We start from the raw sequence: 121,897 nt of genomic DNA on the forward strand, positions 1-121,897 counted from the left end.
CCTCTGATTTGTCTTTATGAGAGACTAGAATAGCTGATTCGTCTGCAAATAAAAACAAATTACAGTCTATAGCTGACGACATATCATTTACATATAATAAAAAAAAGAGAGGACCCAAAATACTACCCTGGGGAACTCCACAAGTTAATTTAAGTGGTGAGGACAAGGTCCCTTCCACATCTACCACCTGTTCTCTGCCCAAGAGGTATGACCTCACCCACTGAAGAGATGCAGGAGAAAATCCTAGGGCTTTTAGTTTGTTCAAAAGGACATCATACTGAACCGTATCAAAGGCCTTTTGAAGGTCTATTTACAACATGCCACAATAATTCCCCTTTTCTACCTCTTTTCTAATAAAGTCTGTAAGATAAAGCAGACAGGTATCAGTGGAATGGGCCTTTCTAAAACCTGATTGGAAGTCAAATAAAAAAGGTTATGTTCCGCTAAGTAACTGTCTATTTGTTCATGAATGATCCTTTCCACAATTTTTGATATTTTCAATAGATAAATTAATAAGATAAGTTATGACAGATGTGATTATTTCAGCAGCATCCTTAAGAAATCTGGCAGGGGTGTTGTCAAAACCGGTAGCCTTGGAAGGTTTAGGCCTTTGAGTTTTTTTAATACCAGCTCCTCTGTTACTTGTTTGAAATAAAAAGTGTTTGGCTGAACTCCCATTTCTTCATAAAACTTATGCACCCTCTGTGGATCACTAAAAACACCTGACGCAGATGGAAGCTTCTGCATCAGATTACTTGCAATTGTTGTGAAGAAACTATTAAAAGTATCTGCCACCACTTTTTTATCATGGACCCATTAATATCTAGGCCTATTTTACCTTGTTTTTGCTTAGGGTTCTCTTTTGTCCCCAAAGGCCTAAGAGTTGCCCACAATTTCTTGGGATCCTTTTTATGCTCCTCAATTTTAGACATAAAAAAATAATTTTTTGCCTCATCCACCATTCGCTGAACCTTATTTCTAAGTACTTTATATTCTTTAAAAAGAACAGGCAGTTTGGTTCTTTTAAACTCATTTAAGATTTTATCCCTCAAGTAAATGGTGTCCAAGATATCATTATTTATCCAAGGCTGTGATCTTTGTTTAATCCTGGTCTCTTTTAATGGGGCGATCTTATCAAGTATTTCCAAGAAAATAGATTGAAAGTAATCCAATGCTGTATCAACATCACATATGTTGGTAATTTCCATCCAGCTGATATTATTAAAGGTACAATATGTAAGAATTTTGCATTAAAATATCCCAAAATCTCAAGGCCAGTGTTATATATTTTGTTAAGTTGATTACTTACAATATCCCAAATGTTTCCAACTATTTTTAAATAATGAGAAAATTGCGATTTTAACCAAGGAAATGGGGCGTTAGAGCAGGGGGGAGCTGGGAGTCGCCAGTCAATTGCGGCATATCCGTGTTACCCTCGGTTTCCGCTTGTACTGCGTGGAGTCCTGGACAAATGCGGAAGTTGTAGGCCTAGTTGTAGCGTCTATCAAGCAACAAACGTTAGCTTGTTTTGTGCTGTCGTTATGGAACACAATTATTATTTACTGATTGCAGCTGGTTCTGTCGACAAAGCATGCTTAATTTTATATTTTCCAAATGTATAGCATTCGGTAATAGTTATGTTTATGCAAGGAAAGTATTATTGCTTTAGATTTGTGTTTAGTTTATTGACATTGTTTATCACGTCTGGTGTTTATGGCCATGTAAATAAATATAGCATGTGTTATGCATAAAGATTAATCAGTATTTTGGCAAATGATGTGGGTATGTTCGAATGTACTTTTACAACAATTGTTTAGAACACGTAAAACTGCGCAGCGTTATCACAACAATGAATTCGACAAATACAGTAACGTTAACATCTATGATAACCAATTTAGTATTAAACCTTACTTTTCTTGCTGTTAATTCATTTTAATGAAATAAAAGTGTGATGAGGTTCAAGAGTCAGGAAGAAGACAGGTCGGCGTGACTGGGACTCGTACTTTATTAAAATAAAACAAAACAAACAAAAGTCGCGCACAACGCGCATTCACCGTGGCGACGGCACAAAACAGTTCAAAAATGAGAGCTCGGATCCACCGGTTTTCTTTCTCTGCGTCCAATTTTCTCTCCAGTCTCTGATTCCAGCACGGTCTCTCCACGCCAATAATAGGCTACTGCAAAAAGACACAGGTGTTCGTCATTTGCACTTGACCTACTTATCTCTCCCGTTACAGACCGCGCTGAACCACGCCCCCCCTCGCCACAAAAAGCATGTCATTAAACGCAACATTTATAAAAATAGAACATCCATGAACATGATTTTTCGATTCCCGTCTGACTGATTTACATCCACGGTGGAGTTGAAAACAACAGTTCCCATCATTCTACGCTCCTTTACATCGTCATCAAGCTACGCCGTTGTTGTTGTTTGGAATGTAGCGCCCTCTAGCGGCAGAAAATGTTGCATATTGTACCTTTAAGTATGTCCTGAATTTTTTTTACATTATACCCTTTTAAACTTCTGCTCTTCACAGATTTGTGACATTTAATCTGAGCCCTCTTAACTTTCCTGGTACAGTAGGTTAAAAAATGGTCACTAATTCCATACACAATGACACCACTTTGTAGGATTTTACTTGTGTCAGATACAATGATGTGGTCAATAGCAGTTTGGCTATGCTCAGTTATTCTGGTTGGAACACTAATTAATTGGGTTAGACCATACATTTTCAGAAAATCACAAAAGCCATTGTATAGTGGACCTTCTGTTTTCAAAACATCAATATTATTATCTGCCATTAAAATGACTTCCTGGTTTATATAATCATGACAGCCTGCACTAACGCATTCCAAGGTTTAGATGAAGTCATTTTGATTTGGAGGTCTATAAACAACACCACACAAAATTGGTTTGCTTTTTGGAAGCAAAATATCAATCCACACAGCTTCAAGGTTAACATTGTCCAGGTCCTGTCTTAGATTAAAATCAATATCAGACCTCACAAATATGCAAACCCCACCCCCTTGTCTGTTCCGGTCTTTGCGAACGATAACAAAGTTTTCGATTTCAACTTCGGAGTCAGTAATATAAGAATCTAACCATGTTTCTGAAAAACATAGTATACTTGCCTTGATTTTCCTGGCCAGCTCACGTACCTCTGTGATCTTTGGCAGTAAGCTGCGAATGTTTAAATGAAAACAATGCAAACCCTTCGATGCAAAACGGATATTTGTTCCTCAGTGAAGACCAAGTTATTACTTCTCACGGTAGTGGCCTTCGGCATCGATTTTGTAGTCGATACTACTGGTGTCTCCAGACAAACACAGTACGTGCCCGAACTCAAGACAGGAAGCACTCACAGAGAGCGCCTGTAAATCACCCACTCGCTTGACTGATGCTAGGGCTAGTAGAGGTGCGGTCTTCAGTAAAAGAGGCTTTAGATCAGCCGACTGAAGTGGCTCGAAAGGGGGTCCCTTCAGGGTGACTGAAGTGGCTCGAAAGGGGGTCCCTTCAGGGTGACTGAAGTGGCTCTAAAGGGGGTCCCTTCAGGGTCCTGAGGATAGTGGAAAGGTCCCAGGCCGGTATAAAACGGGGTCGAGGCGGGTTCAGCCTCCTAGCCCCTTTGAGGAAACGCACAACGAGGTCATTCCCTCCCAGTGACTGGCCGACCACAGGAGCGTAGAGATTGACCATTTCAGGGCATAGAGGTGTCTAGTTGATGGTGCTCTAGCTTTAGTGATGGTGTTTAAGACCTTTTCCGGGAGGCTCCCGGGTACCCGTTGAGGGGCCATACGTGGAGGGCCCACAAGTCGGGACGAGGATGCCAGATCGTCCCGTTCTCCTGCATGAGGAGGTCCCTCCTCAGCGGTATAGTGTACAATATTGACATATTGTCTGTCCGGACCAAGACGTGGTGCCCCGCCAGGTTTGGGAGGAAGGCTTTTAAGGCCAGAAAAAACGCTCTCATTTCGAGGCAAGCTCATGTGAGCGCCTTTCCGGGCTCGACCAGAGGCCGGAAACGGGCCTGCCCTCGAACAGGGCTGTTGAAATCACCTTCTTCCTCGAGACCACTCCCATGTTCATGCCCGATTGGTACCAGTCGGCTGCTTTCCAAAGAGCCAGGGCTCTGATACAGCTGTGGTTCACTTTGATGCGCAACGCCACGCACAAGCCGGTACTCGGGGCTTTAGCCAGCGCTGCATGGGACGCATGTGCAGTAGGCCCAGTTGGAGTACTGATGATACTGAGGCCATAAGGCCCAGAATCCTCTGAAATGTTCTGAGGGGCGTGTAAGAGCCCGCCCTGAACGAAGCTGCTAGCTGTTGAATGGAAAGAGCGCGGTCTGGCGTGAGCCACGCTCTCATCTGAACCGAGTCGATAACTGTTCTCAGGAAGGTTACACTTTGGCTGGGAGACAGTACACTCTTGGAAAAACTGATTCTGAGCCCAAGGCATTGCAAATGGCTGAGAAGCCAGGATCTGTGGGTTAGTAATTAGGCCTCCGATTGGGCCAGAATGAGCCAATCGTCGAGGTAATTCAGAACGCGCATTTGGACGCGCAAAAGAGCTGCGTCCATGCACTTCATAAATGTACAGAGACAGGCCGAATGGCAGAGACAGGCCGAATGGCAGGACTGTGTATTGATAAGCCTGCCCCTCGAAGGCGAATCTCAAGAATGGCTTGTGATGGGGGGCTATCTGGATATGAAAGTAAGCGTCTTTCAGATCCACTGACAAAAACCAATCCCCCGGGCGAATTTGCTCGAGGATTTGTTTGGTTGTCAACATCCTGAATGGTCGTTTCATGAGGGCCTTGTACAGGTGTCTGAGGTCTAGGATTGGCCTGAGGCCGCCATCCTTCTTTGGAACGAGGAAGTAGCGGCTGTAAAAGCCTGACTCCCTCAGTGACAGGGGAACAGTTTCTACAGCTCCTTTTGCCAACAGGTTTGATACTTTGGTGCGAAGGACGTGAGCCACGCTGCTTCTCACCGTCGTCTTGACCAAAATGCTCTTTTTGTGCTCTATTTGGGTCACTGATAAAACAGCATTTGTTTGCAAGGGTGCGTGTTTTAGAACGGGCCCATTGACTGCAGTATGAACATCTCCAGTCACCTGAACTGAAGAGGGGACTGGGAGAAGTGTGCGAGCTCTTTTTGAGGGTGGTCCAGCCGTAGCGGGACTCAAACCCTCCCTTTTCCTTCCTGTTGTGCGACTAGGAAGGCTTTCGAGGCTCAGGATCAAACACAATCTTGGGTCGGGGCCCCTGACACTCCGGGAACGGGTAGCGCTTTGCTGACTGCGGGCGCCGGTGAGTTTCAGCCGCTGGGCGGGTCTGAGAAACCGGTGGCTTTGCTGGCTGAGAGGGCGGTGCTTTCTTGTGGCGACCCAAGGCCAAACTGGAGCGTTTCGGCAAGAAGTGACGCATGGCATGCGACGCCTTCTGTGCTTTGGTGAAGTGCTCGGAGAAGCCCTTCACAGCAGGACCAAAGAGGCCAGTGTTAGAGACTGGAGAGTCCAGAAAAGCAGTATTGTCTGCGTCCTTAATCTCTGTCAGGTTTAGCCAAAGGTGGCCCTCTAGCACAATCAAACTGGTCATGCTCCTTCCAATAGCCTGGGTGATGGTTTTAGTGGTACGCAGGGCTAGATCAGTGGCGCTGTGCAGGTCCTTAAAAGCCTCGGTGTTAGGTCCAGACCAAGCGTGCCGCACAAGCCCTGAAAAGTGAAGCCAAAACGTCTCGATCAACATGTTCGCTCATTGACTGCTTGACTGGTCCTAGTATAGGTCATAAGTCCCGCCTCCCCGTGTTATTCAACGGGATGTGAGACCAACTGAACAATTAAATTACACTTCAAATATCTTTTTTCCAAAGGTGGTTTCTTTCATTTGCTGTCGTTTTTATCAAGCTGATGTAAGTTCAAGTGTCTGTTTCACAAATAAGTTGGTTTTTCGTTAGTTACGTGATGCGGTGGTGTAACGTCATGATTGACAGCTGTGATTGACAGGTTCTCTGAGCGAAGTAGTCACTGAAGCACCAACAGACATTTTTTTCGGAATCTTCGGAGATTGTATTTACTTTATTTTAACAAGCCTCTTGTCGTACTGCAATCAATTTTTTAAAAAGTGTGCAGAATGCACTCTCCCTGAGTGCATTCTGCGAGAGTGAGGGCGGAGCGTTGATTTCGCGGCTTTACTTTCTGCTCACTACTGCGCAGGTCTGGTCCCAAGATCGCTACTGCGCAGACTCAAGTTCCAATATGTCAGCGCCATATCGGGACACTGGCGGCTTCAGTTCTCATCAATGGAAGAGAGCGAAGGGGCGTCGTCCATCTTTTTTTACAGTCTATGGTCCAGACTCATCCATGGAACGGTTCAGCTTAGCTTGGAACACCTGGAGGACCGCAATGGTGTGCAGGGCCGATGCAGCTTGGCCAGCGGTGGTGTAAGCTCGGCCGGCGAGAGCTGAAGTGGCTCTGCAGGGTTTCGATGGATGAACTGCCTTGGATCTCCATCCAATAGCAGTGGGCGGGCAGAGGTGCGCGACCACTGCTTCCTCTAAGGGGGGCAGCTTCTCGTATCCCTTCTCCTCAGCGCCGTCAATGGTGGAGAGCGTTGCGGAGGTGGATGTTCTCAGGCGGGCCAAGTAGGGGGCATGCCATGATTTAGTCAGCTCGCCGTGTACCTCAGGAAAGAACGACACTGGTCTTTGATGAGGGGCCTGGTGGCGCCCCGGCAGGAACCATTCACCGAGCCGGCTCTTAGCGGGCTCCTGAGGCGAAGACCAATCGAGCCCGAGGTCTTCAACGGCTTTACTGAGGACGCGGAGGAGCTCTGAGTTCAAACTCGCCCTCGCGCCTACTTCACTGGACTGAGATGAGGGGGCAGGGTCAGCCAAGCCCGCCCAATCCTCGCACTCAGATGCAGCCAAAGACAGGCTGTCATCTTGCTCCTCTTCTGATCCACCGAAAGAGATGAGGCCTGCCGCTTGCGGAGAGGGGCGCTGTCCGTCTGAGTGAACAGAACAGGTGAAGGGGTCTCCGCTGGAGAGAGCGTGGCACGTAGGGACGTGGCCGGCTTGGGCTTGCTCGTCTCAATTCGCTCAGGCATCCTCTGGCCCAGGCGTTTCTTCCTCCGCGGTTCGAGGAGGGCTGGAAACGGGAGAGCGCGAGGGGCGGGGTGGCCCTCTGAGAAGAGAGCTAGCCGCGAGCGCAGCATGGAGATCGGCATACTCTCACAGTGAGAGCAGCCGCCTTTGCCGAGTGCAGCTTCCGCGTGGTGACTGCATGAAGCACAATCCGGACGTGGCATTTGAATCAACGCCATTGTTTTTGAAATTTGCTGTTTTAACAGCGTGCCGCGGCGGCGAAGATCGGAAGGCCGCCGTTCGCTGAGTTGCTTGCTGCAGGTCGGTCATTCCACTGCTGGGGCTCGTCAACAGCGAAGGCTTCTTAGCAGGAGAAAACAGCGAAGTGAAGAGTTTGCTGAAGGAGATTAAATCTGATTCCTATGGCGAAATGGAATACGCTTATATAGCCAGAAGCCACACCCATTCACGTCAGCTGCTTCGCCATAGGTTCGTGCAGTTCCCGCAGCACAGCCAATGAGCGCGCTAGTCAGCTCTGCTCTGTGCTCACTGTGCAGCTGCACTGCGTTTTAAAATAAAGGCTTCAATATTCTCGAGAAAAGGAGTTTTCCCATAGTGTATAGCTACGCAATACGAGAGACTCTCGAAAGGGTACCCTCAACGCGCTCCGGCCGCCCATCCACACAAAACAGTGCCTGGTGGCTCGAGAACGCACTCCCAGAAATAGGTTCCAAGGTGCAAACGATTATCAGTTATCTCTGCGCAAACCTACGTAACCTCTGCGCAAACACCGATGTCGCGCACATGCGCATCACGTGTTCAGACCATAGGTATGCGCGTTTGAGTATATATGTGTATATATGTGTAAATCAACCCTCAACAAACTACTTGTCTGGCCTTAAAAATGTATAATACAGAATTATTTATCACATCCGCATAGCCACGTGGTGACTCTGTACAGAGGTAAAGGGAAGGGAAGGAGGCCTAGGCCAAAGATATGTGTTTTTAGTCTAGATTTGAACTGACAGAGTGTGTCTGCTTCCCGGACAATGTTAGGAAGACTGTTCCAAAGTTTTGGTGCTAAATAGGAAAATAATCTACTGCCAGCAGTCGATTTTATGAGCAGGGTCTCCTCTCTTAATAAGAACTACCTCGTACCTTTAAAAGGTGTCATGGTTTTGCCAGTCTCCATCGTCACCCAGCGCTCACAATCTCCTGAATATTAACCAGTCACATCTGTTCACAATCACCTCACCAATTACCAGCACTATAAGAGCACTCACTTCTTACTCCCTCATTGTCTGGTCTCCAATGTGGATGATGACTCAAAACCTGAAAGACTTTTTAAACATTTTAAAGATATATTGGTGTTAATTATTATTATCAATATTTATTTATTTGAGATATATGAGATGTATGCATTAGTATCTAATCAAACATGTTAAGTTTCTTTTGCAACATGATGTTTCAGCTATGCCAACATTCCAGTTTATCTGATAGGCTAATTCACAGCCTCCTTTCGACCATTTATGTTCTTAAATAGTGACTGAGTGTGTGAACAATTAAAATGAAATAGAAAAAAATATGGGTTTCCAATATCAAAACATCTGTATTAACAGAAATCAGTTTCATTCACAGAGTAAGTCATACTTAGCCTTAATAACACATAAAATTATAGTTTTCCTTTTTGGACAATACAACCAAGTAACATAAAAAACAGCAACTAAAATAAAGATATTTACATTTAAAAAAACATTTATCACAAAACCGTCAAATATTCATTAGCAGCAAACTTTCAGGAACATTAAAAAAATCTCTGCTTTCTGTTCCAGCTTGACACCCATAAGAATTACCCTTGATACTTGCCACAGAATAACAGTGAACCCAGTTCCCTGATGCCTATTTTAGGTGGCCCTACACCATATCCACTCAATCACAAACTCTAGACAGAACCAGTTTTAGGTAAGTTACTCTAAAAAAGTAATTAATTACTAGTTATTACTAATTAATCTTCAACAGTGTAATTAGATTACTCTCTCTAAAAAGTATTGCATTATTTTATTACTAATTACTTTCTAAATCCATTTTAAACTCGACCAGTTGAAAAATACAAGGATAGATATGAAACTGCTCTTTTAATTCTTTCAAATAAATATTATAAAATTGCATAAATTATACTTGAACTGACCAAAGTAGTTAAAGGGAGAACACATTAAAAAACATACATCCTTACTCAAGGGGAAAGTAAAATAAATTGTAGTAATTAATTACTTAGTAGGCCTAATGCAGTACACACAACACTGGACAGAACTTACCTTTCAGGACAGAGTTTGAGCTTGACTACCCACATGGAGTCCAGGTAGAACCAAAGTACAGCAAAACTCACAAACAGAATGATGGACAGTTCATGACTGAGAGATACTGGAAGACATAAAAGAGGTGCATCCCCAAATTTGGAGAGCTTGAGCTCCGGTGCTCTGCGCTGGAGGATCAGCAGGCGAATGGCAGTCAGTGTGCTTTGACAGTGAGCAAGACACAGTACTGAGGTCTGATGTCGCTTAGAAAGCACACACTCTCTGCTACTGGTCCTTTTGTTTTTCCTCCCTCTCCCTCTCCCTCTCCCTCTCCCTCTCCCTCTCCCTCTCCCTCTCCCTCTCCCTCTCTCTCTCTTTCTCTCTCTCTCGCTCTGCCCTTGTTTTCTATTATCCCTGTCCCTTTGTTTTTGACCCTCTTCTCCACTCCAATTTTATGGCCACTCTCTGTCTCTCTCTCTCTCTCTCTCTCTCTCTCTGTCTCTCTCTCTCTCTCTCTCTCTCTCTCTCTCTAAATCGCTCTCTCTATTTCTTTACTTCATTGAAACAAACATTTTCCTCACACCTAGAGACCCCTCTCATTTGTCTGATTGTTTGGAAATTGTATCTTTATAGGTTCCATATTGTAAAAGTGGTGTGTAATGTCATTTTGATCCAGTCATCCATTAATTTGCCTATTTTGTGATATCTTTCTGTTGCTTTTCATATCAGAAATGTGACGACCGTGATGACATTTTTTTTCTGGCCAAAGGCTTCTCAGAATTATTCTGCATCAACCTGCTGCTGAACAGCAAGAAGACAAAATGTCACGTTGGATTCTGTCACTTTTCTTGTCAGTTCTTTGAATCATACATTTGAGAAATCTTGTACATTTTCGGACTGCTGTTTTTTGTTGTTTTTTTGTTAAAAAGTTATTTTTAGAGTGAACAAAAAATTTGAATATAACAAATCGTTTAATCTCCTCAATACATTTGACTAAGTATTTCAATCACCAGACAGACACACACCGCTGCTTGCAAAATCGTCAGTAATGTGATTAGCTTCCGGAAAAAAACTTTGTTCACCAAGACAATCCAAATGTGTTCTGGGCGTTCTTTTGATCTGACATCCAAGACATGCTTCAAAGCAATCCGTCTCAATGCAACCCATGTATTTTTAATTGAATCTGAAATGCGGTAGAGACTACAGCAAGAAAACAGCCACCGATGAAGTGCTTTAGAAATTCTGGGAAATTATGCATATTATAGCATAACTTCATAATCCTTCAGAAACATGCATGTTGTCAGGGTTATGTTTAGTTTGTCTGTGTTTTAGTTTTTGGTTTTTGCTTGCCTGCCTGCCTGTCTGTTTTCCTTGTATTGTTGCCTTGACTATACTTATTAGTTCACACCTGTTCTATGTTTCCTTAATCAGCCCCTTTTGTATTTATAGCCTTGGTTTTGCTCGAGTATTTGTCCGTTCTCGTTGATTTATATTTGGTTGTTCTGTTCGAGTGTTTATAGTACAAATTACTGAGTATGTTGTTTCCATTAAAGGGATAGTTCACTCTGAAATAAATTTTTGGTATGTTTTAGCTTACCTCAAGGGCATCCAAGATGTAGGTGTCTTTTTTTCCGCAGTAGTTTCAATTTTGATATTTTTAGGTCAAACCGTTCTTGTCTGTCAGTCATATAATGCAGGTCTATGGTCACCACCTCAAAGAGCATGCACAGAGTCCAAATTAAAACAATTCCCCGTCGTCCAAATTAAACAATTCCCCATCGTAAGTACACATTGATGGCCTAAGACACGAAATGAGCGGTTTGTGTGAGAAAACGAACAGTATTTATATCGTTTTTACCTCTTATACACAGCCATGTCCAAGTGATCTGATCTGACGTGTACGCAGACTGGTGCATAGATATATACACACTAGATGTTGCCTTGTCTACGGCAGTTCATTGGAACGAATGTCTTTAAGGCGACATCTAGTGTATATATCTATGCACCAGTCTGCGTACACGTCAGATCAGATCACTTGGACATGGCTGTGTATAAGAGGTAAAAACGATATAAATACGGTTTATATTATATATATCATTTGCTTAGTTTTCATCAAAGCTCGCTCTATTTTGCTGTAGATCATTAAACCGTTACGCTGCCTCAGAAGCAAAGTCAATTGCCTGATAAGGCAGCGAGGCAAAAAGTCAGCTGCCTAAGTTTTCGGATGCAGCCATTGATTCATTCAGGAAAGAAGCAATTGATGACCATTATGAGTCATTGAATCATTCATTCAACCGATTCTTTCAGAAACACTGATTTATTCACAAACACAACTATGTTGTGCAGAGACTTTCTTTGGAACTATTGTCGTTTGCAGCGAAAAAATAGACAATCTGGCAATATATCACGCAAGCAGGATAAACTAAAACTTTTTTAAATTTATTTTTTTACGTTTTTGGCACTTAAACTAAAGCTGAAATAAAGTAAAATACAAACATTAGATTAAAAAAAAAAACTTTTGAAAACAAATTCATTAAAGAAATAAGAAATGTTACCTTAGCAACTAACTTATATAAATAAGTTTATGTTGAAGGACAAACTTTTTTTTTTTTATGCTTAAATAAAAACTAAAAAATTAACTAAAGCATAGAAATATAAAAAAATACAATTATGAAACCGAAAATATAAAAATAAAAGCTATATGTATTACACACGAGACGCATACGAAAGCTTTATTACTACACGAGACTATAAAAAAGAACTAAACATGTCTGAGCCCAACAGCAATGACTGGTACTGAAAGTTTGTGTGACTGTGAGAGCAACTGTGCCTGTGGCCTCAGCGTATATGTCTGTGCACAATTTTTTCCTTTTACCTTTTAAATTTCTCCTCAAAGTCAGTAGGTGAAAATAATGTATCCCACTGTAACTGCAGGTTAAACAGACCGGCTGCATGAAGACAAGAATAGCGGGGGAAAGCAAAGATGGCCAGATGGATTGAGGGGGGGAGGGCTGGAGGATGAGATAATATGGCAAGCAATGTTGCTTCAGGGTGATAGAGCAAAGTTTGTTCATCTGACTCAGCAGCAGCACACAATTTTGAGAGACACACATGATCCACACAGACATATTAAAAATGTATATTACCCAATTTTTCCCTGTAATTTTTTGTACAGTATGTATGTGTGTGTGTGTTTGAGTGTGATTAATATTATACATTTAAATATTACATATATATTGTATATATAGTGTTGTTAATATACAATATAAATACTTTTTTATAATATAAATATATCAAATATCTTTCTCTATAACAACTAAAGTTAAGATGTCTAATACAGTATTATATTCTATACCATTAAATTATAAATATTTATAATAAATATAAATATTTATGTTTAACTGAAATTCTAATGGAATTAATTAACCTTTATTAGATCTAATTCTGAGGCTAGTCATCCCGAAAATTGTCTTTTGTTTACGGGAGAAAGGAAACAGCATGATTTGTTTTTACTAATTATTAACCATCTCATGTGGCAGCAACCAATACAACACAGGGGGAGATGATTCATTGTTAGGTTTTGATGTACATGCATGACTGCATGGCTGTCTGGTACAATTTTGTTGAAAATTAAAATACTTTCTGTTACTGTTACAGTCCCGTCATGATGAACAAGAACAGAACAGCTATCCCCTGAACTGAAAACCAGTTGAAATAAGTGTGCTTTTTGGCAACATGTTAGGCCAGCTGGTGAGCACCGCCATTATGCCACAGGGACAAAGATGGATGTTGTTTACACACACACACACACACACACACACACACACACACACACACACACACACACACACACACACACACACACACACACTTTGCCCACATTTCTCAAGTACTCTCTAGTGCCATCCACCTCATCTATTCATTTCATTCCGGCACCTGTTCTAGGAATATCCAAGAGATGATCAGCTCCACAGAAAATAGCTGATATTCAGTACTCTCGTGTACTCAATCCAGGTTAAAAGTTGAATTCTGGAACCAGAACTGTATTAGCAGTTTGGAATGAGAATTAGCCTCAAGTGTTATGGAATTGCATCCTAAAATGAACCACGGAGAGCTAGGAGACGAATCTTGCTCAAGGCTAGAGCTGAATGTTAGGCAATGTTTTCCCCGTATTACATCTGATGCAAAATTTATATATATATTAAAACATGTACATTCTGCTATGTTCCTATTTGACTGTTCAGGTTGACCTTGTTTCCTATGTCCCCGCTTCTTATTGTTTGTTATAGGTACTGATTTGATTTCCTTGTTATTGATTCCCTTCACCTTTGTGCCATCAAGTTCCCTTTGTTTTCTCTGTATATTGAAGCCCTCAGTTTGAGTTAGTTCCGTGTATTGTTTGGTGAAAGTGTTTTTTTTTTCTTTCTCATTCTTCATCTTTAGACGTGGTCAGAATTAATGGCACCCTTGTTAAATATGATCAAAGAAGGCTGCGAAAATAAATCTGCATGTTTATCCTTTTGATTTTTCATAAAAAAACTAATCTTTCATTAAAGTAAAACTAATGAATGTGTGAGTAGGCAATAATTAAGAATAATCTGCATGGAAGAGGATAAGTGTCTATGTTGTCTTAAAGTGCCCCTATTAAGCTTTTTCAGATATTCCCTGTAGTGTGCAATATAGATGTTTGTGAATGTAAAATAAAGTTATTGTCTCGATTCTGAACTGCTGAAACAAGTCGTCAGTAACAATGTACGTAACAATGTAACACATTTGCATAATGCCTAACGGTCTTCATTGGTTGCCGGCAAACAACGTCTACTTTAATCCACCCTCAAACGCTGTAGTTGGTTTGTGTTATGTACATGTGGAGACACTGACACTGTTTTCTGCTCTGCAAAAGTTCCAAAGAATGAGGATGTAAAGAGTCACTGGTTAAAATGACCACAGCGATAAAGCAGTATAACCTTTTGTTCAATTCCCAATTTTACTGATGATTGCTTCTCAAATCGTGCCGATAAGCGGAAAACACTTATCCATTAAAGATAGGACAGTACCCAGTTTATTTGGACCAGCTTACTCCTCTGAATCACAGATTAATTATTGATGTATATATTTTCTACCGAGTGTTTTATTGTTTAAAATATAAAATCTTTGTGAAATAAATGTAGGCTACATGGCACTGTTCTGACCTTGAGAAATAGCATGACATTTTTCTTAAAATGTGTCTGTTATAAGTAAAACTTATCTGAATTATTAGTTACTTAAAAAGAGTTAAATAGCATCTCTTCTAGTCTTTATGATGGAACTTTCCAAAACACACAAAAGAAAGTTTTTATCTGATCATCTTGGTACTGAACAAAGCAGAAAATATCAATGTGAGTGTGTGGCAGAATGTCTGTGTGGATGTGACTATAGAGAGGTTATACAGCTGCAAACCCTCACAGTATTCATGTTTTCTTTTTGTGTTAAAATTACTATTGCATACATTTAATTGTTTGCCATAATTCTTATATAGCAAAAGCTACACTTCATGAAAGCATTTTTCCAAGAACACTTTTTTTTTTTTCAATAATCCTTTGACTGAACTTTAGTTGCATTCTGTGTTTTGAAATGTTATTCTTTGTGTAGAGTAATATGTTCTCTAAAGTGTCAAGATGACTTTTATTGACAAGAGTTTCTCTGTTGAATGGAAGTTGCTGTCTGATGTAGTTTTTACAAGCTGGTCTTGATACCCTGCTGTTATCTCCACTGTCTCAAAAGAACAAACACAGAATGTTGGAAGTGCTTTTGATTGCTGGATTTTTCCGATGACGTGGTTTTGTTGAGTAAAGCTTTGAAAGTTTTGAAGGAAATCAGTGAATTATAAAAATTTAATCACAGGGTTTATTATCCTTGATCTCTCTCTCTCTCTTTCTCTGCATTTCTGTAGTTCTGTCATTGGCAACGCAATAAAAGTTTTTCAACATATAATTTTTTACAATAAGAATTCCTGCTTACACATCCATCAAATTATTTGGGCTATTATTATTGAAAATACTATTATATGTGAATCACAAGATCCCAGTCAGGTAAAATATGATATATCATCCACACAGAGGACAGAGGAGTCAGTGTCATCTGCATCTAGTTGCATCATCTATAAAAGATGACGTTCAAAAGACCCGCTAATGAACTTGAGATCAGAAAGATGTTGTGTTTTTTTTTTAGGTTCAAAGACTCATTGATGTGATAAACAGACAGTGAATTAAATAAAAAAAAGTTAACCATGAAAACACAATAACAAGACGTGCATGTAAGCGCCTCATTAAAGCTCACTCTCATCTCTGAATCTTTTGTTTGAATTCTAATAAAAGAAAAATCGATGTCTCTTCTGGTTTCTTTTTGCTCTTTGTTTCCCTTTCTTTCTCCCCTTTGTTTCCCTACATCTTTTCCTCTATGTTGATGTAATGGAAATATACGCTATTATAAATATACAGATGAAATGTAAAAAAATAAGTGCAAATACACAATATTAACAAATCAAATGCAATATTAAAGCAAAATAAGTAAAAATGAATTAAAATAAAATAACAGTGCAGAATAAACATAGAAAGGGCCAATTAATAAATAGAAGAAAAAAGTAGGCTTATCTTAAATGAATCAATTAACAACAATAGACTAAATGTCACATTTAAAGTCCGAAGATGATGAAGATGAAGGCAGGTTAAGAATTTCAATATAGTAGCAATGTTTATTAACAAAAGCGGACAACGGTGTTTGCAATGGTGTATGGTATTGCATAGCAAACACCAACAATACCGGCACAAGACAAAGTCACACTCAATGATAACAAACTCAATAATGATCAGCTGCGATAATTAAATTAATATCCATGGTAACAGATGACTGACGGAAAACGATGATAATCAAACTAAAATTCCATGAAAGAAAACTAACTGAACATAGTCGTTACAGAACACCCCCCTCCGGGAAGGTGCATGAGGTGGAAGAGGGAAGCTGGGCAGGATCAGCGACAATAACTCCATCTCAAAACAAGACGATGAAACAGGCATTATGCTGGGCAGGATGATGAGGATTCAGAAGGTAAAGGGCAGGGTGAGAAGCATTACCTCCATTTCCCTGTCTATCAAGCACTCGTCAGTGTCCAGCTCCACCAATGTCCCTCTGTCACGGATGTTGCCGGCTCACACACCTGGTCAGACTTGCTTTGCAAAGCAAACAATACCGGCACAAGACAGAAAGGAAATGAGGAACTTAAATACTCAATAATAATGAACTTAGTAATGATCAACTGCGATAATAAAATGAAAATCCCTAGTAACAGATGGCTGGCAGGAAAACTAGAACAAAGGAAACAGGAAAAAGGCAATAAACAAACTAAAATACCATGAAAGTGAAACTAACTGAAAATAATCGTGACACTAAAGATGAAGAATAGGAAAATATAGTAGTAAATGTATAGTATAATATGGTGCAGTAGTGAAAATAGTAATATGGTGCACAACAAAGAGTTCAGACCATGCGTATGCTGAATGTTCGGATCAAATTTGAGCTTTGGATGCGTTGAAACGGACACCGGCACGGACACAGACACACCGGCACCAGTGCGGACACCGGCATGGGCACACCGGCACCGGACACGGAAACCGGTACAGACAGCGGCATGGGCACATGGACACGGACACAATTTCAGCACGGACTCACTGGCACCAGTGTGGACACCGGCATGGGCACACCGACACCGGACACGGAAACCGGTACAGACAGCGGCATGGGCACATGGACACGGACACTCCGGCGCGGACACACCGGCACGGACACCGACACACCGGCACGGACACCGGTACGGACAGCGGCACCAGCACGGACACACCGGCACGGACACCTGCACAGGCACACCGGCATCGGACCCACCGACACGGACACCGGCACGGACACACCGGCATGGACACCTTTACGGACAGTCGGACACTGGTACGGACACCGGCACGGACACTGGTACGGACACACCGGCACGGACACCGACACAGACACACCAGTACGGACACCGGCACGGACACACCGACACGGGCAGGGACACACCGGCACGGGCACGGACACCAACACCAACACGGGCACACCGGCACGGACACCGACACACCGGCATGGACGCACGGTCACTGGCACCGGACACACCGGCACTGGCACACCGGCACGGACATCGGTACGGACAGTCGGACACCGGCACGGACACCGGCACAGACACAGACACACCGGCACGGGCACACCGGCACGGTAACGGACACACTGGCACGGACACCGACACAGACACACCGGCACGGACACCGATACACCGGCATGGACACACGGTCACTGGCACCGGACACCGGCACTGGACACACCGGGATGGACACATGGTCACTAGCACCGGACACACTGGCACTGGATACACCAGCATGGACACACCGGCACTGGACACACCAGCATGGACACACGGTCACTGGCACCGGACACACCGGCATGTCATTCTGGGGAGTCATAAACAGAATAGCGTACTGCGCATGCTTCCTATTTTACAAGCAACAGTTAATCTGTCAGCCGGGTCTCCTGAGCCGGGGCCTGCAACAATAACATAATTACTAACAATTAATAGCCCTAGAAATGTGTAGATATGTGTAGAAATGTAAAATCCTACTATGTATTTCTTTCAGACATATTTAAACATTATTTCATTTAATTTTATTTAATTTTATCATGGTTAATAAGGGGAGGTACGACTGCTTCATGACCGATTTAAAAGTTCTTTGTGACTGCATCTCTAGGCGACAATCATACATGAATGTCGGAGACAGTGGGAACTAAAATTGTGTGATGGAAACACAAACCCAAATCAGATCTGTCCCTAATCTTATAGCAGTCGGACACATACTGTGCTGCTATCAAACAGCATTCCTTGTAATCATTATTTGTTCATTTATCAAACATGTTGTGTATAATTTTTATTTATAAAACCTTTCCCGGGTATCTGCAGATCATGGATTTACTTTGATCACACTGTCTGACCGTTTAAATAGTGAGGTTGTGTCTGCTCTCTCTTTCTCGCAGTCTCTGTAATTGACGATCACATTCCATGAGCTGTGATTGTGAATAAGAATGGCAGCAGACCAGAGGCTTTAATTGGGAATGCCTGGTCTTGTCTGGTCTAGTGCCATCAAAAGGCCTGAAAAAGAAAAAACCCGCTTATGACACAAGCCCACATTAATGTTCATTTCTAATGCACATCACATGATATCAGTGATGATATCAGATTCAATTTCACACTGGAGATAAGAAGACATAAAAGGGATAGTTCACTCAAAAAAAATAACATTCTATCATCATTTATATTTAAATGTCATATGACTTTCATTTTTTTGTGGAGCACAAGATGATTTTTGAAAAACATTTCTACTGTTGTTGACAGAAATGGTTAAAAAAAATGATGGAGCAAATAACAGCAGACTGACAGCAGCTAATAAGAGAGATAATAAGAGGACAACAGATGAGTAGTGTGATGAATGCTGAATGAAAGATGAAAAGATGCCATGTGATCTGGAACGCAGGATGACAAACTGACACTATTGGAGAGGACAGATAGTGTGAGTGTGTTTCCGTGTGTTTTGTATGATGTGAGTGTATATTCAAAGCCTGGACAGGCAGCAATTTTCAGTGACATTGATCTTATTGCCCTCCCCGGGGCTCCCACATTATCTTTTTATTTTCTCCTTGCTTCTTTTTCTCACATTTAAATGCACCACACGCATTTGTGTCTCCTAACCAAATGTTTTCATCAGGTGTTGATTCGTCACACTTAGGTGTATTAGATAAATGTGTCACTGGAGGCTAACAAGACCAGAGACAGAGCTCCTTAAATTAAAGCTCCTAAAAATTAAAGAGCGCTGTCATTGGTTCATGACCTTCCTTTTCCAAGAAATGTGGCATATTGAATTTGTGGAAAGGTCCTGTTTAGTATTCGGTGTGCGTGGGTTTAACAGGGATGGGCAGAAGCCAGTGGTCTCCATAGGAAAATATAGAAATAATGGCGTAATGAAAATCTAAATAAAGGTTTCTGTTAGGGTTAGTTTTGAAAATAGAAAATATCACTTAGCCTATAGTGTGCGTTCAGGTTTTACATACATTGTGAGTGAGGTCCAGATGATCCTAGGACAGTAAAATATTTGGGGTACTACATTTTCCCCACAAAGCCAGTAAATTGGCTAAATGAAAATGGAAAAATGCTGAATGATTTAGGGTTGGGGGATAAAAGAAAACTTTAGCTCAATATGGAACTCAATGAAAAGTCTTTGCCATGATAAATAAATGTGCGTGTGTACTGCCAGGATAGACAAGTGGACATAAACCATTGAAATTAAAACCATATTGAATTTGTGGAGGAGCTTTGTAGACGTCAGGAATTGGTTTGTGTGCGAGAGGGTGAGAACATTTTATTCTTTCTGGCTTAAGTATCACTGTCTGCTCTACAAGGCAAAATATGTGCAATAACACCTGTCAGAATCTCAGCGGGACACAAGACCCCAGATGTACAGGTGAGAACAGGTGAATGAACAGCCAAGGCCGGTTTTGTACATGATGTACACATGAAGTCACATCCTCTGTATAACTGCATAACCTTTTCAGACTCTGATGGAATACAATATATTTGTCATCACTTAATTTTATCACAACTAGAATAGGCTTAAAGAAGCTTCATACAAGTCATTGTGAAATTAATTTAGTCTGACATCTAGTGGACTAGATAGGACAATACATTAATGCATTAAATGTGATCATTTAACCGGTATTTGCTCATTAATCCTTAAAACAAACTATGTATTTTTATTTGTAGTTAATAGTACGTAATCTCATACTTATTAGGCTAGCAGACTATATATTTTTTATTTCAGTAGTAAATATTCATTAGGGACTAATACTTACTCCAATAGTGGCTATATTGCATCTAGTTACTGACCGATGTTATTATTTATTTACAACTATTCCTTTGTTAAAATAATTGAATCGCTATTTTAATTGCTGCTCACATCTCACATGAGTCACTTTCAAATCAAACAGCTTTCTGTTGGTCAACGAATCCGCGTGACCAACTTGAGGTTGTTCTACTTCCAGCACTGAGTTACTAGCAAAGCAATCCTTCCTTGTAGCCTATCTATCTGCTAGTCACTGTTGAATTTCCTATTAGTAATTAAAAATACTAGTAACATAAAATAACTACTAGTTAGTTTGAAGGAATAGATGAAAACAGCTGTTAAAAAAAGGGAAAAAACGAGTTGTCTAGCGTTCATGGGGAAAGTTGGGGAAATGACTACATTTCCCAGAAGTCTTAGCTAAGCAGCACTGTAAACGACACGCCCAGTCGCAACGCTGGACGGTGACGTTTGCAAATCTGATGTTTGCGCTTTGTGGCTGTTAGCTGGAAACGCCACACTCTCAAACAACAAAACAAGCTTAATTCAAGGAAAATGACGATGTTAGGATATTAAAAACATCAGCCTGGATATTTGTTTCGGATTCACGGTTTCTGGCTTCAAACCTGTTACCTGAAGGCCTGTTGTGAGAGGAAATCCCCGGACTGAACTGCGACTCCAGGCCGGTCTGGGAGGACATGCCACCGGAGAAAAAGCTGTTCAAAACTCGTCTATCTTCGCGTGTTTTTACCGTAAAACATACGTCAAGTGCCTGAACTAAAGCCAAAAGACTTTTGTGAGACATGAGACTGTCAAACTGACCTACAAAATGTGTTAAAACAGACCGAGGAGGTGAGGTTTATGGAGTGTTAGCAGACGGTGCTGATAAGCAGGTAGAGTACCGACTCCGATAGAAACACATAAGTGATGAATTATATGTTAACAACTCAGAAACAGGAAACCCTGAGCTGGTAGATAGTCATAATAATGTTTTGTCAGTAAGGTCAACTACTTATACAGCAACAGTTACCTTGAATAAAGCTTTAGTATTTTATAGTATTTTGTATGCGTACATGACAGATCAAACTGTGTGTTTTATTTGCTAAGAAACAATATTATTTAAAGCAGCAGTTCTTTGCTTTTTGAGGGAGGCTAAGTTAAACTTATCTCACCACAAGTGTTGCAATCATTCACTTGTAAGATCAGTGTGAGGTAATCGTAATTTACACCCCCATCCCAAAGTTTCTTATTTTGCAGAACCTCTGTTGATGAGGTCACACTGCATGCATGTTGAGTTTTGGGTTTCACCTCCTGCTTGTGTTCCTCATGTTTGACACAACCTGCTGATTTCTTAGGGTCACCGTTTCTGGAGTGTTTGCAACTGAGGACTCGAATCTGCCAGGATGAACCGTTACCTGCCAGTGGCACGGCAGCACTTTCTGAGTGCTCTCGCAAGCACAAGCGTGGTGGTCAAATCCATATGTGCCACAGTAATCCTGCTGTACCTGCTCTCCTGGGCTGCTAACACCACTTACCTGCTTGCTGTCACTCCTGGCTTCCTTTTTCCTCCCAACTTCTGGATTTGGACACTTCTGACCCATGCGGTGGTGGAGCAGCACATTTTTGGTGTGGCAGCAAACATTGCTACCGTGATGGTTGCCGGGCGGCTTTTGGAGCCATTATGGGGAGCGCTGGAGCTGCTGATTTTCTTCGCTGTGGTAAATGTAGCAGCCGGTCTCCTATCTGGACTCTCCTACCTTCTCACCTACGCTGCGACCTTTGACCTGGACTACCTGTTTGCCGTGCGGGTGTACGGCGCACCCGCTTTTCTTGGGGGCATTCTTGTAGCGCTGAAGCAGACTGCGGGAGACACCACAGTGCTTCGAGTTCCTCAAATACGCTTGAAAGCTGCCCCGGCGCTAGCCCTGCTTGCAATAGCTGTGCTGCGGCTAGCGGGGCTGCTGGACACTTCAGCTCCACTAGCAGCGTGTGGGTACGGCGCACTGTCTGGGTGGGTTTACCTGCGCTTTTACCAGAGGCACTCTAGGGGGCGTGGAGACATGTCGGACCACTTTGCCTTCGCCTCTTTCTTCCCAGAGGCTCTCCAGCCGGCTGTTGGGTTTGCAGCCGCGATTGTGCACTCCGTCCTCGTGAAGATAAAAGTTTGTCGTAAAATGGTGAAGCGCTATGATGTTGGGGCTCCATCCTCCATCACCATCAGCCTGCCAGGCACAGACCCTCAAGATGCAGAAAGGCGGAGGTACGTTTACCTTATTTTAGTATTATATACTATTATAGTATTTATAAATATTTTGAGTTGGCTTTTATCATATATTTTATCATATAGTTAGGTTTTCTTTTTATATTTTCATTTTTATTAAATTTTTAGCACTTTTTTTACATGCTTTATTTCTTTTTGTGTTTTAGGCTAATATTTTTGTTTTATTTTTAGTCATTTTTGTACTTCAGCTTAAATTTGTTTTACTTCAGTTAGTTGTCAAGGCAACATTTCTAATGTTTGTTTACATTTTACACAAATTAACTCCACGGACATGGAAAACAGCGATAGATGGACTGACACCACAGTCAAGGCACTTTAATCTCAACCTTTATGCCAAGGAGGAATCCAACTCTACTTTGAAGGGACCTAGCGAAACATGGTTATTGATTTCTGCTCAGCTAGCGACATTGGGCATCGTTTGGGTTTTTTACGTTACCGTTGCCAAATCGATAGTTTTAAAATGGTACTACCGGTGTTGAATCGATACTTAAAAAAAGAGCCACAAAACGACTATCGATTTATTTTAAAAAATCTTTTTAAATTGAACAATATATTAAAAGTTTAAAGTATACTTACATATATAAATATAAGTAAATACAAAACACAACAAATTTACATTACAAATCCACAATAAAACTTAAGCCACGTACCCAACTACAATAATTTAACACTAAAGTTACAGTACTAATAACAGGCAAGCAAGCAAACGTGATATTCATGTTTTTTTGTTGTTTCCATTAGGCTATACCCTTCTTGTTTTGCACTTTGTGCATGTGCTATTTGAATGTTAAATAAGTTAATAATGGTAAGACTGTGTTTATTATGGTTATTTATACTGAGGCTCCATGGATTTGCACTTAACAGGCCTAAACAGACTTCGGTACCAAGTTGGTACTGAAATTTAAAAAATGTGACGATTCTAGCATTTTGAGCGCTGTTGAACGGATTCTTAAACGCCTCTCATTGGCCATTGTGTTCACCCGCCCAACATATTTCTGTGATTGGCTACAATGATCAACTCATCAAACATGTTGTAAATAGACATATTTGACGCTCTTCACCGAGCGTTTACACAGATACACTTGGGAGGCGTCTATCAACGGATTCATTTATCAGCAGATCCCTAATATTACCACTGATAGACGGATCCGCTGATAGATGCTTGCGTTCAAACGTTCCCGTGTGTATTTGTGTAGGCTAAGTGCTCAGTAAAGATGTATGGTACTTTTGACAACACTAACAGACAGTGAACGAGAGAGAGATCGACTTAGCGCGTGCGATTACACACCTCTGTCCTTCAAGTCAAGTCATAAATTCATAAAAAAAAGATAAGTGTGACATGTCCAAGAAAAGCTCAATCTTTGTTGTATCATCGTTTTAACGTTTAAAGGGCACCTATTATGCCCCTTTTCACAAGATGTAAAACAAGTCTCTGATGTCGCTAGTATGTATGTGAAGTTTTAGCTCAAAATACCCAACAGATTATTTTTTACAGCATGTTTAAATTGTCACTTTTTTAAATTGTAATTCAGAAAAACACACCGTTTTAGTGAGTATCCCTTTAAATGCAAATGAGCAGCTGACGCTCCGTCAGGACAATCTCATCTCACGGAATGATAATATCAGAACAGAAACTCTCAGTGGCGGTGTACATTTCAACCCGGAGTCGGACAATAATGCCCACAGAGCCAGAGAATATATGCTGTATGAAGATATAACAGCTATAGTTTAGTTTAATTACGGTTATAATGAATTTGTCATCTGCTTTTATCCACTACTAATACAAGCCTGCTGTAGCGGACCCCGTCCGAATGATGGCCAGAAATATACTGATGAGTTCAATTAAGTTTATTGTACATCACACAAAAGATGATGCGTTAGTTTTACTTCAGAAAATCACTGTAAGAGCTGAACGTCTTAATACTTAGAGTGCAATATAGAATAAGAAGTGCACATTAAAATCTTATCCATAAACTCTCTCTCTATCCCTTTCATTATCATCAACATACACAGCGAAGTGCACAAAACAACTAACAGTAAACAAATATATACACACCTTTTCAGTGGGTAGTTAATTAACTGGTAAACTTTATATTCGTAAAACGACTCGATGAGCTGTGAAGTGTGCGCTCTCACTTTCAGTGATCAGTAACGTCAGGCTTATCGCCCCGGAGACTGTAAGCTGGATCACAAACAGTTGCTACAGATCCATCCTCGAGTAGAATGAGAGTAAATGACGACTGATATGTTCATTCTTACATCAAACAACAAAACACCTCAATCGCTTAGGAGACATTCTTGTCTACAGTTGCTCCGGCATCGAAACACTGGTGGACTGTTTATCTCACTCAGGGCGGGTCTATGCTAATACTGCAGTGTCAGTCAACAGTTGTGGGAGCCGGGGCTTGTGCAAAAGTACGTCATATTGCCCCGAATCTGAGAACGGCTTATTCTGAGACGGTGCTTATGATTTATGGGGAATTTAAAAAGTTTGTGTGCACACACTACCAACACACATTTATGTTCAAACGCCATGTAAAAGTGAATTTTGCATAATAAGTGCCCTTTAAGGGTATTCCCCATGAATGGCTGGTCAGTGCATTAAATAAACTAGTGCAAAATGCCCGTGCAAAATCAGTTTTTGTGTGTTTTTAGTAATTGTTGGTTTGGTGCCCGTGAAAGAGACTGTGAACGCATTGAATTCAGGGAGCAGGCTAGGTTACTACAAATGATGGCTGTGAATAAACTATAATATTCAGAAGTAAACAGTGTAGCTGACTGAGTGTTTATGAATACCACAACCTTCTAAGTGCTAGTGCAAAATGCCCGTGCAAAATCAGTTTTTGAGTGTGTGTTTGAGTGCTCATTGTTACAATTACACACATATTTGTGCATGGTAGAAAGCACACAGTGAACTCCGAGAAAACGCTATGCTTGAGGAAGCTTGTGAATAGGCTACTACAAATGATGCCCGTGAAAGAGACTGTGAACACATTTAATAGGATATGTTTAGTTGGTGAATAGCATTGGCTATCGTTACACAGTAGCGATAACTTTAAGCGCACCAGAATGAAATATAATATTCAGAAGTAAACAGCATAGCTGACTTACAGATTCTGTTACAGGGATGGAAATTAACTTTTTTGTCCACAGGCCACTGTGGCTGGTGGATTTAAAAATCTACCAGCCACTCAATGTTTTTACCAGCCACTTTCTTGTTTTTAACCTACCATGTGTAACTGCATGTGAAAATTAATACTACAAGATCTACAATACTTAAGCAGTTTATTTAATCTCAAGTCTCAATTAAATACTGACATTTTCTCTTTCGTTCTTATACACACACCAGGCAAGGCATTATGGGTGCGTTAGTAGGCCCACCCACTTCACTTTTCAACAGGCCCACCCAAAACTTGTCTTCAAACAAAAAAAACCTTTAATATATTCTAATTTTGTCAAGAACTATAAAAAAATCGTCAATAAGATCATAATTTGTGCTAAAATAGTCTAAATGTTTAGTTTAAAAAAATTTAAAAAGCTGGTTATGTCTATCTTGATGTTTCTGCGCAAATTCAGCAGACGGGTTTGTTCCGATCAGAGCTCGTGAGTGGAGAGCGCATTTTTGAATATTCCGCTCCGCTCGCTCATTCCGCAAGGTCGCTCGCTCAACCCAGAATGGCCTGATCCTGGTTCGAAAACATGTGGAATAGGGCTGCCTCCGACTTAAAAAAAATTCTAGTCGACTAGTTGTTGTTGTTCATTTAAGCCATTCGTGGACAAATCGCCCCTGTATATTATTTTAATTATGCTTAAATAGGCTATAGCCTACAGGATAATGTGCGTTTACGCAATATAGCCGCACTCAAGCGCACGACCGCACGCATAAAGCTTGCCACAAAGAACCGGTAAAAGTAATGAAAATGAATGTGTCTAAAATAGCAAGGAGACATTTAATTATTTATTAATAAACTGGTGTTTTGCGAATTCGCCATGAACGCCAGAGAGAAATGCACATTTCATATGGATTTCACAATCAGAGAGCCTATTTCTTTTGGTTTTGAATATTTTCGTTTAAAAGTAGACATTTCAAGCTTTCTGTAATATATAGCCTATATTTCTCAAATCTGTGAGGCACAAGCTGAGTTTCGGCGCCCTCCAGTTCACATGCAATGCAAGTGATCATGCAGGCGCCTTATTACATTGTCTGCTATATATTTTCTTCTTATTTATTAAATACAGGCAATTCGTTGATAAAACATTGATCAAAATTAAGATACAATTTATACAAAATGAAAATCTTTTAAAAAGAGTCTTTCTACAAAACAAAACTCAATGAAGTGGTCAAAATCATGTCTTATATGTCATGTCTCCAGACATATTTGCGCATCTCATGATGTATCATATCTTTCTCGGCGAACAGCGCCGTTGCTGAGGGCGCCAGCGCCTCTGCCTCGCGAGTGGATGATAGCCCTGAAGACGCCTAGCAATGGTAGGCTATACCTTTAGTGGTAGTATAGGTACCTTTAGTTAAATTATACCTCAAGAGACTTCGTAGCGCACTAAGAGACAACGGTATGATGCGTAATGGAGATTCCAAAGCGCTCTTCTTTGGTCAGAACCATGGAGAGCGATCGCTGATGTGACCTTCGACGTAACGCCAAATTTTTTTGAAGGTGTGCCTCCTCTAAAAGTGTCCGCCGTCCATGTGAAACAGTATGCTATTTTTATTTACCCGCCACGGTGGCCGGTAGGTGAAGCGAGTTTACCCGCCACAACACAAAATCACCCACATTTGGCTGGTGGCGGGTGCTAATTTCCATCCCTGTTCTGTTAACATCCACAAATGAATAAACGCGTCGATTCAGGGAGCAGTGCAAAGTGCCCGTGCAAAATCAGTTTTTGTGAGCTGATCGCCGTCAAAAAAGTTCAGGAGATATTTCTTAGTGATGGCTGATTTCAACAGTTTCAATATGATAGCATTTTGAAAAAAAGTGTCATGAATTTATTGCATTTTTTGGGGAAAATAATCAGTTTTTATAATAGATCTTTGAAAATCCAAATCTGGATTTGAATTTTATATGATATTATAACCTAAAGATACTATGAGAAAGTTTTAAACAGAAAATAGTGTTTTTCATCTTGCCACTTTCTTGGTAAAGAAAACACATTTTTACTCAAATTAATCAAAATGGATTTATCACATTCTGGAACCAAACTATAATATTCAGAAGGAACCAAACTATGTTTATTTTTAAACCACAACCTTCTTGGGGCTTCTTTGACCGATACAACCCTCTAATGTCAGAATGTTTATTTTTAAACCACAACCTCTGCAACATGACATCATGACTTTGCGTAAATATACACGCCACTTTCAAGTCAAGTGGCGTGTTATTTATACGCATTTTGAGCTATCCGCGTGTATGTCCACGCCGAAACGAACCGTCATCTTCCGCGTGTATGTCTACGCCGTTAAACGTCAGAGTGATTCCGCGTGTATGTGTATATTAAATGTCCGAGCGAAACTGAGCAAAATGTATATCTACATCTGGGGAGCAATATTTTTTTTCCTAGGATGGTAGGGGAACACTCATAAATGGTATTAACCCCAGTGACGGGTAGGTTTAGGGACGCGGTTGGGGTAGGTCATATATATTTATATAGGCTATACAGTAATGTAACGTTAAGTCACCGGCGTTGATAAACACGCTGAAAATCAATTATGCGTGTTGATAACACGCCAAAAATGGAAATACGAATTGGCGTGTCATACATACGCCATTTCATGAGATCAGTCTGACCTTTAAAAGATGATATATTTAACAATATCTTTAGCATTTCTCATCCAAACAACGTCAAACTTGGCGCTGCACTTACTCGTGACCGTAGCGAGACACCTGTCAAGTTTGAAATCCGTCGGACAAACGGTTCGAGAGATATGTGGTTAACAGACATACACACACACAGACAGACAGACGTTTCTGTAATTTATAGATAGTTATACCATGGTCTGGGTGAATACTCGATTCTGATTGGCTGCAGGGTGTCCATTAAAAAGTGATAATGTACACCTAGGAAAGGCGTCCCGTCAATTTGCCTGATGACAGTTCTAAATGATTGCGCTGGCTCAAACTCACTGATCAACTGCTGCGGTCGGGTCGCTGTTGCTTGGCAACGCCTGTATACGGGAGATATTAAATAGTGCGCTCGACTTAATAAATAAAAACCCTCACGATTTTTACTCTAAAACACATTAAAGTATTATTAATTGATTAAATATTTCTTTCTTTCGTAAGTGACCATGGTATAAGCGGGTTAATGCCCTTCGAGGTGTCCATTGTCAGGTATTAATGGACTTCGGCGGAGGCAACCGTCCTCCGCTGCGCGTCGGGCGGTTCACGCCTCGCCGTCGTCCATTAATACCTGATAATGGACACCTCGTCGGGCATTAACCCTTACATAGATGCCATTGATCTCTATAAAGTGAAGCACCAGTTTCAGTGTTGCCCATGCAGCGCATTGCTGCTCAGCTGAGCCTTGTAAAGTGGCACTCAGTTAAAATAATTTCTACACCTTGTTTCATTACATCTGTCTTTGAATGAATCTGCGCTTTTGATCGTGTTAGTTGAATGAACTGTTTAATAACTCACTTAAAGACAGTCCCTTCCTGCCACCTCGACAGCTCAAGCATTTAAGTGGCACCCGAAATCTGTGTCTGATTCGCATATTGGCACCAGGTTTCGGTACCCAACCCTAGGCCTCACCCACACGGCAACCGCTATAATACTTTTTGCGTGTACCATTTACTTTCTTTGTTTAACACTTCTGTTTAATAATTCTAAGACTGGGACAGCACATCTCTGCCTCCTTCCACTGTAGAAAAATTAAGACAAAATATCCCAGTAACGGTCATTGCCTATTATGTCATTCGGAGCCTGAGTCTGTCAATCATGACGCTAAACATTTTTAAAGCATCAAAAAGCCCAAGAATGTCCATTTACATGAAAAAAATTTTAACTACTAATTTTGCCCTTCATAACAAGTGTGAGGGGGGTGAATTTTTGTATAACTCATCCGTTTAAATTATATTAAGCCTTAAAGTTCTTCATAATTAAGGCTGTGGCCACTAGGTGGATTGCCGCTGCTGTCACTACTAGCCGTTTGCTTGCTGGCAACCAGGCACCTCAGCTCCGCCTCTTTGACCATTTTCTGTTATCCGGGAGTGTCTGACGTGCTGCCAAGATGGTGATGGTCGGCTCCGCCCACTTTTAGACTTGTGAAATGCTCTTCAGAAACCTACGGGTGACGACACTACCATATCCATATTTTTTTACAGTCTATGGTTTAAGACCTATGCTGCATTTAGGTATTTAGGTACACATTTTTTAGGTAATATGTAATGTAATCTTGTTAAAATGGTTTTCATAAAATTGGTATAGAAAAAAGTATCGTTCAGGAACCGGAATCGAAGTCAATGTATCAAAAAATTCTGATCGATACCTAGCCCTACTTCAAAATTCTGAACGATACTGGCATAATAATGCAACCAGAAAAAATGGCCCTATGGGCAACTGCAACTTCATTGTCTGATAGCAGCATCAGTTTATTTTCTTATATTTTCCCATAGGCAATTGGCATTGAAAGCTCTGAACGAGCGCCTGAAGCACGCGGAAGACCAGTCGGCTTGGCCCAGCATGGAAGATGAGGAGGATGACGAAGATGAGGAGGTGCGGACAGACACTCCTCTCCTTTCCAGCCGAGAGACTTTGCCACCAGCACCCAGCACCACACAAAATCCCACAGGACAACAGGAGTCCAGCATCATAAGTTTCGAAGATGCTCCAACCCATTCCTAACACACAGACACACACAATCCTTCTTTTTGTCCTGCAGAGTTCAGTTTAAACTTACACAAATGCTACTGGAGACATGACACACACACTATCTTGGTAAAGTTTTACATAGACAACAAGGAGTTGCCACTAAATGAACACATCACCCAGATAAGTAAACTGAGTGACAAAGACATCCACACTCAGTTTTTCAGATGTACAAAAAACCCTGGACTAGCCTGAATCATAGCATCTGCAGTGCTCCTGTACTTCTGCTTTGTAAAAAGAATATCTTCTCTCCCTCTGGCCTCTTGTGTAAGGTTTCTGAATAAATGCTCTAATGGGTGATGGGATTAACACTCAGTTTTTAAATCTATGGCAGACTCTAAAAAAAAATGTATGGGTTGCCTTTTTTTTGTTTTGGTATTTTTTGGCCTTGTATCAGGAAAAGGCAATGTTCCTGATATTTATTGAGCAGACCATGGGACTTATTGCTGCTTACTGATGTAACAGCATCATAAGAATGTCTGGAACATCAAGGTCTGGATTGCTAAAGATGAAGATTGTTTGCAATTTTTGGGACTTTTCAAAGAACGTGATCTCTAATTTAAGGCTCTGCTCTCATTGGTCAGGATGTGGCCCTTTGATTTCCTGTTTTCAGTCACGGTGATTTAATAGGTGGAGGCATAGAGAGGAGAGAGTTGGATACAGTCATTTCAAAGATATTTTTGTTCAGAACAGTTTGAAATGATAATAGCAATATAGAATCTGAATCTGTCCCCTGTTGTACCCTTTTCCTCCTCTGTACTTTAATGATCTGTCTATATGTGTTGGCTTTGATAAGAGTGTTGCACTCTAAATAATGAGCTTACATAATGGACCTGTTTTTATAAAACACAGATTGTCTACACATTGTGGCTTGAGTTTCATTTAATACAGATTCTGACAAATTGCTCAGCTATTTCTTTGGAGAAATGTGGTTATGTATGATATTTGGGTAGGGTTCCTAATTTTTTTCATTAATATTTTTAACCCTTTTTTTTCTTTGTGTTTTTTTTACTAGTAATTGTTGATCTGTTTTCTCATAGTTCCAAGGCGTCAATCTTGATGCTTCTCTGGCAGTCTCATTCTCTGATTCAGGTTTCAGCCTAATTTTCTGACCTCTCTCCATCTCTAATAAAGACTAAATGAAGAACACACCTGTACCAGAGGACCTTATTGATTCAAAACAAATGATCAGTTCTTTATTTACATTATCTGTTAGTGTTTATTTTGTAGTGCATATATATATATACATAAACATATACTTAAATGTACATACATTAACATTCATTTGAGTCAGTAAGATTTTTTAAATGTTTTTGAAAGAAGTCTCTTATGCTCAACAGTACTGCATTTATTTGATCAAAAATACAGTACAAAACAGTAATATTAAGAAATGTTATTATAATTTAAAATAATATTTTCTATTTTAATAGAAAACATTTTTTAATTTTGATATGGCTAAAGCCATATCACCCTGGAGCCCAAGACTGGTTGCCCACTGAAGCCAAGCAGGGTTGAACCTGGTCAGGACCTGGATGGGAGACCTCCTGGGGAAAACCAGGTTGCTGCTGTTAGGGAGGCCAGCAGGGGGTGCTCACTCTGTGGTCTGTGTGGGTCCTAATGCCCCAGTGTAGTGATGGGGACACTACTGTAACAAGCACCGTCCTTCAGATGAGATGTTAAACCAAGGTCCTGACTTCTCATAAAAGAGTAGGGGTGTAACCCCGGTGTCCTGGCCACTTTCCATCCATTGGCCCTTATCAATCACGGCCTCCTAATAATCCCCATCCACTGAATTGGCTCTATTACTCTCTCAACTCTCCACCTATAGCAGGTGTGCGGTGAGCGCACTGGTGCCATCACATCATCCAAGTGGATGCTGCACACTCATTTTTGTCACTTTTCATCAATTTAATGTATCTTTGCTGAATAAAATTTCTTTAAGAAATCTTACTGACCCCAAACATTCAAATGGTAGTGTATATACACCTTAAAAATGTCAGAATACTATTAAAATAATGAAAAAGCTCATGATTGCAACACATTTAGGCCTTAATCAGAGATCATTTCTTTGCATGTCCAACAAGACCTAAAATAATTGCAGTTAACAAAGGCTCTGCATGAGGCTTACTGTGTTTTACAACAATTGAAGCTGGGCCACAGTATAGCACCCCCACTCCACACCATTCATTTACATTACCCTATATGGAACAAAGATGCTATAAAAAGTAGATGGTGACTAAAGCATTCATTCAGCTTATGTCTCTTTTTTGTGTTCAACAGAAGAATATAGTCTTGGAACAACGTGATATTAAGTAAATAATTATAGATTTTTCTTTGTGGCATAAATACTAAAACATGGGTTTGTTTGTGGACTAAAGCAGTGTAATGTGGTACAGTCGTCAATAGATGGCGCAACAAATACGCACCTCCAAATACGCATTTCCTAATCCACTCAAAACAACAAACTCATTCAGCCTGGGGGATGTCCTGTTCGTGTTAAATGCGATTGCCTCCTATAAAAAAACAAGACTGTTAAACATAATATATGGTGCAGATTATTACCTTTCAAGCCGCGATTCATTTCTTCTTCCAAAAAAAACTTTATTCAAAGGTATGCTTATGTGGTAGAGGTTGTTTTAGGATGGAATAAAAGTTGTAGCAGCTACGTTGGTTAGATTATAGTCATTTTTGTTCCATGAACGTCACACATTTTTTAGTTTTTAAATTCATATAAAACACAAAACTGCCTTGTTATAGTGGTTAGGGTGGTCCGTTTCTCATAATGACTCATTCATCCACCGCCAAATAAACTCTTCAACGTGCTCGCGCAGGCGTGGCTCGAGCTCGTGCACGCCATCCCTTCCCCCTTCTGAATGCCCGCGCTCTGCGCGTGCTCGTCAACGGTTTATTGTATCGGACAGAAGAGGCGACGGAGCTCCACCGTTGGAATAAAACAAAACGGCTAGCCATCTAAACTGCAGGTAAGATTACTTTATCTTCTCGTCTCCGTGTTTATACACAGGTTTTAAACTTTATAAGCCCAATTCGACGCGGAATGGTTGTTTTAAAACTACTTTTTGATATCATGGATAGGTAAGAGCTCAGCGACTGACCATTCGCCGCTTCCGCAAGCAACCGCCGGCCGGGAGTAACGTTAGCAGCTCACCCTCAGCGTCCAGATTTTTAAAACCGTTTCAAGCTTTATCCATGTATCTAGATATGGAAATGAGATTTAAAATGTTAGGGGAAGCTGGTGAAGTTTACACAGAAGTATTTGGTCGTACATTTCATCTGTATTACCGGTAACAGTTAGGCTATATGTGGTAGAAGCTGTTTGTTTTTTTAAAGCAGAGAGCTAACGTAAAGCTCGACCTAGACATGCGCATAATCTCAGATTTAGACGTAACTAGAGGATTAATGATTTTATGTATCTTTAACCATCCATTGAACCATTGTTCTTCAGTGGTTTTTCTTCGGTGGTATATATAAAAATATAGATATCTAATAAGATTAGTAATCTAAAATAAGCATGTTTCATAAACCGTGATTTAGGCAAATCTTTGAAATTATAATCTGATTGATATGTTTGTTTTATTAACCTGTGATTTATACTTATCTGGTTATTGATTATTTGAAATGTATGAGTTTCTCTGGGATAATCTTTGGTATTGTTTTATTTGGTAGGACAAAGAACTTTATCTCTTTACCTATGATTTGCTTAATGTAGTGTAGCATTAAACAGTATTTAGGTGTGTTCAAGTGAGATATGTTTATCTAAAATATGTCATACAAACAGATTTTTTAAAAGTAGGACACAAAAGCATAGGCAGTCAGATGCATTGACCCAAGCTTCACTTTTTTCCAGTTAACTATGATACAGTAATGCAATCCTTTATTTTAATGCATGAAATTTTCCAAGTGACTATTAGAAATCATTGTGAGTAATATTCCTATTAATGTGTGTCATTAATCCTATACAGTGGTTTGAAACTCCCATTGGGCCTTATTTACACTGTCCATTGTAAATCTTTCATTAATCTATGCAAATATACATTGTTGATTGATATCACAGCCTTTTTACACAGAAACATGTTCTCCAACCTTTCATGAATGAAGGTTTATTGAGCCAACAGGTGCCATCCAGACAAATCTGTATCACTTTAAATAATTTACTAACCTTAGTGTTGCCATGCAGTTACCAGGAGGTCCCAGAAGCCATGTGGCCACATGCAACCCAATGAAGTTTGATTTCCATGAGGATATAAGAGTATAAGTTTAAGGAGGTGTTGATAAACATCATGTTCATCTTCAGGTCTTGAGCTTCCTTGCCTTATCCAGGCCCTCGGCGTGCACAGCATCTCATATAAAGATATCATTAGTATCTTGTCTCCATTTAAGTAGACAAGTTGAAGTTAAGAGCGAGAATCTCCCACATCATTATACATTTATGATTTTAATATAGTGGGCCACATGGAAGATAGAACCAATAGTTGATCTTTAGTGCACAAGGCTTTGTCTCTTCTGCTGTTTTTCAGACTTTGATCTTCAGATTTGCTGCACTGTGTGTGTGTGTGTCAGTGTTTAATCTACTGTCCATCTGAGTTGCTCTCATCGCCACGGGCCTGTTCATCAATAATGTGGGCTCTGTTCTGTTGATGCCAGCTTTATCTTGGCCACTGGGGTGCAGCTTGCACTTCAAAGACATCTGGCCCAGTTAACAGACACTTCCAGATCTGCCTCTATTTAAACGGCTGTTCTGGATCAGAAAATGAAGTGACGCATCACGTTGATGCGATCGGATGGGTTGGTTCTGCTGTGGTCATGTTGAAATGACTCTGATGAAGGCTTGTCGGATGTCACCGTTGGCTGTGATGAGTCAACTGAGGACTCTGGATTCTCTGAACGCTGTGTGGCTTTGATTACTGGGCCTAAGGGATGGGTTGGGGGGTATTTACAGGACTTTATAATGGCGAAGGACTGCCATGAAGGGTACTGTTTTATTAGAGATTGAATTTTGCAGGATGTGACGTGGTATACTTCAAAAATGATGTATACCATCATTATAACCATGGCGATTATCCCGGCTGCTGCGGAAAAGATGACGGAGTGTAATGCAGCAGTGTTTAACTGTGTACGTGCGTGTCTTTTGTAGGAATGGCAGCTATTCGCAAGAAGCTGGTGATTGTAGGAGATGGAGCGTGCGGTAAAACCTGTTTGCTTATCGTGTTCAGTAAAGACCAGTTTCCTGAAGTCTACGTACCCACGGTGTTTGAGAACTATGTTGCCGACATCGAGGTTGACAGCAAACAGGTGAGCAAAACACACGAGAAATACAATGTGCATAAACATCCTTGTTTTTCTGCTGCTTTATGTAGTTATGTATCAAATAGCATCACTTACTGAGGTTCATTTATGCTGGTAAATGAAACGATGGATTGTTAAATGAAGATGGAATTAAAGTTTGGCTCATTTATGTGTTCACATGTAAACCCCAAAACCCAGTTTAATAAGTTAATTAAGTCTTTGCCTGTCAGTTGGAGGTCTTTGATGTGGCTTTAATGTGAAAATATTGACCTGATTCACTTTCCTTATTTAGCTTAACATGCTTATGGCCCCTCCATCTGTCCTTTTTTGCAGTGCAAGTCCATTTTAATGGTTTGGGGTGTTCAGAATGTGCATTCAAGCTCAGTGTGTCTTTTTTACCCCAATAGGTAGAACTTGCTCTGTGGGATACCGCAGGACAGGAGGACTATGATAGGCTCCGCCCTCTTTCATACCCAGACACAGATGTCATTTTAATGTGCTTCTCTATTGACAGTCCTGACAGTTTAGGTAAGGATACACTTTTTGGTATATCTTTCTGTGTTCCTTTCCCATATGTGATTGCTTAAATTACACTTATTTTCTCATTTTCTAATAAAACTGACCTTTGTTCTCTGACCTCTATATAGAGAATATTCCAGAAAAGTGGACACCTGAGGTGAAACACTTTTGTCCAAACGTTCCCATCATCCTTGTAGGCAACAAAAAAGACCTACGGAATGATGAACACACACGCAGGGAGCTGACCAAGATGAAGCAGGTAAACAAATAAGAACAACAAAACAAAACAACTCTGTTTGCCTGTTCGAAAATAGAAACGCATACAGTATTTGGTCATTTTTACTATTAGCATAGACAAAATCAATGTACAGATATTTTGTACTGACAGCGTATTTTGTTGACTGTCCAATAGGAGCCTGTTAAGGCAGAGGAAGGGAGAGACATGGCCAATCGGATTGGAGCATTTGGTTATATGGAGTGCTCAGCCAAAACAAAAGATGGAGTTCGGGAGGTGTTTGAAATGGCCACTAGAGCAGCACTGCAGGCACGCAGAGGAAAGAAGAACAACAAATGCAGTCTGCTGTGAATACTCGCCATCGGACTTTATGCCTCTACTGGGGCTCAAAAGGAGTGTGTGTGAGGGGCACACTCCTATTTACACAATCATACATCCCCCTCACATTCGCCAAATGCTTTTGGGAAAGATCCCAGAAAAAAGCTTTTTGTCTGTTTTTTCCTCCCTTTTGGTCTTATATTTTTAGTCATGGAGATGTTTATCAGTATTTAAGAGAACTTTGAGAAATGGGACTTTTTGTTGATGCTTTACCTGGATTTGTGGTATCATTTAAGCTTGCCCATCTGCCAAATGCTGTCATGTGACCCTATGGGCTGATTGGAAAGGAGTGATCCTGTGAGCTGCCAATCAATACTTCAGCCCATCCCTCATATGCTGGGCTTTTTTCTGCAACATGAAACAGGGCTGAACTTGATTGTTTCTGTATGTATGAATCATTTTAAGGGTTTCTTTTAGATCAGGGCAAGATTGGGATTTTAGAACAATAGCTGTTTTAAAGCAAAAAAGGGCATGGGGCTGGGTGGGGGGGTGGGGGGTGATATGTATACATACTTGTACATATGAGCATGTGTGTATTTATATATACACACATTCAGGACTGGAAACCGTATTTGTAAACTAGACTTGGTAATCTTGTGTAATAAAAGATGTTCTATAAGGAGCAACCCTGTTTTTGTGTGCATGTAGAAAAATTATTTACAGTTCATGTCTAAACTTTCAGAAACTAGCAGAATGTAAATTATACTAACAGAATTTTTTTTTTGTTTGTCCTACCTTTTTTTTTAAGGAGTAGTTTACTGCGAAAAATAAGGTTCTGTTATTTACTCATTCCAAACCTGCCGTTTGAGAAGTGTAGACATTTTGAAGAATGTTCACACTATTTTTTTCCATTCAATAAAAGCATATATTCACCACAGTCATGAATGGACTTTATGCACACCTACTGCATACGTATTTCTGCTTAAATGTGCTGTGCGCTTATCCCATAGCAAACTGATAACAGCAATTTTTTATCCATTTTTTCTATTAGCTGTTAATCATATATATATATACACATATATATATATATATATATGTATATATCTCTCAATTGTAAGTCCCTTTGGACAAAAGCGTCTGCTATATATATATATACAGTGTGTATATATGTATATATATATATATATATAGTATATTATATTGAAGCAACATTTTAGTAATGAGTTCCAGAAGTTTTAAAGGGGACATATGAAAATCTGACTTTTTCCTTGTTTAAGTGCTATAATCGGGTCTCTGGTGCATCTACCAACCCAGAAAACGTGAAAAGCGACAACCCAGTAACTTTGTTTTGGTAAGCCTTTCTCTGCAAGCATGTCAAAAAATAAGCCGATCAGATTTCGCTCCCATTCTGACATAGGAAGGGGATCTTATTATAATATTACCGCCCCTTAATTGGCACGTTCCACCCAAGCGGGAAGGAAGTCGACCGGAAGTTGAAGCCGGCCGCGTGCCACCATCTTGTAGCAGAACTTCACCTGCTGTTAGCATCCCATTGACTCCCATTCATTTTATAAAAGTAGGCTAACGATTGCGTCATAACCACGCGACTCTCTGTAGCACAGTAGAGAGATTACCGTATTGACGGGAGGAGAAGCTCGCGGGCAATCGGGGAGACGTGGAGGCAAAATGACAAAATAATTAATCAGAATACCTAGCAAAAGTTTCTCCTGCTCCTAGCTCGTGGACACCTCCAACTCACGCTCTCCATCTCTGCGAGATTCGGAAGGGAATGATTCAGATTTCTCATGCCACAGCCACTAGAAGACAGACGGGTTGCTCACGTCACATCTACGTCGTCAAGCTCAGTTTGAGTCTGCGCGTCAGGAACGGAAGTCCTAAAAAATCGCTGAAAATGGGCTTCACTTGCCTCAATTGAGTTCCAATGAGATGACTCTGTCCATTTCTTATACTGTCTATGGTTCCACCCACGGCGCCGCCATTTGGTTTTCGCAATCGACACCAGTGTAACCAGTTGCAATGGCAAAAGTTCGAGCAAAGCATGCAAACTGTTCTGGCTCCACAGACAATCAAAGAACACTTTAACCAAAAAATGTCACAGCTGTCTTATAAAGAACTCATGACAGTACAAGCAAGTCGATGAGATAAATCAATGTAACTCCACAACAACTACATAAATGTATCCACTAACCATTCAGAAACGTCGAAGTGCAGTCTAAAAGTTGCAACCTCTTCCTGGGTCTCTGTACGGTTGCACTCCGTTACTGGTTATTTCTGAGATTTTGGATGAGTGAAATTCTTGTGTTTTGTTATTGCTGGAGCATCCGAAGCTCCTGTGAAGGATCGGCCGTCTTCTGAACAGAGGCGGGGAGCAGCAGCTTATTTGCATTTAAAGGGACACACAAAAACGTCGCGTTTTTGCTCACACCCAAATTTGACAAGCTATAATAAATGATCTGGGGGGTATTTTGAGCTGAAATTTCACAGACACATTCTGGGGACACCATAGATTTGTATTACATCTTGTGAAAAGGGGCATAATATGTCATCTTTAAATACCTTTAGCGCAAAATTGGGTCATATCAGTATCGCTTTTGTCCTGTTAACTTGTGACACTTCCTCAAGATGTAATGTTGTGCTTAAAGGGGTGGTATAATGCCCCTTTTTACAAGATGTAAAATAAGTCTCTGATGTCTCCAGAGTGTGTATGTGAAGTTTTAGCTCAAAATACCCCACAGATAAATTTTTTAGCATGTTAAAATTGTCCCTTTTTGAGGGTGAGCAAAAACACGTTGTTTTGTGTGTGTCCCTTTAAATGCAAATGAGCTGCTGCTCCCGGAACAGAGGGTAGCGCTTCAAGAGCTTGTGTGTTAGCAGGTAGCTTGCAGACACGCACTAAAATGTCAGAAACTGTTCTGCCTTTTATGGTCAAACCGAAGTCGGACATTGATGGAGAGATTCAAGAAGAATTGACACCATGTAGAATGCAACAGGACATTTCTTAAAGGTTAGTTGATGAATTGTGTAGCTGATGTGGAGTCAACTATCTTCTAGTCATTGATTAGCATATTCTTTCATGATAATCTATAAATCGCTAGTTTGAGAACTGTTGTAAGATGCCTACAGAGTGACACGCTATTGCATTTGTGTTACGTACAGTATTGCAATAAATGTGAAAAGACGGATGCGACAGCTTGAGCAGACTCACAAATGTGCTCTACTACAACAACTCTTCCTCTTCTCAACACTGCATGCGTGTTCCCAGGGGCGGGGTTTATGTAAATTTTAGGGTTTGTGATGTCACTAACCCGGGAGGAAGCTTGTGTAGTCCCTATCAGCCGTTTGCTGTATAGTCCTTAAAAAAGCAACATTACACACTAACTAAAGTTAGAAAAGTTAAATCATAATCAACAACCCCTTTCATTTTCTCCATAGGTGTATCAAGTTCCAGATGGACAAAAAGTATTATAGAATTTATCACATTAATAGATTATTGGTGAATATGACGTATTGGTCCATTCCTCGCACAAAGCTCCTGTATGACTTTAACACAAAAGTTATATGGACCACATTGGTGCTATTTATGGCCATTGTATGTGTTTATTTAATGTAACTTAGTAGTGTAAACATTGTTCAAAATTATTTGTGTTTCACAGAAGAAAGCCATATTTCAAATGACATGAAGAAGAGTGAAGATGGTACAGTTTTCAAACTATTCCCTTAAACTCACAGTATTTTGCTTCCAAATCCAGAATTGTTTGATTTCAGTAAGAGTGGAATATACATTAATGTTGCTTACTTAATGGTGAGATCACCAAACATTGTAAATCTCAGTTCCTGGTGTAAAATCAGGAACTATTTCTTTTACACCGCAACAAAATGTAGATTGGTAACATATCATCATAATAGGATCTATGTAGAAAAACTGAGCCTTATGGAGTCATGAAAATGTAATAGGTGACAAGACAATTACTTCACAGGACTGGAATGAAAAAAAAGTTGTAATGGAGGTGGAAATTCTGCTTTCATTTTGTTAGTGAACAGTATGTTCTGTTTTTACTCTGGTGACTAAGCCTCTGCACTCCAACTAATGTTGAGAGAGCTTTTGATTCAAAACTTGGTGAAGAGGAGCTGTAATTTATTTTGAGTTGCCACCCACTGGATAATCCTGGATTCAGAACAGCCTGAAGAAATTCTCCAAACCATCTTTACCAATATGGTTAATGATAGTGTAACTTAGTGGATAATTATGCAATGTAACACAGCTTGCTTTTATTTGACTGAAGTGGGGGGAAAAAACATGACTTGTTGAGGAAGGAAGGAAATAGTCATGCAGCCCCCACCCCCAGCGAACAACACCCAGACTAGGCTGGCTAAAAAACTGAACGCCTTGCCATTTTTCTGTCATTCTTGTGAAAGACTTAGCCGTGACCGTGACGTGGGACTGAGAGAAAAGAGGCCGCCGCCCTTTCGCAATCTCTCTCTCTTTCTCTCTGTGTGTGTCTCTCGGAGAGTTCCAACCTTCCCCGCGACTGCTGCGTAAGTGCAGCGAGTCTCAGTGAAACGCCGGGGTTTATATATGCGCCTATTTTTAGCCTCAGCGCGTGAAGCTATTTTTAACCAATATGAGCTCATCGCTTTCCTCCACGTCCAATCAGAGCACAGGAGTGAGCACGTGGGCGGGAAGCACAGAAAGAGAGAGAGAGAGAGATGAATAAACGGACAGCTGATGGAAACCGGGCTGGCAGTACGGGAGCGCGCAATGCCCTGCGCGTTCTCATGGTCGTAAAATGTATTACTAAATGAAATATTTATCAAAAATAAAATAACAATAATAAAACATTATTAAATATGCATTATATTTATACATTTGCATAATTTAACCCAGTAAAGCCTGAAATATGAAATAAAAGTCCAAAAACTGTGAATTTTTAAATGAACCTTTAGACATTTTTTGTTGTGTATCATACAGCAAAAAACGTGTACCACCACCTGAAGGGAGACGTATTTAGAATTATACTAAAAGGCCTTTTACTTGCTAAAAAATATAAACTTTTGATCATTTTGACAATTTAGAGGCCTTAGAAATTTGTGTCAAATATGATACAGTAGGCTTTATAGGGTTAAATAATGATATCATTATAAGATAATCACAATAAAAATGTAAGAAGGCATGGACCAATCATTGTATGCACTAGCCTATACAGTAGGCTACCATGAAGAATATGTTCTATGGCTCTGTGCAGCAAGTGCTGTTTTGTACACTGAACAAATTAATAAACACAACACTTTTGTTTTTGCCCCCATTTTACATGAGGTGAACTCAAAGATCTAGGACTTTTTCTATGTACACAAAAGGCCTATTTCTCTCAAATATTGTTCACAAATCTGTCTAAATCTGTGTTAGTGAGCACTTCTCCTTTGCCGAGATAATCCATCCACCTCACAGGTGTGGCATATCAAGATTCTGATTAGACAGCATGATTATTGCACAGATGTGCCTTAGGCTGGCCACAATAAAAGGCCATTCTAAAATCTGCAGTTTTATCACACAGCACAATGCCACAGATGTCGCAAGTTTTGAGGGAGCGTGCAATTGGCATGCTCACTGCAGGAATGTCCACCAGAGCTGTTGCCCGTGAATTGAGTGTTTAGTTCTCTACCATAAGCCGTCTCCAAAGGCGTTTCAGAGAATTTGGCAGTACATCCAACCAGCCTCACAACCGCAGACCACGTCTAACCACACCAACCCAGGACCTCCACATCCAGCATCTTCACTTCCAAGATCGTCTGAGACAAGCCACCCGGACAGCTGGTGCAATAATCGGTTTGCATTACCAAAGAATTTCTGCTCAAACTGTCAGAAACCGTCTCAGGGAAGCTCATCTGCATGCTCATCGTCCTCATCGGGATCTCGACCGGACTGCAGTTCGTCGTCATAACCGTGACTGGGCAAATGTTCATATTCGATGGCGTCTGGCACTTTGGAAAGGTGTTCTGAATCCCGGTTTTCATTGTACAGGACAGATGGCAGACAGCGTGTATGGCGTCGTGTGGGTGAGTGGTTTGCTGATGTCAATGTTGTGGATCGAGTGGCCCATGGTGGCGGTGGGGTTATGGTATGGGCAGGCGAATGTTATGAACAACAAACACAGATGCATTTTATTGATGGCATTTTGAATGCATAGAGATACCGTGACGAGATCTTGAGGCCCACTGTTGTGCCATTCATCCACGACCATCACCTCATGTTGCAGCATGATAATGCACGGCCCAATGTTGCAAGGATCTGTACACAATTCCTGGAAGCTGAAAACGTCCCAGCATGGCCAGCATACTCACCAGACATGTCACCCATTGAGCATGTTTGGGATGCTCTGGATCGGCGTATGCGACAGCGTGTTCCAGGTCCTGCCCATATCCAGCACACAGCCATTGAAGAGGAGTGGACCAACATTCCACAGGCCACAATCAACAACCTGATCAACTCTATGCGAAGGAGATGTGTTGCACTGCGTGAGGCAAATGGTGGTCAGGTCACACCAGATACTGACTGGTTTTCGGATTCCCACACCTGTGAGGTGGATGGATTATCTCGGCAAAGAAGAAGTGCTCAATAACACAGATTTAGACAGATTTGTAAACAGTATTTGAGAGAAATAGGCCTTTTCATAGAAAAAGTCTTAGAACTTTGAGTTCAGCTCCTGAAAAAGAGGGGCAAAAACAAAAGTGTTGCGTTTATAATTTTGTTCAGTGTATGAAGGGGTGTGCTGAAGAATCAGCATTTAAAGGGACAGATGCCAATAGAATAGAGAAAATTCAGAGGAAGGCAGGGTCTGTCCTAGGGACTAAACTACTGAACTCAACGAGGGTGGTGACCGAGAGGAGGATGCTGTCCAGACTCCAGCAGTGTCCAAACATTTAAACATTATGGATATCCCCTCACATCCAATTCAATAAGAGCACCTTCTCCTTTACACTTAACATGGACCACTGAGACACGGACAATCCTCTCTGCCCACTTAGTCTGTACTACTCATCCCTGTAGTGTGAATCATATTTTGCCACTTCCCTATATCACGGTTTATTTATTTATTTATTTATTTTGTTTGTATGTGTGTGTGTGTGTGTGTGTGTGTGTGTGTGTGAGTGTGATTAGGTTACATTATACTGTATGATGTGTACAGCACCCTTAGGCTACTGTAAATGACACAATGTGGATATTAATAAAGCAATCGAAGTAACAAAGATATAAACTTTTAACTGTTCAACAGTTTCCAGCTCAAAAACTAGGTTTATACAACAGCGACACCTGGTGGCCAATCATCATAATTCTACTTGTATTTTGCATTCTATAATTGAAATAGAACTGTATTCGGTCTGTTTAACAGCATTAATGCTCGCAACGTTTGATATTGAATAAGTATGTTCATTTATGCTACTGCATATCCGAGTATTTAGTGGTTTTCTCAATTTAAATGCTGCACAATCCAGCTCTATATTGTGAATGTTATGCTGACCCTTTTCCTGTATTCTTACACTAAAACACAACACTATTGTAATGCCATGATCTTTTGGACAGATGCCATAACAGCCTGCACTCTATTCTTGAAATACCTTGGGGATACTATGGTAAATTGGCTATATGGTAATCATTCAGCAGACGCTCAGGAAAAAGAAGAAAAAAATTCTCAAAAGAAAAAGAAACCGGCAAGAGACAAGAAAATAGACGTCTTATTTGTAGCTAATGTATTTCAGCCAGCTAGTAGACAAAAATAACATGGATGCAGATATCTTTAACATTAGCCTATATGATCAAATATATTGTACAATTTTCCTCCATTGTGTGTTGCTGCTCTGAAGATGTATTCCCTCAATATACAAGTAAGATAAGACAACAATTTCAACTGCATACTTTATTTGTTAAGTAGCCTTTATAAGGCCTACAGTTAGTCAGTCATAGTCACAAAACAAAACCCTTCGGGATGATGCAAGATCTCTCTGTGTAATTTGTCCAGGGTTAACACTGTCCCGGCTTCTGTCCACACTGAGACAGCGTTTTTATGAAAACAAAGCTTTTTGAAAACGCTCTCCAAAGTGGATACATTTGAAAACGCCGTTTTCACGTCGTAGTGTGGACTGTCAAAACGGAGGTATGATGTAAGTTTACTCATGTGACGTATTTAGATATTCATACCGGTATTGTGCCTGTTATGTGCTATTCACTTTCACACTGTTGCTAAAATATGTTACTTTGCACACAATATCACAGTCCTGCAAAGATGACAGAAAATGTACTTATATTTGCTGTCCTGCGGCAAAACATGAGAGTAGTTGCGTTTTAGATCAAACATATGGTGACTGAGTGCGACTTGGACGCATCAGTGAGATATTTTTCTATATAAAATTATCCTGTCAGAAGAATTGCGCAATAACTTTATTATTTATTTTTCCTTCTGTATCATCTCAGTGAGCTTTTGTGAGGTTTTACGCATGCACAGTAAGGTGATTTTAAAGTTTTCAGGCGTTTTCCAAAAGTTTCTCATCCACACTGAAACGTCGGAAAACGCCTGAAAACGCTAGTGTGGACGGAGAACGTTTTTAAACGAAAACGCTGTGTTCAAATGGACAAAATCAACTCCCATCCTAAATTTTTTCTTGTTCAAGAAGCCATTTATTTTGGATATGTCATTGGGAAGAAAAGACTATAGCAACTTCGGTTTCATGTAGACTTTAATTTTACTTGTAATGAGGGTTGGTGTATTAAACCTTAATCCTGGTTTAGTCGCTAGAGGGCGTCAAATCCATGCATTTCTGATGATCTCAGTGATATTCAGTAAAAAACTATGAGCTCTCTCTCTCTCTCTCTCTCTCTCTCTCTCTCTCTCTCTCTCTCTCTCTCTCTCTCTCTCTGTTAAAAGTCTGCTAGGGGAGACTTATTCTTTTGATCTTTTTGTTAATTTTTTTATGTGACCTGATTTAGCTGCCATTAATTTTTACAATTAATTAAGTGTGTGTGTGTGTGTGTGTGTGTGTGTGTGTGTGTGTGTGTGTGTGTGTGTGTGTGTGTGTGTGTGTGTGTGTGTGTGTGTGTGTGTGTGTGTGTGTGTGTGTGTGTGTGTGTGTGTGTGTGTGTGTGTGTGTGTGTGTGTGTGTGTGTGCATAAACAAGACAGTGAGGGTGAGAGATGAAAAGAGAGAGAACCAACATGAGATTTCAACAGTCGTTAAGCAAATGAATCCTAAGAGAGGGTCACATTCAGCAGCTGTCTTATTCTTTGAAAAAAGATATACACATTAAAGGAGGGAGTGAGAGATGGAAAGAGAGAGTGAGAGAGGGGTTGGGCACAATTGGGACAGTTCCCTCCTTCCCAGCAGGGGAGTGTTTGAAAGAAAGGAGTGAATGATAAGAGACGACTGAAGAAGACAGAGAGAGAGAGAGAGAGAGAGAGAGAGAGAGAGAGAGAGAGAGAGAGATCATAAAGAGTTAAAAGATGCAGAGAGAAGCAGAAGGCAAGACAATAACAGAGTGAACAAAACAGAGAGAGCGGAAAAGAAAAGAGAAATGCCAGCAATATTATAAACACAGAAGACAGACCAAGAGAGGATTTTGCTGCAACACTGACCTGAGCAGGATTATATTACACTGCACTGCACTGCACACACACACACACACACACACACACACACACACACACACACACACACACAAGGTGTGTTAAGCTGACATCAGGTAGACACCATTTGTGTGTGTGTTATTTCTGAGCAGAGGACGCAGAGAGTTTGTGTGTGTGTGTGTGTGTGTTTACTCCTTGCTAGAGTCACATAGTGTGTGTGTGTCAGACAGCCATGAGGAGGATGCTGGCTCTCTTCTGCTTAATTTCACTGGCGGCACCTCTAACGGACGCATGGAGACCATCTAAACCACGACTGCACTTCCAACACTCAGGTGAGGCAACTGACTTTCTATTGACTTTTCAATCTCCTAACCTTCACACAAACCTTTCTGCATTTAACATTTCAATCCAGACATGATATGTTCATTTTCAACCACAATGTAGATGATATATAATAGATTTCAAATCATTAACAAAGCTTAGGTCATTTAACATAGTACCACATTTCCATAATATGTTCTGTTGGTCTGGATATTTCATAGTGCAACACATTCAGGTGAGACAACTGACTTTCCATTGACTTCTAATGCTTTTCTATTGAGCATTTGGTATTTGTATCTCTTAAAGGGATAGTTTAAATTCTGTGATCATTTACACACCCTCAAGTTGGTCCAAACCTGTATGAATTTCTCTTTTCTGCTGAACACAAACAAATATATTTTGAAGAATGTCTATAACCAAACAGTTGATGGATCCCATTAACTTCCATATTGGGGAAAAAAATTACTGTTGAAGTCAATGGGGCCCATCATGGGGTCATTCATCATATGCACTATGCAGCACCACAGTTCCATATGAATATGTATGTGAATGGGTCTGGTCTGATTTTCCCAAAAGCACTGCACGCTTAAGTTGATCGTAGAACAATTACCACCGATGGTCTCTACGATCAGCTTAGGCTTACGATGCTTTGCGGAAACGCAGCCCTGCATAGTGCAGACAACTGACCTTCTATTGAGCAGTTGGTATTCCCTAACACAAACACAAACCTCTCTGCATGTAACATTCTAATCCAGACATTATTTGTATGTTCATTAAGCTATTTTCTCTCCACACTGTGTATATGATGTATGATTTTACTATTCTTGTGGACCCACATACACAAAAATGTTTAGTCTTTTTTTGCTCCACACACAAACTCGTTCTCTCTTTTTGACCCAATTACCCTAATGCCATCTGTAATCAGCCATGGTTTGACAGGAGTATATCATGTGTGACATTGTGTAGACTAAAACTGGTTGTGCGGTTCTCCATGACCTAGAAAACCCTGCACAGATAGCTATTCATCCGTCACACCTTTCTGCTTATCAGGGACAAACAAAAGTGTATGTGAGAGAAAATATTGTGTGTGTGATTTATGTATAAAGTGTTTGAGTTTAGAAAGTTCTTGGAGTAACACATATCTTAATTCATCCGTGTATGAATGTGTGTGTGTGTGTGTGTGTGTGTGTGTGTGTTGTGTTTACTTGGATTTCTTAATTACCCAATTAGCCTTTCATTCACGCAGACTCTCAAAGGGTATGAACATAAGTGTGTGTTTGTGTAAGGGAACGTCTGGTGGTTGATTAGCTCATTTTGGCTTGATTTCCCTGATGAGATGATAAATGACAGCTCTTGAGTAGCACACACATACAAACAGCAATTTTGTGGGATTGCATAAGTGAAATCATATATCCAGTAATATATATTCAGCAAATCCTTCAGTTCAGCATTATAAAATCTATTTTCCATCTGGTCTGTGTTGATTGGTCAATTTGCAGTTTATTGGCCTTCAGTAGATGTGATTGATTGAACATTAGCATAAATCAATTAGCTACTCTGGCAGTGTGTGTGTGTGTGTGTGTGTGTGTGTGTGTGTGTGTGTGTGTGTGTGTGTGTGTGTGTGTGTGTGTGTGTGTGTGTGTGTGTGTGTGTGTGTGTGTGTGTGTGTGTGTGTGTGTGTGTGTGTGTGTGTGTGTGTGTGTGTGTGTGTGTGTGTGTGTGTGTGTGTGTGTGTGTGTGTGTGTGTGTGTGTGTGTGTGTGTGCGCGCATTTGAGTGGTATAATTATGATGTATACTCTTTTGCTCAGGTCAAGGGTCAAGGTTAGTAGGTCTGACAGGACTGACAGAGATTTGAGAAATACCAGAACACAGCAATGTGTGTTCGCCCAGTTTATTTTAACTGTGTGTTTATGCATGAGTCTTGTGTTCCCCCGTCACAGACTTCTAGTCGCACCTGTTAACATTTCCACCCGACACATATAAACATGCCAGCTGGTGGACTGAGCAGTAATAGCTGATAACTCAATTTGCACAAGAAGTGTGTACTGTTTGTTCTTGTCCACCAGTAGCACTAAAATATGTGCTCAAGGAAACACACCCTAACTTTCATTCACACTTGCAGTAAAGTTTGTGCTTGTGAGCATGGTTTAAAAAAAAACTAAATTCCCAATTCAATTCCAATTCACAAACTCTTGTTTGGATTTCCATTCAAATTGATTTTGATTTGTTCATAAGCTATTTTCACTATTTTCTTTTTTTAGAGCTGCTGCAGCCGAAATGAACTCTTTGCATCATTGAATCATTTTCTTGTTATCACTGTAAAGTTGCTTGAAACAATCTGTATTGTATAAAGCAAGCGCTATATAAATAAAGGGGACTTGACTTGACAAGCTCTCTAATCGATTTAGGTTTCATTGTGATCCATATTTCAGAATATTCATTTATAATGTCCATTTTGCTTAGAAAGTGATCTCTCTCTGCTAATGCTGTAAAGAGCTTGGTTTGATTTATCTACTTTCATCATCATGTTGTGTTAAACCTCTTACCTTTAAAGAACTCGGATGACAAAGAGATCCCATCTCTCATGAACGTGCAGTTGTCCACCTTCCTCATTGTTCAGTGAAATCTGAAAGAATTTCAAGAAAATCAAGAATTTTGATTGGGAGCCCTTAGATGTCAGGATCCAAATATGTATTTGTTATCAATCAAAACCCTGAGCTACAGAAATAATATTATCTATATACTATTTATTAATATTTATCATTTTTATATTTTCAGTTTTTTTATATTAGTTAAAGTTTTAGTCATTTTGTTATGTTGTTTTATCACATAGCCTATGGGCCATTTTCACGGACTGCTGAGGCGTTTCCACAGTTATCAACATCGCAAATAAAGTTTTTAATATTTTAATTAAAAAAATAAATATATATTTATAATGCTATACTTTGTCTTATATTCAGTATTTCAGTAAATTACCAACAAAATGTATTAACGCTGCTGCGAGTGTCGTGTTTCTAAAACAACGGCTGAGGGAGATTTGGCATCTTTCTCTATTCTGACTGCATGCTGTAATCAATCTTTTGATATTTTTCCCCTCTTTTGGAAAGTTGTGAAAGCACTATCCCATTCTTTCAGAGAAAATGTAAATACAAAAATTATATTTGCTGTCATCTCCCATTCACTGCAATAGAAGTTTACCCAGCTATGAGGACTTCCGCTTCTGTGAACCTGGAAATGTGAAAAGGGTCCTTTTTTCACCTTTCATTTACATTTATTAAAGTTTTATTTTAATACTTCAGCTTAAACTTATTTATTTCAGTTGCCAAGGCAACATTTCTAATGTTTGTTTTTGTAAATTTAAGTTTTTCATCTAATATTTATAAATTATTTTATTTTAGCTTTATTTCAATTAACGAAAATTTGAATAGTTATAGTTTTAGTTAACAATAACAAAAATGCAATACGGATTCAGGCAACTCTTTATTAAAAGAACAGACTCAAAAGAAAGAGTCAGTTGTTCATGAATCGGACTACACTGGTTGTGTTGTATGTTAGTTTTTGCGCACAGTCCATTGTACACATAGTACCATGGTACACAGTCTTTTTATTTGATCACATTGAATACAGACTGCAAACTCACATTCACAATTCATGCACCTTTTCATTTCTTTTCACTGACATCTACAGTAGAACAAGGCGCTGTAAAAAAAAAACCATTAGGCAGACACTGAAAATAGGCATAAAGTAAAATACTGATCTTAGAATTTTAATTGATATCAGGATTGTTCAAAGGAAGATCACGATTAATTTTAAAACTATATATTTTTTTGGTTTTTAAATATTGTTGCTGGGGTTGTGCTAGTGCTCGTGTGCATAATGTTTCTTAGCTGTATCACACGGCACACATTTGCACTAATCAAGTAATCCTACATCAGTCTATCTCATGACTGAGGTAATCTAATGTTCAGATATACACTCACAGCTTGTGTGTGGTAAAATATACAACACTAGGTCTGTATGTGGCTAAATATACCCTCAGCTGGTCATAGAATGATGGACAGAAGGGTTTGTGACTCACTTTGTGTTCGTGTGTGTGTGTGTGTGTGTGTGTGTGTGTGTGTGTGTGTGTGTGTGTGTGTGTGTGTGTGTGTGTGTGTGTGTGTGTGTGTGTGTGTGTGTGTGTGTGTGTGTGTGTGTGTGTGTGTGTGTGTGTGTGTGTGTGTGTGTGTGTGTGTGTGTGTGTGTGTGTGTGTGTGTGAAAGAGGAAAATGACAGTTGTAGTTGTACTAATGGTATAAAACCATCAGAATGTCTCACTGTTTGTCTAATTTAGTTTATGACTAAAAAGGTCATGAGTCAAACTGATTACAGTCTAAGACTATGGGATTCTAGACCACCTAGTCATGAAAAACTCACTTCCTGTTAAACACACAGGAGACAGGTGGAATACCAGCCCATAATCCATCTGAGTGATTTTAGCACACACATACACACCTTTGTTGCCACAGCAACTGCCCCCAAGATAGGGGGCAATGAGTAGGACTGGTGCCATTGAGAAAAAGCCAGGAATGTATGTGAGGTTGCAGGCTGTGACAGATTGTGTGCATGTCCCTCGTGAACAGCTGACATTTTTTAGTGTGTGTGGGTGAGAGAATATTTTAAAGGAGAGATAAACATGAAAACCTAAAGAAAAAACAACATTATATTATGTGTTTGTTTGTATGTTACTTTTTGGTGTAGCCTATTAAGATATTATCTGACGCACTCTCAGTGTAATTCATTCATTACTATTATTCTCCGGGCATGTTTTCAATCTTTTTGTCTATTATCTCATGGGTTCTTTTATCTCTCTGTCTGTCTCATCAGCTGTTCAGATTTTTGAACAGGTTATTCTGCCCAAAGGTGAGTCTGTCTGGTCCACTATAAGTTTATCATTGCGTTAAGGAAATGTAATGTTACTCTTGAAGAGAGTTTTAAATGTATTTCAAGTGATATTTCACCTAGTGCTGGGCATTATATGACCAAAAATCTGTATCATGGTATTTTTTTAAGATTCTGGCGGTTTCACAGTATATCATGTTTTTTTAATTTTTTAATTTTATTTTATTTTTATATATATGTTTATAGTGGCTTATTTGACTGTCAGGGCTCGGGAGTAGGCCTACAGTAAATGTTATTAAAGTATATTATTAAAGTATTAATAACAGTTTTTTTTGTCACGTTTACTGTTTAATACATTTATGACAACTTGATATTCCTTAAAAATAATGTTTTAATAAATTTTATTATTATTATTACTTTAAAAAGTATGTTCTACTGTGCAATAGTAATATTTTTTGTTTCAAAATTCCTCCTGTTTGTCCGAACTTTTATTTTGGCGAGTTATAATGAAGATCTTTGAGTTTCACTGTGTTTTAATAAACTGTATTATTATTATTATTATTTCTTGAAGTACAATCTACTTAGCAATAATATATTTCTGTTATAATTTCTTCAAGTTAAACCGAACTTTTATTTTGACGGGTTGTCGTGAAGGCCTTATGCTGCTGATATATTAAAGGGTATCTCATCTCGGCAACTCGTGCATCAAAATATTCTACGAGTTGCCCAGTGGAAAATACCACATGAGGGGGTGTTCATGTGCATTTTCCATGTCGGCTTTTGGTATTTACCATAATTACCATAGCACGTGAAGGCACCATTAGACTAGAGTGTCTGTGCATATGGCATAGGTTTTTCTTTAATGAAATGGTAAACTGCTTGTAAAGTGACCCGAGTAGATCTCGAGATTAAGATCATGTGTTCATGTCCTCATACAGACAGTAGTCAACGATTTGATTAATTGTAATCCTTTTGATCTATGCGTTCAAAAATTCCGTGACGTTCTGTTTTATATATAGACAGTATAAATAAATTCCATTAGTAACTGGATTCCGTGCGCGTGTTTTCTGCATTTGCATCGCGGAAATAAGAGGGATCTGTATTTGCCATAGAGAGAGTTAGTTGTGTGGATTATTTATTGTTGTTTTAAAACGTTATTATAACCATTAAGAGGGTAGTTATCTCTCTATACACTCTACAAAGCGCTCTTCGTGGCCATTGAATAGATGTAGCAATTGTTTCAGCTAACGTTACACAGTAGCCCTACACACAACGCGGTATTTGCGCCTATGCGAAATTGAAACCAGTAGGCTATACGATCAGTAATAAATTTAGCCAGAAAAATAATAATTCTATCATCATTTAGGCCTACTCATTACTCACCCTCATGTTGTTCCAAACCTGTGGCTTTGCTTTTTATCCAAGTCTTCTTAAGTCATGATAGCTTTGTATGGTAAAAAGATGCAAAGTTGAGGTGTTGTTAACTAGCCTATTGAAAACGGAAAATTCTGTTATTTCCAGTATGACGATTTAAAATTGGTATATTACTCGAACAAAGCTGTCTCCAGAAAATTTGGGATTTAGAACATGAGTCGTAGACCACTATTATTATTTATATATATATATATATATATATATATATATTAAGGCTATTAAAGGTTTATTAAGGTTTATTAAAAGGCTTGACAGCCTCATCCACTGTAATTGTATTGGAAAAATTGATCGTGTTCTTCAGAAATTCACCTTCTGTGTTGCATGGAAGAAAAAAAACCTCTTTCTCAGTTTTTTTCCCAACCCTTTTCTATAAACAATTTGACAATCTTTATTGGACTGTCAGATATAAAGGATTTGTGATGGAAAAAAAGAAATCCTGCATATAAGCTGAACTCAGATCAGATCAGCCAAGATTCATCATAACAGATTTGTATAATAAAATCACCTGTTCTATTTCTTTCTATCTCCCTCTCTCTGCCACAGAGCTGGTGCAGAGCGGCAGGCTCATGTCTCTCTCTGTGCCTGCTGGGGATCTGAACTCTCTGCTGCCGGATGAAGACAGTCGTCGCCTTTACATTGGTATGAAGGACCATCTGCTGTCCACCAGCCTGGATGATATTACTCAAAAACCCCGCAAGGTATGGACACACCCCCACACATGCTGTTTCTCTTATATTATATACTCAAGTTAGGGACAGTTCACTTGAAAATGAAAATTCTTTAATTATATACTCTCGTGCTTCACAAAAGTAGAAGTTTAACAGAATGTTCATGCTGCTCTTTTCCATACAATGAAAGCGAATGTTTACCATGGGCTGTCAAGCTTAGAAAAATACAAACAACTTGTTTCTCACAGAAAAATATAATATGGCTTCAGAAGATTTGGAATAGATCACATATTAACTATATGGAGCGATCTTATGGTACTTTTAGTTTTTTTGAGCTCGACAGTCCACTTCCAGTTTACTTTAATTGTACAGAAAAGAGAAGTAAATGAAAATATTTTTTTATTAAAGGTACTGCAGATTGCTGCAGTATCAAACAAGGAAGCTTTTAGTCACAGATTTTTATCTTATCAAAACTGTCCCAGCCTAAAAAAAAAAAAATGTAAAAAAATAATTCGCATTTGAAATTGAAAGACACAATAAATGTGTGATTGTTTTTCAAACATTTGTTTTACACTTGTTTTGCTTGTATGAGGCCTGTGAGTGTATTTGTGCATGTGTGAGTAAGAGTGTGTGGATGAGCCCATCCCTGCTTGTCTACATAACTACGTGTGTGTTCATAATGATTTCATCTCAGTAATGCCAGAGTGGCATTCAACTGTAATTCCCATGATGAAATCAGCATTATGCATCAACATTTAATATGAGTAAGAGAAGCTTTTATGCATACTTGGGTACCAAATTTATATATTTGTGTGTGTGTGTGTGTGTGTGTGTGTGTGTGTGTGTGTGTGTGTGTGTGTGTGTGTGTGTGTGTGTGTGTGTGTGTGTGTGTGTGTGTGTGTGTGTGTGTGTGTGTGTGTCTTTTGGTACTGTATTTCAGATATACTGGCCTGCAAATCAAGATCGGATTCAGGACTGTATAATGGCTGGAAAAAATCTGCAGGTAAAACATTATTTTATGTACCACAGTTTATTTAGACAGCTTTTCTTGAAGTGTCTAATCACAAACAAATGAAATAATTTAAATCCTCACTGTCTGGACAGTTTATTAGTTCTGTCTGTATTGAAGCTCAGTCGACCTCACGAGAAGGCTTTGTTCATGAGTGCTAGTTTCCTGTTTATGTCACAGATGGACTGTGCTAACTTCCTGCGTGTGTTAGAGCATTATAACCAAACACATCTTTACGCCTGTGGAACTGGAGCGTTCAACCCTCGCTGTGCCTTCATCAATACCAACCTCTTCCTCAGGGTAAAGAAGGACTACATTTCCCACCATGCACCTCTCTCACATAACTGCTTTCTGTTGTGTTTGTGTACTTATGTTATTTGATGTGCATTTATCATGTACTATGCATATAAGTCTCAAGCGATTAAATAGAAAATGTCAGATTAAATGAATTATTTTATTATAATAATTACAATTTAATAAATGTGTTTATTAAAATAAAAAGTGACATACAGATCCAAAAAAAAAAAAAATGCTAAAAAATATGTTATAAAAAATGTTTATAATGTACTTTAATTTTTTTTATTAAACTAAAAATGTGTTAAATACATATACGAAATAAAAAATTAATAATAATTATAAAATATTTAAAATCTTAAAAGGTTTAATAAAAACAAAGTGTTACATACAAATCCAAACAAAAATAAAATAAATATTACTGTAGTAAAATAATTCAAACAAAAAAAGTTACATATAGTTCCAAACGTCCTTTTTTTAATGTGTATAGACAAAAATAAATAATTTGAACTGTAAATAATGCAACTGGGTTTTTCAGGCCGAGGAACAAACGCTGCAGTATGAAGACACTGAATCAGGGAAGGGAAAATGTCCGTACGACCCTCACCAGAGAACAGCTACCACTATCATAGGTAAGATAGTGTGTTTATAGTTTGTCGGTAGTTTAAATGTTTGCGTAAGAACATGCCAGTTTAACTCTGATCCAAATCTTTGTGTGTGTTTGTTCAGACGGTGAGCTGTACGCTGGAATCTCATCTGACTTTCTAAATCATGATACTGCTTTTATTCGGAGTCTGGGGGAGCGACATGTGATTCGCACTGAACAATATCACTCTACATGGCTGCAAGGTGATACATGTGCAACCACACATACACCTCAGCTAGCAATAAAAAAAAAAGTTAGACTACGACTTACAAATACACACACACATCATGTTGTGGACAACCATTAAGAATGCACTGTGCTCTAATAACAGATTTATGTGTAAGTTTAACTGTATTTTTGTCTCTCCAGGCGCGGAATTTGTACATGTTGCAGCGATGTCAGAGAGTGATAATGAGGAGGATGATAAGGTCTACGTGTTCTTCACCGAGCGCGCTCAGGAGGCAGAAGGGGCCGCTGGGAAGGTCCTCTATTCTAGAGTTGCCCGTGTCTGTAAGGTATCTAACAGTGTCTACGTGCCTAACTGCACTTGTGTGACCACTGTGTGCCCCTCTCTGTGAATCTGATTGGACGTCCTGTCTCTGACTGTTCCTCTGGTTGACTTCTGTCATTTTCATAGGAAATATTATTTTCATTAAATAATAAAAAAAAAAAATATATATATATATATATATACAACATTTTTATTTTTTTTATAAAAAGTGTGACATGCAGATTCAAACAGAAAGGTCATATATATATATATATATATATATATATATATATATATATATATATATATTTATAATCTCCTTACAAGGCCACATATAAAGGTCTGGGTAGATTAGATGGTTAGCAAAAATCAGTTCTAGTAATCTTTGTGTTGGATGCAGGAGAAATTGGCAGGAATAAAGATCTAGGGCGACTTTGACAAGGGCTAAATTGTTCTGGAAAGATAATCTCTGAAATGGCAAGGCTTGTGTGTTGCTCCCAGTCGGCAGTGGTGAGAATTTACCAACAGTGGTCCAAGGAGGGACCATAAAGGCTATCCGTGCTAGTTTGAGCCAACAGAAGGTCTTTTGTGGCACAAGTCACACAAAATTTTAATGATGTTATGGGAGGAATGTGTCAAAACACACAGTGCATTGCACTCTGATGCGTATGTGGCTATGTTTCCGCAGTAACCAATCAGAGTGCTTATTATGACCTCTGACCACAGTCAAAAGCCCCTACACTGGGCACTTGAGTGTCAAAACTGTACCCTGGATCACTGGAAGAAGGTTGCCTGGTATGATGAGTCCTGCTTTCTTTTACATCAAGTGGACGGTCGTATACGCAGTTTACCTGGGAAAGTGAATGTGATGGGAGTGTGATGCTCTGCTATGTTCTGCTGGGTAGCCCTGGGTCCGGCCATTCATGTGGATGTAAATTTGACACGTGCTACCAACCTAAACATTGTTGCAGACCAGATGGTGTTCCCTGGTGGAAGTGGCCTCTTTCAGCAGGATAATGCACACTGCACACATTGTTCAGGAATGGTTTGAGGAACATGATGAAGAGTTCAAGGTGTTGCCTTGGCCTCCAAATTCCTCAGATCTCAATCCAATTGAGCATCTGTATGAAGTGCTGGTGGGCCAACAAGTTTGATTTACGGCAGCTCCACCTTGCAACCTACAGGACTTGAAGGATATGCCTCTAACGTCTTGATGCCAGAGCCCACAGGACACATTCAGGGGTCTTTGTAGAGTCCATGCCTCAGCGGGTCAGTGCTGTTTTGGCAACACATGAAGGACCAACGGCATATTAGGCAGGGGTTCATCATGCTTTGGCTCATTGTTGTATATCTCACAATTGTGACCCTGGATCACAAAACCAGTCTTAAGTAGCACGGGTATATTTGTGGCAATAGCCAACAAAACATTGTATGGGTAAAAATTATCGATTTTTTTTTTTATGCCAAAAATCATCAGGATATTAAGTAAAGATCATGATCCATGAAGATATTTAGTAAATTTCCCACCTTAAATATATAAAAAAAATATTTTTGTGAGTGGATGCAGCACAATCGTCTATAGAAATGGACAACTTTAAAGGCGATTTTCTCAATATTTCATATCCTATTTAATATTGTCATATCCTAACAAACCTAATATCAATGGAAAGATTATGTATTCAGCTTTCAGATGATGTATAAATCTCAATTTAAAAAAAAATACACATAAGACTGATTTTGTGGTCCAGGGTCACAATTCTGAAAAAAGAAGTCAAAACTGTGAGTTATAAACTCGGATTTGCAAGAAACAAAGTCGGACTTTTGAGATATAAACTCACAATTCTGAGGAAAAAGTCTGAAATATGAGGTTTTTTTTTTTTTATCTGTGGCGGAAAGAAGTTTCCATAGATTTCTTTGCAAAATTATTAGTAATAACCATACAAAAAGTACTTTTGTGGTCAGTGGTAAAGTGATGGTATCAGATGGTAATGCCATAACACTGTCATATATGTCATAGAGAGGAGTGATTACCATATTCATGCACAAGGGAATTTATGTCTACATAAAAGAACATGCCCAAAAAAACGGTATTAGCATGGTACATATACGAAAACATAGAATAACCAGGGTACATATAAAAAACATTGTATTACCATGTTACATGTCCAAAAATCCATGGTACCATTTCCAAATAATCATTAATAATATGGTACTTGTTTTGTTAAAGACTAGCAGGAAAGGGATATTATGGTACTATATCAGTGTGTTTATCTCTCCTTTTTTCTCTCTTTCTAGAATGATATTGGTGGTCAGCGTAGTTTGGTTCATAAATGGAGCACCTTTCAGAAAGCTCGAATTGTTTGCTCCGTACCAGGACCTGACGGCATACACACACACTTTGACAAACTCCGTGAGTAATACACATGCCACATGAAATGCCACACAAAAAAAAAACATTTTCCTCCCACATGATTACCTTACCAAAGCAAATCTCTCAAATTAAATAAGGCTTTGAGATAACCTTATACATTTTTTAGAATATTATTTATACTGTTGATAATGTGTGTGTGTCATATATGCCCAAACGTCCCTGATTTATGGAAAAAGTTTATCAGGACACTCTCACACACACACAAACCACACACAGACTCAGACAGAAACCGGTTTCTTATCAATCAGTCTGTATAAACAAAGTCCTCGCATAGAATAAACAATTCTTGAATCCTCAATCTGACTAAAGTTTTACTATAATCTCATGCTCATATTATATCTATAAGATATACACATTAAAACACATACATATTCAAATGTTAATCTCAGTTATTAGATGACTACATTGACGATAGCACACACCCTAAACAATTTTACACAAATATGATATAAAACACGCCCTGCAATAATCAGAAATCAAGAATGGCTTCCGTATCTGACTGCACCTTTATCAAATCTCCAAGCGGCTCTGAACAGAACTATTCATTGTCCAGCGCCATGGTAATCTTTAAACAGCTAGGTTTACATAACTTGTTTAACTCAGTGCATGTCCAGTTATGTTCAAGTGTTGGAGAGTTTGTTCTGATTGGTGAACACTTTCATGTTTACTTTGACTGTGTAAAGTGTTAATGATTTTATAGAATAAACCTGCTGTAATGCTAATATGCATCTCATCTTAGCTGTACTTTTGCCCTATGGGGGTAATCTATAGAATTCTCTTCAATGTCTAGTTTACATTGTGCTCCACGGCCTCTAAACAACTACATCTCCCAAAATCTCCCCCTACATCAGGGACCCTCATGATGCCATGGCTATGATGAGCCAGACCACACTGCAGACAGACAATGTTCATCAAGAATAGTTAGTGCAAAAACTGAGAGAAGAAACATGCAAAAACTGACAATCAGATGCGAGTTAAGAACTACCAGGTTGCTGGAACAGTAGAGTTAGAATTGTATAGAATTATATGTTTTTATGAAATATGGAACAGATGAAGCTTCAGTCTGGTGTAAATAAGTTTAAATAAGTTTGTGTGTGTGAAGGTGATGCTGCTAGTTTTGTGGCTCTGATTTTGAAGCTGATGAATTGTTATGTATGATCTGTTTGGAAGTTTAAATAATGTGTGGTTGATTGATGAATGGGTGTGTTTATTATCTGACATTCAGATGGATTAGTCTTGTGTTTGTGTGTGAGTGTTTTGGAGTCGGTAAGATTTTTAAAATGTTTTTGAGAGATGGCCGACCAAAGCTGCATTTATTTGACCAAAATACAGTAAATACTGTAATATTACCACAATTTAAAATACTGGTTTTAATAATTTATTAAATGTAATTTTATCCTGTAATGGCAAAGCTTAATTTTCAGCAGTCATTACTCCAGTCTTTCTGTGTCACAAGATCCTTCAGAAATCATTCTAATATGCTGATATTGACATAGTGAGGAGGATAACTGATATTTACATATATGTTGACTTGACGCTAAAGTGTTTAATGTTAGATATTTTAACACAAATTAAAAGAACACCTAAAAAGGGAAATTATTCCTTATGGTTATGCACATTTTATAGGATCTCTAGAAGTTTTGTCACATAGTGGCCCAATTTCTTCAAATCCACCCTAAATGTTTTGCATTTTTGAACCGCATAATGGTGAATATATCTTAAAATAAGTGCGCCAGTGAATATGCCATTTGTCTTGGTGGTCTGCTGAATGTTTTGAAGACCGTCAGTATCTGTGTGTGTGCATTTTCACGTCTACGGTGGCACCCCCATCCTGTTTTCACATAATCTACTGGCTAACTCTAGATGGGGATGAGGGAGGACAGCAGAGAGCAGGAGAATCAGAGGTTAGGATGGATAAGAATGGATAGGGGCAGGATAGAGAAGTGTCAACAAGTGCAGGACAGACAAAACTATCTGTCCTCAAGGGGAACATAAGCTTTTGTTGGAGGAAATTGACACAACTATAGCATCCTTGAAAAGTGAAAGAGAAGAAGAGCCAGAGAATAGGGGGTGGTGAAAACAATCTGGAAAGGATTGGAGAAAGGAGGAGAGGAGAAAGAAATGGAGGAGGGGTGGGGACAGAAATGATGGATAGTAATGGGATTGAGCGGGAAAGAGGGAGTGTTAATGCTTAATTAAAGGGATTCTGTTGGTTTGAGGGAAAAATATGAGGGAAAACAGAGCGGCTGTGTGTATGTGTGTGGTTTACCGCAGAGCGCTGTGTAATGAAGGTTTCAACCATTTTATAGTGCAGATCTAGTTTATGTTCACGGTTTTATACAGTTTACGAGAGTAAGTAAATTTGTAGTAGCATGTCCGCTCTAGCATGAATGTTTAATTCTGTGGTTTCCAACTGGTGCCCCTGATTTTTTGTTGATGTCAAGGGCTGTGTGTTTGATCAAACTATATAGTATTTTTATTGGTGTCGCTAAGATATTTTAATGTTATTGAAAGAAGTCTACATTAATACATGATTATATATTTGTATAACATAGGCTGACTGTTTTCTATTTTAATATATTTTAAAATGTAACTTTTTTTTAAATGTTACTCCAGTCTTCAGTGTGTCACATGATCCTTCACAAATCATTCTAATATACTGATTTGCTGCTCAAGAAACATTTCTTATTATTATCAATGTTGAAAACAGTTGTGCTGCTTAATATTTTTGTAGAAACTGCAAAAAGTTGAAAACAGCATTTATTTGAAATAGAAATCTTTTGCAACATTATAATGTTCTTTACTGTCACTTGTGATCAATTAAATGTGTCCTTGCTGAATAAAATATACATTTCTTATAATATAAAATAAATTAAATTAGTATTTCATGTTAATCATTTTGCATATTGTTGAGTCTGTTAACTTCATAGTCAATTGCATGTTACTTTTTTTTTGTTCACTTTTATAGTTTAACAACTACTGTATTTGTTCAACAACTATTTGTTTTGGCCTGCACTAGACATCCACTGTCAAATCTGGGTCCTGAAGAAAAACCAGTTGAGAACCACTATCTTAACGTGTGTGTTTGATTTGATAAGGCGTTTGATCATATCTGACATGACTGGAATGTGAGAATGCAGAAATGAACTAGCGTACCCTCAACAGCAAAAGTTCATTGTGAAGATATAGATGTGTGTGTTTTTAAACAAAAATAAAACCGCAAATATGCTGCGTTACACACGTTTATTTGTATGAGAAAGAGAGTGTGACCAGGTAAATATTCTTTTCATGAGTTTATACAGCTTTGAGAGCAAACCAGAGACCACACGCACTCACTCTCTCTCTCTCTCTCTCTCTCTCATTAGCATTGACTGAAGTGCACACAAAGCACGCTTAATATTCTAACCCTGTTTTCTGTTTTTCCATAGAGGATATTTTCATTCAACGTGGAAAGGACAAAACAAACCCCCTCATCTATGGGCTCTTCACCACTACCAGGTGAGTCTAACACACTGACCTGGTATCACATTTTAAACCAAGACCAAGAGTTGACATTAAAAAAGAAAATTTCTGTCAACTTTTTCTCACCCTGTTCAACTTTTTTTTATTTCATAAAACACAAGAAGATATGTTTTTTTTAGAATGTTGGTTCTGCTCTTTATCATAAAATGTTCTGACTAGGGGCTTTCAAGCTCCAAAAATGTACAAAAAATCATCATACAATTTGTCCATATAATATGACTTATGTGCTATATTCTAAATCATATATTTAGAATATAGCATTTGAATGATTAAAATGTTTTTATCAAAAGTGACAGTAAAGTCATTTATAATGTTGAAAAAGATTGCTGTTACAAATAAATGCTGTTCTTTTTCGGTTCTTCCATCACAGTTTACACAAACATATTAAAGGTGCAGTAAGCAATTTTTGAAAAACGCTGTTGAAAAGTGGATCAGACCGAACATCAAAACACACTTGTAGCCAATCTACAGTAAGAGGCGTATAAACTCATGATGGGGAGGAGAGAGAGCTAAGTGCACAAGACAGACATTAGCAAAACAACTTTAGAAAGAGTGAGATGGCAGAGAAAATACAAAAGAGGAAAAGTCCAGGGGAATATAACTTTAAAAAGAAGGGTTACGATCAGCCAAAAGGTAGGACCCGCAAAATATCCCAGAAGCTTTCCAGCACTGGAGAGACCTTAAGGAGCGGGAAGGCCTGAAAACTTTTCTGCACACAGAGCTATTGTATGGCTTCAGAAATCATGTTCACAACTGTCATTTTAATTTTATGGTGCTGTCCTGTCGTTTTTTGGAGCTTGACGGTCCCTGGTCAGCCTTCACTTTAATTGTACTGAAAAGAGTAGTGTAAAAATCATGAAAACCCTGTGTGTGTATGTGGTTAAGGGTGTGGATAAAATTGCTGTATTATTGAGTCATACTTTCCAGCAAGTCTGTGATGACATTAATGATGCACCCAAGAAGTTTAAAACACTTTAGAAGTTGAACCAATTTTACATCAGCCATCTCAAATAGCATATGCATTCATCTTTCTTTGTGAAAATGTGTGTGTGTGTCTGCCCAAGGTTTTGGAGAGGGTTGCTTTGGGTGGAGTGCACATGAAGTATGGATTAGGAAAAGGCAGTTTGGAAAGAGTGACAGTGTTATTGCTCTCTGTTGAGCTGTTCCACTGAGTGTGTTAAATCTCTCAGAGACTCGTAAAGACTCCAGCTTTCACGACAGACCCAAATTCAATTCACTTCAGACCAGATGCCACTGCCACTTTCATTTGTGCCACAAGAGCTGGGTTTTAATTGGATTTAAGCTAGGTCAAAACACGTAGGAGAATTGATTAAGATGAATGCTGTTGCTTTGATACATTGTGATTGATTCCCAAATGTTTCTAGTGGATGCTGTCTACTTATAACTCTCAATCAATTAATAATTCATGTATCTATTTTTTTGTTTTTGTTGGTTTCCTCTCCCTACAGCAATGTCTTGAATGGGTCCGCTGTGTGTGTGTACCGCATGCAGGACATTATTCGAGCTTTTAAAGGAAACTTCCTTCACAGGGAGGGACAACAGTACAAGTGGACTGAGTATACAGGCCGAGTTCCCTATCCCAGGCCTGGCACAGTAAGTCTTCTCATACGATAAGCCGATAATTATTTTCATGTTATGGCCGATATTCAAAATCTGTACTATTTTGTCTTAATAAAATAAAAAATAACATCAATCATTTTAAATGATAGATATGAATTTAGACATCACAACATAATATTGTGCAGTATGAAAAACGGTTATTCATTTTGAGATTTGCAAAAGATTTAACAGTGTCATTAAATTAGTAGTATTTTAAAAGATTAACTTTAAAGAAGCATGAAATGAAAATTCACTCGATTTTTTAATTGTATGTTAAAAATCTTTTTTTGAATGATTCATCCATGCATATGTTTCATTTTTTTGATCTTGTAATGTTTAATTAAATATTCTTTTTTTTTAAACTTGATCCTCTGGTGAAAATAATGACAGGTGACGTATTCCGGATGTATATGTGACCCTGGACCACAAAACCAGTCACATGGGTCAGTTTTTTAAAATTGCGATTTATACATCATCTGAAAGCTGAATATATAAGCTTTTCGTTGATGTATGGTTTGTTAGGATAAGAAAGTATTTGGCCGAGATAAAACTTTTTGAAAATCTGGAATCTGAGGGTGCAAATAAATTGAAACATTGAGAAAATCGCCTTTAAAGTTGTTGATTAATGTTCGCGATTGTGCTGCATTCACTCACAAAAATAAATGTTTTATATATTTATGGTAGGAAATTTACAAAATATCTTCATGGAACATGATCTGTACTTAATATCCTCATGATTTTTGGCATAAATGAAAAATCGATCATTTTGACCCATACAATGTATTGTTGGCTATTGCCACAAATATACCCGTGCGACATGTGACTGGTTTTGTGATCCAGGGTTACATATTTTGATTGACCTGTAATATTGAGGGCTCTAAAATCATGCATATAACAGTATTGGTAAACTTCCTGTCAATATTCAGTGTCCCAGCAGCACATACGGAGGCTTTAAATCAACGAGGGAATATCCTGATGACGTTATCTTCTTTAGCCGCACACATCCTTTAATGCAGGAGCCGGTGCATCCTCTTGGGGGTCATCCTTTGCTGATCAGAGTGGGCGTGTCTTATAAACTGACCCGCCTCCTTGTGGACAGAGTGGAGGCGGTAGATGGACAATATGACGTGTTGTTCATCGGTACAGGTGTGTGTGTGTGTGGTCAATATTAAAATAAGCTTGTAAATATTTGTTTGTATTGTATGTGTGCAACAACAAAATATTCCAAGGCACTCATGTGGTTAAGCATAAAAGGCCTTTAATAAATTGGGTCATTAAAACAGTAAAAAATGGTGGATCAACGCTTAACACAGCCTTCCTCAGGACACACACACATTTTTTGTTCGGCCACTCTCAATCTCAACTTCCTTTTTGTTTGACCTATATAAAATATCCGCATTCACATTCCAACCTATAAATAGAACAATAATAAGTACAATTAATGAAAGACTCTATTGGATACACTTCACCAGAGAACACATCAGTGAAAGTTGTATGTGTATGTGTGTATTCAGATTCAGGCCTGGTTCTGAAAGTGATTCACCTTCCTAAAGCTAATGGACAGAATCAGGAGGTCACTCTGGAACAGCTGCAGGTTTTTAAGGTAAAACATCTGCAGCTTTAGCATTCCAGATTCATTAGGATGGCCTTTTAAACTTGAAACATTAACTGCTCATCTCCTGTCATTCAACAGCACAAGTCACCAATCACTGCCATGACGATGTCCAAGAAAAAGGTACAATGTTTATCAATGGAAGCACACATACACACACATGCAAACCTACATGAATATACACACTATTATAAATACTCCTATCCTGTCGTCATGGCAACTTGAGCGGGTGGAAGATACTTAAAATGAGTTTTCACACATTTTTTTTCCATGAAAGATCTAGGATGGAAAGAGCACTGTAATTCTAGAGCTGTATATGGGAATGTGGTTTAAATGTTTGGGTTTCTGGCCCAGTTTTCCTGCTTACTGAAAAAAGCAGTAAACAGGATCACAGCCCGTATCATTGTTGTGCGTGTGTGTGTGTGTGTCTTCAGCAGTGGCTGTTTGCTGGATCAGCAGAGGGTGTGGTTCAGTTGGGTCTGTTCCACTGTGATCTGTACGGCCAGGCTTGTGCTGAATGCTGTCTCGCTAGAGACCCATACTGCACCTGGGACGGGCATTCTTGCAGCCCATACATGCCAACTGCACACAGGTGACACACATCTCACACTCAGGCATATTTTACCTGGATTACAACTAAGAAATTTAAGAAGCATCTTGTATGGGCAGCTTGTTTGATAAAATCCATTACATCAGCAGTTTCTTGTACATTGAAACCACTTTTGGGATATCTGAAATAAATCTGATCTGAAACATTCCTCACTGTCTGCAGAAGAAATATTCGTCAGGTTAATGATGACGGCAACCCGCTGAACCAGTGTGTCAGACAGGGAGGTAAGAGACACGAACAACCAGACATTTACTGTTGTTAAACGTCCTGCTTAGGATACACACTGTCATAGTACTGCTTATTTTTATGTGTTTTTATGATTTAATTCATTATATCTTGGTGACAATTAAAAGGTTAAATAAACTCTCATTTAAGCCTTTACAAAAACATAATTAACGTAAAGCAGTTCAGTCTTAAAAATGCAGTGACCCTGGTATGAAATGCCATGTGATAATAAATAATAAATATTATTATTATTATTATTAATTACAGTTTGATTGAAAGCCCTATTTATTTCATTTAAATTATTCTTTAATTTAGTTTGAATTATTTCATTCGTTGTTATTCAGCTGGTCTTCAGGTGGAGGCAGAGGAGAAGACATTAGTTGTTGCTGTGGGTAACAGCACCTACCTAGAGTGTCTACCCAAATCTCACCATGCCACCATCACCTGGTATAAAGACATAGGCGAGAACAGCTTGGAGCAACATAAGGTACACCCATCCTCAAAATATGCATGCACATTTTAAAGGAACACTCCACCGTTTTTTCATATGAAATTATGTTATTCCCTTAACTAAGACGAGTTGATACATACCTCTCTCGTCTCAGTGCGTGCACTCAATCGCTCTGGCGCGCGGCGACACTTTGATAGCACTTAGCTTAGCCCAGTTCATTCATTAGGATCCAAACAGAGATGAAGTTAGAAGCGACCAAACACCTCCACGTTTTCCCTATTTAAATACAGTTACACGAGTAGTTACACGACCAAGTATGGTGACACAAAATAAAACGTGCCGCTTTTAGGATAACTATAATGTATGGCGGAATAGCACTTGGGAGCACTTCGACTTGGCGCAGTAATATCATCACTCCTGAAAAATCCTCTCCCCCTCTCCCAACGTGACTTTTTACTGCGCCGAGTCGAAGTGCTCCCAAGTGCTATTCTGCCATACATTATAGTTATCCTTTTTACCCGCTTAGAAAAGCGGCACGTTTTATTTTGCGTCACCATACTTGGTCGTGTAACTACTCGTGTAACTGTATTTAAATAGGGAAAACGTGGAGGTGTTTGGTCGCTAACTTCATCTCTGTTTGGTCCCTAATGAATGAACTGGACTAAGCTAAGCGCTATCAAAGTGTCGCCGCGCTCCAGAGCGATTGAGTGCACGCACTGAGACGAGAGATGTATGTATCAACTCGTCTTAGTTAAGGGAATAACATAGTTTAATATGAAAAAACGGTGGAGTGTTCCTTTAAAAACGTTACCAAAATTGAGATGTCTCTAAATTGAAACCCTCTGTCTTTCAGGTCACATCTGGAAAGCAGCTGGTTGTCATCGACAGGGGCATCCTCATTCCCCGGACTGAACTCAGTCATGGCGGCGTTTATCACTGTCAGCTAGAAGAGCATCAGTTCCGCTGGACAGCCGTTACAATCCGTTTAATTGTGTGGAGCCCCGTCCTGCAGCCCTTCCTTGGCACCGCCCAGCCATGGTACCAGGATGTGATGGCACTGATCAACCACAGCAAACTGGAGCGACACTGCAAACAACTCAGCCAACGTCACAACAACCAGGAATCAGGGAATCACAAGCATAACAAACCAGACAAAAAGAGAGCAGACCGGCACAGAGGAGGGGGAGAGAAGGAGAAAGGGAGGGGGCGGAAGCACCGGAGCAGAATGCAGAGTTCAGCACAGAGGCTGCCGAGGAGCGCATAGACAGGTGTTTAAGAAACAAATAAATACAACAAATCATGCAATATACCATCATATTAAGATTTTGCTCGGTTCCAAAACCTTATGAGCTGCCTTGCATGCGCCCAGCATCAAGCTCAGTGAAAAAAATACATGAGAAAAGAAAGATTTTGATAAATAAACTTATTTTTCATTCAAAGAAAAATATCAGTGTTGTTTGGGATTAGTAAGATTTTTTTTATACTTTATTTATTAAATTGATCAAAAGTGACAGTTAAGACATTGTTACAAAAGATTTGTATTTCAAATAAATGCTGTTCTTTTCAACTTTTTAGTCATCAAAAAATCTTGGGGAAAAAAATGTATCACGATTTCCATAAAAATACAGAGCAGCAGAACTGTTTGAGATTGTGCCCATGTAGCGAAGCAGCTCGCTAAGTTTTGGAACATAGTTAATGTTTGAATCATGTGAAGGACTGTCGCTTAAAAGCAATTTAAGAATGATCTGGAATGGGTTTGGTCAAGAAAAGTGTTTACTTTAATATAAAAGGACTGCATTGAGCATATTTGAAAAAATCTCCTAAAGCAAGGGAATGTCTCCAAATGATCTTCTGTTGAATAAAAGACAAATCTTCCAAAGTTAGGGAGAATCTGAAAAAAGTTCTTTGTTTTAAAAAGACTTCGGTGTTGATGGCACTTTTTTCATCTGTACTGAAATGTATTGTCTTATTTATCTTTCATGGTATTTATTTTTCCTGTGTTTTTGTGCTTTGTGTTTATATTGTCTTGCGTTTTAAGTGTAAAAATTGTACATGGTGTTCTTTTCCTTTTTGATATTTGAATATGCTGTAATTCTGTCTCTGACGTCACTCATTAAGGTTTCGAGAGATTAAATTAAATTAATCAGCAAAAGCAAACCATAAGCAGATCCCATAAGATGATAAATAGCATATTTCTCTGGGGAAGGATGGAGGCACAAAGGGTGTGTTTTACATTATTGGACTGAAATACCAGCTTCTTTCTCCTGCACATGGAGACATGCACGATTGCCAAGAGGTTTGGCACCCGCCCTGAAGTGCCTCCATTCAGAAGGATGGAAAAGTGAAAAATAAATTAAGGAAAAAAGGAAATAAAGGCTTTAGAGTACAGTAGAGACAGAGAGGAGAAGAGCAAATTAAAATGCGGTCAGGCCAACACCAAATGACAGACAGAACCAGGAGCAGCTTGGTTCGCCAAGAGACTCAAAACAAATAAAACAAAAAATGTTAACAGCCATAGCATAAACAGAAAATGTAGAATAGATGTTTAATGTTTTACATATAAGGAGGTAAATCGTGCCATCAGTGATGTGAACTGTGTGAGTTATAATTTTCTTTGTTTTGCCTTTTACTGTAAATCTGGTTTTCATTAATGGACTTTGAACCTTGAATAAAGTGTTTTGGAAGACTCATGAAATTGAGAGAAAAAGAACAGAATTCAACATTGCACTACTTGCTTCTTATGTATAAGGCTTTGTAATAATAATAACATCAGCATATTTAGAATAGAGTGCTGCAGGGATGACATTAAACCATGAAAGACTAATTTACCAGTGGTTCCCTCAAGATTTTCCTATGGGTTTTAATAATGGGGTTTATATTCAATTTATTTATAAAAAAATAAATAATAATAACTTCTGTGCCTTTGTGGTAAACATAACTTGATGATACTTGGACGTTTTGTTCTACAATATAAACTGCACACACTCACCCCAAAATGTCTTATCTATTTACTTATTAGAATATCTATTAGAAATGTTTTTTGTTTTTTTAAAATAAACAACAGTTTAAAAATGTGTGTTTTCGATGAGACAAAATGTCCAAGTATTGTCAAGTTATATTTACCACAGAAGCACATAAGTTATTTTTTATAAATAAATTGGAAAAACCCCATTATAAAAACCCATATGAAAATCTTGAGGGAACCAGTGGCGAATTAGTCTTTCCGGCAGCACCCTATACTGCTTTATGCAATCCCAGAAAAACATGACAGCATTAGTACTATTCAACAACTGACGCATCTCTGAACGTATAATTTTTTCCAGACCATTTGAAACCGAGCAATTATCATTGATATATCATCACAGAGTCAAAATGTTTTTTTGTTTTTTTTGTTGTGCTTTTGGTTCAAACACTATAAACAGAAACACTCTCACATTCACAAACATGCGCAGGAATTTTCTCTGGGCTCTGCTTGCGGTGTGAAAAGCATTTGGATTCCATGAGCACATCAGTGTATATTGCATCCTTCTTATATAAAGGACAGGACACTGGGAAATTGACTAGGCGGGTTGCCTTGGATACGGCTGCCCCTTAAAACACTACAGAACTGAATACCAAATAGACTTGGAGAGCCTATGACAGTAAATCAGATTGGTGAAGCAAATAACAAAGCGAGGGGGCGAGATTAAAAGAGAAACACAAGGAAAGTCAGAATTGTTTTTATTAATTTCTGTTAAGAAAGATAACTGCTTTGATGGTGTTGAATATTGACAATAAATAAATAAATGTGCTGTCTTCATACACGTTTTATCTTATTTAGGCTAGCACAATTCCTCAGCATACATGGGTTAAAAAAAAGTTTCCACTTCTGAAACAAATTCCTTTTCAGCTGATGTCATCTAGGCCACACTGGCTATTGGTAAATATTAACCAATAGCCAAATAGTTTTAGGCAATAAGCATGTTTTAGGCCACTGGTTTAGCCTGTCTATCTTGCCTAGAGTTAATGCTGTAGGCTAATTTAATGTTAAAGTTAACATTAATGTAGATTACGGCAATTGCAAACAACGACATATTTACCATGGATACTACGTACCGAAGGGGAACTTGTCCTTCCATCTCCACATCCTGGTCAAAAAGCTTCCTCATAAGTGGGTACTGGCAGTGTTTGAGGAAGAATGTAGTGTTTTTAAGGAAGTTGTGTGTGTTTAGGAATTGTTAGGCCTAGGTGTTTTTTTTTATGAAGTTCTTCATAATTGCTCTGTTCTGCTATGGAACTGCCACTTTCACAATCTAATACATTCCCACTGGATAATAATTATATCCCACCCTGCACGTTGTTGTTGTTGTTGATGAAGAATAATGCTGTTCCACTCTATAGCCTATCAAACTACAGATGTAAAATGAGAATGTTGTTTCACGTTGACTCTACAGTCCCCTAAAGAGGGAGAGAGAGTATGTGAGGGTCAAGACTAGGACTCACCATTACTTTGGCTCTACTTCAGAGGGCTTTATTACAAGGGTAGATTTTATTTTTTTGGATAATAACAGGATCTTAGAGGTTTTGGTCTTGGTCAGGGTTTTGTGACGGGGTCAAAGCTGGCCTAAGTCTTGGTGATGTGGTTGACAATTCCTCTAATTCAAGCCAATAAAATGACAGCAGGGTAAAAATACACACACAGCCTTCTGCACAGGACGTGGGAGAGAACTCCACGCTACGCCAGTAACTGAATCAATCGGATTCGGCGGAGTCTACCGCCCCTGGTGGTGAAATGTGAGTACTAAATGTCTGTCTGGACATACTGTCTAGACATCTCTCTTTCTGCAAATTAATGAATACATTAACATATTTGTTATTAATAATTGTACAACGCAGTCCTCTGATAACTATTAATATAAATATATTTGAGTATGAGTATATAAACACACAAAATACTTTTCTATGCGATGTAATACACGCCTTCTGTGTCATGAGATTCATCTCTGTTTGTAATGCGGAACTATAACGTCAACGTTGTGTTTCTATACGACAAATATTTGGTGCGGACTCAGCTGGCAACCTTCATCCTGGGCGAAGAGCTGCAGGTAAATATTTAACTTCATAAAGCATCCAGTGGATTACATCCTGTTGAAACATGACAAATCAACCCAAACTCAATCAGTAATTGTCGTAAAGCTCCTGGTTTTCGCTGATATCTCGCTGAATAACTATGAATTCATAGGCCAGTACTGCAGCTAAAGCTTATCGTAAAGCTAACGTCAGGTGACCATTGTCGCTTCCTTTAACAGTTTTGTTATTTTTCTATTTATTGTTTGGCGGATCTATGTCTGGTTTGTCTGGCAGGGATGCTAAATTATTGAGAAAATGTCGTCGTCTGTAAGCTATGTCATACAAGACCCGTCATATTAGCAAATCAGTGTTTTTGGTGATTTTTTAGCGTCATATCATGATTTCAGTTCCCTTTTTTAAGAGACACGCACATTATCACTAGCTAAAATCTGTCTTTTTAGGTTTTTAGTGATTATGTCACTAAGTAAATGTCCCATTAAACTGATGAACAACGAATGAACTGACAGCTGTCAAAACAGACGCAGGAAACTGAGACTGCCTCAGTGTTCACGTATGTGACGTGGAACCTGCAAGATCATTCATGATAATGAGGTTTTGAGTTTATTCTCGCAAAATTAATAAACGAAGAATAAACGTATTAACTTATTTTACGTCAGGGTTATTATAGTTAAATGAAGTTTTTCAGAACTTAAAATGAACGTTAGCCGAAATAAAAAAAAATATATAAACACTTACTATTATATTACAAAATGTATTTATTTCAACTAGTTTGCAAGATTTTTCATTTTCATTTAGTTTAACTTGATGCACTAAAACAACTAAAGCTAAATTTAAAAACAAAATTAATAAAACTGATAAAAACTAATAAATATTACAAAAACGCACAACAAAATGACTAAAACTTTAACTAAAATTAAAACAGAATATATATATATAATCAAAATATTGATTAATAATAATAATAATAATAATACTTAATTACATTTGTATATAGCGCTTTTCTCTGCACTCAAGCGCTTTACATAGAAGTGGGGAATCTCTTCAACCACCACCAATGTGCAGCATCCTCCTAGAGAACAGATGATGTGACGGCAGCCATAGGGCACCAGAACGCCCTCCACACACCAGCTTACTGGTGGAGAGGAGACAGTGATGAAGCCAATCAGAATATATGGGGATTATTAGGAGGCCATGATGGACAGAGGCCAATGGGCAAATTTGGCCTGGGTTTTTTTATGACCACAGAGAGTCAGAACCTCGGTTTAACGTCTCATCCGAAGGACGGTGCTCTTTGACAGTATAGTGTCCCCGTCACTTTACTGGGGCGTTAGGTCCCACGCAGACCACAGGGTGAGCGCCCCCTGCTGGCCTCACTAACACCTCTTCCAGCAACCTGGTTTTCCCAGAATGTCTCCCATCCAGGTACTAACCAGGCTCAGTCTTTACCTGGACAATAACTTTATTCTAGAGCTGCTATTAAGCCAAAACACTTTACTTTAATTTCCTATTATCAATGTAAAGCTGCTTTGGAACAATCTACATTGTTAAAAGCACAATATATAAATGAAGATGACTTGACTTGACTTAACCCTGCTTAGCTTCAGTGGGCAACCAGTCTTGCTACAGGGTGATATGACACTGGTGGCATAATATTTTGCTGGGATTGATTAAAAACTAATATTTTCTCATTGATAATAAATGAAATGTCTTAAATGGATCTGATATGCTGTGTTGTTTTAATTTCCCCATGGTGTAGTTTGAATATAATTTTTTTTTTTATGCTGTTACAAATAATTTGTAATGTTTTTGGAGGGAAAACATTGATTAATTTATTTATGATGTGGAATGTTTAATGAAATGTATATATTTCACTCTTTGTATGGTAAATTTACCTTAGAATACTTTAGAAACTCAGGCATGAAATAGATCATTAGATAGAAATAATAGAAAAGAGTCGATTAACTGTAATTTGTAAAAAATGTATTGAGAATATATGACTTGCATCACACTTGCATCACAAAGCTTTAGCTTTACATCACTGATGATGATTAAATTATTTGTATTTATTTGTTGCAGTGGGTGGAGGGATGAGACGCTCTCCTGTGATCGGTCAGGATGCGAAGGAAGCAAGCAATGGGGTGGAATCCTCTGATTCTCTTAAGGCCTCTGATTGGTCAGGATCTCATGGCTTCACCCTCCAGGGGATAAAGTTCATTGATGGGGCTGATTTTGAGCCTCACATGGAGATGCCTGCCCTGTCAGAGACTCTCAAACACACACCTCACCACATGGACTCATGTAGAGACACACACACACTCCAGCCACACACAGATCACTCAGAATCACAGCCTACAGAGTCACTGGTTCAACACTCCCAGTACACACATATTCCAACTGAAGATGGCACAGACGAAGACACGCTCTCCAGTGACACCGAACTAACACACGACTGCTCTAAAAGAGAACTGGAAGAGTGGAGAGCGGAGGAGGAGCAGAGAAAGAAGAGTGACGGAGAGGTGAACAATGTCAACAAGAGCGATATCAAGCAAAGGAAAGAGACGCTTATTTCTGTACAGGTAAGAGGTTAAATCGAATGTTTTTTGGTACTCATTCAGTCACATACTGATATATAATGTAATAATATACTAACTTAATATTAATAATATTAATATTATGAAATGTATTAATTACTTTAGTATTGATAAATAATTTCTATAAATTAAAATATATCTAAATTTAAGGATGTTAAATGAATCTATGCTTTGCTACTCAAATTAAATACCAATATACAATATAATAAATACTAACCTAATAATACTAATTAAATATATTATTTAAATAATAATTAATAAATACTAATCTAATAATACTAATTAATAATATATTTTTATTTAAAAATTAATAATAAATAATAATTCAATTTAATTAATCAATTTAATTAATTAATAATTACAAAATTAAACTTTGTCCAATTTTTGTGATGCAAATATCTGTTGCTGTTTATCTTGACCTTCTTAATAAATTCACAGCCAGTTGAAGCACTCTCAGCTGAACACCCTCCCACTCACTCTGAACCTAAAGAATGGTCTAATCCCGATTCGTCAGATGAAGTCCAACCAAATAGTTCCATTTCTCCTGATGAGGCCCCTCCCCTTGTTCCAGCCCCTCCCCCTGACCAGGCCACACCCCCTCTGATGCCAGACCTGGACGATTCTCCATGCCCAGCTCACGTGATGGCGGAGGTACGTGTGCGCTCTGTCCCAGAGCGAGATCGAGTCGTGCGTGGCATGCAGGACAGTAAAAGCCTGGATGAGATCAGTGGGGCGTGTGGGGGCGGGCCACGTGGAGGCGGAGCTAGAGGAGGCCAACCAGAAGGACGCAGAGCCACCATATCCAGCGCCCTAGAATTGGAGGGAACCGTCAGCCATGATGGAGATCTTACACATTTCATCGCCAAAAATCTTGAACAGAAGATTAAAATGAGCTCGCGGCCGAGTCTGGACACTGATTGTGAGTATATGAGGGTGTCAAAAAACTGTTTTGATCTGTTACAATGCCTTTGTCATCAGTATCAGTAATATTTAAACTTTGTATGACCACTGCAGCAGACTGTTCTGGGCCTGTGGTACGTGGTCGTGGCGCTTTGCGTCGTCCGGCTGATATTCCGCCCATTGACCCATCAGTGCTGGAAGACCTGCATAAACACACACAGGATGTGGCTCAGAGTGTAGAATTGATGCTGCGAAGCCTCAGTGGAACTATACAGAATGTGAGTTACTCTGTCTGTATCAAATACAGCCACCCAAGAAAGTACTTGGACACTTAAGCCACAAAATATTTTAAAAAGTGCAATCTGCAAACAAAAGATGCTATTTCTTTTTTCGGAACTAACTTAGCTATTTTTTAACCTGTTTTTACCCAACTGCTCTCAAGGTGATTTTTATTGGCTGTATGAAGTCAGTTCCACTCAACTTCACACTTGCCCTTTTTCCACTGACGTGATTCCGGTGCTGGTTCCTGGCCCATTCGCGAAATGCTCCAAAGAGTTCTACCACAGAAAAACAAAAAGCCACTTCAGGGTCAGAAAAAAATGGTTCAGCACCAGTCCTAAATACTTGCTTGTCTGGAACCAGGAAGAGATTATCTCAGTGTAGAAAAAAATTTTTTCATGGCGGTTGGATGTAACTACTGTTAACATCTGCTAGGATTAGTTCTAAACTAACTAGTTTGATAACAAAAGTCTTCATTGGTGATCACTTTTGTCATTAAATAAGTAAAAAAATATATATATTTACACTGTACACTCACCTAAAGGATTATTAGGAACACCATACTAATACTGTGTTTCACCCCCTTTCGCCTTCAGAACTGCCTTAATTCTACGTGGCATTGATTCAACAAGGTGCTGAAAGCATTCTTTAGAAATGTTGGCCCATATTGATAGGATAGCATCTTGCAGTTGATGGAGATTTGTGGGATGCACATCCAGGGCACGAAGCTTCCGTTCCACCACATCCCAAAGATGCTCTATTCTATTGGGTTGAGATCTGGTGACTGTGGGGGCCATTTTAGTACAATGAACTCATTGTCATGTTCAAGAAACCAATTTGAAATGATTCGAGCTTTGTGACATGGTGCATTATCCTGCTGGAAGTAGCCATCAGAGGATGGGTACATGGTGGTCATAAAGGGATGGACATGGTCAGAGACAATGCTCAGGTAGGCCGTGGCATTTAAACGATGCCCAATTGGCACTAAGGGGCCTAAAGTGTGCCAAGAAAACATCCCCCACACCATTACACCACCACCACCAGCCTGCACAGTGGTAACAAGGCATGATGGATCCATATTCTCATTCTGTTTACGCCAAATTCTGACTCTACCATCTGAATGTCTCAACAGAAATCGAGACTCATCAGACCAGGCAACATTTTTCCAGTCTTCAACTGTCCAATTTTGGTGAGCTCGTGCAAATTGTAGCCTCTTTTTCCTATTTGTAGTGGAGATGAGTGGTACCCGGTGGGGTCCATCCGCCTCAAGGTTGTGCGTGTTGTGGCTTCACAAATGCTTTGCTGCATACCTCGGTTGTAACGAGTGGTTATTTCAGTCAAAGTTGCTCTTCTATCAGCTTGAATCAGTCGGCCCATTCTCCTCTGACCTCTAGCATTAACAAGGCATTTTCGCCCACAGGACTGCCGCATACTGGATGTTTTTCCCTTTTCACACCATTCTTTGTAAACCCTAGAAATGGTTGTGCGTGAAAATCCCAGTAACTGAGCAGATTGTGAAATACTCAGACCAGCCCGTCTGGCACCAACAACCATGCCACGCTCAAAATTGCTTAAATCACCTTTCTTTCTTTCATTCTGACATTCAGTTTGGAGTTCAGGAGATTGTCTTGACCAGGACCACACCCCTAAATGCACTGAAGCAACTGCCATGTGATTGGTTGATTAGATAATTGCATTAATGAGAAATTGAACAGGTGTTCCTAATAATCCTTTAAGTGAGCGTATATTATATTTATCAAACACAGTAAAAACAGGTATATTGTGAAATATTAGAATTTAAAATAACTGTTTGCTATTTTAATATACTTTAAAATGTAATTTTAAATGCTGCTCAAGAATTTTTTTTATTATCCATGCTGTGTATGTATGTGTGTGTATATATATATATATATATATATATATATATATATACATTGATCGAAGTTATCTGTAGTTATAGGAATCTGATCACAATCTACAGTCTCTGATCACAATGTAGGTCAAATTTTTTGCAGAAAACCTCAAACTTTCAAGCTTTTTCAGTGTCCAAATACTTTTCCGGGTCACTTTTTATGTAGCTGACCCTCATTCCAACCAACTTATGCATTTATACAGACCTATGAAGTTGAAGTGCACATACTGTTATGAATGAAAATCTCTTGTCTCTTCAGATGACTGCATTAAGTGTGGGTTATATCCAGACATATAGAGATTCTGTGGACAGTTTGGGAGAGTCAGTGGACATGAGTATAAAGGTAAGAGTAACTTTTAGTTATCTAGTCTGGTTTTTTTTTAAATGTTATTTTATTTAGTTTTTTTTTATCTGTGTGTGCTTGTTTATGTGTTTCCAGGGAATGTACACACTCATGGCACGGTGTGAGGAGCTGGATCGCTCCATGCAACCTATACATACTCTAGCTGCTCAGATCAGAGACATCAAACGAACCCTTGATGCCCTGGAAACCATCTGCAAGTAACTATGGCAACAAACCACACCCCCTAACCGAGTGAGGACCCCGCCCTCTGCAGTCATTCTGCTACATACTGTGCAATGGAACCATTTAGCTAATTATAATGTTTCCTAGCAAGGCTCTGCAAGTGCTCGCCCCCTTAGAGACAGCTTGGTTCTTGCCCTTCCCCTCGGAGACCACATCTGTAAGCGCCTCTTTTTGTTGTGGCTCCTCCCCGCTAGAAAGATCGCCGGCAAAACAGCATTGACTCCTCCTTGTGATTCATGCCGTCCAACATCCTCCACATGACCACAGGAAGTGTCATTGGTGGCTTTTGGGCAACTGATTGGTGTTACCATTGCCCCTGTTTATGAAGTGAGTGAATGCACGTATCGGTGAGTGTTTTTACAGATTGCGTCTATTTGCAATGGCCTCAAATTTAAGACATAGAGTAGAAGTGTAACACCAATATTTGCCAGTATGGAAGCCATGCTCTGTGTGTATTTGTTCCACTTGGACGTCTGTGTTTCTGCAGGATGGATGCTATGCATCCCAGATCAGTTCCAAAATAGTTACTGATATCATTTACTTACACTCAGGCTGTTTTAAACCTGCATTACTTTCTTTCTTCCATGGAACACAAAAGAAGATATTTTGAAGAATGTGCTGATTGCTCTTTTCCATGCAGTTACAATGAATGGTTATTGGAGAGTTAAAGCTTTAAAACAGATGCAAAATACCATAACACGTGACTAATGACTTACATTTTGGTCTGTTTCTCACACAAAGCTATTGTACGACTTGGAAAGAGTTGTGCACACATCACATGGACTACTTTTCTGGTGCTTTCATGTCTTTTTTGAAGCTTGAAAGCTTGAGTCTCCATTTAATAATTACATGGAAAGGATGTTCTTCAAAATATCTTCTTCTAAGAAAGTCATACAGGTTTGGAATGACATGAGGATAGTTAAATGATGCAAACATTTTAAATTTTTTGGATGAATTATGCCTAACACAAGCACCGTATAGGCTCGTCTATGAATTTTAGACTCTTGATTTCCATATTGAGAGTCATGACAGATGTTCCCTTAATTGATTTGCAAGTGTTTACCACTAGAAAAAAAAACAGGATGGATGAAAGGTTTTTTTGAAAATGATCTTTACCTTTCTCTGTTTGGCCCTGTTTAAACCATCTCTCTCTATCTCTTTATTGCTGTCTTGCTAACTATAACCCTGATTTGTCCAACAATCTGTCATTAATGTGTATTTTAAATTATTATATAAACCAAAATAAATTTGCTAGAATGATCTACTTGATTTTTTTGTGTCTCTTTGTTCTACATTTTAGGGTTAAAATAGTTTGTTGCTCTTTGACATACATTTGTGTTCTTTTGCGAGTTATCTCCTTTTGTAGAGTCCAAGTTACAGCTGGATCCTGATCTGCACTATGATTCAGGGCTAAATGATCATGTTTTTTTGTGTGTGTGTGTGAGTGACAGAGAGAGAGAGAGATTGTGAATTCACAGATACGTAAATACGCACGTGTTTATTATTGAGTTGGACATTGTAGTTTTTCTTATCATCCTCCTCTAGTTAATATTTGTTTATTTAATAAACTACTAGATTTGCCTTGTAGTCATTCATATCTGTCAGTAAATGTTTGAAAAGGCTTTACGTTTTCATGACGGAGAACAGTGTTGTTTTGTACAGGCTGCTCAGATTAAGTGTAAACTTGACTGGTTTCTGTTTTTTTCAGTGTCAAAGATAGAACGGAGACTAAACATTTGATTAGATTTCAGTTTAGGCAGATAGAGGCCAGTTACACTCCGACCCGTCTGCATTCCGGACATCTCATGATTGTGATATCGCTGTCCTGTTACACAGGTTTGACGTTGTAGCATGTGATGAGCGAATAAATTCACTTTTTTTTCCCACGTCTGAGCGTCTAACCCTAACCCTAACCCTAACCCTAACCCTACTACACTAACGTTCAAGAGTTGAAGGTTTTTTTTTTTTTCTTATGCTCATGCTCACCTAGCAACTGATGCAGTTATTTGATTAAAAAAAAATACAGTAAAACAGTAATATTGTGAAATATCACTACAATTTAATATATCTGTTTTCTATTTTAATATATTTTAAAATGTAATTTATTCCTGTGATAGCCAAGCTGAATTTTCAGCATCATTACTCCAGTCTTCAGTGTCACATGATCCTTCAGAAATCATTCTAATATGCTGATTTAAGTCAAGTCAAGTCAAGTCAAGTTTATTTGTATAGCGCTTTTCACAATACAGATTGTATCAAAGCAGCTTCACAGTATTAAATTTAAATAATACAACAAAGTTTGTTTCAAGAGGAATTTATTGATTGATAAAATTAAATTAAATATCCCCAAAATATCCCCATTTAGAGGTCAAGAAATATTTCTTATTACTATCAATGTTGAAAAAGTTCATATTTTTGTGGAAACTGACATTTTTCAGGATTCTTTGATGAATAGAAGTAAAGAGAACAGCATTTTGTTTTGTAATAGAAAATATTTTTTTTAACGATGTAAAAGTCTTTGACTGTCACTTTTTATCAGTATTTTTATTTTTTTTAGAAAAGGAAAATCTAACCCCAAAATTTGGTAGAGTATGATATAAAGTAAACGGTATCCATGATGGAAACAGACGGTATAAAGAAGACATAAGGTATATTGACTTTAGTCTTAAATCTTTTGGATTAAAAGCAGAAACAAAATAATATCATACTTTATATGTATAAAAATGTATTCGGCACATAGCTAGTCTGTTTGGACTATTAGTTGTATACAGTACATTATAGAAGGAAGCTAATTCAAAAAACATTCAGGGGGCTATTGTATTTAGATTAAAAAACTAGTTATTTTGTTCATTTTCAAGTGCAGGTGATTCAGAAAAGATCTGTTCATTCAGTCATATTCAGATTTAAATCCATCTCTGAGATTGTCTTTCACAGAAGCTCTTCTCTTCACAAAGATATCCCTTTGGGTTTTTATAACACAATTCTTTTTTGCAATGAGCAATCAAAGTCAAGGCCAACTGGGGTTCACGAAAGTCCCGTCACACTCCAGTTCCCAAAACGTCAAACATAATGAAACTGAGGAGAACCAGCGAGGAGAGAAGGATTACTGGAGTTTTAAGTGCAGAACTTCCACTGTCCACCGGCTGCTTGGTAGGCACTACTGTCACTGGAGCCACTGGAGCCACTGGAAGCACTGTACTCTGACTCTGGCTTATCTCAATCACTGTCTTTACTGTTGGCGATGTTATTTTCTCTCTGTTTTCTAGCACCGTGCCTGATTCTTGATCTGCTGCTGCACCCTCCAAGGCTTCGAACCACTGGCAGCGGAAGTTCTTCTTCCAGAGGTCCACGCAAGCAGTGGGAAGCTCTCCCGTGGCTCGGACGCCCTCTGCCCCGTTTGGGAGCAGCATAAAGTGGGCCGATGGAAGATGCAGGTATGTGGGGTCCTCAGGTTTCTTCCGCACACAGCGTCCACGGCCCTGACACAGTAAGACTCCACAGAGACGTGCTGCTGTGGTCACATTGACAGCGTAAGGGCCGAGAACCTGACGGACGTACAAGCCAAACTCTGAGCAGGATTTCTGTAGGAGGCATTTATGCAGATATCAAATAAATATCATCAATCGTACTTAGCCATACTTATGGCTAATGAAAAGCATTAAGGTTAGGATATACACTTTTTCTTCTTCTTTTTTTACGATTCAAATGTTTGGGGTCGGTAAGAGTTTGTAATGTTTTTGAAAAAAGTCTCTAATGCTCACCAAGGCTGCTTGATCAAAAATACAGTAAAAACAGTAATATTGTGAAATATTGTTACAATTTAAAATAACAGTTTTTTTTAATAGCAATCTTTGAAAATTTAATTTATTTCTGTGATGCAAAGCTGAATTTTCAGCATCATTACTCCCGTCTTCAGTCACATGACCCTTCAGAAATCATTCTAATATAATGATTTGGTGCTCAATGTGATTGATGTTGAAAACAGTTGTGCTGCTTAATATTTTTGTGGGATACATGATAATCTTTAAGAATTCTTTGATAAGTTTTGAAAGAGAAATCTTTTGTAACATTATAAAAATCTTTATTGTTACTTTTAATCAATTTAATGCATCCTTGCTGAATAAAAGTATTAATTTCTTACTGACCCCAAACTTTTGAACGGTAGTGTAAATGGACAACTGATTAAATGATTACCTGTGTTTTAACTGCTAAGGATTTTTCCCATATAACGACTCCAGATGCTCCCATAGCAGCACTCTCTCCAATTGTATTGACCAGGTCAGTCTGATACATGTACAATACAGAGTAACAACAAAGTTCATAGTCAGTATACTTGACAGCCATCTTGGTCATACAATTACAATTATAACTTGTATCTACTTGGGGCAAGACTGAAATCTCCAAAAGTGTTTAATGTTTAAATAACATTTCAAATCAGGAATACAATCAGACAACTAGTATCATAAATTGTGCTTCTTTAGGCCAAATTGAGGCAAATTTTTTTTTGGATTCACCTAATGTATAACATGCAACATACAACAAACTCTTTTAATTATAATGTGGGACTGTTGATTGTTATAATTTCTCCCACCGATTTTTACGTCTCCTCCCTATGGAAGCTGTTTCTGTCTCAGAGTAAAAATATGAGAAAGGTAAATGCATTTATATCTCACAATTACAACTTGAGATCTCAGCTGACTTTATATATCATATTTGCTTATTTATATATCACACTTGTGACTTCATATCCTCTAATCGTGACTTTATTTTTTGCTTACACTTGTTACTTTCATGTAAATATATCTTGTGATCTATGAATTTTGACTTGGCTTGTAGTTACAACTTATACAGAATGTAGGTCTACGTACAGATATGTAAAGACATCACAGTTCTTTTAATAGTACTTAAATATATCACAGTGTCAAGTTATTTCTCAGTTTTTACTATCTCACAAAATGTTAAACTTTTTTCTGTGTATATATATATATATATATATAATATACAGTACAGGTAAAAAGTTTGGAAACATTACTATTTTTAATGTTTTTGAAAGAAATTTCTTCTGCTCATCAAGCCTGCATTTATTTGATCAAAAATACAGAAAAAACATTTAATATTGTGATATATTATTACAATTTAAAATAATTGGTTTTGAATTTATTATACTTTAAATTATCATTTATTTCTGTGATGCAAAGCTGAATTTTCAGGATCATTACTCCAGTCTATCACATGATCCTTTAGAAATCATTCTAATATGATGATTCATTATCAAAGTTGGAAACAGTTCTGCTGCTTAATATTTTTTCATAACCTGTGATACTTTTTTAGGATACTTTGATGAATAAAAATGTAAAAAATGATTTATTAAAAAATATAAATCTTTTGTAACAACAATATACACTACTGGTCAGTTATTTGGGGTCAGTATTTTTTTTTTTTTTTTTGTGAAATAAATCAATACTTTTATTCAGCAAGGATGTGTTAAATTGATATAAAAAAAGTGATAGTAAAGAAGATTTATATTATTAGACATTTTTATTTTTAATAAATGCAGTTCTTTTTAACCTTTTATTCATCAAATATATTAGGCATATAATGTTTCCAACACTCATAATAAATCAGAATATTATCATGATTTCTAAAGGATCATGTGATAGACTGGATGTCACATGTGACACTGAAGACTTGAGTAATGATCCTGAAAATTCTGCTTTGCATCACATAAATAAATAATAATTTAAAGTATAATAAATTGAAAACCAATTATTTTAAATTGTAATAATATATCACAATATTACTTTTTTTTCTGTATTTTTGATGCAGGCTTGATGAGCAGAAGAAACTTCTTTCAAAAACATTAAAAATAGTAATGTTTCCAAACTTTTGGCCTGTACTGTATATATATATATATATATATAGACACACACACTATTATATTAACTCTATACAAACTGTCTCAATTAATATATGGCAAACGACTATTTATTACCTCTGAGAGAAAGGCGTTAGAGGATGTGTACACAATTTTGATCATCGGAAACACAGGAAGATCAGAGGTAGTCCCTGCAAGAGCTGCCACTCGTAAAGCCTCTCTGATCTGATTGGTTGTATAAAGCCACGCCCCTTTAGTTCCCTCTGGGAGCTTCTCCAGAGAGAGGACTGGATAAAGGGCACCGCTACGCTTCCACAGCCACATCAGCTCATCATTAAGGGCCATTTCCGCCGCAGGGCACCGTCCCGTGTAATTGGCTAATGCTATCTGGGTGGAGTCAAAGTTATAGCAGTTAGGATACGGGGCCATGCCCCATAGTCTCTGTGGGCGGAGTCTCTTCACCTCCCGCAGCGTTTCCATCATTATGGACTGTGCTGCTGCTTCAAAGTCAACCTGACAAGAAAATGACATCATATAATCGATTAATACAACAGAATTCAGAATGATAGTCTTTGTAATATCATTATATGTTGTGATTGTCATCACCTGAGACCATTTTTCCACTTCCTCTGCGCTCCAGTCTGGAAAAAATCCCCGGAGAAGTGCCCTCGAATCCACAAGATACTTTGCTTTATTTCCCTTGTTCCTGTTCCACTGAGGTGCCCACTCCTGCCAGCGCAGCACCCCCAGCCCAGGCGCTCCTGTCTGGGGTAATGAAGCTGTCAGGTCGCCCTCAACCCTCTGGAGGTGAAGGTCAAGGCTGCTGTGTTGTGGTAGGCCACCATTGACAGGACAGTCCTGCACAGTGAAATACGGGTAAAGTCCTAGCGTGTCCTCATAAAATATTGCAACACGGCCTTCCCACTCCATCCCAAACGCCGCTGGGTTAGGCCGACCCAAGCAGTCTTTATCTGGAACCCCCCACAGCACCAGGAAAGGCTGGCCGGCGAGGAGAGGGGCCCGGGCAGGACCGCAGACACATGCGGGAGTGAAGAGACAGAGGCGGAGGAATAGATGAGAAAAGGAGAGGAGGTTGAACGTGTGTTTTCTTCCAGCCATGGAGCTGAGCAAGAGGTTTCAGGGCCCCTCACCCAAAAGCTGCCTTGGAGAGGGATAATGTCTGGAGAGAAAGAAATATTTTTGGTGAGGTACTTATTGCCATTTGACATTTCTTTTGTGAGGATTTGTTGTGTTTGCGTCCTTAATGAAAACAATGAATTCAGCTCAACATTTTTTATTTGATCTGCGTTCTCCTGACATAAGGGCATGTTGATCATGGGGCATGTTGTCACAAAAGGTCAACACCAGGTGTATGTGTGCGTGCGCGTATACAGACGGTAATAATAATAGAATAATAATAATATGCTAATAATACTGTCACAGAAAAATTAGCTTGTGTAAAAGTGTGACCACTAGTCCCTGTTTACCAACTAAAAAGATAGAGCTGCGACGGTACGTCAGAGGAAACAAAGGGAGACGCTTTGGGATAATTAATCGCTAACAGGATTAATTAGTGCTGCCCACATTCAGCGCCAATCACTCTTTAAAGTGTACTAATACGAGTCTGCAGTTAATAAACTTCTCAACAGAGGGCGCCAGAGCGCAAAGCATCATCTGCGTCTCACATACTACTAGTGCTTCTCACATAACTGGCGCGACATATTTATCGAGGTAGGCTACTTTGAAAAATACTGGGAAAACATACTTTTTTTTACTTCAGTAGTAGCCTACTCGGTAGTTATAATTTTATTTATAGTAGATTTTTTTTTTTTTTTTGCACACTCTTCTGTTCGTATAGTCCTTGAAAATACAGTACCCTGCTGCAAAACCATATTATAGCCTACTAGCCTAAAATGCCTTAGCTAGTCTCCCTTCCTGGACAGGATTGTTTGAGAGGCGTTTTTGAGCTGGTCACACTGAGAGAGCAGCTTTCTGACCAGCTAAACCAGCTGAGCTCTATCTTATTAGCCGGGCTGGAAAAACCTGCAAACCATCTTTTTCAGCATGGTAATTATTTACTTCTCAAGAGAGAGAGAAAGAGATTTATCTGTGCTAAACACCCTTTATAGGCTACTACAAAATACCACTGTTGTGATTTTTACCAATAATAAACTGTACTAATTTTGCATTAATTTATTATGGGTTAAAAGAAGTAACAATAACTGTTATAACTATTATGTAGGCCTATATTATGTATTTTGGGGGAGAGGAATTTGTGGCTTTCCATGCTAAATGTAACATGTATCCGTTTTACGCTGTAGTGCTCACTCTGAAGTGATTTTGTCCACACAACCATGCCAGATAATAGCCGTGACACACACAGGGGAGAGCCAGTTATATATGTGTAATGAACTGAATGCAAAGACATCTTTCTGAGTCAAATGAGTGTCTGTCTTTGAATAGGCTGTCTGAAATTGAAACTGAAGGACCTGAAATCTTCGCTCACACACATTTAGAAGTTGTGTTGTTTCTCATCCAATTAAACTTGGCAACATTTTGTTGTTGGGTGTGATAGTTTTAGGCCAGATCCTGCTTTCAAGGAAGCATTAAGGAGCTTTTGTACTACCAATTTCCATCTGATTTATCTAACATTTTGAGCAAAACTTAGTTTCTTTAAAAAAACAACAACAACAACTAAATAAAATAATAAATTCAGTTTGTTTTTTAAACTGATACTTGGTTTGGTTTCCCTCATCAGTTTCTTGAGGAGATGGGATTGTGTTACTCACCTCTGCATTGATAGATCAGGTGTGTGTGCCTGGAGCTCCAGGTCAAAGAATCCAGAAGCAAAGGTCAAGATGAAGAGGACTCCTCTGGATGGGTAATAATAAGAAATGAGAGTGTCTGTGCAGGTTTGAGTGTTCGGGTGGCTCAGAACAGGATGCCACAGAAGGGAGAAACTTCAGCCCAACCATGAGGGATGAGAAGACAGGCTGTCCTGAAAAAAAGGATGGATGAAGTGGCAGAAGGAGGAAATAGAGAGAAAATTAGGCTACCTCACCTTCACCAGGGTAATCTGTTTGTAAGCAGGGTCACCACGGACCATGACAATCACATGATCAACGTAATCCCTTAATCCATCACTCCCTCCCAAACAGCAAACACACCTCAAACACACACATCTACTCAAAAAAGTAAATGCTAAGTAAAGACTGTGTTTCTTCCTGTTTTCTTTTTATTCTCATACATGTCACGAAACTGAACATTAAGGTTTCATGGATGACCCTCATATCAGAATTTCATATCTCTCCTTTTTTTGATCTCTGGTTTATACCTTTCTTCTGTTCCTTTTTTTCTCATTTCACTGTCAGTTTTCCAAAGTCTAATCCCATTTCCTGAAGAGGATCACAGGCTAGATTGTTCACAATTATATCATCCAAACATAATCTGGCATAATCCTGAAGTCTCTATGGTATTACTTCAGATATATGAAACGAGAAGGATTTGTTTTTTGTGCCTGCTGTCATTCTAGGGTTGATGGTTTGGTCTTTCTTAGGTCTAGACTGAAATCGGACATTTTTGGTGTCTAAACACTGATCATTTTTGAAGAGTTAATGAGAGGTAGTTTTATCTTGACGGGGTTGAAAGTGTACAGAACAGGGGAAGTGATAAATACATACTCTACCATCAAACATTTGGTGACAGTACGTTTAAAAAAAAAAAAAACTTTTATTTAGCAAAGATGCATTCAATTGTTCAAAATGGCCAATATAGACATTTACTATGTTGCAAAATATTTCTATTTCTATTTTTCTTGTTCTGCTTTCAACATTGATAAGTATATGAAATATTTCTTGAGCAGCATATCATCATATTAGAATGATTTTTGAAGGATCATGTGTCACAGAATACTCGAGTAATGATGCTGAAAATTCAGCTTTACCATCACAGGAATAAATTAAATTTTTAAATATATTCAAAATGAAAACAGATATTTTAAATTGTAATAATATTTCACAATATTACAGTCTTATCAAATAGATGCAGCCTTGTTGAGCATATAAGACTTCTTTCAAAAACGTAATCAATCTTACTGACCCCAAACTTTTGAAATGTAGTGTAGACACTTACATTTATGCATTATTTAAATCTGAATTATAATTATATAATAATTATAGTTAGAATCGTAAAAACATTTGTAAAGCACATTTGTATAAGTAGTATTTATTGCACTGAATTTAATTTATTCTGATTAACAAAAAAGTATAGTGTCCAGACAGGATGATTTATATTACTTTGTTAAAATAATATTTAAACAACGGTTAGAAAACAGATTTTATTTTCGTTTTGTTTATGTGGAATTAAAAAAAAAAGATATAGATATTTTTTGTGGGGAAATATGATCTTGTATGATTCACAAATTTTTTCATCTGATGTAGGTTTTGTCTACTCTCTGTTTAATCATCTGAAACCGTCCTCTAATTTCAGATTCACTTGTGTTTGTTATACTGGATGCTATTTTGTTATCAGTTGTATGTTCATGTTATGTGTTTGTGTGTGTGTGTGGATTTGTTACCTGGTCAAGGTTTTGTGTGTTTGGCTGTGCATGTTTAGTTGAGATTATCTGTTTGAGGTATCTAAGGTGATGCCTGCTCTCCTGGTCCCGTCACCATGGTAACGGCTCAGATGAGTCCGGCCCAGACAGCGGATGGGGGTTAAGGGTGTGTGTGTGTGCGTGTGTGTGTGTGTGTGTGTGTGTGTGTGTGTGTGTGTGTGTGTGTGTGTGTGTGTGTGTGTGTGTGTGTGTGTGTGTGTGTGTGTGTGTGTGTACCTACTTAACTATATTTTGGGGGCACATTTGTACCCAAAAGTGAGACGAAAATCTCTGAAAAAAACTCCCTTTAGGGATGTCCTCATTTGTAAATCTGGTATAAAAATAAAGAAATTAAAGGTTTTTTAAAAATGCAGTAAAAAGTTTTGTGTGATGGGTAGGTTTAAGGTATAGGGTTAGTATAAGGGGATAGAATATGCATTCTACCATTATGCCATGTCCTCATTTAGATAAGTAAACGTGTGTGTGTGTGTGTGTGTGTGTGTGTGTGTGTGTGTGTGTGTGTGTGTGTGTGTGTGTGTGTGTGTGTGTGTGTGTGTGCACACGTGTGAGCTGTTGATGGTTTGTACACGGTAGCAGGTTTGACAGTGATTGTGTGTTGTGTTGGTTTTGTTAAGATTGACCTTTATGTCGTCGTCATGAACACTGATGAGATGAAAAGTGATTTAGTGAAGACAGATAATCAGAACACAGACTCCCCTCAAGTTAACATCTAACTCACTTGTTATTTCTTTCTGTCTCTGTTAATGCAGATGGAAACAGGTGTGGAGGCTTAGACTTGACCTCGGTCACCCCACTGAGTCAGTGTAAACACCTCTTCACTCCAATTCATTCTCTAAGTCCTGCTTTTTACACAATCACCATTCACAGCTCATGTGTTTTTGCTGTTTTCTTGTTTGGCAGTTAGAATTAAACCATGTAAACATTTATTTTATGTATTTTACAATAATTTATTTTATATGTGAGCATGTATATGACTTCTGTGTAGATAGAAAAATGATTGATCATCTTCAAAACAACATGCATAACACCTTTTTTAGTAATAGCCAGTATTCTGATGGTGTCGTTGAAGCTTTTTGTTTTCCGTGAAATGTTTTTCAGGTGGATGTTTGTATCATACCAGGAAAATCTTTGAGCAGTGTGACTTTAAATATTGTATTTGATTAAAGATCAAATGTGCTTATATGTAGTAGAAATGTGTGCTGAATGAGAGCAATAGAGCTTCTGTGAAAGCAGTTGAGTAAAAAAAAATATATATATATATTTTATTTTTATTTTTTTTGTGCTTATGTTCTTCTCTATTTGATTGAAATGTCACCTGGATCACCAGGTCAATCATGTTCATTAGAAGATGGACCAGACGTGTGTGTGTGTGTGTGTGTGTGTGTGTGTGTGTGTGTGCGTGCGTGCGTGCGTGCGTGCGTGCGTGCGTGCGTGTGTGTGTGTGTGTGCGCGCATGTGTGTACCTACTTAACTATATTTTGGGGACAAATTTGTAGCCAAAAGTGAGACAAAATCTCTAAAAACCTCCCTTTAGGGATGTCCTCATTTGGTATAAAAATAAAGATTGTAAATAAATAAATAAATACAAAATAAATAAAGATGAAAATTAAAATGTAAAAATGCAGAAACCTTTGTGTGATGGGTAGGTTTAAGGTATAGGGTTAGTGTAAGGGGATAGAAGATATATACAGTATTAAAACCATTACGCCCATGTCCCCATTTAGATGGTAAACTAAGTAAACGTGTGTGTGTGTGTGTGTGTGTGTGTGTGTGTGTGTGTGTGTGTGTGTGTTTGTTTTTGTGGTTTACGAGGACTTTTGACCTGAATACGCACCAGCACTATGGGGACATTTGGGTTTATGAGGACAGAGGCCATGTCCTCATAAATCCGACAGCGTAGATGTCATTTACTACGTTCCAGAAGCTCCCTCTCAAAGTTTGGCGCCATGTCCTTACATACCACAAAACCCTGAAATTTTACCATACACAGTGTATCCCTGATTTCGAGAGTGCGCCCCTGTAGCCAGGTCCTGGTATTACACCCGCGTCATCAAAAATTTGCATCTTTTACACAAGTGTATTCTTTGGGGCCTGTGATTGGTCAGATCGGTACCGGTAGGCGGGAAATCGCGAAAACAAGATGGCGCCAGTGGGCGGAGCTTCAATCAGCTTTAGTGATTGGTCAGATCGGTACCGGTAGGCGGGAGATCGCGAAAACAAGATGGCGCCAGTGGGCGGAGCTTCAATCAGCTTTAAAATGTGTAGCAACTTAATGCAAAATACTAATTATTTAAGTATTTTTGCCTGTAATTGATTAATTTTGCATTAAATATATGATAAATAAATAAATAAAATCCCGTTTATATTATGATAAGTACAACGTAATCAGAGGTGTAGTCATTCGTCGTCACGTCATTTCCTGTTTGGACTGGACAAACTCTGCACCTGAGAAGACATCTGTGGACCTGATGAAGGCAACTGTTATCCAAAAGGTAAGTTATAACGTTGTTTAATTGCTTCTCTAATAGCATGTGGGTCCGGTTGGCTTGTTTGTGCATGTTTTGTATGCTCTTCGCTGCTCGTTTTACAGTTAGAAAGCAGCTAGCGCGTGATGCTAACGGTGCTAGCGGACCTATAGTGATTCTGTTTACAGACTGACATGAGGGAATCAGCGATGCTTGTCATTTTAAACTCGTTTTCGATTGCACTATATTTGTAACTGCTACCTTTTCTGATCTCATAAAATAGTCTAGCCATCATAATAACGCGTTGTCATGACTACAGTATGTGAAGGGGAGGCTATTTCACCCAGTACAGTATCCTGATATGCTACTGTTAATATTACTACAGTTATGCTTGCTTTAAACACATTAAGACACAAATATGTGCTCATATTACTCCTGACTATAATAAAATATACTCTGAATATTATTAGAACTGTCAGTCTGATTCAGTCTTATTAATACTGTCACTATTATTGCCTATAATGTATCAATTGTGAATTAAATCTATGAATGAATAGTTATTATCAATTAACATATTCCTTAAATATCATATAATAATAAAGTATTAAAATAACTTGAATGCTGTTTACCATAATTGATCAATTTATTTAAAACAAGCTTTTTGAATAATATGTCAAATGAAATGCAATGGTCGTGATTAATGAGAGTCTTTTTCTATGCGCGCAGACACATGAGATGATGACTGAAGTGAGTCAGTGAAGGAGAAGATCAAGATCTGGAAGAGGACATGCCGTTTACAGACAAAGATGAGCTCCAGGGCAGATTCAGCAATCATTATAAAGGTGAGTTCAGGGTTTCCATGCTTAAGCAGTGCCATGCGACCAGTGTTCCTCAGAAACAGATTATTTGCCACTGTTATCAGTCCCTGAATTATGATTGTGTGTGTAAGAAGTGAGTCACGATCACTTACTGTACATCTAGCACAGGCGCAATGTCTCGTATCACTCTCATACATACACACACTTGAACTCAGTGCCGTCCAAATGTATCTAGTTACCAGTGTCCCAGTAAAACTAGTGTCCTCATAGACCAGGATTCTGTTAAACTTACACAACACACTGAGATTCTTCAGTCAAGTCAAACATCAGGATCATGTTCTTATGATGTCCTCATAAAACGGTGTCCTCATAAAACTGGTGTAAAGCTACACACAACCTGACACACTGGAATGAAAACACATGTAATGTGATGCATAAAAGCCGTGAACATTACCTTGTGGTAGCATTTAAATATTGAAATATTGATTTGAAAACTTTAACTATTTTGTAATCTTGTATATTATCTCAAATCAGTATTTCATGTGCAAATATTTATTGATAGGTAGCTGTGTATCAGGACCCTTATTATCCTGTCAGTTTATTTTGTATTAATTACTGACTGACTGTACATTATCCTTTATATATTCCATTTATAATGCTTTTTTTAAACTCTTAGGTGAAGTGTTTCTGTATGTAACGCTTAATTTCATATTCTCAGATGAGCCATAAGAGCCAGTGGTCATCAGGCAGTGATTGTGCTGCTCTTACTGTGGGACTAGACAAGGTAAGTGAGAGTTGTGCTGGAAGAGAACGAGCAAACGAAGCAGAGACATTTGTGAGATCTAGTGTTCACATATTTACACCACTGTTTCATGTCTAATGTTATGTTTTGTAGACTCTCAGTGAGGTTGAACCCTCCACTCTCGAAATGAAGAGTCCGTCCCCGTCCCAGTCAGAAGTCAGAGATGTACAGAAGGTATTGTTTTTTTGGAAATCAAATTAGGGATACAGCGATATGAACATTTGGGCCGATAACTGATCATTCTTTATATTCGAAAGCCGATATCTGATATATTAGCCGATGAATCTAAATCCAAAATTTGATATACTTTGAAAGCCTGATTACAAAAACGAAACGCACATCATTTAAAGCCAATGTCCCAAACACTTCAACATAAATCAAACATATACAGTACAGTGATCTAATGTAAGATTCCTTAACTTTTAAAATGAATTTTACATTCATATTTCCAACTTTCTTTATAAAAAAATGGCAATACTTTATAAAAAGGTTTCATCTTGTTAGTATTAGTTAACATGAACTAACAATGAATGAACAATACTTCTACAGGATTTACTTAATGTTTATCTTACTTAACGTTAATCTCAACATTTTCCAAGACATTTTAGGATCCAGTGTTGTATCTGTTAATTTAATGCACTGTGAACTAACATGAACTGACATATTTTATTAACTCACATTAACAAAAGTTTTTCTCTGTTAGTTCATGTTAGTTAATGCAATAACATATGTATTGTGAAGTTTTACCAAAACATCTATTGCCTTAATAATAATAATAATAATAATAAATCAAATGAAATTAAAATGCAAACAAGTTATTAGACAACATTAAACTTAAAATGAAATGGCCTAAAGAGCTGAAGGAACACCCCTAAACTGAGGCTTTGTTAGATGGTTTTAGCTCAACGGAACACAACCTATATATGATAAATTAGATATTTATACAAAAGAAACACAATATTACAACTTATACTTGCACAAAATCATGCACAGATTAACTTGAGCTATTATTAATAGTAATCAACTATTACATAGTGAAACTCCTGTTGTGGATGCGCTCCTCCCAGGACTACACGCTGAAACACAGCAACTAAACCCAAAGAATTCACGACGTTTTTAATGCAATAGTTTGCTCATTATAGTGTTATGTATATATGACAGTCCCAATCATAATTAATGTTTTGCTGACCACCGGTAGGCCTACAGTGAAGTGTTTACTGCAGCACTCATTAACTCAGCCAAATGCATCCTATATGAGATAAATCAGATATATAACAAAAATAAAAAATATTACAACTTACAATTCCACAAGCGAACTCTCCCTGTAACAATGCGCTGATTTCACAGATTTGTGATTCAAACATTTCAAAACCATCATGGTGAACAGCGCACATCTGAAGCTGAAGGAAGTAATCCATTATTTATTAGTGTTAATATAGCGGCCTAATTTTCTTATCGGATTGACAATGATAACAATAATAATGAGCATTATTTTCATGCATCCCTGATTGGTTATGACCATATATTTATAGGGTTTTAACTTTATACTTGATTACAACTTATGTCACAGTGTTTTAAATCTTAAGTCACTGTTTGAAATGTCCCATCATACCTGAATTAGTTAGGCGTCATCAGCCTTCTTTTGCTCAAGTATATCATTGATAATGTGAAATTGTTTTAATTTTATGTTTTATGACAGTGATCAGTCAGTGTTAATGGAGTCAAGTATCTGTGCTGCTTCATTTGGAGAATCTCTGAATCCTTTGTATCTAATAGATGTTTATTTTTTCTTTCTTTGCCTTGCTTTCAGGTGAGCCCTGAGAAGGAACAATCATCATTGGAGGATCAAGACTGTGTTGAGATGGTAATAAAAAGAGCATTGCATCATTTTAGGAAATGCTAGTCTAGTAAGAACTTTTTCACATCATCTTTGGGGCTGTTTTACACCTGGTCATTTCATTGTCAAAACAATTCCATTTACACTTGGCCACATAAATGTGTCTGCACAAAACAGACATAAATCCGATCTTCATTTCCCGCGCTATATCAGATTTAACGGTGTTCACGTCATCGAAAGCTACCGCTATGAGCAGCATTTTTTGTATCAGCTAATTTTAAGATCAATAGGAGAGAGAGTAGCATCAGCACTGGTAAAATCATTTATTCTCACTACTTTTAATGAAGATGACTGTGTGTTGAGCATCTGCGACTTACTTTAATTTATTTTTAGTTTGTATTTTGTGCATCAGCATGCTGAAGAGATCCTCAGCTACTCATCTGCAGTGATGCGTGTTGCAGAAGCGCTGTCATATCTCACTATATCGTGTCATATAGCCTAAAATACGCTCTCACCTGTTTATTATTTGGCATTTTTGGGAGGAGTAAAATTCATAGTGTTACCATTAATTTACTCTAGTGACCCACCACAGTCTAATCTGTCCCTCCACAGTTTGAACCAAAAGAACCGAAAATATTTTTACGCCTCATAATAACATAAATTGTCTTTGTTTTTTGCGCAATTGCTTTGGCAAAGCATCTCTCAAACATATTAAAATCAAAAGCACAACATGGCTTAATGCCCTTATCAAATCGCAAAAGACGATAAGAAAGTAAGTCTGTAGTCTGTTGTGCTGCGTGTTTCAAACTGAAGAGCACACTTTGCTCGCTCGATCAGCTCATGATCTGGCTTTTTCCATGCCTCGTTTCACAGGGAATGAATGCAGTGAACTCCATCTCTGCATGTGCCATAAGTTTAACATGCATTTGGGAACGCAACCAGCACCAGTTACTCTCTATTTTCACATTCGCATTATATCCACATTTTTTGTGGTAATCCAATTTTGCAATAAGATGCGTTTATAAACCTGTTTTCACTTAAACTGCAGGTTTCTGTCAGTATAACAGCTTAAGTGAAGAAATTAAGAAAGTATTATAACCTCTTATTGTAAAATAATATACTCATTATAAAATATTAATTTTTCATTGACAGTATTAGTATATCACTGTCTAGGCGATAATTCTAATAATAGTGATCTTAGTGAAGTATTATAGTTGTTATTAATATGATTATTATTATTAAACGGTGCCATTTGTCATGTTTCATAAATGACTTCTGAATACAGGTTAAACTGAAGATGTTCTTGTTTTAAATGTCTCTTTTTCTTTAAGATGAGATCAGTATGACGGACTCTGATGCCAGTGATCCTGATGAAAGCGGTTCTGAAGGTGATGTTCCTGCTGGAGCTGCAGGCGTCTCCAGTAATGTTGGTATGTGTCAACTAATGCTGGGTTACACACCAAAAGATTTTTTACATCTTATAAGATTTTCAAAATGTGATAGACCACAAACATGAGGACAAAAAATCCTAGATTTAACCGTTTTGCTCCTATAGTGTGTGGTGTGCCATGATGTGAAAAGACCGTGAGGGTTGGGTATCGTTTAAATTAACGATTCCGATTCTGCTTATCGAATCCGGTTCTTAACGATTCTTGGTTTCGATTCCAATATTTATTGGAGAGAAAAAAGAGAGCAAATACTTTTTTCTACCTTTTATTCTTGTTACATTTAGGCTATTACCAGTAAAACTGTGACAATGCATCTTAATTTACAATATACTGTATATATATAACACTTTAAGGAATTATAGACTCGACTCGTATTAATTGTCTGATGTATTTATTCATGATCTCTATTTTAAACAAAACTGGTTCTCATTTTATCCAGAATTATGCGGCTCTAGTTTTGTACCTGAGTGTGAGAGACTGCTATTGCTGCTGCTAGTAGCTTTATCTGGTGTGTGGAAACCTGTGGTACTGCTGTTGAGAGATCGCACCGAATCAAATGCGCTGCATTCCTTCAAATTGACCCTGTGTTGCAGCAAATGTTTCATCATATTGGAGGTGCTTCCTCCCTTGCATGAAATGTCTTTCTTGCATGTGATACAATTCGCTGTATTTTCATCTTTTTTTGAAAAGCTTAACCAAACTTTTGAACGTCTGCTGCGCTCCGCCATCGTAAATATAATGTACAGCGCATGTGCGGCAGGCAGGTCCTGGCAGATCAATACAACTGTAAACAAATGCTCACTGCCATTCACCTCGCGCATGTGAGCATCACCAAAGTAAGGAATCGATAAGCGGAATTGAAGTGCGCACGTCTTATCGAATCCCCTGTTTTTGGCATTTTGGAACCGGTTCTAGATACCCAACCCTAAAGACCATGCAATCAGAGTCTCGACTGTTAACACTCTAGTAGGGGTTGCACGACTACTGATTTCTGCGAGTCGATTCCTTATCAAAACAATACTCGAGTTACTCGACTACTCGTGGTTCATGCTACTTTAAATGAAAAGACATGAAATAGCTAGATCTTATCAATAAACATTTATTAATTCATAGCCTAATGCAACAATTACATAAGTAAACTCTCAAAACATTATAATTATGACATTTCATTTTTAAATTTTCATGTAACAGTCTAAAGCCAAATAAATAGCCGTTCTTGCCTTTCATTTCAGACGTCTGCTTCTAGGGGCCGTTCACATATCGCGTCTTTTTCGCGCTCAAGGTCGTTATTTCAAATGTAGGCGCGGCGAGCGCGCTCATATGGAAACAACGTGGTGCGCTAGTTTTTCCAGGCGGGTTTTTCCTTCTCATCTCCAGAAATATATCTAGTAGTAAAGCTAATGCAAGGGCTAGAAATCAATTAATCCTTTGCTGATACTTCTTCATCGTCATCATGGAGAGCGCAGTTCACTCACGGTTGCATAGCACCGACAGACGCCATGGGAGCGCGAGCGCTTGTAGGAGACAGCGGCCGCGCTTTCCACACGTTTTTAGACGCAATATGTGAACGGCCTCTTGCAGAGTTGGCCAATTACAATATTTTTGTCATCCTTGATGAAATACTTCCACACATCTGACGTGTTGCGTCTGTTGGTGACGTTCGCCATTTTTAATTCATTTATGGTTAATGGACGCTCGAGTAGTCGATTGTTTCCGACAGCGTCGACTAGTGGTTGAAGTAGTCGATCTATCGACTACTCGACTAGTCTATGCAAGCCCTACACTCTAGAGACCTCAGAATAAGCATGGCGGACGATATGCAGGAAGAAATTGCAATGATAGTGTTTGGAAAAGTTTTACACAACACGTTGTGTAAACATTTGTTCCACAAATCAACAAGCTGATCCTCCATCTCTGCTGTCCACATCAATTTCACTTTGTGCCGCCATGACTGCGTTTGTTATGCTTCCTTCTTCCTTCATCTCGCTTTCTGATTGGATATTGTTTCCTTTCACGTGATAATCTCCAGAGCATGCGCGCGTTTGTCCTTGGGCTTCCCCCCACATTTCAGGATTTCTGATCGTAAATATTCAACATGTTGAATATTTGCGATTCGAGATCAGGGCGGCTCCGACGTTCTTCCGATCAGGTTCGGACACTCTTAACACACCTCACACCAAGGGAAAATCTGATAAGATAATCTATAACCATCAAGATAATCGGGACACAGCTAGGATTGTCAGAAGGGGGAAATCGGCCCAAAATCAGCTTGATTATCTTTTGGTGTGTACCCAGCATAACAAGTTTGTGTTTATGAACATGTTTATTATTTTAAACCAATATATATTGTGGTACAATTTTACGTTAGTATTTTCACCAAAGAAAAATGGTTTTAAGCCAGTTATATACACTGAACAAAATTATAGATCTAACTCAAAGTTCTAAGACTTCTTCTATGTACCCAAAATGCCTATTTCTCTCAAATATTGTTCAAAAATCTGTCTAAAGCTGTGTTAGTGAGCACTTCTCCTTTGCCGAGTTAATCCATCCACCTCACAGGTGTGGCATAGCAAGATACTGATTAGACAGCATGATTATTGCACAGGTGTGCCTTAGGCTGGCCACAATAAAAGGCCACTCTAAAATGTGCAGTTTTATCACACAGCACAATGCCACAGATGTCGCAAGTTTTGAGGGAGCGTGCAATTGGCATGCTGACAGCAGGAATGTCCACCTGCTGTTGCCCGTGAATTGAATGTTCATTTCTCTACCATAAGCCGTCTCCAAAGGCTTTTCAGAGAATTTGGCAGTACATCCAACCGGCCTCACAACTGCAGACCACGTGTAACCCAGGGTTTCCGCGGAGTCATAAAAAGTCATAAAACGTCTTAAATTTAATAATCTGAATTTTAGGCCATAAAAAGTCATAAAAACGTCCGGATTTTCCATACAAGGTCATAAATTTCATTTAGCCACGTCTTAAATTGATATGCTCGTTCATTCGTTGGTTCTACCATTGCTTTTTCCCCCTGAAAATGCGCTGGCGGCATAATGTTAAATGCACAGGTTAAATGCGCCAAAAGCGGAACGCTCATTTGAAACGCGCGCCACACGAACCATTTACCCGCTCGGCTCCAAGTCCAAACGGCAGCGCAGCGCGAGCTCAATAGAACTGATGCGTTTACTCTGATCGTCTCGGTCACAAGATCCAGTGAGAAGTGCTTGAATTCAGCGAAGAACACACTGTCTCAGTGATTTAAACCAGTTTAAAGGCAGATTAAACAGCGCTGACCAACAGGAGAAACTCTGCACAACGATACAGTCTGAAGGCTTTTCCGTCTACAATCTCCCATCATTTATCATGGATTTACTGTAACGTTAGCCTAGTAATATTAACTGCACCATGTGGGATATACATATTGAATTTTATTATATTATTAGTGCTGATAATGTATTAAAGGACTAATGGAATATTTACAGTATTTAATAATGTATTTAGGCTACTGTTTTTCATACATTTCCTGAAGATATGTGCCATCAAAGTTAGGCAACACAAACCTGTTTCAAGACTTGGCCCCTATTAGCACATGCAGAAACTAAGTAATTATTTTCCCAATAAAGATATTTATTTTGTTAAGGACAAATGACAAATGTTTGAATGTCCTACCTCAGATTTGTGAAATGTTCACCTGTTTTAGCAAGTGTTTGTCATTATATTTTCTGACAATAAAGAGTAAAGTTAGTTTAAAACCACAATTAAAGCTCTGGTTTCTACAACTTTCACTTAGAAGTAACAGTCTGCCTTTAAACTTGAAAGAAATAAAGATTTGACATTTATCGTGATAATTATCGATATTGACTAATATAAAACAATTATCGTGATAATTGTTTTTGGCCATATTGCACAGCCCTAACTGAAATCTCCCGGTCTATCACAATGGGAAAGTGTACATTTAACGAGCCATGGCTCAAAGATGGTGTGTTTAGTAGTTGGCTCAAGCCTGTTGCAAATAATCAGTATCAAGCATATTGCACACTGGGTAAGAAGGCGTTGGAGCTGTCTTTAGGCATTTAAATAATACATCTTGTTACTTTCAATGAAAGTCAATTAAAAAAAAAAACTTTTGAAAGGAATTTTAATGATTTTTCGTAATTCGTGTAGGTCATAAATTTCAATCATAATGGTCATAAAAAGGTCTTAAAAAGTCTTAAATTTGACTGACCAAACCCTGCAGAAACCCTGGTAACCACACCAGCCCAGGACTTCCACATCCAGCATCTTCACCTCCAACACCGTCTGAGGCCAGCCACCCGGACAGCTGCTGCAACAATCGGTTTGCATAACCAAAGAATTTCTGCACAAACTGTCAAAAACCGTCTCAGGGAAGCTCATCTGCATGCTCATCGTCCTCATCGGGGTCTCGACCTGCAGTTGGTCGTTGTAAACGACCTGCGTGGGCAAATGCTCACATTCGATGGCGTCTGGCACTTTGGAGAGGTGTTCTCTTCACGGATGAATCCCGGTTTTCACTGTACAGGGCAGATGGCAGACAGGTTTGCTGATGTCAACATTGTGGATCGAGTGGCCCATGGTGGGGTTATGGTATGTGCAGGCGTATGTTATGGACAACGAACGCAGGTGCATTTTATTGATGGCACTTTGAATGCACAGAGATACCTTGATGAGATCCTAAGGCCCATTGTTGTGCCATTCATCCACGACCATCACCTCATGTTGCAGCATGATAATGCACGGCCCCATTCTGCAAAGTTCTTGCATGGCCACCATTACTCACCGGACATGTCACCCATTGAGCATGTTTGGGATGCTCTGAATCGGCGTATACGACAACGTGTTCCAGGTCCTGCCAATATCCAGCAACTTCACACAGCCATTGAAGAGGAGTGGACCAACATTCCACAGGCCACAATCAACAACCTGATCAACTCTATGCGAAGGAGATGTGTTGTACTGCGTGAGGCAAATGATGGTCACACCAGATAATGACTTGTTTCCAGACCCCCGACACCCCCCAACCCCCAACCCCCCGACACCCCACACCCCCCACCCCCCGACACCACACAAAACTGCACATTTTAGAGTGGCCTTTTATTGTGGCCAGCCTAAGGCACACCTGTGCAATAATCATGCTGTCTAATCAGTATCTTGATATGCCACACCTGTGAGGTGGATGGATTATCTCGGCAAAGGAGAAGTGCTCACTAACACAGATTTAGACAGATTTGTGAACAATATTTGAGAGAAATAGGCCTTTTGTGTACATAGAAAAAGTCTTAACTTTTAGTTCAGCTCATGAAAAATGGGGGCAAAAACAAAAGCGTTTAGAATTTTGTTCATAGTGTATGTATATATATATCATACTATAGTGCAGGGTTCACCAATCTCAGTCCTGGAGGGCCGCTGTCCTGCAGTGTTTAGCTCCAACCCCAATTAAACACACCTGAACCAGATAATCAAGGTCTCACTAGGCATACTAGAAACTTTCAACCAGGTGTGTTGGAGCTGGTTGGAGCTAAACTCTGCAGGACAGCGGCCCTCCAGGACCGAGATTGGTGAACCCTGCTATAGTGTGTCAGTAGATAATATCAGATTACATTTCTAAACATTCCTTTTGCCATTAATTGTAAAAATCAGTTATCAATAATCAGATATTATTATAAATAACAATTTTTCTAGAACAAAATTAATGGAATCAGTACCAAACCAATAAGTTTATCATGTTCATGTTGGTCAAAAACTTTAAAAAGGAGATGTTTAACACAACATTCCATCTCCAGAATAATGAGTGTCATTTGAAATGTAATTTTTAGATATCAGATGTATAACCAGTTTTAAGTTCTAGATGCAGGTTTGAGTTACATCTGAGTTTCTGATCTGTCTATAACTGATTTCCTACAGGTGTTCAGAAGATGCCCATCGAGAAACCACTGAAGTTCCTCAAGGTACCTGAGGTTTAAATCAGAATATGACCACCATTGTAAGTACATGAGCTCTCATATAGTTAGAGTTTACTAAAGCATGTATTCTTCTGTACAGAGAATGAATGTGAGGTAGGAATAGAAAACCTTGTGGAAAGGACAAAAAGTGTGCTGGTCAAATGCTGAAGTTACAGCTGCAATTGAACATTTTAAGGCACATACACTCACCTAAAGGATTATTAGGAACACCATAGTAATACTGTGTTTGACCCCCTTTCGCCTTCAGAACTGCCTTAATTCTACGTGGCATTGATTCAACAAGGTGCTGAAAGCGTTCTTTAGAAATGTTGTCCCATATTGATAGGATAGCATCTTGCAGTTGATGGAGATTTGTGGGATGCACATCCAGGGCACGAAGCTCCCGTTCCACCACATCCCAAAGATGCTCTATTGGGTTGAGATCTGGTGACTGTGGGGGCCATTTTAGTACAGTGAACTCATTGTCATGTTCAAGAAACCAATTTGAAATGATTCGAGCTTTGTGACATGGTGCATTATCCTGCTGGAAGTAGCCATCAGAGGATGGGTACATGGTGGTCATAAAGGGATGGACATGGTCAGAAACAATGCTCAGGTAGGCCGTGGCATTTAAACGATGCCCAATTGGCACTAAGGGGCCTAAAGTGTGCCAAGAAAACATCCCCCACACCATTACACCACCACCACCAGCCTGCACAGTGGTAACAAGGCATGATGAATCCAGGCAACATTTTTCCAGCCTTCAACTGTCCAATTTTGGTGAGCTTGTGCAAATTGTAGCCTCTTTTCCTATTTGTAGTGGAGATGAGTGGTACCCGGTGGGGTCTTCTGCTGTTGTAGCCCATCCGCCTCAAGGTTGTGCGTGTTGTGGCTTCACAAATGCTTTGCTGCATACCTCGGTTGTAACGAGTGGTTATTTCAGTCAAAGTTGCTCTTCTATCAGCTTGAATCAGTCGGCCCATTCTCCTCTGACCTCTAGCATCAACAAGGCATTTTCGCCCACAGGACTGCCGCATACTGGATGTTTTTCCCTTTTCACACCATTCTTTGTAAACCCTAGAAATGGTTGTGCGTGAAAATCCCAGTAACTGAGCAAATTGTGACATACTCAGACCGGCCCGTCTGGCACCAACAACCATGCCACGCTCAAAATTGCTTAAATCACCTTTCTTTCCCATTCTGACATTCAGTTTGGAGTTCAGGAGATTGTCTTGACCAGGACCACACCCCTAAATGCATTGAAGCAACTGCCATGTGATTGGTTGATTAGATAATTGCATTAATGAGAAATTGAACAGGTGTTCCTAATAATCCTTTCGGTGAGTGTATAACCAAAGGAAAACTGGCCACACTGACTGAATGCCAGCAGTGTAAGACCGCTGAGGATCCTTTCCGTGGGTTTTCAATTTCTGCCTCTCTCTCATTCTCTGTACAGAAGAATACATGCTTTAGTATTCTCTAAACACATGTAGGGCTGGGTACCGAGTTCGATACTTTTTAGGTACCGACCGAATTGCCTCGATACTATCGAGTATCGAAAAATGACTTGTTTTTCGGTACCATATTTCGATACCTAAGGGGTTAACTCGTCAACGTCAGTGCTCAAACAAATACATATGAAATGCACAACAACACGCCTAAAGTCGCTCGCGCACATACACGTGAACTCTACACACACGAGACGCGGGGAAATCTCCGCGCACATACTCATATGAGACGCGCGCACGCACACATTCTCATATGAGACGCGAGCACACACACACACAAACTCGCGCACATACTCAATGAGACGCGAGCACACACACTCACAATACCCTAAAGATGTCGATCAAAAGTGTGGATACATTTCTCCAGGCTCGATGCCAACAGCGCGCGATGCAGTATTTGTGGTAAAATAATTGCTGCAAAGACGGTACCGCGACAGATATGATGAAGCCCTTGACAGTGCACGAGTAAACATAAGAGCAGAAAGTTGCTCCGTCTTCGACTGGTAAATGAAGATATACCTTGTTGATCACTCTGACTGTGTTTATATTGCAATAATGACCTACTGAGTGTACACTGCCGTTCAATAATGTGTTGGTTGGTCAGAATTTTTTTTTCACTAAGGATGCATTAAAGTGATCAATAATGACCTTAAAACATGTGTAATGTTACAAAAGATTTCCTTTTTTTAAATAAATGCTGTTCTTTTGAATGTTTTATTCATCAAAGAATCATGAAAAAATGTATCGTAGTTTCCAAAAACTGTTTTCATATTTCTGGAGGATCATGTGACACTGAAGTAATGATTTTGAAAATTCAGCTTTGACAACACAGGAATAAATTACATTTTGAAATATATTCAAATAAGATTTTAAATTGTAATACTATTCCACAATATTACAAGTTTTATTGTATCTTTGATCAGACAAATTCAGCTTTGGTGAGCATGAGCTCTATATAAAAAAAAAATATTTTGTTCCTTATGTATATGTATAAGGAATATTTTGTTCCTTTGTGCTTTTTTTGTTCCTTTGTGCACTGGCTAAGAAGCATGAGTCAAACTGAAAAAATAACACCAAGTTTTTCTGAGGTAAAGTGTTATGTAATCTTGTTAAAATGGATTTCATAAAATTGGTATCGAAAAAAGTATCGTTTAGGAACCGGTATCGAAATCAAGGTATCGGTATCGGTATTGGTATCGAAATTTTTTGAACGATACCCAGCCCTAAACACATGAGAGCTTTTGTACTTACAATGATGGTTGTATTCTAATGACACTATACTCTTCTAGAGCTGATGTACAGCCCAAACTAACTTTGTTGAATACTTTTCCTGTTATCTCTGTAATTCTGCTTTGAAACTTGACAATTCTGTTTACATTTTCTGGATATAACAGAATTGTCTTTTTAGGTAAACCGTCCCTTGTAAGTCGGTTTCTCTACATGTTGCAGCATATATTGCATGTTGAGTGAGTTCATTTTATACATTTCAAAGCCTGTTTAATGACATCTTTAAATTGTGCCTGTTTCCAAGGGCTGTTTTGTCAATCTTTTCGAAGTTTTGAATGGTTCATCTGTTTTTCATTTTAATATGTCAAAACAGTAATGATACTGTATGCTTTCTGAAAGATCACACAGTTGTGCAAGTTTTATTGACCATGTTTTTAAGTTTGTGGATGTCACTTTCCCCTTAAAATGGCATGACATGATTGTATTACATGGTAAAACTGAAAAAAACTCAATGTTTATGATGATATTATTGAATTCATAATTAAAGCACCTCTAAAACACTTCTGTCCCTGTAATGTTGCAAGTTGTTTTGTGTATTGTATTGGAGATCCGGTACTCTTTAATCACCTTAGTCTTGGTAATACACCGTGTTGTCAGGTTTGTGTGTGTGTGTGGGCATGTACCATTAAACACACTCGTCCTTATAATGTTGGATTATGCAGTTGTGTATTGTGTTTAAGATCCAGTCCTCTTAAATCACCTTAGTCTTGGTAATACACTGTGTTGTCAGGTTTGTGTGTGTGTGTGGTCATGTACCAGTAAAACACATTGGTCCCTGTAATCCACTGAAATGACATATTTAGTGTATTGTAAAAAGAGTGTCCTCATAATCAAGTTGGGCCCCAAAAATCACAATTATGTCATAGGCGGGAACATTTTAGGATGGGCGGGAATGTCCTTGTGTACCACCAAAATATCATATGGTCATATTTTCTGTTCTGTTGTGTGTATAGAACATTTGAAGTCAGATTTGTGATCTGCAGATTAAAACAAAATTTTTGATATTTGTATCATCACTGTAGGGCATTGGGAAAGGGGTGTCCCCATATACCACCACCAAACTTGTTTGGGCATCAGTGTCCTTCTATACCACAAAAACAAGTATGTGTGTGTGTGTGTGTGTGTGTGTGTGTGTGTGTGTGTGTGTGAGAGAGAGAGAGAGTGTTTGAGAGAACAGGTTTGGCTGTACTTGAGGGCCAATTTTGTTTTAACTTGCGAGGACATTTGAAGTGCTCCTCACTGTTTGAAAGGCTCATAGTTGATGTTTTACTTTAAAAGTAGAAGTTTACAGTATAAATAATAATAAAAATGATAAGTATCAACTATACTTATGGACTTTGGAATGTTATTTTAACATTATTTATTTTTTTATTGCATGGCTTACTTCATAATCAAAAGCAAATGGACAAATTTCCCTGTAGTAATTTACATATTCCATAAATGTTGTCGACAGAACCAAGAGCATTCCTTTAACTTAAGACTCAATCCCAACTTCAACGTCAAACCAAAAAAACTTATTCTCAGTCCCAGCTTCAAACTGAAGGCTAAAATCAGCCTTGCCCTTAACCCTTCATTCCTAACTAACCACAGCACAATCTTAACCGGAACATACAAACCGCCTTCATAACATTAGTTTGAACCTCACTTTTGACCTCTGTCTCAACCTGAACTATCACATCACTGATTGTTGCTCACTTAATATGCTGTTTACTATAGTATTTTTGTTAGCACAATCTGTCACTTTATTATACTGTCACAATACTGTGCAATTCTATACTGTACGTGCCCTGTATATATACACTTTAAACACATTTTTTAAAAACTTTTATTCAACAAAGACATATTAAACATTTAAAAAATCGTAACATCCCAAAATTTTGAAAGACACTTTATTTGTACTTTGTGAATTAGCTCTTTTGTATTGTTTCATACCGTGTCAGTAGTTTGCAATTGTCTGTACTTCTACTGTACTGCAGTCTGAGCCTTGTCTCAAGCATTCAATGCCCAGTGAACCCTGTGTAAGCTGTGCAAATGACAAATAAAAATAAACTTGACTTCTCTTCACTCAGCCTCAAAACAAACCTCAGACTTAATTTAAACCTCAACCACAAAGGAATGTTCCGGGTTCATTACAAGTTAAGCTCCATGGACGGCAGCATGCTGTCAGTATCCACATAAAATAATTCTGAATCACCATAATAATGTCTTATAATACTGAAAATCATGACTATAGTAATAATAATTCATCTTGATTATAATTGACTCAGTTTGCTAAAATAAAATAAATAATTTGTTTACGGTATAATACACTTTTAGTGCAAGTTGATTGTCCTGGAATAAACGATAAAGCTACTCAATAATTGGAATAAAACGCACAAGCTATATGAATCACTTTCATGATACTTTGTTCCTTTAATGTCCATTTTAAGACTGAAAGTTCCTGTTTCTTGTAATTGCATGGAAAAGAGCAACTAGTACATTGTTCATAACTTCTCTTTTTGTATTCCACAGAAGAAAGTCTTACATGCTTGGTGAGTAAATGATGAAATATCACTTTAACATTGTGCAGCACTGCCCTCTTGTGATTATTTGAGTTGACAGGCTCTCTGATGGCATAGTCATCCAGTTTGTTGTATATTTTTGTGTGTGAGTTTAGTTATATTACTATAATCATGTGATTTCTGATTATCACTGATGCTACATTTCCATAATTAACCCCATCTTAATCATGAAACTTTGCAAAGTTTTGTGTGAGTGTAAGAGTCTAAACTGTGAACTTTCCCCAGGACCCCTAAGGTCCAAAAATCCTCCAGTCACTAAGACTTTGAACCACACAAAAAAATCCCTCTCACTCCTCAGGTGGTTTATCCCTGTTGTGTGAGACCATGTGTATTTGTGTGCTCGTGTGTGTAAATGTGTTTTGGAGCCAGATGACAAAAGGAGAGTTTGAACATGGCATGAAACCGGAAAGGTCCACAAAGAGCGAGTGACAGAGAGATGGGGACAAAACCTTCTGGAGGAGAGAGGAGGGGCTGAGCCTTTGATCTGTCTGCTTTCTGAAAGAGGAGGAACAGAATCACAGGAGCAAGACGAAAAGAAAGCGAGAAAGAACGAGAGAGAGAGAGAGACAGTGAGGGAGATGGAGCGAAACAGGGAGAGAGACTGGAGCAGATTGGGAGGGGGATATTCAGGAGCAATAGAAGTGGCTGAAAGTGCTGGAGGAGGAGGGGGGAGGTCGGAAAGAGAGAGAACTGGGAAAGTGGAGGGACAAGGAAGAGGGTGGGAGAGAAAGGGGGAATCTGAGGAATTTCCAAATGAAAGGAGAAGGTTTTTCTTTTAATGCGATTAAAGTTTTCCATCTCACTGCATCTCCTGCAGACAGTTCGACTCTGGGAGCAACATCCCTCAAGAGTGTGACAGAGTTTGTGTGTGTTTCTATGTGTTTGACTCCGTGAACTTGGTGGCTTTGAATATAACAAGTGTGGGTGGAGTTTGAAAAGTGTTTGTGAGTGAGCAAATGTACCACAAAATTAATTTCAACTTGTCCCTCCTTTTCTAGGTTACACTGAGGCACTTACAATGGAAGGGAATTGGGCCAATCTGTAAACATTAAGGTACTCACTTTTTCAATAGTATAGCCACAAGAAGTAAACAATATATGTGTGGAACTTATGCAACATTTATTCATCTTTGTTCATGTTAATTTCAATTACTAATACATTATTAAAATCTTGTTAACATTAGTTAATTCACTGTGAACTAACATGAACAAACAATGAATGACTATTTTGATTAACTAACATTAACAAAGATTGACAAATACAGCAACAAATGTATTGCTTGTGGTTAGTTCATGTTAGTTAATACATTAACTAATATTAACTAATTAACCTTATTGTAAAGTGTTACCAATGACTGGAATCACTTAAAAAAAAGGAAAATACAGTTAAGTGCGACATGTGCTGCCGTATAGGCTACGTAAAATTATAATGAGAACAGTAAAAAATTATATACATTTTGAATTTAGATTTATCAGCCGATATATCGGTTTGCAGCTTTCAAATATAAAGAATTATCTGTTTCGGTATCTGCCAACATTTGCATTTCGGTGCATCTTTTGTAACATTGTAAATGTCTTTACTCTCACTTTTGATCAATTTACTGAATCTTTGATTAATAAAAGTTTTAATATCTTTTTTTTAAAAAATCTTACTGACTAACTTTTTAAAATCAATATTATGCCACAAAAGCTGTTAAAGCCATTAAAGGAATGTTCCAGGTTCTAAAGGATGAAACAGAACGGCACACTGTATTCCACTCTATTGAATTCTAAATGTACTAAATGTGTTCATCTGAACCAGTAGTCTTCCATCCACAGATATCAAGAAACCTTCATCCGTGAATTCATCCATGCGTGCTGTCTTGCTGACATCTCTCTGTGACTCATGAACCTCGGTTTAGGTTTGTGTGGGTACAGAAATGGCCTTTCGATTTAAGGGTCTCTATATGTTCTCTACATCTGCGTCTGTGGAGTGGGAGTGTGTGGAGATTCCGGTCTCGCTCAGGAAGATCAATTTTAGGATGTCCTTGTGTTTACTGGGGTCATGTAAGTGCATGTTTGCCATATGTAACAGGTTTTGCTTTTAAACCGAAGATTTTGAGCTGTGATAAAGAGAATCTGTGCGATACCTCAAAAACAGAAGCATATCACAACTGTGCCTCACATTTTATCAAACAAATTATTTCTTCTAGCACCTTAAAAGAACTCTACAAAATGCCTCAACAATTACCTCACAGCCCCAAACTAATTTCTCCTCTTTGTTATGGCAACACAGGGGTTTTTCAACTCTGAAGGCACCACTGAGAACGCTCTTTCTCTCTTTCAAACTCTCTCACTTAAACACACACCCAGCAGGATTCTCCTCCCAGCATGCACTTCTGTGTGCAAACACATTCCCTTAGCCGCTGACCCCCGGCCCAGCTGTTACTATGGAAACCAGAGCCCCTCTCCATGACGACTGCTACCACCTCCCCATGGCTCAGCCCAGGCCAGGGATCTCCAGGTGACCAGTCCCGCTTTTTCTCTTTTCATTTGTTTTCACTTTTTGGGGTTTTTGTTCCACGTTTTTTTTTTCTCCCACTGGTCATCTATTCCCTCACTCTTTCTCCATCTTACTTCTGTATGTTTCCTCTTGTCACATTTAATAAAAATTTACACGATTTTGGAGGCACGATTACAGGTAGTAACTGCTTTTTGCCAACTGTTCAGATTAGAAGAATTATGCAATTCTAACAGCAAAATATGCAAAGTAACCAGAAACAAACTCTCAGAGCTGTGTATGAAATACGTAGTTGTATTTGTTTGATCAAAAATACAGTAAAAACATTAATATTGTGAAATATAACAATTTTAAAGTTTCGCATGTTATTCATCCATGTGATGGCAAAGCTGAATCACCTTAAAGACCTTAGGACAATTTTTTCGCACCTGAACCACGAATACACAGAAAAACAAATTGACTGGATACGAGGATTTTATGTGATTGAAATGAAAAAAAAAAAAGGAACAAATCCTTCCCTCGCGGGTCAATTTGACACCCTTAGGAATGAATGGAATACTTCAGTATATGTAGAAAAACCTAAAACACACTCAAATTAAAACTAATCTTTACCTAAAAAGGATTTTATATAATGTCTACATTATATCTTAATTGTATCTTAATGCATTCTGAAGAGAAATGCCTTTAGGCAATGACTTTAGGGCCCAGCGGAACAGCTCATTTGCCATCTAGTGTCAAGAGTCATCAAATTTCATGTTATATATATATTTTTTTTTTTTTCACAATCAGCAGAGACTCCCAGTGTGAGATATTTTGATCTGAATTAACAGGGTTATGCATAAAATGTTGTTATTTTGAAAAGAATGTTAAAGATTGTGCTTAAATTATTATTTATTGATTGATAAAATCTAGTAATTTAAAGGTAAATAAAATTAACAAAACAATTGCATTAAAAATTTGAAAAAATATTATCAAAATGAAATGGAATAAGCTTTCTGGACAAAAAAATAATAAAATAAAAAATAATAATAATTTTAGGGCTTCGGGTCATTTTGACCCGTGAGGGAAGGATTTGTTACAAAGTGAGAGAGAAGGATGAGAGTGTATAGAAAGTTCAAAAGAACAGCTTTTATTTGAAATCTAAATCTTTTGTAACATTGTAAATGTCTTTAATGTCACTTTTAATCAAATTAATGCATGATGCAAAAATCTTACTGACCCAAACTTTTAAACAGCGTATATTTAAAGAGTGTATCATGCATGGTTGCATCATCACAGATGTTATTGAAGGCAATTTTGTACGTAGGATGAGCATAGACAATTCAATAAGCAACTCATGTATGGTCAACATAGGAATCATCTTCTGTTCATTACATGGAATAGAATTAGCAAAGTCTCTAACATTGATCGAGTGTCTTTAATTGGGATGCAAAATTTCATAAACCTAATCATAAACTTCTTGGCAGATACTAGCGTTTGATTTGAACCCCCGAGCAGCTATTAGCGACTAATAGCATGCACACACAGGCAAACACATCTGCTTAATTGTACACAACCTGGAAACATCACCACAATGGTTAGGAAGTACTTAACAGATGCATTTCGTCCAATCAATAACTCTCTAGTGCCTGGACACCCGTATCTAAACTTGAATACTTAACCTACGACTTGCAAGATTAGTGCTGGTTTTATGGATCATTCCAACAAATCAAAATATAAAAATGGTTGGATGTCCATGTTTTTGAGCAGGTTTGTTTTTTTTCCCTGCTTTTCTCATTGCACTTTTTGTGTTGTTTTTAGTTTGGCTTCATAATTAGATTTTTTTTAATAAGCGCCATGCACTAACAGTTCCAATAGTTCTTCCAGCGAGCTTCTGTGCTGGCTGAAGGTTAGGTGTTGAGGTTTATTATGTTCTCCTCAGCCCTCAGCCAAACTACAGTTTTCTGTTATTAAAATTGCAACCTCAAAAAAAAAAAAAAAACATTTAACGTAGACCACTGCCACACTTACTGCCTACTTCTCTCTGTATTTTACTGTCTCCTGCCATGTTCTGACCTTTATCCCAAAAGTGTGTGTTTGTGTGTGTGTGTGTGTGTGTGTGTGTGTGTGTGTGTGTGTGTGTGTGTGTGTGTGTGTGTGTGTGTGTGTGTGTGTGTGTGTGTGTGTGTGTGTGTGTGTGTGTGTGTGTGTGTGTGTGTGTGTGTGTTTTTTTGAGTGTGGCTGATTGGGAAATAGAGATATTTACCACATTCCATCTCCCTGCTGTAGCCATGACAACCACTCAGCGGGAAGAGCTGCCTGTCTCACGCAAAAACACACGCACGCACTGACTAACACACCCACATCCACACACACCACTGCCCCATAACCTGGACATAGAGAGTGGGAGAGAGATGTTACATAGTTGACAGTAAGGTCTCATAAAGGTATTGATTACCTCTCACCATTCAACTGTTATTTTTCCAGCTGCATAACTTAGCACTGTGTACTTATTGTTGCTTTATGCCCCTGTTAATGTTATTAATGGTTTCTATGGGCACTTTAACAGATCTGTTGCTGTCGAAAAGCTTTAGAAACACTTTTTCCAGTAGGTGAATTGGCAATGAAGCTTCCTTTAATTGAAGAGTGAGACAGAAGGAGAGTGAGAGAAAGAAGGAAATTATCCTGGAGGGGACCGTTAAGGACTTCTAATGTAAGTCCAGGAACCAAGAGTCTCCACAGGGACAGATCATGACCATTTTCAGAGCTCAAAGGCTGGGGGAAATTTGCAATGCAGTGTGTAGAAAATAAGACATGCATTAACTGATAGCGACAAACTTTAGTGTTATGTTACAGATGTTACAGAAGTTGCGGCAGATTTGTTTTCTTCTGCATTGTGATGTATCCGAGTGAAACAGATTATTGAAAAAGTCGATTGTGGAGAGGTTTGGTTTATGCAGACTAAATGATCTGGCATACATCACCAGAGATAAATCTGTCATTTCAACAGAACATTGAGTTATGACATTTGTATTCAAAATTGCAAGGCCCAAAAAAAAAACCAACAATTTTTTTTTTATAATTATTTATCTATTATTATTATCTTATAATCTTTAATAAAAAACATTAATGTCCCCTCCTCCACACAACAACATCACTTCCTCCACCAAAAGGGCGGGACAATAATATGCATGATTAATTTACAATAAGATAAATCAGATACATTTACAAAATAGGGTGAATTTCCATTTCATGCAAACTTTAAAGGTAAACTCTCTCTCTCTTAATTTTTTTTTCAATTTCAAATGAGCTTTATTAGCATGACTGTAGCAAAATGTTGATAAAGCATTAGCATATAAATAATTAAAAAACATGCATGCATATAGATAGTATAGTATCTCTTTCACATACATATTTTTAATTAAGTTGTAAGTAACTAATTGTTCAAATAAAGAGATTAAAAGGCATATCGAATGTTCTCAGTTCTCGCGGCTGCCATCTCGGTCTGTTCCGTCCTCTCTCTCTCTAGCCTCATATACAGTGATCACTCAGCCTGTATTTGGTTAGTGTCTTTCTCACTTTGAGTTCTTTCACACAGCTCAAATATTCTGCTGGTTTGTAATCTCTTTTCAGGTGTAAATAGACTTCCATCTTCTTTTTTAATTTAGTGGCATCTTTCCAATAGGAAATGCAATTTTGTTTTTGTAATTGTATAATTTGGTTGGGCCAGATTGTGCTGTGCTCGTTTGGATGCAGTTTCAGCAGCAGCTGTGAAAGTGCGCTCCTGGAACTGCAGGGTTTCATCCTGGTATTTCAGGTGCTTATAGAATTTCAGAGCTCTTTTTGGAGACTGATTTATTAGGGGTATTGTCCTAATTCAGCTCTGCACGAGTTGTTGCTCTGTTTACTTTTAGGATGCGTTTACACATTTGGGTATGCAGTTTCAATTTCCTCTTTTTCCCATTTCAAAAATCTTGGATTTTTAGGGGGTCCCCATGTCTCACTGCCAATAGTGCAATTGGTTTGATTATTGCTTTTAGGATTTTTTGCCAGATTTGAATTGGAATTTCAAATTGAATTGTATTTTTAATCATGTTGAAGATTCTCATTGATTTTGCTTTCAATTCATTCAGAGCCAGATTGAAGTTTCTTCAAATAGAAACTTATTTTTAGACCCAGATAGGTGTATTCGTGGGTGTGTTGGAGGTATGTGTTGGATGTGTATTTATTTCCCTAAACCTGGATTTCCCTTGAATTTTGAAATATCATTAATTTTGTTTTTGCTAGGTTAATTTTAATAGCCCACGTTTGACTGAAAGTCTTAATGATGTCAAGGAGCTGTTGTCAGTCCCTCTTGTTTTTGACAGAATGAATAAATCATCTACAGAGAGGAGACATTTAATTTCTAATTCAGTCAGGGTTAGGCCGGAGGCAGTCGAATTAGTTAATGCTTTGGTTAATTTGTTTATGTAAATGTTAAATAGAGTGAGGCTCAATGGGCAACCTTGTCTGACTCATTGTTGAGAGAAAATTTTTTAGTTTGTTCCCTATCTTTACAGCACATGTATTGTTTTTATACATGGTGCTGATTAATTCAAATGTTTCCCCTCCAAACCCATTTTCCAGTAGTTTTGGGAGGAGTCCTTTGTGCCAGATTGAATCAAAAGCCTTCTCGAAGTCAACAAAGCAAGCAAAGACTTTTGTTTGGGTGTATTATCAATGATATGTGTAAATGTGACATTTCTCCAGGATTTTGTGGGTTTGAGAAAGTTCTACAGTCTTATATTAATAATCAAAAAGAATATTTCCCCCAGTTTGATTTTGACTCATATGCCTCCTATGTGTTTGGCTCAAATTGTCTCCTTGTTTAAAGATGGGTGTAATTAGGCCTTGATTCCAGGTATTGGGAAAACATCCTACACTCAAAACAATCATTTTGTTCAATATTCCATCAATGCCACATGCCTTGTTGGGTTTAAATGCATGTAGTTTATCTTTTAGCTTATTTACTGTGTTTGAGTAGTTTTATTTTGAGCATGATTTATTCAGTTGTTTTGTACAGATTTTCAAAGTGTGTCCTCCATATGTTCTTCCTGCAATTGTTCCAAAAGTTACTGGTATTTATTGATTCGTCCGCATGAAATTACTGTTCTGTATGCTCTTCCTTTTTTGCTCTTAGAGTTTGTTTGTACACTTTAAGAGATTCGGTTCAGTTCTTGATGGACAGGATCTCTGTGTTTTTTATTTGAAAGATTTCGTACAGTTGTTCTAATACTTTTAGTATAATCATCAATACACTATAATGGCAATTGTAACTATTTTATGGTTACGCAAATTGGTGGCGAACCGGTATTTTTTTCATGCAACTTCACTATGAGGGGTAAGTTTAATTTTAGTAAGGTTAGTTTTAGGTTTCTTTTCTAAAAACTGTATGTTTTGTACAAATTCATATAAAATAACCAACTCGTAATCACCAATGTATTATGGTTGACTTAACCCTGTACTGTTGCTGAAAATTAATATGTAGGGGAGCGCGGGGCACAACCCAACTCATTTTGGTTTTGGCTCAATTATGGTCTGGCGCAACAGTACATGATTGTTGGCCTAATCGTGGCCTCGATATCTTGTTCTTTCTTCCGCATGCCAAGCTCAGGGCTCCGTACTTTTGCAATTGGATCCAATTCTAACCCTACTGAGCTCACCACTACCTGAACAGGAATTGCAATAGCTTCTGCAGGGTCCGAGTAGAGAAGACTGCTTTCCCGACGGATAAAAAGATAAGAAACAGAGATTTCACTCTTGACTGAATGAGGGGATGGTCTTATGAACTCAACCCTGACAGAAAACCTCTGACAGAAATCTACAGCCGACAGTCATGCTCCTCTCTCACTAAATAAATGCACACTGATGATTACTTTCATCCATATAGTACTTTGAGTGTGGGAGTGATTACTAAAACATAAAAAGGCTGATTTAAAATTGAAAGCACTGAAAATAGTGTTTAGATGTGTGCTGCTGTGTGTATGTGTGTGTGTATGTGGGAGGGGTTGCAGGGCTCTGTCAGAACTTCTCTTCCGCAGGCTGTCATGATCAAAGAGCTGTTGGACCCCCTATCAGACTCACACCTCATGCTCACGCATACACATAAAATGCCATTCACATCGCACTACACACACACACATACTACCGTACACAATTTACCCAGCCATCCATATCACTAGTATACACAGAGCTCTTCACTTAAAATTACGTAAATAAATCACATCACAGTCACTAATTAAAGTGTGTGCGTCTGAGAATGTTGTGTATTCGTGTGTGGTTGTGTTCTCATTTGCACTGGTCTAGCTGCTGATTCAGTGGTTCTAAAACTGTTAGTAGCTGCTTATTTCAGCTGTGCGTGTGTTTGTGTGTTTGTGCTTGAGCGAGTGTGTTTCAGGTGCCATGCGTGTCTGTTCCCTGGTGTGTGCGAGCATGTGTGCCCATGTGTGGCGGGCTGTTCTTTGTTAGGTAAATCCCAGTTGATTATGCAGTTCATTGTGTGGTTGTGCTGGTGCGGCGTCCAGAGAGCTGAGCGTGGAATTCTGACGGGGAGCCTCGCTGCAGACCAGATGACTCTCATGATTTTCCTGTCCCTCTTTTTGTTCCAACGGCCGACGCTGCTGTTCGCACAATCCCTCCGTCTAATCGCACATGCAGGTGTGTCCAACTTTCAGCTGTGAAACTCAGGTAGTGTTTTTCACAAGAGAAACCACAGTCCTCTGCCTTGTAAACCGACCGACAGGCTACCAAATTACTGATCAGCACTCTTGTAAATACGGCTATTACCAAGCCTTGTCCTTCCACACAATTGCTTTCATTTGCATTTCTTCAGGATTGTTTGAACACTTACAAATGTTTCAGACACCTGCGTTCTCTGGCAGAATGAATTCAGGGTCCTTCAAGCATGCAAACTCTTAAACTGTTCTCACCATAATCTTGAAGAGATGCACAATTGTGTCTCGGCTCTTTCATCCTTATTACTGATGGCAGAGTGTCTCTTGGGTGGATCAGTGCTTGTGATATTTCACATAGATATCACAAAGATCACCTGATGTTTATTTAAAAATAAATAAATAAGTCTATAGAAGTGCTTTTTTCTCGTAATTGTGACTTTATATCAATTGTGATATAGTATCTCTAATTGTGATTTTTATATCTCACAATTTGACTTTACGACGTGTCTATTTCAAATGTCATATTTCAGAATGCACAATTACCTGTTTAATTTTTTATGAGGCACTGAAATTTGATAGCAAATTGAATGTTCATCAAAAGTTATATATCTAGTACTAGCACAAATTATACATTTACTCCTAGTCCTGTTTATTTTTCTACACCTTCTCTATTTTTCTACACCTTCTCCGAGTTCTAACCTCATCAGAATTATCCTAAAGTATGAAGATTTGTTGTTCTTTTGGCATTATGATAAAAAGGAGTCACATTTATAAATATTACAGGGCTTTTTGAATAGCTGATAATGATGAATGGATTTGAATCTGTATAAAACACATTAGACCAACAATTTTCCTCTAATGTTGATCCAACCTAGCCATAGTTGTCTGAACAAAGAGCTTCATATTGGAGAATGTTTCTGATTTGTTTAGGGTTTATGAGCTCCCAGCGTGCATTTCATTATGAATAAATGATGCAGTTACTGTTAGAATTATTTTAGCTGTTTGTAGACTTTATTTATGCTGTTGTTATTTTTGTTGGCACCATTTAGGGTTTTTTTTCTTGTGTGGTGATTATAGGAAAAGGGATAGTTCACCCAAAATTGAAAATTCTGTCATTTACTCACACTCATGTTGTTTCAAATGGAGCATAAAAGAAGATAGGCTATTTTGAGAAATGTCTTTTTTTCTGTCTGTACAGTGGAAGTCAATGGGCACCAAAACTGTTTTGGTTACCAACATTCTATATCTTCTTTTGTGTTCTGCAGAAGAAAGAAATGGTAAGAATGACAGATTTTTTTCCCCTGAATATGTTTTCTTCATAGGCAAAGATTCTAGAGTTTACTTCATTCAAACATCATATAAACCATATAAAACATAGCCTTTTTTATAGCCCATATAAAACGTACCATCTAATAGCCTAATTATTTTTAAAAATATATACTAAATAAATTTAATTTAATTTAAAAGTTATAGTTCCTTAGGATTCATAAAATTCCTAATGCTAGGAAGATGCATGTTACCTTGTTTTACTTTTCTCTAATTTATTTTTTAGTCTGGCACTCAAGCGCAGGTTTTGTGTGCCCTTGAAGACCACAAGACCACTCGCTTCAAAAAAGCATCAGGTTTATCCCAATTGGCAGTGGAATTACGAGGCAGCCTCTTCCTGCCTATGTGCCAACATAATTATTTTTTTCTACAGGCACAATGCAAAACAACAAAAACAACATGCAGCCGATGTTAGAAGAGTGACATCATTTGACATTTGCCTCGAATGGCTAGGCCATCGCCTGAAGAAAAGAAACCCTCTGCCTCCAAAAAATGCCTTCGACCCCATCTTTCCATCCCTCTCCCTCTCTGTTCCACCGTGATGTGCCCCGCTTGGCTCAGGGGAGACAGCAGTGGAGGGGCAAGAGGAGAGAGGGCGCGAGGAAACACTGTGGAATGTGCTGGAGAAAAGAAGGGGGGCAGTCAACCCTCCAAATGGCTGTGGAAGGTTTTTTTTTCTTCTCTCACTAGACACTTGGAGCTGTCTTTTGTCTCAAGGGTCTGAGTCTACACTACAGTGTTGTTAGGACAACCAACATGCCAGACCAAGTATAAAAAGGGGAACCACACACACATAGATTGGAGAGAGCAAAGAGGGAGGAAGAGAGACAGAGCAAGTGCAGGATGTCCTGTTGAGGTGTTCATAGAATGAAGGGGCAAGATTAAGGAAGAGTAGCCACACACACATACACACATATTTTACTGCTCGCACTCCCAATGTCTCCCCTGTACTATTAGAGGCAGAAAGAAACTGCTTTCTGGCGGTATTTGAAAAGAGGGTTAAAAAAGGCCCTATTCAGCGGCCGCAGCCCTTTATTAACGCGCGCTTCTCTAACAGATGAGGGGGGAAAATCCCCCGCGCGCACACGGAGGTTGGTCTCGTGCTCAGGTATGATGTCCTTTCTGTTCTCGCTGCTCGCCTGCCATTGGTCGTCCGGGCTACAGGGGAGGGGGTTTGTCCGCTCCCCCACCCCTCCTCGCGGCGGCCCCCTCGCCTCTGTCTGCGCGAGAGTGAATGGTGGAGCGCACATCTGCACAACGCTGCTCAAACTCCGACCGGCTGACTGACTGACTGACGCTGCTGTGCCCCGTGAAACCGGGACTCTGATTGGGCGAGGCGACATCCACCTGCTGGCTCACAGTCGCTAATACCGATACCTATTCATGGTCATCCGAATGAGGCACTGGAGCTGGAAACACGGGCATTTGGGTCGGGAGGACGTGTTCCGATCCATGCTTTGGAATGAGGAATGCCGTTCCGCTAACTTTTCACCTCAGCCGCTGCTATATCGCAGACTTCTCCCCTCCGGAGTCTGGAGCAGCCGGACAGACTTTCACCGTTCATCATCTCTCTCCTGTCAGACTGCTGCGCCATGGCTCCTCTCATCCGGTCACTGATATTATCGATCAAGGGCTATTCTGTCTATCTCTGTCTGACTCACTTATCTCTTACAGGGCAAAACTCGTGTCAAATGAGTCTACGTCGAACTGTTAAAACAGAAAAGAAGGTATAGTATGGCACGCAATTTTAACAATCATGCCGTATAGTTTTTATTTTTATATTGTTGATAAAAAAAAAAAAATGTTTTGCCTACTAGGAATCCATAAAAGTCAGTAGTCTACTGTCTTCTATTAAATACGACCAATTCCACATTTCATTATAGGCTACAGTAGCCTTCATATTCCGATGCTATAATCTATTAAATTGGTCTCTGTAGTAATTTGGCTACTCCTTTGGTATTAGTCATTATCCAAATAGTGACAAGTACTATTCCATTGTCATTTGTAATTGAAACCTATGAGGAGCTTTGGTTCATAATGCTAAATATGGTTCATAACTATCAACTATTCTTTTCCAACTAGTATTTCAACTAATGATTGTACATATTCCAGTTTTAATAGTTTTACCCATTCATTAGCCTATATTCTAGTAGCCTAGTTATTTTTTAGTTAATACTATCCCTACCTATTCTAGTTTTTCAAGAACCTAATAGCCTACACCATTAGTAGCCTATACCTATGAGACAATAGTGTCTATCCCAGTTTTTACAAGTAGTAGCATTTTAGCCTTGCTAGTAATGTTTTATTAATTACATCTAAAGTCGATTAGTTTCAGTAATAATATTTAATTAGGAAAAATTTATTGTAACTAGTGAGGTAAAATAAAAATCATGAATAAATGTTAATTTAGCCTACCAGTATGTAGTGAACTGGAATGTTGCAAGGATGTCACACGGACGTTTCCAGTCGTTTCATCATCATGTGTGTTGGTCATCCTAATGTCATGTATGACGGGTGGCGATTTGCGCTGCTAGTTTTTACGCACCGAACTGTAAGTCAGCCGCTGGAGAACATTGCTCGACCTTCACCACGATGTGTAGTTTTGCTTAACCTGTCTTGTATTTAATCTATTTTACAAGTTTTTTTTTTTTTAATGCAGAGACTCTCGTCGGTTTGTACTCCTCCTGTTGCGCGTGCACGCATGGAGAGAAAATACTCGCTTTCACGTTTTTACTCTCAGACACTGCAATGGCTGGACAACAGGTGCATGTGCCGGTGATCCGTATAATAAAAATGTGTCTACTGATGCCATCGACCTTAAAATGCATCGGATTTGCTACAGTATGGGGAATGTGAATTTTATTCACAAAAAAATGCGGTTTCTTCTCACAGTTTGGCGTTGACATTTTAGCTCCAGCGGGTAAAATCTAGCGCTATTTTTTTAAGTTTAGGGATATGACGTTATTTTTGTCAATGTTATATCGGAAAGATTGTCCTGTAATGGTCACAACGGTAGTGGTGACGACTATTGCAGTGCGATATAAGAGCACGGCAAACTTGTAATACCGGACATGTCCACTGGATGTCGCGCTACACCATAAAACTAAGAAATCACGTTTTCTGTGTGCACATTTATTGTGTGTAAATGTTTGAAAGAGATCTCTCTCGTTGCTCTTTGCCCCGTATGGCTTTTTATTCCTATCTGAGAGTGCTCAGGACTCATATAGGGATGGAAGCCATGCAGGGCTGGGGGACTGTGTCATCATAGAGACATGGTGCCAAACACCACTCTTTCTATGCCAATCATGTGACACACATACACCTGTCCTGGCATCGGTCCCGGCACAGATGCCCATTGAGTCTGGCTGGCTGCAGGGAGAATATCTGATTCTGCTCTGCCAATCAAGTACACAGACGGTTCTCTGAAGTCTCTCTCTCTCTCTCTCTCTCTCTCTCTCTCTCTCTCTCTCTCTCTCTCTCTCTCTCTCCTCTCTCTCTCTCTCTCTCTCTCTCTCTCTCTCTCTCTCTCTCTCTCTCTCTCTCTCTCTCTCTCTCTCTCACACACACACACACACACACACACACACACACACTGGCTGGACATCTGCTGCCAAGTGATGCTAAAACAGCTGTTCATTTGCATCAGGTACACACACACACACACACACACACACACACACACACACACACACACACAAAGTCAGGCCCAAATGTTAATGAACTTGACTGAATGAGGTTAATGTCCTATATAATACAAACTGCAGCAATTTTGAATATAAATAAACAGAATTGCATACAATTAACACTTCTTGTCTGTTCTATGGCAAGCTAATATCACACCGCATCATAAATATGATCATAAATATGATACCTTTGTTTAACAGCACTCACTGATTAGTGTTTATCACAGCTCAAATTTCCCCAAGCTTAATGGAATACCTTCAAATAATAAAATAATAACTGTACAGTTGTCTATGTGTGTTCATTTATTGATCTATAAAACATAAAATGGGATTGTGTTGTTAAAAAACAATATCCTAGTGGTTTTATATGGTCAGGACCATATAAATAATCATTATCAAGTTAGATATTTATGCTATGATGATTAAAGGGATGGTCCCACCCCACCCATAATGAAAATCCCTCAAGTTGTTCCAAA

General features: G+C 38.7%; 5 protein-coding genes across 8 annotated transcripts; 4 read left to right on the forward strand and 1 right to left on the reverse strand.

The window, feature by feature from the left end:
* Positions 1-20,758: 20,758 nt before the first annotated feature.
* tmem115 (transmembrane protein 115) lies at positions 20,759-31,346 on the forward strand. 3 transcript variants are annotated; one of them, XM_082189043.1, is made up of 3 exons: positions 20,759-21,216; positions 21,679-22,583; positions 30,232-31,346. In XM_082189043.1, the coding sequence occupies exons 2-3, from the start codon at positions 21,727-21,729 to the stop codon at positions 30,458-30,460; spliced, it is 1,086 nt and encodes a 361-aa protein (XP_082045169.1). In that variant the 5' UTR covers positions 20,759-21,216; positions 21,679-21,726; the 3' UTR covers positions 30,461-31,346. The 3 variants fall into 3 exon arrangements, with proteins under 3 accessions (XP_082045169.1, XP_082045171.1, XP_082045170.1); XM_082189045.1 differs by having other exon boundaries at positions 20,759-21,175; XM_082189044.1 differs by having other exon boundaries at positions 20,759-22,583.
* A 1,968-nt stretch (positions 31,347-33,314) lies between these two features.
* Positions 33,315-37,795, forward strand: rhoab (ras homolog gene family, member Ab). The gene is made up of 5 exons (XM_082189046.1): positions 33,315-33,465; positions 35,637-35,794; positions 36,196-36,316; positions 36,436-36,566; positions 36,720-37,795. Exons 2-5 carry the CDS (start codon positions 35,639-35,641, stop codon positions 36,891-36,893), a joined length of 582 nt encoding a protein of 193 aa, XP_082045172.1. The 5' UTR covers positions 33,315-33,465; positions 35,637-35,638; the 3' UTR covers positions 36,894-37,795.
* An 8,515-nt stretch (positions 37,796-46,310) lies between these two features.
* On the forward strand, positions 46,311-69,404 carry sema3h (sema domain, immunoglobulin domain (Ig), short basic domain, secreted, (semaphorin) 3H). 2 transcript variants are annotated; one of them, XM_082189389.1, is made up of 17 exons: positions 46,311-46,826; positions 53,675-53,829; positions 54,740-54,802; positions 54,989-55,108; positions 55,641-55,734; positions 55,832-55,951; positions 56,118-56,263; positions 58,534-58,648; positions 62,098-62,167; positions 63,661-63,805; positions 64,738-64,957; positions 65,326-65,414; positions 65,505-65,546; positions 65,858-66,015; positions 66,196-66,257; positions 66,603-66,745; positions 67,563-69,404. In XM_082189389.1, exons 1-17 carry the CDS (start codon positions 46,727-46,729, stop codon positions 67,971-67,973), a joined length of 2,253 nt encoding a protein of 750 aa, XP_082045515.1. In that variant the 5' UTR covers positions 46,311-46,726; the 3' UTR covers positions 67,974-69,404. The 2 variants fall into 2 exon arrangements, with proteins under 2 accessions (XP_082045515.1, XP_082045516.1); XM_082189390.1 differs by having other exon boundaries at positions 65,861-66,015.
* Positions 69,405-71,686: 2,282 nt separating this feature from the next.
* borcs6 (BLOC-1 related complex subunit 6) lies at positions 71,687-79,311 on the forward strand. The gene is made up of 6 exons (XM_082187472.1): positions 71,687-71,793; positions 73,856-74,355; positions 74,809-75,289; positions 75,385-75,548; positions 77,721-77,804; positions 77,901-79,311. The coding sequence occupies exons 2-6, from the start codon at positions 73,867-73,869 to the stop codon at positions 78,024-78,026; spliced, it is 1,344 nt and encodes a 447-aa protein (XP_082043598.1). The 5' UTR covers positions 71,687-71,793; positions 73,856-73,866; the 3' UTR covers positions 78,027-79,311.
* Positions 79,312-80,403: 1,092 nt separating this feature from the next.
* Positions 80,404-88,128, reverse strand: LOC309512169 (hyaluronidase-1). The gene is made up of 4 exons (XM_082187630.1): positions 86,712-88,128; positions 84,040-85,102; positions 82,242-82,331; positions 80,404-81,628 (listed from the first exon to the last, which is right to left on the reverse strand). The coding sequence occupies exons 2-4, from the start codon at positions 85,039-85,041 to the stop codon at positions 81,086-81,088; spliced, it is 1,635 nt and encodes a 544-aa protein (XP_082043756.1). The 5' UTR covers positions 85,042-85,102; positions 86,712-88,128; the 3' UTR covers positions 80,404-81,085.
* Between the last annotated feature and the right edge of the window lie 33,769 nt (positions 88,129-121,897).

Source organism: Leuciscus leuciscus, assembly GCF_965113295.1.
Source record: "Leuciscus leuciscus genome assembly, chromosome: 13".
Lineage (NCBI taxonomy): Eukaryota > Metazoa > Chordata > Actinopteri > Cypriniformes > Leuciscidae > Leuciscus > Leuciscus leuciscus.

Coding starts and splice junctions, on each gene's coding strand:
- LOC309512169 (XM_082187630.1), bottom strand. CDS start 85,041: ATGGCTGGAAGAAAACACACGTTCAACCTCCTCTCCTTTTCTCATCTA. Junction 82,332..84,039: donor CTAACGCCTTTCTCTCAGAG/GTAATAAATAGT, acceptor TACATGTATCAG/ACTGACCTGGTCAATACAAT. Junction 81,629..82,241: donor CCTTAGCAGTTAAAACACAG/GTAATCATTTAA, acceptor TGCCTCCTACAG/AAATCCTGCTCAGAGTTTGG.
- sema3h (XM_082189389.1), top strand. CDS start 46,727: ATGAGGAGGATGCTGGCTCTCTTCTGCTTAATTTCACTGGCGGCACCT. Junction 55,952..56,117: donor TCACTCTACATGGCTGCAAG/GTGATACATGTG, acceptor TTGTCTCTCCAG/GCGCGGAATTTGTACATGTT. Junction 66,016..66,195: donor TACATGCCAACTGCACACAG/GTGACACACATC, acceptor CACTGTCTGCAG/AAGAAATATTCGTCAGGTTA.
- borcs6 (XM_082187472.1), top strand. CDS start 73,867: ATGAGACGCTCTCCTGTGATCGGTCAGGATGCGAAGGAAGCAAGCAAT. Junction 75,290..75,384: donor GCCGAGTCTGGACACTGATT/GTGAGTATATGA, acceptor TGACCACTGCAG/CAGACTGTTCTGGGCCTGTG. Junction 75,549..77,720: donor TCAGTGGAACTATACAGAAT/GTGAGTTACTCT, acceptor TTGTCTCTTCAG/ATGACTGCATTAAGTGTGGG.
- tmem115 (XM_082189044.1), top strand. CDS start 21,727: ATGAACCGTTACCTGCCAGTGGCACGGCAGCACTTTCTGAGTGCTCTC. Junction 22,584..30,231: donor CAAGATGCAGAAAGGCGGAG/GTACGTTTACCT, acceptor ATTTTCCCATAG/GCAATTGGCATTGAAAGCTC.
- rhoab (XM_082189046.1), top strand. CDS start 35,639: ATGGCAGCTATTCGCAAGAAGCTGGTGATTGTAGGAGATGGAGCGTGC. Junction 35,795..36,195: donor TCGAGGTTGACAGCAAACAG/GTGAGCAAAACA, acceptor TTACCCCAATAG/GTAGAACTTGCTCTGTGGGA. Junction 36,567..36,719: donor AGCTGACCAAGATGAAGCAG/GTAAACAAATAA, acceptor ACTGTCCAATAG/GAGCCTGTTAAGGCAGAGGA.